This window comes from Solea senegalensis, linkage group LG9 (assembly GCF_019176455.1).
Source record: "Solea senegalensis isolate Sse05_10M linkage group LG9, IFAPA_SoseM_1, whole genome shotgun sequence".
In the NCBI taxonomy this organism is placed as follows: domain Eukaryota; kingdom Metazoa; phylum Chordata; class Actinopteri; order Pleuronectiformes; family Soleidae; genus Solea; species Solea senegalensis.
Window position 1 is genome coordinate 4,869,517 of NC_058029.1, and position 122,558 is coordinate 4,992,074.

The 122,558-nt window shown below is 40.4% G+C and overlaps 8 protein-coding genes and 4 non-coding genes across 12 annotated transcripts; 4 read left to right on the forward strand and 8 right to left on the reverse strand.

The window, feature by feature from the left end:
* Positions 1-13,966: 13,966 nt before the first annotated feature.
* On the reverse strand, positions 13,967-23,749 carry hormad1 (HORMA domain containing 1). The gene is made up of 16 exons (XM_044034295.1): positions 23,575-23,749; positions 23,322-23,386; positions 22,176-22,320; positions 22,009-22,072; positions 21,602-21,638; positions 21,409-21,429; positions 20,819-20,845; positions 20,552-20,619; positions 19,279-19,433; positions 17,628-17,785; positions 17,136-17,204; positions 16,523-16,583; positions 15,806-15,858; positions 15,242-15,325; positions 14,401-14,439; positions 13,967-14,126 (listed from the first exon to the last, which is right to left on the reverse strand). Exons 2-16 carry the CDS (start codon positions 23,352-23,354, stop codon positions 14,031-14,033), a joined length of 1,110 nt encoding a protein of 369 aa, XP_043890230.1. The 5' UTR covers positions 23,355-23,386; positions 23,575-23,749; the 3' UTR covers positions 13,967-14,030.
* Positions 23,750-24,065: 316 nt separating this feature from the next.
* Positions 24,066-33,509, forward strand: ensab (endosulfine alpha b). Its single transcript, XM_044034297.1, has 3 exons — positions 24,066-24,267; positions 27,630-27,752; positions 29,471-33,509. The coding sequence occupies exons 1-3, from the start codon at positions 24,211-24,213 to the stop codon at positions 29,639-29,641; spliced, it is 351 nt and encodes a 116-aa protein (XP_043890232.1). The 5' UTR covers positions 24,066-24,210; the 3' UTR covers positions 29,642-33,509.
* A 1,094-nt stretch (positions 33,510-34,603) lies between these two features.
* mcl1b (MCL1 apoptosis regulator, BCL2 family member b) lies at positions 34,604-37,209 on the forward strand. Its single transcript, XM_044033843.1, has 3 exons — positions 34,604-35,257; positions 35,882-36,132; positions 36,298-37,209. Exons 1-3 carry the CDS (start codon positions 34,759-34,761, stop codon positions 36,412-36,414), a joined length of 867 nt encoding a protein of 288 aa, XP_043889778.1. The 5' UTR covers positions 34,604-34,758; the 3' UTR covers positions 36,415-37,209.
* A 34,257-nt stretch (positions 37,210-71,466) lies between these two features.
* Positions 71,467-75,244, reverse strand: LOC122774673 (T-cell activation inhibitor, mitochondrial-like; the record flags this gene model as incomplete). Its single annotated transcript, XM_044034147.1, has 6 exons — positions 75,021-75,244; positions 74,286-74,418; positions 73,359-73,506; positions 73,025-73,280; positions 72,465-72,587; positions 71,467-71,506 (listed from the first exon to the last, which is right to left on the reverse strand). Coding segments are annotated over exons 1-6 (735 nt in total), but the record flags the coding sequence as incomplete, so codon positions are not given.
* Positions 75,245-76,929: 1,685 nt separating this feature from the next.
* On the reverse strand, positions 76,930-80,570 carry LOC122774180. Its single transcript, XM_044033241.1, has 2 exons — positions 80,478-80,570; positions 76,930-77,770 (listed from the first exon to the last, which is right to left on the reverse strand). The coding sequence occupies exons 1-2, from the start codon at positions 80,485-80,487 to the stop codon at positions 77,112-77,114; spliced, it is 669 nt and encodes a 222-aa protein (XP_043889176.1). The 5' UTR covers positions 80,488-80,570; the 3' UTR covers positions 76,930-77,111.
* LOC122775309 lies at positions 78,083-78,246 on the reverse strand. Its single transcript, XR_006361084.1, has one exon. It is a non-coding gene; the product is annotated as a U1 spliceosomal RNA (small nuclear RNA).
* LOC122775322 lies at positions 79,034-79,224 on the reverse strand. Its single transcript, XR_006361096.1, has one exon. It is a non-coding gene; the product is annotated as a U2 spliceosomal RNA (small nuclear RNA).
* A 2,731-nt stretch (positions 80,571-83,301) lies between the features above and the next one.
* On the reverse strand, positions 83,302-83,465 carry LOC122775321. The gene has a single exon (XR_006361095.1). It is a non-coding gene; the product is annotated as a U1 spliceosomal RNA (small nuclear RNA).
* A 786-nt stretch (positions 83,466-84,251) lies between these two features.
* On the reverse strand, positions 84,252-84,442 carry LOC122775323. Its single transcript, XR_006361097.1, has one exon. It is a non-coding gene; the product is annotated as a U2 spliceosomal RNA (small nuclear RNA).
* Positions 84,443-87,904: 3,462 nt separating this feature from the next.
* Positions 87,905-95,424, reverse strand: gpd1l (glycerol-3-phosphate dehydrogenase 1 like). The gene is made up of 8 exons (XM_044033348.1): positions 95,255-95,424; positions 94,066-94,243; positions 92,937-93,077; positions 90,950-91,088; positions 89,501-89,613; positions 88,913-89,149; positions 88,694-88,800; positions 87,905-88,336 (listed from the first exon to the last, which is right to left on the reverse strand). Exons 1-8 carry the CDS (start codon positions 95,296-95,298, stop codon positions 88,240-88,242), a joined length of 1,056 nt encoding a protein of 351 aa, XP_043889283.1. The 5' UTR covers positions 95,299-95,424; the 3' UTR covers positions 87,905-88,239.
* A 380-nt stretch (positions 95,425-95,804) lies between these two features.
* Positions 95,805-113,663, forward strand: osbpl10b (oxysterol binding protein-like 10b). Its single transcript, XM_044033345.1, has 12 exons — positions 95,805-96,351; positions 100,846-101,024; positions 101,618-101,700; positions 104,365-104,457; positions 105,144-105,516; positions 105,797-105,912; positions 108,771-108,926; positions 109,329-109,857; positions 111,449-111,635; positions 111,746-111,928; positions 112,977-113,130; positions 113,242-113,663. The coding sequence occupies exons 1-12, from the start codon at positions 96,131-96,133 to the stop codon at positions 113,284-113,286; spliced, it is 2,319 nt and encodes a 772-aa protein (XP_043889280.1). The 5' UTR covers positions 95,805-96,130; the 3' UTR covers positions 113,287-113,663.
* A 2,715-nt stretch (positions 113,664-116,378) lies between these two features.
* Positions 116,379-119,265, forward strand: ggctb (gamma-glutamylcyclotransferase b). The gene is made up of 4 exons (XM_044033349.1): positions 116,379-116,603; positions 117,373-117,518; positions 117,612-117,744; positions 118,857-119,265. Exons 1-4 carry the CDS (start codon positions 116,493-116,495, stop codon positions 119,019-119,021), a joined length of 555 nt encoding a protein of 184 aa, XP_043889284.1. The 5' UTR covers positions 116,379-116,492; the 3' UTR covers positions 119,022-119,265.
* Positions 119,266-122,558: the final 3,293 nt, after the last annotated feature.

Sequence of the window (122,558 nt, forward strand, 5' to 3'; positions counted from 1 at the left end):
TTCTTTAATTGTGGAAGTTGACTCAGGGCTGGAGCACCAAGTCACCTTTGCATTCGTTTCCCTGACACTTTCATTATCACAATAGGTATATGAAATAGACAGGTGCAAAATGCATGGCAGCCCTCTGTCCTTGCTCGGCCGGTTGCCATGGAAACGGCTGATAGAGTAGGTTATCGATCGCTGTGTCCAGCCCTCAACCCCCCGTCCCCCCCACCCACTCCTTCCCCCACAACCCCCTGAACCGACTTTTTTTCTGCGGTGATGGGCGTGGATCAATAGCCTGTATATTGTATGCTTTTCTTGCCATTCGTCCTCCATAATAGCGAAAAGAGAGAGAGAGAGAGAAAAGAAGTGTAAAAATGTAAGCGATAGTATTGCATGAAAATGAGATGATGAAATTAAAAGGGGAAAGGCCCGGAGGTGAACGACATGTAAATACAGCAAGGAATAAAATAGCAATAAGGGATTTCCATTCTATGGATAATGATTGATGGGGTCGAGCATGTTTTATTTACTGATGTGATTACTGTGATGTTTACAGAAATCTAGCCTCTCTGGGATCATAATTAAAATACCCCATAACACCTTCAACTGGCAAATAATGACATTTCTGGGTGATATGTTTTTTTTGTTTTTTTTTTATAAAAACAATGCATTGAGGATTATAACACAAGAATATCCACAAATAATAAGAAGAATGGAGCGGAGGTGGATGACATGTCAACGCAAAAGCAAAAGGTGTTTTTGTCAGAAATAAATATAGGAATAAGGGATTCTCGAAAGAAAGAAAGAAAGAAAGAAAGAAAGAAAGAAAGAAAGAAAGAAAGAAAGAAAGGGGGTTGGGGGTTGCAGGGGCCTTCAGCATTCCTTCTGTCGTTCCATGACTCACTCACTCTCTCACTCACTCACTCACTCACTCAGGCACACCGTTCATGCATACATGTCACGCCACATTTATCCACATATGTACAATTTTATATCAAATTATCCAAATCGTCCCCTGTTTTATCCAAATAAATTCTACAATCAGCCATCAGAGGAGGCCAATTCACGTCTTTAAAAATGTGACGGTGAACAGAGGAGCCGCGGCGGACCTGGGGGAGCTCGTTTAAATCTCGCCTGAGGGAACCCTCTAGCGAGGGGTCATGGTTGAAGTCATGGAGCAGCGGATTTAAAGGTGGGCACTCCTCAAGGTGTCTCTGTCGCCCCGAGGCACGGTCATCACAATTCCAAGAGAGGTGGAAATAAAAGTGCACTGAGGACACAAAGGCTTTTGGACACTTCTGGAGAAATTAGCCAGCCACCTCACTGACGGTCAACAAGGCGGGATTAGCTCCAAACGGCCTCCCCGCCCCCCCCCCAGTCTACCCCCTCTAAACGACTCCATCCCATACATCACAATTCATCTCACCGTTTCTCCATATGATATTGATATTACCCGGACAAATGAATGTGAAGCAAACAGTTTAGCCGCAATGATGTCAGAGGAGCGATGAAAAAAAAAAAAAAGGGACAATGCATACATTTTGCCTCAAACCTGCCATGTTCTCTTTCCATGTGTCATCGTTAGAGCCACATTCACAGGAATATAGGAGACACAAAATGTGCAGGCTGAGGTCGAGTCTATATGGAGAAACCACATTGTCCTCCTTTCTGCCTCAGCACCAGGCTGATATTATATACAGTCTCTCCCCCTACACACATATGTCAATATGTTTGGTCTTCACTGGGAGGAATGTGCCCTGAGGCTCCCATATAAAATTAGCAGACCATTCCCATGTTGGCTCCCTTTCATGCCCCCACTTGCAAAGCGGCTGACGCCACTGTATCAATAATTCAGCCACAATTTAGTTGTAGTTGGGCCGCATGTTATGGGTCAGTTGTAACCGGCGCTATTGCCACTGAATGCCTGATCTGTCACATGGGCGTGTTGGAGGTTTGTGGTCCTAATTGTGGTTGTTGACGACGGGGACTTGCACGGACCGTGAGCCTGTTGAGCTTTGAGAAGAATATTTCAGGAGATATCCAAAGCTCTGGTCTGTAAGTTGTTTCTGAAACACTTTTTTAAAAAATGTTATTCACTGAAATCTTAAAATCATCATTAAAAATGATGATTGACACATTCCCATTGCAAGTCGTTGTTCTGCCCTGTGGTGTGGGTTTTTTTTTTTCACCTGTGCGTGGATTGTGACATCAAGGACCATACTATTTATCCTTTAATTCAGTCTCTCTTTGAATCTATTGTTTAGATCCATGGTTCCCAAACTGTGGTACGCGTAACACCAGCGGTACACGAGCTTCCCCTGGTGGTCCCAGGGTATGTGATTGGAATAAAGCTGAGGAACTTTGACTGGAGCGTGTAGAAAATGAAACCTAATGTCATTAAACCAGTGTGTGAAGTATATGTGAGGGAGAGGAGGAGGAGGATGAGAGAGCAAATTACCTTATTGGGAATAAATCTGCCTCCTGTGAAAAGTCCGTAGCTGACGTTTCCTCGGCCTAGAGACTTCAATATTTTCTGACGTGGTATAAAAAGTTGAAGAAACACTGGTTTAGATGATCCAACAGATGGCTGTGCATGTTGAAAATGGTGCATTTCTGGCAACACTGGAGCAGAAGAAGACAGAATTATAACCAGTGAGAATCGGCTATAATAAAATATAGCCGATTTTATTGGGCGATGGGAGGGAATGAAAAGTCAGATCAGAAAATCCGTTTTGTGTTCAGTTTTCTACCATTTCAGGCTTTTCCAGACTGTCAGACACAAGCATTAACTGCAGATTATATTTGTATAGATCTGGGCAGTTGTTTCTTTTTTGTGCTCCGTTGCATTAAGTGAACTCAAAACGTGGCTGCCAGGGTCAGTTTACTCCAATTATCCCACGAATGCTGTGAGGTATTGTCAGCTTACTTTAATTTGCGGACGTCCTGAGACGTCTCGCGGAGATTTTCAGTGACACGCCGCATGCTGTTTGTGTTATTCAAATCTCTAATGAGGATTTTTGTAGAAACAAAATCCAGAATATGGTTAAAACTGAAGAAGAAAAAGCCTGTTGACAGCACGTTTTTGTGGAGTATCTGGTGAAATGGGGACTGAAATGTTGGAATCAGAAAACTGGATTGTATACATTTCAGTTTTCACTTATTTGCTGATGTTATAGTGATGAAGACATTTGCAGAGATGTAACCACTCCGGGATTATAATTATAACACCGACAGCGCCTTAAAAAACAATGCATGAAGGTAAACTATGTGACCAGATGTGGCCATGTTGATAATTAAGTCTTGACAGCTGTATGACTTCATGTAGTGAAGACAACAAAGAAAATCCCCCAGATTAAATGGCTTTGTCCAGTATATGCCTGTAAACACCGAAGACACTTAATTTATCTTCTTTCTCCCTTTGCAGTGCCGGGCTAACTAGATGTGAGGCCATCAGGTTGACAGCAAACTGACTGACACTTTCACACCACAGCTCATCCTAAACAACCGCGCGTTTCGAGGATTCATCCATAAAATCCGCCGCGGCCTCAAACAAGTCTTGGGGGATCCTCTCCCCCGCATGCATCCCACCAACACTGCTGGTTGTCTGCCCTCCTGTCTTAAGCCAGCCTTGGGGTGGAGGAGCTGCTAATCTCACGCTATAGCTGAGATGGAAATCCGCGGTGCGTATATGTGCATGCTGGATGGGAGGAAAGAAGCTGCTGGCAGAGTGGAGAAGTGGCTGCCCTTGCACCTAAGCGAGATGAAAAGCCCTCAAAAGCCTGGAGAGGAAGAAAACACTGGCAGGGCAAAAGTCAAACTCCCAAGACCGTTGGAGAAAGAGTGAGAGAGACACACACGGAGAGACACAGAGAGAGAGAGACTGGACCAAACTTTCTCTGTTTTCCCTCTGGCAGACTGAGTACGTGGTCAAACTGTAGACCTGGTGTGGAAACTCCAAGTTACAGTAAATAAAATGTACATCCAAACTTATGGCCAACTTGTGATTGAGTGCGAGACGTCACGTTTTCAGAAGTGCTTTCTTTACCTGAGGAAAATAAACACATCCACCACATCAAGGAGAGCGTCTTTTCTTTTTCTTTAACTTTGATGAAGTCCATGATGAAATGTTCCCTGTCGTTTATGTGGTGTTATCCATGCTTCTGTCCTTTTTTCACTTTCTTTCAGTGGTATATGTCTCCATCCACATGATGTGGCGGCTAATTCCATCTATACCGCAATAAATTGCAACGCCATATGGCGTCAGATTATCAATACGCCATAAAGTGCTGGCTCTGCGGGTGACGCTGACTATAAAAGCTCTTTGAACGGCCGAACACTGTCAGCCATTTCCTCCTCCACAAAAGAGAGGATTTTCTTCTCCAAGTTTGTGTGATTCTTACTTCGGAAGAGACTTGAAATTAATTATTACGCCTTTTTTCCTCGTAATATTATGTCTTTATTACATTCCATCGCAGTTATCACATCTGTTCCTCCACTGATTCGGTTCTTCCTTAATCTTGTATCACGAAAACAGTACTTGTAACAGCCTGAGTCGTTTCCTGTTTTATTTTGAAATAATTCCGTTGCCTCTGCTTCCTGTTCCTCTGTGATTACCTGCCCCGCCCTGATGTGTTTCACCTGTCCATCATTATCCCTCCACCTGTGTATTTAGCCTGCGTGTTTCCTGTATCTGCCGACCAGTAAGCGTCCTTGCCCTTATCGAAAGATAGTTACAAGTAGCCTTTTCCACCTCTTTTGTTGCTTTGTGCCTTTTGGGAAACCTGTTTTTGTCCGAGACCAGTAAAAGGCGTTTTTCTTCTTCTTCTTCTTCACACTGAGACTGTTGGTGAGTTGTGCTTTTGAGTGTTTGCTCAGCCTGATAGTATTGTCAACGCACAATCAGATCTGTTCTGGAGATGTGCCCCACTTTTCCACCAAGGTTCTTGAAAACTATTTTACACAATCCGGTCAGAATACAATCTAACAAACTACAACCGTATCGTATACATGTAATGTATTCTTCCTTCCTTGGCCAATATCCCATCCTTCCATAAACGATCAAACCATCAGACCCAGACACTGACCTCCTTGACTGAGGTAAATATCTGTGTATACTAAAGTGTCTTTTCCCACTGTTTACTCAGCAACGAGTGCGTTCACACCAGCTCCTTCTAAATCACATCCTCGTTCGTTTGGGGAAGTGTGAACGCGCAACCGAACTCTGATGCAGAGTTCAAAGAGTTGCAAAGAAGCAGACTCTGGTCCACCTAAAAAAAAAACGGTCTTGGTTCGCTTCAAGTCAACCAAATGCAGGAAGTGGACTGTAACGCAGGGCATTGTGGGTAAACAGCAAGTTTGTTTTGTTCATCGTTGTCTTGTCTTTGGACAATTAAGTGTGAAGACGACCTAAATCTGCTGTAACATCAGGCTTCTTTGTGAACATGCGGTTAGATCCATACTGGTTATTTGACTGAGGGGTATTTCTGTTTTTGCCCCGCTTGTTTATAAGTGGTTTGAAGCTGACGGTTTTAACTTAAAGCGAGTTAAGGTATTTAAACGTTTGACCCGATTGCATCACACTTCCCTGAATGTTAACCTATCATCAGCAGTGTTGAGCAGCACCAAAGCTGCGGGTACATTTGTATGACGTGAAAAAGAAGAAACAATGTCCACCATTTAGCAAAGCCCTCGCCAGAATATCAATACTATATCACAGGAGACCACACCATGACATATCGCATTATTGATTATTTGTCACGCCCCTTTAATAATTAGGGTTAAAGACGCTTAACTGAAAAGTGAACAATAACCCTTACTCATTTTCAAGCATGTTGTACATATTTTAAACATGTTTCCAGTTCTCTTCTAGTATTTCTTTTCTTGTCAATAGAAGCTCTTTGGTAATAACGCCTCCCTCTTGATTTGGGTTCCGCCCACTGCAAGAATTTTAATCTTAGTTCAACATCTGCCTAATGTACCTGACTGAACTAGAGAAAGCACTCAACGCCACATCAACATTCACCAAGGTCACTCAGGTTTTCCCACAGTTTCAGCGCTCCCTTATCTCGCAAGGTTACCCGATCACCCCTCAAAATCTAATCTTTTCCCTTCCTACATCTCCAGGAAAATTTCCTTTTGAGTTATGCTCCTCGCAATCAGGACAGGCTGAAAACACAACTAGAGCTGCAACTAACGATTATTTTTATAATCGATTCATCCGTCAAGTATTTTCTCGATTAATCGTTTGGTCCATAAAATATCAGACAACCTTAAAAAATGTTGATCGGTGTTCGTCAAACCTGGAAATGATGATGTTCTCAAATGTCTTGTTTTGTCTATAAACCAAAATGATTAACTTTTAATGAATTCTTTGTTACCCAGAGCATAGAAATGAAGAAAATACTCACATTTGAGAAGCTCAAACAATCGTAAATCTTGTTTTAATCGTTTAATCGATTATTAAATAATCGATTAATTGTTTTTTGCTCGAAACACAACCTCTTGGATGCAGTTGCGGAGCTAGACTTTTGACTTTGGGGTGGCCATGGGGTGGCCAATGCTCCGGGCCTTCTTTCTTAGGTCGTGCCACTTGTTGCTTATACTCCTCATCTCCTTCATCTCCTCTTCCGTGTCCCTTCTCCAGTTGTTTTTAAGGCCTTCCTCTCTTTCGTCTGACTTGTGGATTCCAGGTTGGGGTGTGGCGTCTAATGCTGGATGGCGGCGGTATCACCAAAAACAGAGATGAGGACGTGAAGGATGTGCATAAAGCTTGTGCGTTGGAGGAGTATTGGTTTTATACACAAAAATACATGTATACGGTTGTTGTTTTGAGATTTTTTTTACTCCGCTACCCACTCATTTTCCACAAATAGCATTTTAGGACTCCCAAAATGCAGCTTACGTGTTGATAAAAAAAAGCCATTACGATGTCAGACTTTTCACGTACTTGTGTATGGGTCCTTCATGTGGTGCCTGACCAGGATTTACTCCTTAAATCATAGTTTTTGATCAATTAGGAGTTCCTTTGTGCACGTTGTTACCTCCATCTAAGCAGTGGTGGAGCTAGAGGGGAGGCAGGGGTGGAACTGGACCCCCCTGAAAGCTGATTGGCCACCCTAGTTGATGTCACGGCACCACACGTCTTGTCGAAAGGAGCCACTTATATATGTATATGTGTGTATATATATGTATATATATATATATATATATATATATATATATATATATATATATATATATATATATATATATATATATATATATATATATATATATGTATATATATATATATATATATGTATATATATGTATATATATGTATATATATGTATATATGTATATGTATATGTATATATGTATATGTATATATATATATGTGTGTATATATATGTGTATATATATATATATTTATATATATATGTGTATATATGTATATATATATATATATATATATATATATATATATATATATATGTGTGTGTGTATATATATGTATGTGTATATATATATATATATATATATGTATGTATGTATATATGTATGTATGTATGTATATATATATACGTATGTATATATATATATATATATATACGTATGTATATATATACGTGTGTGTGTGTGTGTGTGTGTGTGTATATATATATATATACGTGTATGTACCACTGGTGGTAGCGCAGTTTGAGAACCATGGTACTACAGCATTAAGAGTCATTTTGAGGGGGTTTCACAAGCACAAAGACAAAAGATTGTACAGGGAAAGTAAAGTTTCAGTGTGGATAAAGGCCTAAAACCAGTCAGTGCATAGATGCAGACTGTTTATTTGTGGCCTGTAGTGTGATGATGATGATGATGATGATGTAGCATCAGATTTTTTTATCCCAGGCTCCATTGCTCGACTAATTCATGACACAAAACATCAGAATCACAAATTAAAAACCGGGTTCCCACTTTTAGTTTCTGGGATAGATTTATCACTCAATTTGAAAGAGAAAACTTACACTTGTTTTGTTTTTTAGTTAAACATGTTCATGCCTTTCAGCTTCGGCAAAGCTGACAGTTTTTTTCCCCCTCCTGTTTCTCAGAAACTACAGTGAATTCAACCATTTGCGATGATCAATACACAGTCGGGGAGAAAAGAGATGCACTGTAGATGCCTGAACAGCTGGTGCTGGAGGTTAAGTGTTCCTGAGAACACACACAGCTACATAAACCCAAACAAATGTAACGCTCAGACATTTTTCCAGCATCTGAGCACTTTGCTGGTGTTCCTGACAAGTTGCTGCCCGTGTGACCGCTTTGGAAAAACAAGTCAAATGAATCTAAATGTCGCCTTCCCATCACATGACCATGTCTGTCATCTCGGGGGCCCTTGACTGGGCCGTCGTCACGGCACGGCGACATATCGCGCAGGTATACGGCAGTCAGTAGTTATTCATCATCCATAATGTTAACGATCACAGCATGTCGATAACAAACCCGGGAGTTAAATGAGTTTGTGCACTCAGCTACGCCTGCGCCGAGGCGGTTCAAGGTCACTCCCTCCCCGTGCCTGACAGGAGGGATGATTCTCGGGCCAGGCTGCAAGCACACACATCTTACCTCAAGGTCAAGTGTGCCACTATTTAGAACAAATAGATACATAAAACACTCAATCTTGTGGGTGGGTAAAGTATGGACGAGGACCTTGGGCTGAGATAAACTTGGCCGGCAGCTCGTATATTTCTTCCTGTACTTGTATTTCAGCTTGACACTTCGCCTCCCATTTTGCTTTTAACATCTCAAGTCCCTCTGATGTGACTGAACGCAAAAAAGTTAGCATTGATTTTCGTCAGCTCGCCGGAGAGAGCGATGTGGACGGATCTGGATCGTCTCAGGGTGACAAACTGTGTTTATCACGCAGCCCGGTAGGCAGCTGAATGTGGACTCTGCAGCTTCCTTTAAGCTGCTCTGTCAAACATGCCATGACCGGCGCTGCTATTCACCTATGGATGGGTGAAGAAATAAAAACACAGAGGGCCTTTTGTGTTTGCGCAAGAGCAGGACAAGGCTCGGGCGCGTGGCGAGAGGATACACTTGATTTGGAGTCAGTTAGCAGCTCATGCCTATCGTTATGGACAATGGGGCAAGGGCAAGTGTCTCCCTCCCCTTAGCTGTCCTCTCTCTCCCTCTCCCTGTTTCTTGGCGTGCTTCCCCCTGGAGACACGAGCCGGGGGCTGGTAGCTCTGATGGCCAAGCGTGACATTTAAACCCCTGCCCTGCGGTTGCTTCAGGGAGGCTTTGTGGAGGAGATGGGGGGTGGTGGGGGCCAAAGAGGTCCATCTGAGCACAGAGAAGAGAAAGTACGGACCGAGGCTCACCCTGTCCCTCGATGCACATGCACCCCCCTGATCCACACACACACACACACTCACTCCCTCCCCTCCCCTGCTTCCCCCCCTGCAGAAATCCTACTGCGGTGGGGGCCCCATTGTGCACAGGCCTACTGCTGAAGAAAAGGGCCCTTTGGTGGTAAACAATTCAGCTGTCCACTCTGATCACAATGGGGGCACATCCCATTGCTTTGAGCATCTGTTTCGAGTAGGTACTGGTCCCCTCGCCACTCGTCAGCCGCTGACCGTAAATACCCGGTGAGCGACTAAATCCCTGAATCTGCTGAAGCCACTACCACCTGCTCTCAGACTCCCCTCCTTTTATCATTCCTTTTTCTTTTCTGTGTGTGTGTGTGTGGATCAATACTGTTGACTCCACCGCAGTTTTCTCTTTAAAAGATGAGCTGAATGGCCTCTCGCTGTCTGTCGCATGACGATGGCGTGCTCTTTTAAATGGTGTACAGTGTTGCAGGGGGAAACTGTACGGGCTGATTAAAGCTTGCATGAGAAAGGGGATGACACCACCAGGCGCCAGGAGTTTTCTGTCTCGGCCTCCGTTCAGGCAGCTCATTCCATGGCTACTTATCGCCCCCTTGTGGCTATTTTGGATATTTGATCCCTGCTTGTAAAATTCCTCCCCAGCTGTGACAGCTACTGTGGAATGATGCTAAAACTTCAATTTAAACATGTAGGAAACAATATGACTCATAGATCATTAAGGATTTGTCAGAATTAAATTTTCTAAATTTGTTTTAATGAATATTTTTCTCTGCATGACCCTTGTGGCGTTATCTTATCATCTATGAATATATTTCTTATTTTATTGACTATTTCTGATGTAATGTGGTGACCTGCCGTCGTCAGTATTAGCTTCACTGGTAGTTTTATTGTTTAGGTTTCTGTTAATTCTGTCGTTATTGTTATTCTATCCAACGTTATATTTTTTGTAGACCCTTTTAATTTATGATGTTTTCTTTTTTTTACACCACTGGTTACTAATTTGCTAGAGGCTAATGGCAATCAATAATAGACAAATAAATAAGTAAATGCTCCTCTTCAGGTTACAGGCCATATCTGTGTCCTATAACAAACTATATTTTGAAAAAATTTATTATAATGTGTGCTTGGCCATATTGTTTTACCCTCTCATTCAATCCATCTTAAAATACTTTGCCTTTTTTCCCCATTTTATTTCATTACTCTGTTAACGTTAAGTTAAAATAAAGCTACTATACAAATGCGTTTGTGTTGCTGACCATATCATGTACCTTTTTTATGAATCATTATTAATTATATCCACACATTCGTAGGTTGAGATTAAGCTGCATGTACTGCACAGGTGAACTCACCCACATTTAGATATAGTGTCACTGTTATTCTCTGCCAAATCAAAGATGCAGATCATCCGCTGTGGCGACCCCTAGAGTGGGAGAAGCCGAAAGAAGAAAAAAAGAAAATATGACATATTATTATTGTATTTTGTTGTTGAGACAAATGTTTTTGGAATCAATCACATCTTCCAGGCATATTATCTTCTCTGTCTGAACACATTGATTTACGTGTCATTTCTGGGTGAATAAAGCACAAAATAAATCCAAAGAATATGATTCTACATATCTGGGTAGTCTAATCTCTACTATTACATCTTAATTAATAAGTTGATCTTTTTCATGATGTCTGCCAAGTGGCTACCACTTAAATAAATGTAAGAGAATGTGAAATGCTATACTTGTGAGAGTCCGTAGTGAGTTTGGACCTGTGGTGACAAAACTGTGCAGTGTGTATGAGAATGTCCAAATCTGAATTCACTCGAGGCTTGTTGTGGCTCCGACTGTGCATTAGTTTTCTGTTAAAAAAAAGAAAAAGAAATAAATAAATAAGCGAATGAGACATTTTGAGGATTTTTTTCCCTCCTCCAACGCCTCCGCTTTGAGCCAGATCCTCTGCTGGGGAAGCTCTAATCAGCTCGGAAACATTTGCTGCCCTTCTGGCAAGGTCAAATGGGTCATGGTCCCTGGGCTGGGTGTCCACTCCTGCCCCCCACACTTTTGCTGTAAAGCCCAGCCCCCCCTTGGGGCCCATAGGCCCTGCAGGCACAATCACCGCACAGCGACTATAGGCTCACAGAAGCTGGCTTTAATCTATACAGAGCCCTGGGATGGACTGCGGCTGTCTGTCCATCAGTCTGTCAGTGGGTCTTGCCTTGACCGTACACGGACAACCCTGGACCAAAAGCTATCGACTCAGACAGAGTGAAACCCAGATTTGTGATTGGTCTGCGGAGGCGTCCGGCGAGCCTCCTCCTGCTGTTTGACCAACTGATTGATCTGTTAACACTGGCCGCTGGACGTGTGTCCCTGAATTTAATTTCAGAATTCATTTCTGGGAGATGTGTGTGTGTACAGAAATGATGTAGAGTCCCAGGATCAGAGTGGAGGATGGAGGTGAAATAAACATGCAATTTCAATTCCTTTTCCACATCTATCGTTACATATTTGGAACATACTGTACATACGTGACTGGTGTGCCCCTTAAAGCATATTCTTCTCTAAATATTGATTTCATTTTTCCACTGAGAAATAATGGTCCTTACACAGATCTGTGTGTGTATCCGTCTTTCAATATCTGTGTTTTCAAATGTACATTTCTTTTAATTTTCCATGCCACTGGAGATGTTTTGCCTTTTGGGCTCAATGTATCGCTTCATTTCTGTGATATAGCGTCGGTGTAATGTCTACGCCGGACGATATTTGTTATCTGCAGTACATGACTGGACCTGTAAAAGGTGCCTTTACTGTCATTGCATTTTATCACTTATCAATACCCCGAGAAACCTGGCGCTGTCAAAATAATAAAAAGTGTTAAAAAATGCCACTGGAGTCGAGGTGAGGGGGGGGGCTGTGCAGGTTAGGTAACCCTGATTAATTTCACAGCTCATAAATAGCGTCGATGGTGGATTTCCCCGCTCTATTCTGCTTCTCTATTATCAGAGATATCCATAAAAAACACAGAGATGGTGAAATAAAAAGCAGCGGTCAAGACAATGGCCATGTTAGGAAGTGAGGGTTGATTTGATGGAGTCTCTCGCTCTTCTCTCTCCCCCCTCTGGCCTGCTGCAGACACAGGAAGGGGGCTGTGTAGTGGTGTTCAGATATGCATCACAAAGGCTTCCTGCAGTATTGATCCGCAGTGGGTTAAGGCAGTCTATCAGCAAATGTCCCTCTCTCTGGGAAAAACAATGGGAGATTAAAAACACACAGCTTGCTGGGTGGGAGGCTGCTGATGGGCCCTTATCTGGGCCCAAAGGTCACTGTGTACCGATATAATCCACTTTCACTTAACAGCTTCATTTAAGGAACCATATGCAAATGGTGGCATTTCGCTTGTTTATTTAAAGATAGAGGTTTGTTTTTCTGGAGGTGAGGTGAGGGTTTTTTTTGCTATGAGGACACACTTTAAAGTTGTCTTTTATTTTAAAAGTAACTGCACACTGACTATACTTCTATACTGAGATCTAATAATAGGAAACAAAATAAATGTGCCATAAAATTACAGCTCTCCTCAACATTTCAGGATGAACTCACTGTTAATTAACAACTACATTTATTTATACACTACAGAGCAACCATTTCCTTCATTCAATGGTCGGTGTGACGTCGTTTAAACTTGATTTTTGTCTCGTGTTTTTTGGGGGGGAAGCGGCATCAACTAGTTCATCCAACTAAATAAGCATAGCCGTCGCTTAAAAGCTGATTTACTTTACTATTTTGCTTACGACACCCACTAAAGATAAGAATGTAGATGACAAATTTTCTTATTCAATGACAATGGCAAACTATCGTGACCCAAATCACTAATTTACATAAATGTGTGCCTAATGCAGCCGTATTTGTATGGGTAAACAATTCATTTCCAAGAGAGGTTTAGTGAATGAATTAAAACCTGTGCTCATAAATCTTACTAAAATATCTAATCTAAAATAAAATATTGGGATGGTTCTGGACATTTGTTTTCAAATCTTCCTCCACGTGACCCAGTCTTAAGGAATCACTGAACTGTGCCAGCACTAAGTCACCAGGATCGTGTTTTAGAACCACTTGTTCTGTAAAAAAAGAAAGAAAAATAAACAATGATATGACACACGAAATCATTTGTCAAAACATTCAAATTGATTGAATTGTGTGTTTGCAGAGAGGTAAAACTTCCCAAAAAAATGGCCAAACACTCTGCTTTTCCATACATTGAACAGCATACAAATGATTCTGTATATTATTATCATTTAACACGTTTGTACACAACTGTATTGTAACTGAATAAGAATCACCTAAGTTTTTAATATCTTTGTTTAGATGAAGATAATAAAACCTCAATTAAATCAATTAAGTGTTTTTGTTATTTAGACTTGCAGGCCTGCTTTGTACATGAGTAACAGAACTGTACCAGAAAACAGAAAACCTTTAAAAGTCTGAACACATTTTACTTCTGTTTCTCATAAATGAACTGTGAACTGAAGTCATGTCTCAACCTTTAAATGTGGGGAAAGTGTTTCCACGTTGAATTCTCTGAAAAAAATTTAAAAATAAAACTACAACATAACTTGTAATTAAAAAAAAACAAAAAACATTAAGTGTGTGAAGTGAGGCAGCAGTGCTGCTGTGTTTGCAGGGTGCTGTGAGGTCAAAAGCGCTCCTTGGGCTCGCTGAATTTGCGTTTCTTCTTAGTTGCTGACGTGGACCCTTTTTCCTGGCTGTTGGGGATGTCGTACTGAGAAATCTAAAGAGAAAAGAAAGAAGTAAAAGGAAAAGGAAACAAAAATCATTTGTGTCTGAATGTCATCCGCGAAAATCCTCCAAAATCTCCTGTTTAAGTCATTTAAAACACTGAACTCTTATGTAAATGTGTGTTCTTCCCACTTCCCAAACATACTGTATATTCTAATGCTGGAAAGACTAAACTTATTATAGAATAATACATGGAGTAGCACATGCTTTGTCTTTAACTGGCTTTATATTGATAACTAATCATGATTAGACAATTCATTTCTTACCAGTTTTTCTGCCGATTTGTTTACGTTGACACTTGTCTCCTGCGCACGCGCACACACACGGACAACACAATACAACACAAGTAGTCCTGAATTAATAAGCATCACTTGTTTTCTACAGCAAATACAAAATCCCAGTATCTGTTAACAAAAAAACTACAATGAATAGAACTAAAGAATATAGTAAAAGCTACAACTTTCATTCAAAATGGATGTTTCAGAACAGAGAGTTCGAATGAGTTGACGACTTTCGGGACATTCCAATCAGAAACGCTAACTAGGAAAATTATGACTTACAGGTAGAGCTGAAACAATTACTCGATTACTAAATTAATCAACTATTTTTGATAAGTGATTCATCAGTTTGAAGCTTTTTTTTTCATGACTAAAACAAGATTTGTGATTGTTTTACCTTAAATGTGCATATTTTCTGGTTTCTTTGCTTCAGATAACAACAGAAACCAACAGGTTTGAGGACAAAACAAGACATCCGAGAACATCATCATTTCCAGGTTTGACAAACACTAATCTGACATTTTGCAGCGCTACTTCCAAGTACAACTGGAACACACTAATGGTGCAGTTCATGTTGAAATAATGTGTTGTATTGAATCCAGCACATTTCCTTAATTTCTGCTGCACAAAAACACGTAAGAATTCAAACTCTTAAGAGCAGCATTGTGGGCACAACTCGTGCTATTTCAGTCACAGATAAAGAAAGACATTCTGTTTATGCGTCAGTGCACGGAGACAGGGTTTCTAAGAGTGAAGAGGTTTAAGGTCAACAAGCTGTAAGAGTAGAGCAGAAAATCGCCGGCCGCTCAGCGCTAAGTGGTTGACTGACCACGGTGGAGGAGATGATGCGTCCACTTCTCATCCTCTTCAGCCCCACCTCCATGTCAGAGGTCCTCTTCACCAGAGTTTCCACCTGAGAGAGGGGACATATGGTCCGTAATAACACCGACCTGACCTATGCATGAAGTGGCTCTTTTCTCAAGGCTGAACGGTCACTGAGAAACCACCGTTGCTGGTCAATGGGCAGCGACGGTCACTCTGCTGCCCATTGCAGCCTCTCTTCATATTTTTTTTTAAATGTAAACAAGTTTTTTGCACCTCATGATGAAAGGAAAAACACTTTATAGACTTCTTTGTATTCCAACTATTACCCATTAATCTTTGGGTTAAACACTTTTATAAATAAATCCACAGTAAAGTGTAAAAAAACCATTAACTCTCATTATCTTCATCCCTTTTCTATATTCCCACTCGTTTAGCACATTGTGTTTTCTTTTGCTTGGATTCACCGTCGACCTCCACTTAAACAACGATGACCCGAGCTAATAGGATTAGTGAATTTTAATGTGTGAGTCGTGCACTCGGCAGCCTGACATGATCACGTGACACGTACCTCTGTGACGTCTTCGCAGCTGTTGATCTTCTCATCACAGCTAATCTGGGTTTCTTTAAAAGAGAAAATTAAGATTAAGAGTCTTTATTGTCATGTGTAGTCAAACTCTAAGACATACAAACATATACACTGACTAATATGTACAAAAATAAGTTCCATGAACTTCATGTATCTGAAATTCTTAGAGTAGACTAAATGTGCCTTATAACTTGAAGCCATGTGTTCATACAAATAACTCCCAGATCGTTTAGCTTGTTTAAAGCTGGTGTAGACAACGTATTTTTCGTCATTACTGATCAATAGTTCCATAATATGCTTTCCGCTTGATGTAAATCAAGTGATCTGAGTGCACATATACCGGGTGGGGCGAGTCATAAAAATTAATATTTCAGATTAAAAGCATGTTCAGTAAGGCATTATTAATGAGGGAAATGTTATAATTGCTTACATAATCCACGAGTAGATTTGTAGTGCACTGTTTGCACAGATGAAGGTCTCTAAATATAGGAAAATAACTGTTGCGCGTAGATATTTAAGGTGAGAATGTTTCTGAGATTTGTTAGGGCTGGATATTGCTGCTGATTGCAAAAGCACTTTTCACATAACACATTTTTTCATGTCATAACGTTTGATTATTTTCTGAATTACATGTGCCGTTGATATCCTGAATTTTTGTGCACAGACAATAAAGGCGATGTGAAGTCGTTATGGACATACCAGTGTTGTCCAAGTCTGTGTTTTCAGTGTCAGGCCTCTCCACGTCTTCAATCACGTGGCTCTAAAGATTTAAAACAAATGATCAGAACACTTATAACAACAACAAACAAACAAAGCCTTACCTAAAAGTGGGTGAACTGAACTGCAGCCTCGCTTGCTTTTGCAACATCAAACATTCCCATATTTGTGTGTCGACCTTGATGCCAGCCATGCACGGCAGTGGCTAATGTGAGGACATGTTTTTGCTATAACAAATTCTAGGCATCATCATCATCATCTGTCAATGGGAAGAGCTCCTGCCATGGCATTAGTGAGGTCAGTGTGATTTACTGTACGTGCTCAATAATTCACTGAGGCTCCGAATGGATGTTATAAAAACTGAAATGGCCATTGACAGGAAAAGGGTTCCCTGCCCCTGATGCCGAGCACATGTCCTTTAAGCAGGAATAACCTGATGTAAACCCAGACATCAATTTGATTATGACTTGATTTATACATCTATACGGTAAAGTGAGTCAAAAGTGCGGCTGTGTATGAACAAATCATGACAGAAATGGCTTTGCCCTGCTGCAGGTAAACAAGCTTTATGTCTTCTTGTTGTTTGTGTGCTGACCTGTGAAAGGACGCCCTCATCCTCCATCTTCAGAACCCACTTCTCTGTTACGTTAACACTCTCCTCCACCTGCAGAGATTTGAGTAAATGTGACTTCTTGCAAATACTCTCGAGTTCACTTCACCAAGTGCTCTGACAAAGATAAAAGAGCAACAAAAACAAGACCACATGACGACCAACAAACGTCAATATAAATAAACCCAAAAGAGAAATGAAAACAGGAAGACAACATCTCACATGACATTACATAGAGCTGAGCTGCAATGATTAAATTGATTATTAATCTAAATGAATTGCCAAATTTTCTGATCATCAACTAATCGTCTGAGTGTTTGTTTAATAATTAAAATGAGCTCCCCAATTTTTCTGCTCATCAAATATGAATATTTTCTGGTTTCTTTGCCCCATATAACAAAGAAATTACTAAAACAGAATCATTTTGGTTTGTGGATAAAACAAGACACTTTGGAGGTTAGGGAAACTGTCTTTCACCTGCTCCAGTCTGTGTCTCTCAGTTGCCATGTCCATCTTCAGAGTGTGGAAAGGGGTGGAGACTTCGCCCATAGTCAGTTTCACTGGCTCTCTGTCAAACTCCATGGTGGCGCTGTCGGCCTCCTTGAAGCCCGGTGGCTGATAATCCTGAGGGGTAACTACAAAATAATCAGACAGACAAACAAACAAACCATGAGACAGATTGTATGTCCTGAAAAACACAAGGTGCATGTGAGGATGCATTTCTACAGTTAACCAAATTTAATCCAGCAAACAGAGGTGGATTAATCTGAAGATACTCAAAGATCGGCACTGTGAATAATCCCACTGGCCTTTGTGATAAATGGACACAATTTAAAAACAGTCAGTCTAAAAGGACAGTAAAATCTAAAACTAATTTCTAAAGTGTTTAACTTCAGTTCAATCTATTTTCTTTACATATTTAAAATCATTTGCAGTTGAAAAACCTTTGTGTACAATCTTCGATGATCTCCACTGTGTTGCAAAGATGAACTTTTTTGGAGGATTTTATTCATAAAAGCATAAAAACAACCTTGTTATCTGATTCAATTCAGATTTGTGGTAACTTTATAGTTGAATATAAACTAGCTCATATTTAATTTTATTCAGTAATGAGGAAAGTTTTTGAGAAAATATTGACTGACCTTACATAAATGTGGGAGATGTCATTTTAAGTCAGTGTTTGGAAATATCAACACATAATGATGATACTATAATTGATCTTACAATAATATCAGACACATTCAATATTTCACTAAACTGGGTTGTGAAAAACAGACAAAATACGCTCTTGTGGCTGCAGTGTAGTGCATTATGGTCCATCCAGAGTGCAGAGGCGTCTCTAACCATGTGTTAATAAATGCTTTTCCATGTGTTAAACACTAGGGGGCAGAGTCTGTAAATTACAGACACAGAACTCTTTAAAAACAAGGAATGAAATTCAAGTTGCAACTTGATGTCTAAAATGTGACACATTGTGGCACAAATACATCAGCTCTGTGTTGTTACTGGCCCATATTGACCTTGTTGACGGTCACCAGTGAAATGATAAATGATAAGATGACAGACACTGATGTTTGTCTGGGCCATGTTACTGAAAACATGCCTCTAATTGAATAAGTAGTTATATAAGAGGCTGAAGACACTCTTTAACTGTTATTGTTTGTGATAAAATCCAATATGCTGATATATCAAGAGTGCTGATAACCGATATATGTATGTTTTTCCCTGCGCCCCAACTGCAGAGGTCATTTAGTCTCTTCTGTAGTGAAATTAACATATTTTTCATACTCATGTCACAGGTGATGTAGATATAATTTTTCTTCATATAGTTAGAGAAGAGTGCAAGCTTACAATTCAAGGAGGTAGCAGCCTATACTATAAGTCATATTGGTGGATTTTGGCGTGTTTGTCAATGTCCAAAAATACATTTTAAAGCCAATATCATGCCGGCAACATCATGCAGCCCTAATTGAAAGATAGTAAGGCTGTATAAAGAGCTGAAAGACTAAATGATAATAATAATGATAATAATAATAACAAAGATTTATGTGTGTTCAAAAATTACAAACTGCCCCTTTCAGCTGTGGTCCATAATATAATTATAATATCATTTTAATTGTTGTGCTACCATCCTCGTAGTAGGTCAGCTTCATGTTGAGGAAGATGTTGTCCGGCAGAGGACCCAGGTTCTGCATCAGAGTGTAAAGCTTCCTCACCAGGAGGATGCTGGCCTTCTTAGTGTCACCGCAGGACACCGTTGACGTTTTGTTGTTGTTGTTGTAGCTGAAACAGACACGAGGTAGAGTGAGCAACAAAAAGTCTGTTGCTTTGTCAGGTGACTGCGACGTCAACTGTTAAGACATACTGTAATAACAGAATCACAAGACACTTAATCAATCCCCGGGAGGAAATTGTGTTTTGTTACAGCTACTCCTACTAAGAACAGGGGAGGAAACACACTCACAGATTCCCAGCCACAAAACTATAAAACACTAGTATACAAAGAGAAGAATATTGGCTGCATCTAATAAAATAACAATGTACGGTATATATAAATGGTGAATTCAAATGAGTGAGCTGATGTTTAACATACTATATACAAGAAATGTGTATATGCACAGTGTATATAACACATGGAACATACACTAATTTTAAATTACTATGCATAAGACTGGTGAATGCACAAAAAATAATATTGGAATATCTATTGTTATACCACATGGTTTAAGATGTGGTGACAACAGGATGCAGATGTTGCCTCACAGCAGAGGTCTCCAACACGTGGGCTGCGGGCCACATGCGGCCCCTTATTTGATTTAATGTGGTCCACCACTTGATTTCTATTTAGACACAGAACATGTGGCCAAAACGAGGGAGAGACAGCGTTCAGGCAGCAGTCACTCACAGTAGTGCTGGGTGGTATGACCCAAAAAGGTATATCATTATTTAGACAGTGATTTAACTAATTCAGAGTGTTTAAAGAGTAAAGAAATGTATTCACATAGTCATTGAGGCAAAGGCATAGATTGTAAATAGAAAAGTGGACGTAGGCTTCCATAGACAATAGCAAATAAAATATACAGAACTGCCAACAGGGGGTGACTCTGCTGGTTGCAAAGGAAGACTTGTTTGAATGGAGGTTTAATATATACTTTAAATGGGAGGCTGAGGGGGGGAAAAAACCTACTTCTCACATGATTTATAATGTCAGTAAACATTTTCTGAATCTAATCCTAAACCGCTAATGTTGCGGTTTCGGATGAGATCAGGTCACTTCCCGATATGTGTGCAGAGTTGGTTCATATGTGTTGAGTTGTCCTACTGTTGCTGTGCCTTGCGCTGATAAGAGGTTTGTTCAATATCCTGTTATCTCTGAACGGCCAAGCACGGCAAACTCCCACCTTTCAAAGTCCATCTGCACTCCTTGTGTGTTGTACAGTATCCTGAAGTGGTAAAACTCAGTCACTTTCTGAAAGACAACACAAGACAACTGGCAAATGTGAAGGCATGATTATTATGTACAATCGAATCCAAGGCAAATTTCCACACAGTGACAATAAAAGCATATCGTTCCGTAACGTATCAACACGAGAAGCACAATAATCATATACACAGCTCATAATAAGATGAATTAAAATCAACAACAGGAGGTATAATCTGTCTATTACCTGGGGACTGTCTTGGTCAGTGTAGATCTAATCAGAATAAAAACATCAGCAGCATGAACATTTCAACATTTTTAATATCAATATAATTATATCTGTAAAATGTAATTAAAACATCCCAGTATTTGTCAACTCATCTCTTTGCTACTATAACCTTCCTCAGCAATATTTTGTCTATTAAGGTTATAAATCAACAATGATTCTTTGAACAATGACAAAATTAATTATATCACAAAATCTGTTAAGATACAATTTGGTATAATTCATAGAACTGTGATTGGTATAAAAAAATACCACTGTTTGAATTTGCTTCAAATTCCAAAAATCAACTCAAATATAATTTGACATTTTCATTTGAGTCAAGTCTTGAATTAGTCAAGACTTGACTCAAATGAAATGGCATATACATTTAAAAGCAATCAATGTTTATGAACGTTTACACTTTTACAAATATATCAAATTGTTTCGCTCACTCTATTGATGCAATACATCAAGCCAAACACCAGTTAAATGTTACACCCCTACTATGTATTATATTATATTAATTTGAAATTTAAAAATATATGAGTCACTGTCAAAAACAACATACTCACAGACATAATAACAGACCGGAGCTGGAGGGGGGAAGAAAACAATAATTTTAATCATATTAGTCACAATGAGACACAAAGGATGATGTGAATCAAGAGTCACGTTGCTGGTTTCGTAAATTTCTCATGACTATCTTTCATGTTACAACAGATTTTCAGTCTGGTGTGTGTGTGGTAAACTGTGAATATGACTCACGTATTTCTTCTGGATGGCCTCAAAACATCCCTGCATCCTGGAAGAAATTGACAAAAATACACAGCCATTACACACATCCATCCATTATCTGCAACACCTGTGCTTTGATGGTCACGAGTGGAGCTGGAGAAACACTACAAATATCTACCTGTGACTTTTCCGACAGTTATTACATTTGTTATAAAAGTATTATTGGATATTATTACTGTTCACTCCTACAACATGTAGAGGAATGAAGAACACAGTGAGACAAATAGAATAAATTTCTTGACAGCCAATCTGTTCATCATCTGTATCATTTGGCTGTGACTCTTCCTGTAAGTTTTAACTGTACTGTATGTTATGACTCAAAGTTTCGACAGGAATTATATCCGCTTTGGCAATCAAGTGTTTATTAAGTTAATTACCACTGGACAATCTGACTGGCCCCGGGACAGCTGCGCTCCTCTCTAAGGATCATCACTTTCTGATCTGCGAGAGGCAAAAAAAATAGAAGGTAAGAATCTTCTTTGTAAACATTTTTTAATGTTTAAATGATGTGCAGACAAATACATTTCCAATATCTACATCTAACCATCAACATATTTGTCCCCAAATGCTTTCTCCGGGAAAAGCCCTCGGAGGTATGTAATGCCAGACACTGCGATTGCCAGAAGCTTCTTTATAACGACCAGGGACTGCTGCTCTGAGAGAACCTGATTAGGCAACAGCTGAGTGTCCTGCAGGAGAGAATCAAATGAATCATACATCTGTGCGAGTACTTACTCATCACAGTTAACACTAACACAAGAAACATGAACAGCTAACAGCTGTGTTTATACGAGTGAGGCTACAACATATTTTATCACATATAAAACACTTATGAGAGGGTAAATCAATATTTACACATTATAAAATGTGGCCTCAGTGAAGTCTATGATAGATAAAAAGCATAAACATTCATGACAAGGTTCCACCATTTTATCAGTTCTACTGTGATCAGATGATATTCGCTGTGTTGACTACCACAGTAATTATCAAGGCTAATCGCATAAATATGGTAAAAACATGGTAAAAATAACAATTAACTGTTGATGTTTGGGGTGGATAATGGTAGTAAAGGTTATGTCATACATTTGTGTGATTACAATTACCATTATATGGGGATAACATAATAGAGTGAAGAGCTGAAATACATAAGAAAAATTCAGTAGATTTTTGTAATGATTCCTTCATGTTATTGTCAGAAAATTAGAACAAAAGTAAATAGCAACACATTGTTTTGATTTTATTCAACAAACTATTTGAACCTGTTCCCTTTCAAACAACATCATTGAGCATCAATGTGTCATTAATTAATATATAATATATCTTTAACAAGCATTTTGCTGTGCTATCCAGATAAAAAAGGAATACCAATAAAAGGAAAAAAGTAAGAGTAGGAGTAAAATAAATTACTACTATCCTCCCACCACAAGATGAAACATACTAGGTACACCTATTAATTAAGAGGTACAAAGGACCTTGAAATTTAAATGCTACAAACAGCCTCAAAGGTTTATTAGATTAAGAAAAGGTGCTCAGTAAAACGACTATGACATTATAAGAAATAAATATAGTATGGTCAGTAAAGCCATTTTGTCCTTGGCCTGTAGCTAATCAGATTGTTAGCATGCTTGCTGCATTATAAATAATTGAAGGTACCTTTACACATCACATTATTACTTCCATTACTACTTACCTGTGAGGTTCTTTGGCGTTGTACACAAGCCATTGTTTTCTAGAGGAGAACCCACAAACAAGAAGCTACAAAGGAAGCAAAGACAAGTGTAATTAGGAAGTTTAACAAGGCACTCCAAGCTAACATTGGCTAGTTTAGCACCCTTACATTACAACACAATTACTGTCGACTGTGAACAGCCGCTTGATAATTGTCCAGTTAATTTATCTTTATGCGGCCACCTGCTGCACTGATATAACGAGCTGGTACTTACAAGGAGGTGTATTTTACCATAAAACAGATTCATCAGTTTGTATTAACGATGTAGAATTAAGCGACTCGTTCCCGCAAATTGTTTGACTGACAGGTCAGAAACAAGTAGCCAATGAGCAACTGAGTAGTTAGCTTCTCATTTTCATTATACTGGAAAAAAACGATAACAATGTTTGCCGAGGTCCTCCTTACATTAGTGTTGGGGGAAATGTTTAGTTTACTTTAATATGCCTCATTACATATGTGTTTCCCAGGTGATTTTGTGATTGATTTCGGTTGATGCACTGCGGCCTCCGCATCGCCCCGCCTCTGCACGGGAATATGTAATGTCATTGGTCAACAGCCTGTCAGTCGCGGCCAAGCGGCGCCTTTCACGGCATCCTATTGGCTTTATTTGGAGCCTTGGTGCTCTACTATTGGCTACTGTACATGCCAATCACAAGTAGGTGCCACCTATCCCTCCTTCCAGTGGTGATGTCACATCTCGTTACGCCATTTTTGTTAGGGAGAGCAGTCGTGTTCAGAAAAGGAGGATTAGGCAGCTGAGCACAGGTACCTCAATCGGCTCCTCTAACATCACCTCGTTCTGAGTTGTCTAGGACAAACAAGACACTTGCTTGTCCGCCACACTCGTATAATGTCGTCAGAAAACCTGGACCCGGACACTCAGGTGGACTACGAGGACGAAAAACAGGTGGGTTGCTCACTGCTGTCTTGATGTTGTTGGCTAACCCACCGAGCGTGCTAGCAAGAAGTGGCTAACGTCAGCTAGTGTTCGCGCTGGGCTCAGTGCTGCACCAAGACACAGGGGGGACAACCCCCGGGAGACATGTAGAGCAGAGAGGAGCTGGTGTGTTTTTTGCAATCGCTGCTGTCACAACACACTGCCAGTTTACCACTGTCACTTTGTTTTGTCTCCTGCCTTGTGTCATTGGCTGGTGAGTCCACAGCAGCTCGGGCCTCATTGGTCTGTCCTCTGGGGGTGGGTGGAGAGGGGTGAAGGTGTTTGTGTGTGGGTCTAAATACGTAGGGCTCGTATAGACACCGAAATTAGTTAGTCTACTGAGTACGTCCTGTGCAGGTGGAACCACATGCAGTGAGATAAACAGTGTTTTTTCCCAGATGCTCCATAGTCAATGTCCTGACAGTGGCAGCTGCTGCTGTGGACCTGAGTGCTTCAGATTTGCAGATGTGCATATGCTATAGCTCCAGCACCTGGACCAGGAGCACACACTGTTTCGTTTTGTCTGCTAAAATCACTGTGGGTCAGATAGGTTTTCATTGACCCCGTAGTTTGTTTACACACTGTTAGCAGTTTAGCCAACACAAAAATGTATAAAACAAATAAATGTTATAACCAGAAAGATAACTCCAAACCCACCAAGGCCCACAGTGTTGATATACACTCCTCTATCTCACAAGATTAACAATTGTTTAAATTAAATCCTGTATCTGAATTTTTGTCAACAAAAATTGCAACAAAAACAACACCAGTGGTGACATTAATAAGCACAACACCTTTATTGAAGCAGTAACATTGATCAATTGATCAGTGAAGTAGTAAGAAATGATCACCAGCTGTTTTGGTAATAGATTTATCGATTGAGCATTTATAAACAATTTATGTGTTTTCAGATTCTTATGATTACTACATTATGGTTTCTCTGCTTTGACTGCAAACTGAATATCTTAAACGGAGGCTATTTATTAGGTTTGGGAAGCACCAGATAACACTTTTTTTTTAAATTATGGGTTGAACAACTAATGGTTTAATCAAGAAAACAATCAATATAGTAAATTAAAAAACTACAAATTAAAGCATGGCGCAGCCATCTGGACTTGGGGTATTATGAGTAGACAATTCTGAATTAAAACTTACGGGGGCGTTCTAACCTCCAGCTCCACTTTTGCAGTGTGATCACATGAAGCCCTAACCCTAACCCGAAACCACCTGTAAACAAATTCTGACACATTACAAAACCCCCTGACCCCAAAAGATCGCACTGACAACCACACGTTTATACATAACTTTCATCAGTATTTTGCTATTTTTATCTACTTTCCCACTGTCACTGTGGCATCATTAGATGCCCTACATTTTTCAGTTTGATCCAGTAGTTAAATTCTGTACACAGTAAAAGGGATATTTCAGCTTTTTTGAAGTGTGGCTATATGTGGTATTGGTACATAATCAGCTTTAGACTTATTGATCTCGCTGTTGGATCTCAATTTCCAATAGGAAAGTGTATACCGCTTGCGCTCCTGCACCAAAGTTCATAAGAAAAAAATAACAATTTTACAGCACACATGAGTTGTTGATTCACTGCTGCCTCCACTATTGAGTGTTGTGTTGGAGTTTCAGTGGTTGAAATAGTCCGGATTTACCTAAAAATACAAAAACTTGCCAAACGAGGCAGCACCAGACCAGCATCTCCAGTTTCCCCTGCAAGCTAATTTAAATTTATATTTTTTTTTTTTGGTGTGGGAGAGTGAGGCAGTTTACAAAGAAACACAGTAGGAAAGGGTTGTCTGACAGTATAATAACGCAGTGAATATATTCCTAAGGCCGTTTAAGCGAGTGTAGAATTGATTAGGTGAGCCTTTTGTGGCTTAAATCAGTTATTCCTGATTTTCCTGCTGACAGCCATGTTTTCACCAAGAGCATAACTCCCAGGCTCTAGGCATGGGGGCATGCACAGCATAGTCAGCTCTGTCTATTTTCAGTACCTCGTGCAACCAAACTTCAAAAAACCTCATCTATCCCTTTAAGTGGCATCCAGCTTCAATAAGGCTATGAAACAAGCAGGTACAGTAGAGGGGATTTCTACCCTGCAGGACAGAAATGATTTAAAACTGTTATGTCCCGTTGGATTTGCAGTTTCCCTGCTGAATATAATGGCTCATAAATTTCTCGTCATGGATTCAAGTGAATCAGCACCCTCAGTTCTACATGCCCCCTCTCCTCCCTCGGGAATCTCTTCATTGGGTTCTGTCAGTGTCCTGAGTCACATTTTATCCTTGCCCCAGCAAGCTTTGCAGGCCGAGTGCCCTATCATCTGTCTGCATTGTGGAAGTAGGTCTATGGTGCTCACTGTTCTCTCCAGGTGTACGTGCAGGGAGTGTGCAAGTGACTTTTGTAGTTTGTGCACTACAAAGCTACATGCACTTTATACACATTACTTTGTGGGTTAGTTAGCTGAAGGACTTGAACGACAGGTCTCTGACAAGTTTTGTTCGTGTTTGGTCTGTGGCAACACCATGAGTATCCACCTTGGACTTGTGTAACCTCTTAGTGACATAATAACGAAAAGGTGTTGTCGGGTTATTGTTTCTAGACCTAGAAAAGACATGACCACATATATCATTTAAGACATTGTGATTGTTTTAAAAATGTGCAATTTATTTGACATTATTGAGTATTTAATGACTTTAATTATGATGAAACACGCACCAAAACACCACACATTTGCTGAATGTGTGCAGCAAAAGCCCTCCTTGCTGCAGCAGTGAGCAGGATTCAGTGTCACATGACTACTAGTGGGCCTGCATGATCACGTGACCTCTCACTGGCACTCGCCCTGCCACATAGGTTATCCTTGTGTGGTTATGCTGATAGGGAGAAAACAGCCTCCACAACTTAAAGACTGTTGTTTTGTGTTTTAAGAATATCGACTATAGCCATGTAATTATAGTTACGGGATATTACAAGGTTTTATAAATGTTATTTATCAATATAAGATTCTAATATCCAAGCTCTGTTCTCTTCTTCTAAAGCTTTATTGTTTATTAGAGACTGCATTAGAAAACCTTCATGCTGTGATTCATACTATCAGGACTGGCAGTTTCAGTTCCCACAACAGTTTTGCTCGAGCAGGTTTAATGTTTTCATAGAGTGAAGCAGCCTCGAGCTGCACAGTTCTGGTGTTTTCTGCAAAATCAGTAGCATTTTGTCTAAATAAATGAGCCCCTGTCACAAAACCAGCTGTTCCAGTTGTGTTTAAACCTGTTTAGTGCAAAAACAAGGTTGTTTATGTCAGTCTGTTATCGTCTGCTCAGGACTCCCAGGAGAAGAATGCAAACCCGGTGAAGGCGGAGGAGGCCAAGCTTAAGGCCAGATACCCCAGCCTGGGCCAAAAGTCCGGTGGCTCAGACTTCCTCATGAAAAGACTACAGAAGGGGGTAGGTGGCCGATGGTGTGGGATAAAAACAGGTTGAAGACATGGGTGTATTTCATTAAAAATCACAGGTTTTATCCCCATTTAAGATCACAGAGCCCACATCCTGCTCTCCAGCTTGTTAAATGCTTCGCTATCTGTTTTATTTTGTATTTGAACTTTTTATTTTTAGAATATTACTCTAGTTATGGCTAACTTGCAGTCTGGCCAACTGTGTTTACTGGATCAAAATTGGATAGATCTACATACAAACATACCACTGATGCAGAATTACGTATTCAGGAAAACAGAAAACATGTCAACAGACTTGCTTGTTGTAGGTTTTCTAGTGTAGAGATCTAGTAATGGCTTCAAACAACTTTTGCCCAGGTGAGCTTGGGCACACAGAAAAGGTAGAGACTTGTTATGACCTTTTTTATACAAAATAAACCTTTCTGATTAGTCTTGTTTTTCCTCAGTTTAGCTCTGGTGAATCACTGACCCTTAAACATTCCACTGGTAAAACTTAAAACACAGCTGCCCACTGCATACCTTTATTTCTTTCCCCATATCCAGTGATCTGTTGTGTATTTTTCTGTATCTTGCAAATAAGCGACCTCACACAGACGTATAATGACATGTTTCTACTCGACTGCAGTAGATTTCATTGTGGAAAATAGAGTATGTCACTCATCTGAAATATGAAAAACACAGGTTTATTTTTTGAGCCTCCGTTTGTTGTTCATTCTCCAGTCCTATAGGGCTAAATGCATCGAAGCAGAGAGGAAAAATAATTTCTGTCGCGACCAGATCTCAGTAGACCAGAATGCCAATGCAGCCAGATCCATAGCATGTGAAATACAACAGCCTGTTTGATGGATTGTTTTTATTTGTAATTTGTACAGCAGGACAAATCACACAGAAGCATCCGTCTTTCTTTCTTTCTTTCTTTCTTTCTCTCCTCTCTCACTTTTCCTCAACTGGAGAAACTGTTGCTCTCTCCACCTACATGTACTGTGTATATGCTACAGAGAACTTCCACCTCTGGAGACTGCTGAAAGTCATTCTGGGAAATCACTGACAAGAAGTAGGAGTAGTCGAGGCAGGAGGAACCTGGAGCCAAAGAGCAAATTGCAGTACTTCATCACCAGTCCCAGAATGAAAATCATCAGAGAATGATGATATCGAGCAGTTTGAGGATCTGAGAGTCGACTTTTGTTCTTTTGGTGATTGAATCAGCACAACTATGATTCTCAGATTGATTATTTCATTAACTGGTTTAAAATAATCACGTCCAAATCCATCTTTTGCTGGTCATCGTGTCTCTCCCCCCTCCTGTATTCCAAACTAAGAAATATACTGTATTTAGAATGTAAAGAGGCACGTGCCTGCCACTGTTGCGTAATTGCAGAGGTTTGCGCTTAGAGTAAATGATGATAATATGCTTTATTTCATGGCGTCTGTTGTTATACTCGGTGACACTTAACACCGAACCTACGCAGACACCTGTCAGCACTTTTCCAGTTTGAGTCTTGGACTGCACATGCTCTCTGTAGCACAACACTTTCCAAATCCACTGGTAGCCACACATGTACAACCCGTTGCTCAAATAATACAAGGACATTCAAATGAAGGGGAACATCTGCAGCGAAATAACCACAAGTGGAACTGAACACTGAAAGTATGACCTTGCCCTTAGAAAACATGCAAAGGAGTAATATTTGACTCTCTTTTCCCACACAGCAAAAGTACTTTGACTCCGGTGACTACAACATGGCCAAAGCCAAGATGAAGAACAAGCAGCTTCCTGTTGCGGGGCCTGACAAGAACCTGGTGACTGGCGACCACATTCCCACGCCGCAGGACCTACCACAGAGGAAGTCCTCCTTGGTGACCAGCAAGCTAGCTGGGTAGCCGTCATCATGCCAGAAGCAGCCCCCGTCCCCCCACATCCATCCATCCATCCCTCCCTCCGGGGCTCCCACCAAAGGTTCCCCCCAAAAGTCCTCACCCATGTCCCCAACACATCCACCTCTCCTACCTTCTCTCTTCCCTTTTCATCCCCAGGCGCCACTGGCTTTAACATAACGGGCAGAGTTGTATAAGTTAAAACTCCATTTGCTTCTATGTAGGTGGGGTGGGAGGAAGGGAGGGAGGGATGGAGGTTCAGGCGGCCCACAAGGTTGCAGTCTTCTCTGCCTTCCCACTACACACAGCTCTGCGCACTCTGCTCTGCCGCCTCCCTCATGTCTTGGTGTGCGGTGTTCCAAGATGCATCACAGTAGGTGTGTGTCATCGGGCAGGGGTTGGATGGGGGTGAGTTAATGCACTTTGTATTCTGTATAGTTTGTTTTTGTCCTTTTTTTTTGCATCCTTGATGACACCAAAACAATGTATGTAAGGGAGATAGGAACCATGATCGCAGTGTGTTCTTTGATCTTTACGTTCCCCTGCTTCGCTGGTGGCAGGCTACGGTGACAGGTGTTGGAGGACACGTGTGAATAAATGCTTGCATACCAAATCTGTGAGGGTAGCTGCCTAGATAAAGAGCTGTTGAATGGAGGCCTCCTCACATCTCATCCTCCGTTTACCTTGTGTCGAACAAAACCAGTGGTCACCTGCTACAGCTCAGCCAAAAAGGGATTTTGAAATGCCACCTTTACTTTTTCTCTCTGCCCCTTTTGCTTTAATTCTCAACTCCTTTTGCTACTGTTCTCTCTAAATATGCTGCATGATTGTAACATGTAACAAAAAAAAAGACATTTAATATGTTTTCTAAGGGGAGTGGGGCACCTGCTTAGTAGTAGGATGCATCAAAACAAACACAAGAAGCTCTGACATGTCCGCGACCTCACTTCCTTGCTTTCCTTTTTGCTGTCCTGACAATCCATGTGCACACAGTCTTGTTCGCAGCCCAGGACAAGAGCCAGCTGAGTATGTCCTTGTGTCATTTTTAAAGGCTGGGACCCCCTGCCAACCTCTGACTTCAGTCTGAGTTTGGTTCCTGTTGAGTTGCATCGAGATGTGTGTTTACTAAGAGCCTAAAAAGATTTTGGGGATTTGGAGCGCCCCTTATAGAGTGTATGCTTCTGTAAATAATACTCCAACAAACAAACACATAGTTTGTGATAAGCTCAGCGCTTTAAGGACCTTACCCGCTAGCATGCCTGAGAGAAATGGTAGTGCTAAATTGATCCACTTTGGATCTAATGCTAGGATTTCTGACTTGGAAATGATGTGCTTTACCAACTTAGCCAAATTTGACCCCGCAGCTATCCGGCTCAGAGACTGCAGATGTGTGCGTTACCGTCTCATCCTCAGACTGTGCTCGTAGCACGGTGAGGCAGGCTGCGGGCCAAGCTGCTCTGGATCACACTGACGTGACCGCCAGCCCGACGTCTTACTTTCCCGTAGTCTCTGAATCATGTTATCCAAATGCAATTCAAACATATTTTCAACGAAACGGCCGAGTCCCAGCACTAAAGTCACAATAAAAAAGACATTGGTAAGTGGAGTCAAGTAGTAGAGAGGTTGAAGTCATTTTCCACTGTGGGATGTGCAGTTAAATAGTTTCCATGTTTGGTACCGTTGAAAACAACAGCTTATTCTTGCTGCGACTTATGGATAAAAAAAAAAAATGGATGTTTGTTTCTCATTTGACACTTTCAAAATAGATATGACATCAGTTCACATCAACTTGTATAGAAGATTACATCTTCGAGTATAGGCCTGAGTATGTCCTTGGAACACAACGTTTCTTTTTTCCTTTCAAACTCGCACACACTCCACAGACTGATTTTGGGTCAGAGACAGTAAATGGCAACCCGATCAGTACAGATGTCGGGTGCAGCTCCCCACGATGTCACTGCAAGCTTAAAGTGGGACATTTGCATGCTTGCAGTCATGTGCTCACTCTAACACTTTGGCAAAGCAAGGAGATTGTGTAACATGCGGTGAGGGGGCAGAGTATGTGTGGGTGCTTTGCGCTCGAGTCCCCACCTGTTAATGTAGTTCAACCTCTGAAACAGGTCAGCGATCACCAAAATAGCCAAATTAAAATGCGTGGCTCCACCCACGCGTTCAACGGTGGGAAAGTGGATCCCGGCGTTCGCTGAGATTCTCCTTGTATAATACTGCTTCAGGGAACCTTCACTAATGCACACTCCACCACACAGACTCGGTGATGAGGTGCACGCACCATCACATTTTCAGCCTTGTTTGTTTTTCAGTGAGATTTTAAACGTGTCAAATTAGCAGTGGGGTGAAAAAGACCTGACCTGTACGTGTGTGTGTGTGTGTGTGTGTGTCATGGTGCTGTATGGCTGCATTTCTTTTCTCTGTTTGAGCTGTTGTAAATAGATGTCAACTGGACAGGATTCTGTGTTCCCTACACCTGCTTTTTACTCTTTCAGAGCCTGAGTTATTTCGATTCAATGGTTCCTCTCCTTTAAGTTTAACACTACTTCTGCTCTATGTTGATGTACGGCAGAGGCTATGTGAATCTGTATCATATGAAAATATGTGTAAATGCTGCTGATTCAGTCTAAGACTAATCTAATAGATGATGCCCTGTAAAGAACGCATATCCTCTCGATCCTACCAGTCAGACTCTCTTCTTCCCACCCAAGTATCTCTCTATCAGAATCCTACGAACTTCAGTGCAAAAAAATGCATACTTTTATAGATGCATTATTAAACTTAATCCAACATTGGGTTTGTATGGAAAGAAAGGGAAGCTGTCCTTGACAAGTAGATTGCCAAAAGAAAACGGGTGGATAAAGTCTAATTTATGAGCAACTTTTGAAATGTAATCAGAAAAGATGCATTTTGGACTGAAAAAAGTGATGTGTGTCTTTCATCTTCAACTTAGACTGGGACAAAAAAAATCCTGTTGAACATCTCATTGCCACACCGAGCACCTCCGTTTATTGCGCTCCTGTTTGAAAGTCTATTCAAAATCTCTTTGTCCTCGATTATAGCAACAATGTCATCGAAACCCCCGTCATTATCAAGATAAAAGTAAAACTAGAACAAATACAGATATGAATGAACAAGCAGACGGAGGGATAAACCAATCGTGATGACACCGTGTGTAGTGTGAGATTACTACAGAAACGACAACAACAAAAATCTCCAAAGCATACATTAAAAACAATCATCAAAATTGTTGAGTAGTGGAGTAGGCCTATAAGTCAGGCTTCAGTTATGTTTTTTGTTTTGTTGTTTTTTTTATAACAACAGTAAGACGGGAGTTCTTGAATGCTACTTGATATTTGGCTTTGCACGCAGCAGTTCAACGAGAGGAAAAAGCAGGGTATGTTTCAAATCCAACACACAGGGTGTCTCTCGTTCAGCTACGACAAACGTGCCAGAATGTATAAAGAAATGACAAGCTGTGTGCTCAGAAGTACTATTGAGCTGCTTTTTTTTTTACCATACTGATCTCTTGTTGTTTTTGCAAGTGAATATGTCTTTATTGGTTCCTTTGTTTGTTTGTTTGTTTGTTTTTCTTGTGTTCTATTATTGCATAATTACTATATTTCATCCTGGCCCGAGATAACTGTGAGGAAATCAGAGGCACCCTTGCTTCCAAGAGAGAGGGAGAGAAATAAAAATAATAATGATAATATGGGTTTACATGGAAAAAAAGAGGATGACTGGAGAACACGGGAATGATTTTAAGAATTCAGAGAGTACTGACGTACTTGGAATATTTCATTTGTGTGGGAGTAGGTGAAAGGATTTTTGTCAGTATTTGAAATAAACTTTTACATGAATAACACATCCTTGCTGCTGCAGTTGTTGTTTCATCATATCAGTGATTATTGTGTCCTAACTGAGGACCAAATGTGTTTGTCGGTGATTACATGTAATTTGTAATCCAGGTAGTACATGTTATATACCACTAGGGAGCAGCAGAGGTATATATAACAATGTGCAACTACTGTAGTAGGAAATGGGTTGAATATTTGTTGTTCCCTCCTCCTAATAAAGTGCTTTTTTTTAAAATCCAGATTACTCTTAAAACCCATTTGGGTAGTTTTTTCGAAGATGCAATTATTGAACATTTTTAATAAAATCAACCTTTTCGTATTAGGAAATAGGGCTGCATTATTTTCATGATCGATAAATAATAATCGACAGATTATGTCGATTATTCGAGTAATCTTTTTGTCCATAAAAATGTCAGAAAATGTTGAAAAACATTTATCAGTGGGTCTCAAACCTGGAAATGATGATGTTCGCAAATGTCTTGTTTTGTCCACAAACCAAAATGACTCAGTTTGAATGATTTCTTTGTTTTATGGAGCAAAGAAACCAGAAAATATTCACATTAAAGAAGCTGAACAATCAGAGAAATTGGTTTAAATCCTTTAAAAATCACTTAAACCGATTAATCCATGATCTAAATTGACGATTAAAAAAGTAATCAAGTAATTGTTTCAGTCTTTTTAGGAATGTGTTATTGGGTTAGAACAGTATCTACATACACTGAAGTGCACACATATGCACAACTGACTATTGACAATTGTTAACTTTGAAAATGTTAAAAGTCTGATAAAGTCATTTTAAAATTTTACAAATTACTCTAATAAACCACTTGGGTAGTTTTTACAAAGATAAAGATTATTGAAAATATTTAATACATCCAACGTTTTCGTATCAGGAATTTGTTTACTTTGAAAATGTTTAAATTTTTGTCAGTTATTTGACAAAAAGGATTTTGGGCGAGTGACGTAACAAAGCACACTTATGCACAATGGCATAATTGTTTACTTTGAAAATGTTTGCATTGTTATTTTTTCAGTTGTTTGATTCAAAGGCATTGTGGGCGGGGCGATCGTACGTCACTCGCTGCGTGTATATAAAGCTTAACTGCTGCCGTTGGTTCGTAGTGTGGGAGTAGCATTTTGTGGATATGTAAACAGTATTTCAACACTTGCTAGCGTCAAAAACCTACCACCTGAAATTCAACGAAAACAACAACAACAAAGAAGAAGAAACAGAAACTTCCACACTCACCGGCAGACATGAACATCATTCCAGCAACGAAGCGGACCGCCTTGAAGGTTACAACCGGAGTCATGGGCTACTTAATCCTTCCTCAAAATGGAGGCGCAGAGAGAGCGATGGACTACCAAGGAAATGCCTCCTCTCACGTAGCCGTCACCTCTTCCATGGACAATCACCACGGAAATGTTGGCTCCAGCGTTGATAACGCAAAGCGGCCGAAGAACCTGCAAGTCAACACGGCGAACGGGTTCGCGGCCAAGGCCCGCCTGGAGGACAGCAATGTCGACGGTGGCTCTTTGCCGTGCACCCCGGAGATGCAGTCGGACACCGAGCTCCACGTTCCCAGCTGCACAGCAAGCGACCACGTACTGGACACTGACACCAGGCAACTGATCACGCAATTCCTCAGAGACTTTATCTTAATGTCTCCACCTCGGTGGAAGGAAAGTAAAGCGCTAACAACGATGAAGAGAGTCGTGGACGGCGTTTTGGAGAAACACCGATATGCATATAATGGTAAGTTGCTATCTAGCGTAGCTTGTTAGCGCTAGCCAACGGCTGTATCAACGCCATTAAATCCACACAGCAGAATCCATGTTTTTTTTAAAGCAGCAGCGGGGACTTTACCGTCTTTCTCAACCAGTAACCATACAAATTATTGCGTTTACATAGTTTTTTGGAAATCATGGTAAAATGAAATGCTAACTGCAAACTTAACGTTGAAGGCTAATTAAGTTAGCCTGAAGCTTTGCGTTTAACCGTTAGCCGTTAGCATTAGCAGTCAACGTTAAGTTTGCCGTTAGCATTTCATTTTACCATGGGTTTTTCCCCATAAAGCGACATTGAAATTTAGATATAACGACAATCTGCTATTAAAACAGCACTAGGAATATGTAAGTTATGAAAATTCATGTTTTATATAATTCAATGTTTTCGATTGTGTTCTAGTTTTCCATCAAATGAATCCCACAAATCCTTCATTTTATTATTGAAGGAATTGGGGTTTTTTCTATTCATAACCTATAAAGTCATTCTGATTTACCATGTGTCATTTAAGTATGATGTGTTTTAAATAGTTGATATTGATATTTGTGTTTTCTTTACACATTTCTGACCAAAGCCTATTTTATCCCCCCCCAGGCATGATCAACAAACTGTCATTAGACAACGTTGGGGACGATGTGTCTTTTGTCAGTTCTGTAGCCAAGAGCCTCTTTGGAGATGGCACCACAAACTGGGGTCGTATCACCAGCCTGGTGGCTTTCGGGGCTGTGGTTTGTCAGCACTTGAAGGAGAGAGGACAACAGAACGCAGCTGAGCTGGTGGGGCAGGAAATCTCATCGTACCTGCTATGTCACCAGAGAGACTGGCTCCTGAAAAACAATTCCTGGGTGAGTTACTATGACTAATGTCTGAGTGACAGGGTGCAGCAGAAAAAAAAAGAAGTTGCATAACTGCTTTCATTGTGCAATGAAATGGACATGTCTGGTGAAGTCTAGTCTTTTTTGCTATATGACCATCCTAAGTTTCTTTTTGTTTCGTCCTAATTTTTCCAGGATGGCTTTGTAGACTTCTTTCGAGTAGAAGATCCAGAGTCAACACTGAGGAATGCTCTCCTTGGCATTTGTGGAGTTGCTGGAATTGGGGCAACACTGGCCTTTTTAACAAGGTGAATTTGGACACTTTTGACAAATGCTGGATGCTTCTTCTCCTCACAACCTTTTTGTTCTTTCGGTTTGGACTAAAGAAGATGGAAATGAAAGCTTGACTTGAGCTTGATTTATAAGATGGTCACACGTGTTGTGACTTATCTTGTGTTCCCTTCCACCCACACCCTTTAAAATACATACACCTTTTCTTGTTGACATCAAAGGACTGGACTTAGCTGTCAGTAGTCAACTTGCAAACAATTAGGTTTTATCTAATTTACAAAGAATTTTATTTTTTTAATAAATGTAAAAAGATTTATGCAAATGGTAATGGGAAGTCACTTGGCTTTTTTTCTTGATTCTTTTTTTTCCTTTGATTGTGTTTACATTTTCTCAACTATGTAATTCCCTGGCAGTAGGGTGTTATGGCCAGGCAAAAGCAGGATGGGAAGAAAATGTTTTTTTTTTCCAAGTCATACAGCCATGATGCCCATTTCCATAGAGCCCATTCATATCCCCTGGATCATTTGTATGGATGCCTCAAGCACAAGCAGGGAGGGGGATTTGCATGAAGTGTAGCTCTGTTTCCTTGTTAGGAAAATGTTTCATCTGCACTAGGACCACATTCTGGACTATTAAAAAAAAAAAAATGTGAGTCTGTTGGACGAAACAAACAAGGACTGTGAGGTGGAATGCTGCAGATTGGACTGTTCGACTGCACCACAGCTGACAGAAAGCAGTCATTGTAAATAGTTTCAGATCCTATAAGCTAAGTATCTGTAAAGGTTGACTTAATAAAAAAAAGACAAATATAATTCACATGATTTGACCTTTTTGATACTTTTTTTTTTTTTTTTTTAGGGATTGTTTTTCTTGTTTATATTTGATAAGATTTAACAATTTGACCTGGTGCTCTTGTGCTGAAATAAATCACCCTGCACTAAACTTAACTTCACACCTCCTCACTTGGATGTTTATTCACACCACAACGCAAGAGCAAGCAATAGCTGGCGTTTCCTAGAAATTTGATGCTGCGGTGACGCCCCAGCCTTAGCATCGCGCTTTCAGCTGCATCCGCTAGTGCACAGCAATACACCAGCATCAGTAACGTTGTGAAACTAGGGTAAAAAGCAGTTCACGGCGTCCTGAGTTGCAGTTGGTACTTCCTGGGTTGCTAAATATTTCTTCTTGCTGCATAGAAACTGATGACTTAATCAGATAATAGCTTGTTCGTTTGATTTTGTAACTGATGTTTACAGTTGGTGTTAACAGATTCAAGAGGGAATTTGAGTCATTTTGTTTTAGCAATAAACATGTTTGCTATGGTTTTAGTAAGACAACAGCTCCACCCAGAACTAGGCTTTTCTATTAAATATAAGTACTGTAATAACCTATTTCATTTCCAGCCACTAGGAACCAATATCACTCTTGGAGTCCATATCAATCCTTAGGCAGGGGAATCCTTGGTGATGATTTGTGGCTGCGCCCTTGTTTGTGCAGATCCTCCAGTTGTCTTGGGTAACGGGCCAAACACAACCCGCATCAAGGTCTTGGGAGGAAATGGGGCTGAGCCTCTCCATGGTGATGATCCACAGCAGACCTCCGCAGGTCCTCTCCTGCGGCCAACTCTGTGAGTCACCACCCTGGTTACCCCTGCACACTTCAGTGTGAATAACAGACATCCACACAATGGGGACTTTGGCAGTTTCATAGAGCAGTTTCCACCATACACTAGAGGATGGTGAGAAAACACAATGCTAGTGTCTTGGGGTTGGGGAGTTTCTGAACCACCTTGATGGTAGTAACTGGTTAATTAGTGTTTGCATGCATTTTCTCTTTTATCTGACTTACTAATTCAGCAAACCCTTTTTTTTTTTTTCACTTAAATTCCATCTGTATGGAGCAGGTGTTTGCTGTGGATCACATGTCAATGACAAATATTTTGACATGCAAATAGAAGTAGGATTTGGGAACTAAAATTTAGCTACCCACACAGACTAGCTGTGCCAAAGAACTAATGCAGTTAAAGTAATGATGACAGGGCTGCATTTGTGTAAAAGTATCTGTAGGCTATTTCCTGTCATGCTTTTAAATAAAACAAGACTTTCTAGAACAATGTACCTCTGTTTGGCCTGAATAAGATTAGACTGTTGTGGTTTCCTGTTTCCAGCAGGATTACTGCACCATCCATTTAAATATAGATGCATGATGGTGTCTTTAAAAGATAATGCAATGTTTTATTTGGGCCCTTTGAAGTTTTATATTTGTAAAAATGTAAAACAAATATATGCCTTTAATTGTACATTCACCAAATGAAGTATTTAATTTAATAGAAGTTGTATGTCGTCATGTGTTGTCCTCTTTCAACAATCTACACTAGATTGTGAAATGAATGCCACAACAAGAGGGTTATAAAAGGTTATATTGAATCATGAGGTAGTGTGTAAAGCAGGTTAACAAATTTATAGCCAGTGCTAAACAACCAAGCCTTTTCCACAGTGATCTTTTAACATTCTTAAAATTTACTGGGATTGCGGCATTGTTTCAGTGAAATCTAAAAACTCCTGGACAATACGAGGCAAAACTTTCAAATATTCTCCTAAACTTGTTCTCATGTGTACGGGGGGCCTTATTCCTCATATGTGCTATACTTGATATACTTGCATTTATTTGTCAAGAAATCATATGAGCTTGACTTAACCTACAAAGCCTGCAGGTCAGTTCTATAGCACTAAAAATAACATTATAGGGCCGCTGTCAGAATTAAAATGACAGTTTTCATATCTGCTGCTGCAGCTGCTTTTTGTTTTTTTGCTTAAATCGTGTTGTGGTTGAACAAAGTTGTGCGATGCTAACAGTGCAGGAACTAAACTGTGGTGCTTGCAGAAAACCATTCAGCAGGTGAAACACATTCCTGTTGTGGGATAGTTGAAGGTGTGGTGTTTTTTTGCTGCTCTCATACACCTACTCAGTGTAGATTATATGCAGGAAGTGCTCTGCACAGCAAGAACAGGAATGGACTTCAGCTCACTTTTAGTGTCTGCACTAACTTTTATTTATTTTAAACTTACGAAGGAAACTTTTCTCAGGAACCTGCAAGGATAACCTGTTGATACACATTGGTAAAACATTGAATAAAGTGTAACAATTGAGGTATCCTTCAAGTCTTGATAAACCCCACTCTATCATTGTTTATTTTACATTTTTTTCTTTGAAAAGCCGTGTGTGTAAACCGTCATGCTGCAGCTTCATCTGCTCTCTCAGTAACTTGAGCTCAGAGGAAGCCAGTCAGAGCATTGGTCGTGAGCCTTTCCACCTCCCCATAGCAACAGCCCGCCCACATGGCTTTTAAAAAAAGCAACAGTTTCTGGGAAGTCAGCTGACGCACAAGTTTATCTTTAACAGGAACCTTCCTGCCGAAGTTACACGTTAAAAGTCATTGATACGTAGAATTTCGACCCTGAGATGCAAAGATAGGCAGAGGCTGCGCATTATGGAGACATGCCGTGTTGAAAATGATCCAAATTTGAAAGTTTCTTTCATGTCTCACTCAAAACAAAAAAGTACGCAAACTTCACAAGAGTCTCTGGAGTGGCTTCACTGGGGAAGAATTAGAGACCTGCAGCAGTCTGAGCTTCAGAGAGAGGGAGAGAGTCCTTTAATTACACCTCAGCCTGCAGTCTGTGTTCTCCTACTTGAGTATAGAGAAGTTGTTTATGTGTTCGTGCAGACTCTACCCACAAGCGTCTGCCCTTCTCTTCCCTCTGTTTCTGCACAAGTGCTATTGAGCAAAACACATCTGAATGTGTCTCTTCAAGTGTTCGGTCCTGAGCTGCACTCTCCGAGTTTACTTGTCGGCGACGGCACCGACAGGTGTCTGGAAATCCTTTTGTAACTTTGTTCTAATGTGTGAGTCAATCCCCAATTCTTTGTTTTGGAACCAGAACAAAATGTTTCCTCGTCCACGGCCAGAGCTTGAGTTTTCCCTCAGCTGCTCGGCTCAGATAAAGCGGTCACTTAGTTGGCGGTCATGGTCGCGTCCTCTTTAGAGGCACACGTGCAGCTTTGATGTTGATAAGTGTCGATATGTTCTGTTTGCACACCAGGAGGTCAAACTGATGAGCCAGTGAGAGGGAATATAACCATGTCTGCCACAAGCTGATGTTTTGCATATGCAAGTCTGAGAGGGTTTTGAAAATAATATCAAAGGTTCCCAGTGTGTTTGAGAATTAGTGGCATTCAGTGGTGAGACTTACATCTTAAACAGGGGACTCCTCTTGTGTTGTGTCCTGTAAAAGTGCCGAGCTCCGGCTGGTTTGTACATTCAGTTCAGCGTTTGTACAACGTGCTTATATGTAAACATAACAGAGATAAAATTACAGTGCAGGGAGACGCAAACTCCAAATGAGGCATAGCACAACGTTGAAAGAACTAATACAAGTGGTGGCACAGTAATAAAGTTTCATAGAGAGGCTGGAATTAAAAAAGAAAAAAGGATTACAGGCTGAAATAATGCCGCTGCAGTGTGTGAGAGGGGCTGGATGTGGCTCTTGGTGATAAACATACCACATGTTTAGAGATTTAACTTTGTGTTTCTCATGCAAACAACGTCAAAGTTGTCCCTGCACACACTGGTGTCCTCAGTAAGTCACGTGCCAAGTTTGAAGTCCGTCAAGTCACTGCGTTTAACACACCTTGCGTTCATACTGTTGAAAAGTAAGCAAAAGACTAAGACTCTTGCCTAAGCAACAATAACAAGACTTAGTTTAGGGCTATAAACACGTGACAGTTTTTATTTATACTGTTAGGGCCGGGCAATAACTCAGTAGCGATGAATAATCTGTGCTTATTGTTGTCTTTCGATATCGACAAAGCAAAGGTTCATTGGGCAAACACACCCTGAGATGTAACACATCACATTCTAACATGTTATTGCACTACTTCAAATGTTAAATGTCACATACTGGAGCTTTAAAGCAGAATTCCTACTCTCATACGTGGTGAGGAAAAAAAAGCCTTTTCAAATGGGCCCGTGAGCTGGTTCCCGGTGAACAGTATTGTGTATTGTTATGAGGCCTGCGCTTGAAAACAATAGCTTTAAATAGAAACATAAAAATAGTCGCGGATCATAGGTTCAAAGGTCGCTCATTCGTCAGACATTAAGCTCCGCGTGGCTCTGTGCGGTTCTTCACAGATCCGTGTGAATCCACTGGGCGATTGTGTCATGTTGTATTCTCGGCGGCGTCATCCCACACTCTGAACATTCATTCTCTGACCGATGACCAGCGCTGCACTATTAATAGATGGCTTAGCCGCGTTGGCAGTTGTCGGGCAGGCTGTCCTCTTATCGTCGCTCGCTGCACCCTCCAGTTGCTGATCTTTTTTTGTGTTTCTGTTTATGGTGAATAAGTATTGATTGCACAATTTAAGGAGTCAAACTTAAGTAGTTAGTCTTGTTTTAACCTAGTCGGTGCATATCAGTGTTCTGGCTGCTGAATGCTTTGGGGGAGCGCCCCCTGTAGTTTCGGAGGACATATTTTCAACGTTCATCCGTCCGTTGTGCACCTGTTTATCTTCACTGTGCTTTTGTTTTTCAACAGAGCCGGCGGACACGAAGCGCGGCGCCTTGTCCATGCCGGTAAGCGTTCGCTTTTCAGCACTCGCCACTGGTGTGTGGCCCCTCACTCGGTCAGACAGTCGCTCTGCCATAATGAACGTCTAAAATAACGCTATCACTGCCTTGATCTTACAGCCAGTACCGGCGTGCCGCGCGTCTTGCGAGACCTAACGAGACTTCAACGAGTCCTCCTGATTCACCTCCTCTGGGTCGGCCCTGATCTTGCAAGGTTGGTTTTTATGCTAACAGACGGTATGAAGGTGTGGAAACCAATTTTACCCGTCACAATGACTCCAGAAGATGTTAATTATGGTAAAAAAAAAAGAATATACATAAATATACATTTAAAGCATCTCAACTATAGCTTGGCAACCACCTGCAGATTTAAGGGACTGATCTTCAGTTGTCTACGTTACCCACCAAGCAGGCATTTGTTTTCATTTTCGGCAGACACACACACACACACACACAAAGAGAATCAGAAAGTGAAAGAGAACCAGTGTGAACACAGGCGGTTTTATTTGGTGTCACTTTAGTTCCGTTGCACTTTTTGTTCAATAATTAGATTATGAAAATAATCCTCGAATGCAGCCCTAATGACGTTGTGTGATAATTTTTTAACAATCACAATCACAAGTTGTTGACTCTGTCTGCCTCCGCTCCTGCCTTGGTGAGACGCAACAGTGGATATTATGGTTTGCTTATGTCGCAGAGTCACTGTGGCTTCTGTGCTACGGCGGCTACGTGTCTTTGCTCAAGCAGAAGTTGTTGCGACACACAGTGTTCTCTGCACACACAGTGTTCTCTGCTGGAGGCCGTCCATGCTTTTGTTTTGAAAGTGCAGTGAAGTCACTGCAGGCCAATGTTCTGTCTGAAAGGGGGCGGCGACGTTCCCACAGATATTCCTGAGCTTATTACAGGAGGGAAGGAAGTCACACAAGAATAAATAACCCAGTCGAGCAGTGTAGTGTACACATGGCACTCCTAAAATTGTCATGTGCAGTTATTTATTTGTTCTATTATGCCATCAGGGTTTTTTTTTTAATTCTTTCTCTTCACTTCCTTTATTGAATTAAAGTCTTCCTTCCTTTTCCAGTAAGTGGAGAATTAATTATTGATGACATAACTGACAGTAATCTTTAACTGTATTTAGTTGAATACAACAAAATATCTTTAACCCTAAGCCTCAAAATGTCCGTCTGGACTTTTTTTTGTCGCTTATTTTAACCATAAAAGGACCAGAGATTGTCCCGTAACTCAGTGCCTTTGCCCATTTTCACCCAGAATAACTGTCTTTCTTCATAATCTGGCAGTTATGTTAAAAGAGTTGTACATGAACACCAGTTTTTGTCTCGATGTCCAAAAGACAAAGGCTCTGACGTGCAACTTCTCAGCTTTCAAAAACTGCTGCAATTTCTTTTTTCACAAACAAAAATGTAAAAACACAGACAGATATTTGAGGTCTTTAGCTCGAACAGGTTTGGCACAACGTGAATTGACAACTCAAGCTGTTTGGTCTCTTGAGCTTTCTCAGATCTTTTGCTCCTCACAGCCTCCAACATGCAGGACTGTTTTTCAAAAAAAATAAAAAAAAAATGAACAGATGTTTACCGTCGTCAAGCTGAAACACATATCTGACAGCTATTGAACCAATTCTCACCATTTCTTTGTTTAACTCGTTACGTCGCTCATGTACGGCAGCGGTGTCGTGTGCAAGTAGCAATAACTGAGCAGAAGTCACAAAATGAGACGTTTTTCTTGTAATTTTGTCGTACAAAAGTGTGTGATAATGAACTTTGAACTGTGACAAAATGTCACAAATTCAGTCCGGTGTGTTTATAGAGTTGGTGGAAATGAAATGTTGTGCTGAAAAGATCTGGTTCTGTATAAAACCTGATTATGACACATTTGAGGAAAAACACAAATGTGAATCCAGCAGATTTTTGAAATTGGATGACTTTTTTATTTTTTTTTGTGCATCTTCTGTTGGTGACACAGTTCCCCCAGCAACTCCAGTGCTACGAAACTGGGTGACAAACATTATGAGAAGTAGGCCACAAGTTTCCTTTATCACCCCTGAACTTGCGTGAACTGTGACGGAAGACGGCGCCTCCTGCGTCGCGTTTCAGCTGCGAGGCGTCGCTCTCTCTGTTGACTCGTGGTATGTCGGGGGGGGGTCAATATTGTAACAGGTCTGGGCTTGTTTGACCCCAGTGCTCCCAGGTGTGGCGGTGTTGTTATGTCTGGATATCAGGTCAGTCGGTCAGTGTCAGTTACACCTTCGCCTCCTCAACTTCACCTCCGCCGTCTTTCCCTTTGTCTGGAAGCCACATGTTTACCCAGCATCGATGGAGTTTGTGTTGACGTCTCATGCTTCCAACACTCGGGTCCAAAGGCTATTGAACTCTGAATGAGTGGCTCTGTGCCCCCCCCCAACAAAAAAAGAAAAAAGAAGAAGAAGACATGGTCATCCTTTTATGCACTTGGAGAGTGCGTGTGCGCAATTCATATGACCGATGATCATTTCGTCACGGCCAGCGAGCAGTCATGCGTCTTCGGGATCACATGCTTTTCCGTCGCAGCACTGGCTGAATGGATGAGGTTGTTTAAAATTCCTTGTTTGGGCTGGAATAAAGATAACTTTAGGACATGACCTCATCATGTGTGGGGGATAATTATAGAGCCCCTCTTCCTCCTCTCGTCTGAAGCTGGGATCAGCACTTGGTGAGCAAAAAAAATAAATCAACATGTGTCCAAGTCCCCTGTGTCTGGATCGAAATTTACAACATAAGCAAAGCCACACATTTTAGGTGGCCGAGGAAAACTCGCTGTCATGCGGAGGACAAACATCATGAGTCATATCCTAATGTCTGCACGTCAGAGAACTTGACTCACGATGGCTGAATATGTTCCAGTCCTGGATGTGACTGATTTAGGCTGAGGCATGAATAAACCTGGTTTCAGACAAACACAAAGAAGAGGTTACTTCTCCATTTCATGATGTTTGCAACATAAGAAGTAGTTACTCTCAGTTGTGAAGGCCGTAATAATATTAATAACTTTATTTGTATAGCGCTTTTCAAAACAGTGGTTTCCACTGAATAAAACAAGACAGTACAGAGATGAAATGGTAAAACTCAGGCTAATAAAAGCAGTCAAATTGCATTGTAACAACCATAATTGTAGGTAAAGGTAAAGGAAAACCTACTATAGTCTAAAAAAGAGAGTGCAGATTACTTTGAGTTGTCCTTTTTCTAGAAAAACAACAAAACAGCAAGGAAGGATTCTCAAAATCTTATGTATTGTAACTTTGACATCAACTTGATCACCACCTAACATCAGGTGACAGTTCTGAGGAGATGAAGATAAGAAGATATGTACACCGGAACTGGTTTACAAGTTACAAGAAAACTTGCTGTTGTCTCAAAAAAACAAGTTCAATCAGTAGACGTAATGAACGTTCACAACATATTGATCTTGTCAACGTGATTTAATCACAGGCAGAAAGGACTCACACTCAGGACCGGTCCTCTGCAAAGATACATTTATTGACGTTTTCCGGCATTTAGTTCCAATAAAGCAGCTGTCGACCCACGTTGTCATCATGCAAGAGGCCGGAACAGAGAAAACTAGTGTTGGCGAGTTGTGTTTGTCTTAAAGCAGAGATTTTATGGATGTTTGGACGGGCCCCCGACTCAGTGACGACTGTAGCAACGCAGCGAAACACAGCAGCACAAACATCCCCGCGTCCAATTACATGCGGCGCAGCCAAAGTTAACACGAAAACACTTCAGAAATCAAGGTGACAAGTCAGGTCGCTGCTAAAGAGAAAGAGGAATTCATTACATTGGACGCATTTATTCGAAATGTCCCTGAATTTTAGGGGAGTTTCAGGTTCTGAGTTCTAGGGGAAGATTTCTGTGGTCGGGGAAGTTCTTGCGTTTTGGTGCAGTTGTGCCATGTAGCAACCCAACATCAGGAGACTTTGCCATATTTAGTTAATAAAACCCTGTAATGCTGATAGAGAAAGAGGGCGAGAGCAGGACTGTGTTTGTGACCGCATGCCGTTAAACTGTGACCACTCGCTTAGGGTTGTTAACTTCGTCACTATGAAATAAGGGACAAAAGGTGACAAGTTTTGGTTTTGTGTGAATATGCAGTGTATTGTTTTAAGGCATTTGTCATAATGATAGCAGTTTTGCAGAGGAATAAAATAGCAGTGACTCAGAATGTGCACCGTCCGCACATTCTTTTTAACTTACCTTAATTTGTTGGAGCTGCACAGTCTCTTCCTTTTCGCAGGTTTATCCATTGTAGTTAAATTTGGATGATTTTGCGTGTTTACTTACAGTACACTGATCATGTGCGACTGATGCGGGACTCAAATCAAGCCGAACAGTGCCGAACTGTAGATAAGTTAAAACTACTTGGGTTCATCTCCAACAACTACAGAAGTCTGGTGTAAAGTCACTAGTCACTCGTGACTCCGCCCACGTTGAGTAGGTACTTTTTGGCACTAGAGGTGCAACCTAATCGTGCTGTGCCGTGCCGTGGCGAGACGAGTACAGCCGGTGGAAATACGCCAATGGCCATCACACCGTGATTGGACGATGACGGGTGTCGTCGATGATCCTCAAGTGTCGTGATCAGCACTGCTGCTGTTGTTGTTGTATTATTCAGTGGTTAGATCAGCGTAGCAGTGAATAAAAGCGACAAATAAATTAGGCCCAATATGGGACGTCCCGGCTTCTGCCGCTTTGTTTTGGGGAATTAAATTGGGAAAATGTAATTTCTCTACATGTTTGTTAAGTGATAGCACACTCAAATGTCGTCTTTTTGCGTCGGTATGGACGTGTACCCAATACTTCCTCTAGAGGGCAGTGCCGAGTACCAAGTTGCGGGCATCAACAAACATTGGCGACCATTGAAGAGGTTAGTTTTGCTGCGAAATAGACAGAAACGCATGCTGATTGCACGGCGGCGGGAATGTAAGACCGCTAAATGCACGTCGTCCCATGAACGGGTCATCTTACCCATTGGCGACGCCGATGAGCGAGAGAGGTTAATAAGTGGCATTTTCAATATTTACCTACGTCACCAACGCACCAGTGAGTGAGGCCGAGCACCGGCCGCTCACTCTCCGCTTTCCACGTCATCTCTTCTTTGAAAATTTCCACAAATTTTAAAAACCCGTCGATTCGTTGTTTTCCTGACTGCATGGACTTCATACTGCCCCAGCGGTTTCAGGTGGTGTTGCTCCGATTTGTCCTTCTTCGTAAGCCCCCCGGTGTCAGCTGGGATTGGCTCTATAGCGACCCCGCGACCCTCGTGTGGAGGACAAAGCGGTAGACCACGAATGAACGGATGAACAATCTATCGGTTATATACACAGGATCAGGATATCGGCCACTCTGCAGCCTGTGTGGGGGATTAAATGGTGGCGGTCAAGTGTCTCGCTCGGGGGCACAACAGCAATAGATAGTGATATGAAAGAACACGACATGCCCTCTGTCCAGATTGTCACCTGACACTCGGCACAAACTGTTCTGGCTTGTGGCGAGTGTAATCTGCAGACAATGAAAACGACCTGGTGTCGGAGTCTTCGGTGTAGTTACCAGCTCTGATTAATGTTTTACCAAGCGGATGAAATTACTGGTTTCAATGTTTCCCCTGTTCCATGCCAGCCGCGGATTGCACCTACACTCAAGATAAAAGCAGCACAAAGCACTAATTAGGGACTTTTCTATAAGCGTTGCTATTGTTTTGTCTCTCTTAAGGTTTTTTCTGTGAATTTGGGTCAGGGCTGTAGACTTTCATCCTCCCCCATGGGTGACGACTGGAAGGATTACAGCACAGACAAAATAAGAGCTCAGCTGATAACCAAACACACAAAGAGCCCTCACCAGCTCCAGCCACAGACTTGTTTGGCATGACAAAGAAAAGGTTTCCGGCCGCGTTGCCATATGAATATACAATCCTCTCAAATTCTTAATGGATTTTCAGGAGTTATTATAAATATTTGCGCTTATTTGTTCTTCCAGCTTAATCCAATGTTTCGGACATTAAATCCTCCCCTACTAGAATTCAATCAAAGTTGTGCTTAAGCCACAAAGAGGCATGGACGTTGACAAAAGGTCAGATGCGCTTCCTGATATGCACTCCTTTGTGCAACACGGAAAAAGGTTTTTAATATTACTCTAAAAAATGGTAAATGGTCTGTATTTATAGCGCTTTGACATATACAGTGCCTGACAAAAGTCTTGTCACTTATCCATTTTGTAGAAAAAACAGCTCATAACCTACCTTTAAATTAATCCATTGGTTTTAGAAATGGCTCATATGAAAGCTAAAACCCTCCCAAATCATGTTCAATATACTAAAATAAATTTGCTTCACTGAAGAAAGATTGATCATTTAATGAACACAGAAAGGTCAGATTTTGGCAAGACAAAAGTTTTGTCGCCTACAGAGAGTAATGTGAAAATGTAACAAATAATTTACTTCAAATACAAAAATATGCTGCATAACATCAGCAAATTAAGCAGTGGTGCTGTGAGATCCATATTTAATATCTTGTATGACTTCCATGAGCTTGAAGGACTGCATCCATGCGGTTCGATAATGATTCATGCAAGTCATCAGGAATAGCAAAGAAAGCAGTCTTACATGCCTCCCAGAGTTCATCAAGATTCTTTGGTATTGTCTTCCATGCTTCCTCTTTCATTCTACCCCAGACATGCTCAATGATGTTCATGTCTGGTGACTGGGCTGGCCAGTCCTGGAGCACCTTGATCTTCATCGCCTTGAGGAACTTTGATGTAGAGGTGGAAGTATGCGATGGGGGACCATCCTGCTGCAAAATTTTTTCTTTTATGTTTGGGAATGTAAGAGGTAGCTAATACTTCTTGAAATTTTAGGCTATTGATATTGCCTTCCACCCTGCAAATCTCTCACACACCCCTTTACTGGATGTAACCCCAGACCATGATTTTTCCACCACCAAACGTAACTGTTTTCTGGGTGAATCTCGGATCTATGCGGGCTCTACTAGGTCTCCTGCAATATTTGCGGCGGCTGTGATGTAATTCAACTGAAGATTCATCTGAGAAATCCAACTTCTGCCACTTTTCCAGCGTCCATCCTTTTAGCAGGCTGTGGGCCTTGGCAAATGCCACACGTTTTTTTAATTGCCTTTTGTTTAGTGCTGGTTTCTGGGCACGGAGGCCATTTCGAGACAGAATTCTACAAACTGTTCTGGTTGACATGGGGACTTGAGGTGACCAGGCCTGGTGAAGCTCTGCTGCAGTGGAAAAGGGGCTGGCCTTGGATTTTCGAGCAGTTGTCTTGCAGGGTCTGCCGGACCTGGGCTTGTCAAAAACATCTCCAGTCTCTTCTAATCTTTTTCTTACACTTTGTATTTGACGCTGAGACACATTGAAGGTGTCAGCCACCTCAGCAGTGGATCTGGTCTTCAGCCTCTTGATAATCAATGCTTTGGTCTCAGGGTGAATCTTAGGCATGTTGTCAGAGGTCAAGTTGCAGTTGAAGTGAATGTCTGATGTGATGGGGTTCTTTTTATACACACCCGCTAATTGATTGATCAATTATTGATCACAGGAGAGGCTGTAATCTAGGATTGGGTGCATCATATGACAAGGCGACAAGACTTTTGTCTTTGCAAAAACTGACTCAGTGGGCTTTACCAAGCTGTGAACGTTAGAATGCTTTTCAGAAGTTTCATTTGGCACCAAAACATTACTTCAAAAACTGTTGGGATTAAAATGAGCCATTTCTTGTAAAAAAAATTGATTAGACATATATTTAAGGGTCACTTAAGGTCAACTTGTACCCAGGCGACAAGACTTTTGTCAGGGACTGTATACATATATAGCATTTGGTGTCATGTCAAGGAAAGCTTGGCTGATTTTTGTCCAGGTGAAAGCCGTTAAAAACAAAGAAGATACTAAAGATGAACAAATACATGGTTAAAAGTAACGGAACACTGAAATTCAGACTGGACATTAAATCTATTAAAAAAGTAGGACTACAATCTACTTAAATAAATAAAAAAAACAAAACATAATTAGACGATTGAGATAAGTGGATGCGTAAAAACCAGTGAAACAAATGAAACAAATGCGCAATTTACTGAAAGACGGACAAGCGTGCTCTATTTTATTGAGATTCATCGACATTCCGCTAAAACACAGACTTTAAAACATACATAATATTTCCTTTAATCAGCGTGGAGTGAATCAAAAGAGTTAACTGTTCACGAATAGACTCTTTGATTTCCTCATACCTGTTAAAGGTGTAAATGGAACAGGAAAACTCAGTGTGACTATTAAAATAAAGGCCTTTTTCCTTTTATTTTATTTTAGATAGTCATGTATCCTCTGTGAACTGTTAGGGAATGATCACACATGGGTAAGGGGGTGAGGTCAGATATTTACCTCTGTTGTCGTATTTTCTTTTAAATGAAGTTTATCAAGGCTTTAAATCAGACCAACAGGGCAAGTGCGGGATCAAAATCCCTGTGAAATGACTGCGTGGGTGTTGTGATTGTAATGTTTAGTGCATGTAGAGCAATAATGATGGCTCCGGTTTCAGTGAACAAATTACATGACATGCTTTCAGATATGTGTGCAAGTGAAATCCTCTGTAAATGGGAAAAAATAATCTCTTTTTTTATGTTTTATTGGTGTAACATAAGCATGTCACACAGTGTTACTGTATTTTTTTTTATAGAGTAAAATCTGTCCGAGGCTTAAAACTTTGGATAAAATATCAAATTTGTAATATCTTTTAGTAATTGTGAGTCAAGCTTTCAGACAATATTTACTTTGTATTACATTTAAAATGCACAAGACACCATGAGGGGAATAAATATATATGTAAACGTCTAACTTGTTCCCCTTTCGCCTCAAAATCCTGTCCCGCCGCTGCCACCACGACACGCACACTAATGATTAAATTGCAGCCTTTGCCAATTGCTAACTACGTCGTTTCAAATTACCATTAATTGTTCATCCCTTGGTGCGTACTGTATGTTTAGTCTCGGGCCAGCGGGGCCACACAGTGTGTCATGTAACCCGAGCGTCTTTGTGTAGATGCAGCCGTTTGTAATTCATTATTTGTTCATCAACAGAGGTGTTTCCAGGGAGTTTGGGGGCCCAGGCAACAGGGACGGGGACGGGAGGGGGACTGGGGGGTGTGCAACTAAACATTTTTCTACTTCCACGTATTTGACGTCACTACTTAATACGGTATCTTCCTCCTCGTGTCGAGAAATTGTCATTGTCCTTGTGTGTACTCAACATCAAGACGTTGCCTTGCTGTTTCTCCTCTGTCACAACGCCCATGCACGTCAGTGAGCCAAGGGGTATAATATCACAAATATTTATTTAGTATCAACTAGAGCGCCAACTGACTGTCTATTTTTAAAGTTGCACTTGTCGCAGACGATTAAAAATGCTTATAAAGCGAGATCGGATTATCTCTCAAACCTGTTTGAGTTCAAAATATACAACCTGGTACCTGGTACTTCTTTTAGTGTCTGGTCTGGTGAGGTTCCAAGCGAGCTGAGCCGATACTAAATGTGACGTCAACAGACTGCCGGCCACTGAACTATCCCGACCTGTAGATCGGTTAAAAAAACCCTGAAAACATGCGTTAATTTTCAAAGGAAATGTCTAAAAATCTCAATATTTAACAGAGGAGTCTCATGTATTTTAGTGAAAGCACTGCTGAAAGCCGGCAATCGTGATCTGGTACCCCAGGGGAAGCGTTCCAAACAATGGAACCGGTAAGGGGTTATTTGGGTACTATTCCTAATAGAAACGCAAAAAAAATACATACCGTGCCAAACCAAACCGTTCCACTCAGTAGAATGAATCCCACTCTTCTGTATTTTTGCACAACAAAACTGTTTACAGTTGGAAAAAAAAAAAAGAGGAAAACAAGTTTTCATGTGACCATCACAAACAGATGACTGGCATCAGAAAATAGTTTAGTTTTCTGATGCCAGTCACAAGTTCTAGACAGGAAATGGATCACACAATACATCGTTATCATTCAGCCTCAGACCGCAGCAAACCCCAGAGTCAAGTTTGCATCGTCACCACAGCTGGAAACTGGAAAATGAAGCTAAACGGGACGAACTGAGAGAACAAACTACTGCAGTGTTTGAGACTTTATTCTGACAGAGGAATGTTTTTTATTTTGTGATGAGCAAATTAATATTATAGCAGTAAGAGTGAGGCTTTGTTGTCTCAAGGTTCTAACTGTAGTCTACTGTATATGCTGATATGTCCCGAGGCAAGACGCGTTCCCGAGTTGCTTCTGGTGGCTGCGCACGCTGGCACGACGTGAATCAGAGCGTGGACACCTGAGCCGAGTCTGTCTAGACGTCATGTGGCAGTTTTAATCTCTTCGTGGAGTCAAATAGAATGAATTCAAGAGGCATTTTTTGAAAGCTCTATTGACAACATGGTGTAAACGTTTACTAAATAGATTCATAACAAGTAAAAATGAGTCATATTAAGTACAAAGTGATCAGTGATTGATTCTGAAACAAAGGCAAACAACCACCTACTTGAGGCCTGGTTCACACCGGATGTGTCGCGCGTGCATCTCTGCTGTGCTTCAGCACGAGTGCATGATCACACTGCATCTCAGATGAGTCTACTTTTGAGTTTTGGGCCTTTTTCCCCGGCTTATTTGGGACACGTGGCGTTGGCTTGCAGTTTTCAGCAGAGATAAGACATGATAGCGATATCGACGATTCTGCCAGCGTGATTACGCCGTAGCCCACATAAAACTGACACCTCTCACTGCAGTTTCAGGCGTCGAGGCGTGAATCTGTGCCTCTCTCTGCGTGTCTGAGTAAACAAAAACCATGTGACTGAGTTTTTCCTGTCGCAGAACAGTCAGAAAGCGGAGTCATCGTCACATTTGTGGCCTGGCGAGACCAGCGGGACGTGGGGGGGGGAATGCAAGCACGCGCCGCACATCCAGTGACGGGTTCAGGACGCGTGTTGGGTTCGGTCAATAATAGTGTGACAGATGATGCCTTATATGAATGTGTGTGTTAATGGATGAACTGTAAAGCACTTTGAGTGGACATCAAGGCTCGAAAAGCCCTGATATACAAGTCATTTACCATGTCCTGTCCTTGTGCTGAGCTACGCTAATGGCTCAAACTATTTATTCTGCACAAATGAGAGTGGGATGAAGTGAAACACGTTCAGTATGAACTGCTTAACCAACATCGTCTCTCTTTAAAGGCTCAAATGAGCCGAGGACCACGATAAACACTTAACTTACATTTTCCACCTTTTATCTGCAAACGCTGTCGCTAATAGCGCTGCTCAAAACACAGCGGAGGATGTTCTGAACGCCCCGCTCAGAATATCAACTCCTACATGACACCGACAAAGGAAACTCTCTTACAAGTGTGTGCGTGTGTCGGAAATACCTACTCATGACTGCAGCTAAATGGAATTAACCCCCCCCCTCGCCGACTCCCTCCACACACACACACACACACACACACACACACACACACACACACACACACACACACGCACGCACGCACGCCCCGAAAATAAACCACACACAGTCATACAAACTTCAAGGACACAGGAAGACAATATCACACCTCACTCAGGACTCTGAGGCTATTTCTGAGCTTTATGACCGAAGAACAAGTGTTCACACCATGCCACAGCGCCCCGCCGGAACTGTTCACTAAGTTGTAGCAATAAAACAGTTAATTGATTATTAACCAATTAATAAAACTGCAGATATTGTGCAGATGTAGATGTGAATTTTGCAGCTTCTCCCATGTCAATATTTTCTGTTTTCTCTTTCCCCACGTATAACAAAGAAATCAGCAAAACTGACATTTTTTGTGTGTGTTTGCAACTGTTTGTTGTTATTTTGTAGCAATTTTTTTATTGTTATCTTCACTTTCCTCACTTATCTCACAAAATGATCTGCTAGTGCAGCAAGAAAATGTTGTTTCAAATGCCTTGAAACGAGTCAAATGATCCAAAGTCCAAAAGAGATGCTGTGATTAGATGGAATTCACGTCAGTTAAACTCGTACATATTTTCATTCTGTGCAGTTACATGACTTGAGGAAATAGGTGTCGACTGAAACCTCATCAGGTTTTACGGATGAAACCCGAGAAGCGTGAGACGGATGGGGAAAAAGTGTTCCAGAGAGAACGGTCCCCGCGTGACGGCGCGCGGTGTAACGCGCACTGATTAATAATAGAGATAGATGTCTGTCCCTGGGGCCGACGGAGACACACGATCAAGGACGTCCACACGCACACACACAAGGTCAAGTCGTGGGCCGCTGGTCCGTCCGAGCTGAAGCCCTCGTGCCAACAAAAGCCCTCAAACTTTATTGACACACACTGAAAAGTATAATCCAGGAGTTTGTTTTTTCGCTCCACACACATATACGATACCCTACAGCTTAGATGAGTTTGTTTTGGTAGACTTTGTGTTTTTTTGCCGTCTTGTTTTTCAGCTTCGGGGGCTAAAATTTCATCGCATGTGACTGACGGGAACAAAACGGGAAGAAAATAACAGTGAATGTGTGACTGTCCTCAAATCCAGGTTAAAAAACACATGCTCGTCGTAGAGATTCCAGGGCTGCCAGCTCTCTCAGCTCAGGGTTTCTAGTTGGCTTTGGTTGCTTGCAGGTGAAATGCTCCGTGCAGGGAAACAAGAAGAGACAGAATAGATAGAGGGGAAGATGTCATTGTTAAATGTGACTTCCTTCTCACATCTCATGTTTCTTGTTGCAGCGTAAATCGCAAATAGAAATAGAAATCTGGGCCCTGGTCAGAAGCTGATGATGATGATTTTTTGCTTAATCACACTTGTTGTTGTTTCTATCCATTAGATTGAATGGACTGTAATAAAACTGGAAAGTTTTGAGCCACTTAATCTCAAACTTGCCTGAAATCTTGCTAAATTTGGGATCTTGGCTGGATTTTGACATTTGCAGATGTGTAAAAAGTAAAATAGCTTGTCCACCTTTAAATGAGATTTCATTTGCATGTTCAAGTTTGCGTGTTGTTCCTGTGTGTGCGCGGGTTTTCCCCGTGTTCTCCGCTTTCCTCCCACAGTCCAAAGACATGCAATATGGGGATTAGGTAAATTGGACACTCTGAATTGACCGTGAGAGTGGATGGTTTTTTTTGTCTCTATGTGGCCCTGTGATGGACGGGCCTGTGGCCCTATGTCAGCTGAGGTCGGCACAGTTCCCCCCGTGGCCCTCGTGGAGGATAAATGGGTAGAAGATGGATGGAGGTTCAAGTTAGGATGAGCTGTGACTTTCCCCTCGCAAAGCTACCTATAACAGCCATGCTCCAGTCTCAGAATCCCATTTCCTGAAATTGCATTTAATGACATTTAGTGGATGGAGAAGTGAAAGCTTGTTGCAGTTATTGTGAGTCTCTCTGGGGGGGGGATCTTTATAGAATCTGATCCATATGAATGACAGAGCAGCAGGCAGTCAGGCCCTGCAGGTGTGTAAACCAACCTCAGGTCCCTGTGTCCTGGATTTCATCTGACAGTCTCAGGTGATCTCACATGCACATCGGCTGCACTGCATTAGCTCAGTGATCCGAGGTGTTTTTCAGGCTTCACTAACAACCAGCCGTGAGTCCAGAAAAACAAGAGCTTAGCGTGAAGGAATGCGGCGAGCCCTTCACTGGACCCTGGAGGAGGTCAGAGCAGGAGCACTGTTGTTTGTCCCTGCGTCTCTGTACCTTTCTTTAGTGGTGGAAAAGAAGGACTGACCGTCTTTTGTAACAAAATATCACGATGCAGGTGAGGTTAGGTCAGGTTTTGTTTTGTTTTTTAAAGTGTGCTTGTACTTTCTTGTACAAATAGTCAGCACAGTTTGCACTGTGTGCACACTCGCTGTGCCTAGAAGCCTCATTAGTCTGCATTTACGGGACTTTTTCCCTCCCATGTAGCACAAATCGGGTGCGACCCGTGAAAGTGTAAACAGGAGAGAAAGAAGTAGCCTGCAGGCTGTTTCTCCGCGATTTTAGATATGGGTCATTTTTGGAAGACAATGAAAAACATCAGGAACCCCCAACGCATCAGACATGGGTTTCAAGAACCTTCAGTGTCAATGAAAACATGGCTGCCAGGAGGGACTACACTGAATGTACATCGGCTTAATTGTATGGTATCTTAAGAACAATGAAGAAAAGGCTTTTGTTTTGCACTCTCCTGCACCAAAGTCCATGGAGAAAATGTGCTGGCAGCTGCTTTACTGCTGCTGCCTTGTTTGGTAACCATGTGTACCTCAATGAAATATTTCCACAAAAAAATGACTCAGGTGAAGTCATCGCTGGAGGCAGCAGTGGAGTAATAACGCCCCCCCCCCGATTTTCTCTATGGACTTTGGTGCGGGAGGAGTGAGTGGATAACACAGCAACACAAGCTGAGTCAGTACAGCTGAGGTAACGCAATGAGGTGTTGTAGACTCGTGTTGAGTGCGCTATTAGTCTGTTTTTCCCTTGCGTCACCACTGGCACTGCATGTGAGACACGTCAGTCACTCGTACAGCATCACTGGGGTTTCTGGTACCAAGAGGATGAATCCAAGTCGTCTTTGTTTGTCTTCGCTCTTTTTCGCTGACTTTTTAAAAGACCATCCTTGCGGTGGGGGTGAATAGCACTCGACCCATTTTCGAGGCTTCATTCAAACCATGTCTCAAGTATGTGCCTCGGGCTGCTGACATTTAAATATAACCCACTCCAGATGGTTTGTTTACCAGTCTGAATGTATTTTGTCTCTGTATGATAAGAAGGCACAGTCATTTCCTCACCAGTCATATCCAGAGAAGAATGCTTTCCTGGCAGCGTTTGTGCCTCATCAGCCCCCCACGCAAAAAAACTTCCCCTGCTTCACCTGCACAAATCTCACACCTTCTGTGTTTTTTTTGTTTTTTTTTTATAAAAACGTTGCCTCCTACACACAGACACAGACACAGACACGTTTTAATTAAAGGCCCGAGCCAGAGGATGGTGGGGGAACTACACCACTTTGTTTCGAGAATATAATCTTTATCTTCCCACATTCTTTCACTCGCCCACGCTCCTTTAAAAAAACAGCGCCCTTGGGTTTCACATTGAGACAGAGCGTCGCTCTGCTGATAAGAGCCGCTCTGTAAAAGTGCTATTGTTTTTTTATTAACACAGAGCACCCAGACCTTCTAGACTTGAATGGCTGTGTAAGAGTGCTTTCAGTGTTCAGATTATGACATTCCAGGCCACAAAATCTATATTGAGGACAAAGTTTTAATCCAGTCTGGATATAAATTTGAGGCATTCTCACACAGAGATTGGTCAGGGGTTATACTTGCAGTGTTGCCAGTTCCTCAAACAAGAATCTGATTGATAATCTGACATGGTGACCATTGTGAAAGACACAAATATCGTATAGTCTGATCCCGGCATAAGTTTAGGAATGGACTATTGGCGCTTTTCCGCTACACAGTTCCAGCACGGCTGGACTCAGCATGTTTTTGTTGTTTTTCCATTAGTGATAGTACCTGTTACTTCTTTTAGTATCTGCTCTGCCGATAGTAAATGTGATGGTACAACCCTTTTCGCCATATTTCAGTTCAGTGACTGTGACAGACGGAGCCTGTGCTCCGGTCGCGCAGGAAGTGCTGAACGACTCTTTGAACAAATCTATTTAATCCACTGATTCTAATGATTCAGTTACACCGAAAACAGCTGCTTTACAAGTCACTCGTCACTAGTTTGTTTCGTGCAGTCGTTCTGTGACGTTGAGGAGGAACCATAGTGATAGCCGTGCCGTGCCGTGCCGTGCCGTGCTGGAAGTGTATAGTGGAAAAGCACCAGTCTTTGTATACAACTTGGCGGTTTGACAGGTTTTCATGGTGTTCGCTGTGAACACACAGTCAACACCAACGGAACAGAGACAAACACAACGTGTGAGGAGAAACATGTTGCACAACAACTGCACACATTGATGGGGAAAAAGCCAACTCTGGGCATAAGTTTGAATTGGTCACAGATTCAGAACTGGTACCAGATAAACAGTGTAAAACGAAATGCTGTCATGAAGCGTTTCACTTCACAAGAGTTATCACTTCTCTTTTCTATTGTGATTGTCCTAAGACTCAATAGAGTGAGTTAAAATGTCATCAGGTCAGTGTTTAAACCTTGTCTGGAGCCACTGGTCAAAACTGGCTTTGACTGTTTTGCAAAAGCGGCATTTCTCTGACACTGCATCGCCTGTCGCCCTTGAGAATATAAAGTGAAAGTTAAAAAAATGTTGCCACGGTAACGTTATTGTTATCACAGTATACGTTGTCATTGTTTCTGGTCTCAGTGGTGTTTGTTTCCTTTGTTTTCCTAAAAGAGACTCAAGTATAGAATAACTGGCACCTCACTTGTGTTTGAATGTAACAGGTTCTACGAGCTGATAAATAAATTACAACTACAAGTTTTTTTTGTAGCGTCAAATGCACACAGTATTTTAACTGGGTATTGAAACTCATGATTCACCTTTGTCTTTCTTAGTGAGTGAGTGTGTGAACTGTGCCCTGCTTACTGTCACTGAGACTCTGCATTCTTGTCCTGTGGTCCAGTCACTGGATAAGCTGACCCTCCCCTCCGGTAAATCAAGTTAGTCAGTGACGATAAAGAATGTGGCTGAATAATGCAGTTGGTAACCCAGTCTGCAGGAAACGGATGACCTCATGCGTTTCACATTCTCGGCTGTCACCACTACCTTTTTCTGCACAGTTAGGACTCCACATCTCGCTCACTGAAGCAAAAAAAAAGAAAAAAAAGGAAGAATTTTAAGGTTAAATAACAAGGTCTTTTTTTCTGATTCTTTTCCCTTTGTGTTTCATTTATGAATGTAACTTCCCAAGATTGCTTCCTCTTTTCTTCTTTGCTTCATTGTCAGTGATCATCTGCATTTTCCAGGCCACCACACAAACCTGTGACCGTTGTCACGCTGACTTCATGGTTTTTTTTTTTAGTCCCCAGAAAAACTGTGAGAAGCTTGATGTCATTTACCTCTGCCTTCCTCTTTCCCAGCCTGGCTGCCATCTGACTTTGTTTGCTTCCCGTCTAAAGTAAATTTATTCTGTGATGCATTTGAAAGCCACCTCACAAGAGCAGACTTGTCTTTGGCAAAGTCGTATACCAGTAAATGCACGTCAGCTAAAAGCCTGCTCTTTCTTTCTTGTTCTTGTTGCTCTTAAAAAAAACAAAAAAAAAAACTTTTGCGAGCAGTATTTCAGTTTTGGAACCACAAACCTCCTGAGTGAGTTTGGGAGGAATAGTATAAATAAATAGATTCAGGGGGAAATTAAATGGATTTCTGTTAAAAACTGTAACGTGTAACTGTGAAACAAAGCTTGTTGATGTGGCACACAGGAAGGTGAATATGATTTATGTCAAGACAGATGAAGGCAACAGCAACATTGTGCTAGTAAAGCAAACAGGATGGAGTTTGACTGAAAACACAAAGACAAAAAAAACAAGTTCAGAAGTGAAATCTACTGCTGAAAATACACAGATAAAAAAATACCCCACGTATACACACAAAAATGCTCCCTCAGTCCGGTCTGATAGTATTGCTTGACAAAACCCGATTCCAGATGAAGGAAGCAGCAAACAAATAATGTTCAGGGTTCCCATGGGTCCTTGTAATCCTTGAAAGTGTTGAAACTGTCCTTGAATTTGAAGAATATCAACATCATCAACACCAACAACAACAAAATCATCAAGAATTACACACACACTGCTCCACTTGCATTACAGTGGGAACCACCTGGGCTGGATTTCCTGTTTGTTTGTAATGAAAAGTGGGATTGTGTGTGTGTGTGTGTGTGTGTTTGTTTGTTTGGAGACAATTTGAATGCAGGATGGTTAAACAGGACCAGCGAGCGAGCTTTCACTTCAGCTGCAGTTCATTAAAGCCTTTCAGCCTTGGCCTTTGTCCCTGCTTTGAATAGGCAAGGTACATACTTTGGTGTGCTGTCCTGAAACAAAAAAAAAAACAAAACAAAACGACATGAAATGAAAGCCAACCAGAGAACAGCTGGCAACACAACTGCCGTTAACGTCTGTCAAGTCAAGATCCAACCTGCTCTCCACTGTTACGCTCGCCCCAGCTTTTCCAGTTTTCCCTTTGTTTTGAGTACACAGTGTGTATGTGTGTGTGTGTGTGTTTTCCTGGCATAAACTCTGACCTTGTCAGGACCAGTAGTCCTCATGGAGATCAAACCCTGGCTCCAATGAGGCAGAGCCTCATTTCTGTGGAACTGGTTAAGATATGAGTTGTTGTTCAGGTTGAGCTTAGGCATTGACTGGTTATGGTTAAGGTTATGGATAACACTTTGTTTAGGCCGTTCACACCCTGTGTATGTGTGTGTGTGTTTGTTCCTGTTTTGCATCAGTCAATAATATTCCCCACGTATTTCTCTGGAAAACTAAATGAGTGAGTGAGTGAGTGAGTGGCTGAGTGAGCAACACTGAGGAAAACAACATCAGCTGACTGTGAAGGCAAACAGCAGCAGATCAAAAGGAGCGCGTCGCTGCCACTGCACATAACACATGTCCTCCAGCAGTTTACTCTGCATCTGTTTACATCCAGGATTAACTTCTTCACCTTCAAATGTAAAGTAAAGCAGGAGATGCAAATATGCAGCAGTAGCCAGCAGCGCTTTTTACCTTGAGCTTTCTTCTTTTCTATAAATCTACTCGCAGGTAGGGTCACAGTCTGAGGCTTCTTCTCGCCTGTCCTGCATGTTTTTAGATGTTTCCCTGCTCCAACACACCTGATTCATATACTGTATATTTGCCTCATCGCCAGGGTTTTGCAGAGCTTGTTGATGAGCGCTTGAATCCGGTGTGTTTAAAAAAACAGGCAGAGAGTGGGTCCTACAGGGCCAGGATTGAGAAACCTTGTTCTTAAAGGGCCACTTCATCCATACCCTATATAGTTGGTTTTTTTACTAATTTCCAGAGAAATAAATGTGTTATTCGATCACCAGACGGTGGATCTGAGAGGCATGTCTCATTCCCACAACAACAGAGGAAGTTGGGATTGAAATAAATAAATAAATAAAACTTTCTTTCAAAAAGAATAATAAGTACTGCATTATTGGCATATTTATTTTTACAACCCGGCTCATGAGGGTTAAGGGAAGCAACATAACACTAGACGGAAAATGGTAAATTGTTTATTTATTTGCAGCAAGACAACAAAACCAGTGATGACCAATCACTTACTAAATGAAGGAAAACTAGAAAAGTATTAAGACTATTCTAACTTATTAAACTAAAGCAGCTCCAAGTGTAATTACACATAAAAACAAAACTAAGTATGTGCATAAATCAGTTATCAAAGGTCATTTACTTGCCGTGTCTCATTATCAATAGATTATCTCACTCACAAGATTGTGCCAATCACACAAACTAACACACGTTACACACTATACCAGTTCTGTACCACAGGAGTCAGATAACATGTCCTGCTCCTAGCTGATGGCATTTGGGGATCGAACCCACAACTGGTTGAAAGACGACCCACCCTACCACTGATCCACTGCAACTCTTGCAGGTGCACAACAAAAGTAAAGACCAGGAAATCAAAGCCTAAGAGTTAGAATAGTTCAAGACACAGTGAAGAGGGGGTGGAGGCCTGTTGTCATAACAACACATCATTTTGTCCACACTATTTCAGAATTTATATGCCCCGCCCCCAAAAAAAACCCCCAAAACACTGAGAATTTGCTCTGTTTATTATCAAACCTTTGCTAACAGTTTAGTAGTCTGAATGATCAAAAACTGTGGTACTGATTCTGGTTCTTATCGGCTACATCTCGTCAATCAGCTGTGAACAACAAGCTTATAAATAGAAAATGACTTTCAGTATCACCTGTTTAAGGCCCGAGAGTTTGGCTGCAGATTTGTGCCCATAAGACGCCGAAACAATTATGAGAAGAAATTATGTATGTAAAGTATGTAAAGTTACAAAAATTATTTTTATGTGCGCAGTAAAAAAAGTAAACTCAGTCCTTTCAGAATGGAATCACTGAAGCACCACCAGAGTATCAGAATCTGTGTGTTTCGACTTCAGCGCTTCAGAAAGTGTCGGGGTGGAGCACCGGGCTGCAGTGGCCCATATCAGCTGCTGGGGTGTTTTTTATTTTTTGTCACTGCAGAGGAAAGTACCCAAAAATCTGCCATCATTTACAACAACCTAAAAACAGAAAGCGGGAGCGATTTGACTTGTTATTTTCAGAGCTGGGTCGCTTTTCTGACAGAGAACGAGAGTGAGATGATGAAGACGGGAGGCGAGCGATGAAAAAGCAGCTCTGTGTCCAGATTTGAACTTCACGACAAGACATTATGTCCTCGGTATCAGACGTTTTTTCCAACGGTTTTAATAATTTAACCGTTTTAAACACTTTCCCAAGGTGGTTTGTAACATATTCACATATTTCTAGACGCTTAATTTACTCCTTCACCACGGCCAAATGTTTACACCTGGGTAAGAGACTTGTAAGCACCTGTGAGACTCTCCTGTTCTCACTCCCAGTGATGAATCACAGTTTAAAGGGAGGCATTTTGTGTGGGACTCGCCCCCTGCAGAGCAGCAGAGCAGCAGAGCCCGACAGCTGACAGAGGAACAGGACTGCATGACAACATGATCTTCATCAAAAAGACTCGCGTCATCCTTAAGTGGGATTACACAAACGCGTTAAAGACCACTTGTTTGACTCGTTGGCGTCATCTCGTGCCCTTGTTAACCTATATTTAGCGGGACAAGTGTTTCTGCTGACAGCTTCAGATACTTAATGCTGGGATTACGCGTGTCTCTCTCTCTGTCGTATTATGTGATTGTAGAGCAGTGTCACGCTCTGTTTACCACATGTTATGTCGGTATGTGTTACACTGAAGATCAGGAAGGAGGCGAAGAGCTCGCCGAGTAACAGTACAGCGGTGTAAATAGGCCGAGCATAAGTCAGCATACGGAGATTTATCCTCCTCTTCCTCACATGTACTTCACACACTGGTACAGTGAGATTAGGTTAAGATGGAGCGAGAGATAAGGGGAATTTCTATTTCTATTATTTTCCTCCAAGTACCACCAGAGGAAGCTCGCGTACCACCGGTGGTACACACACCACAGTTTGAGAACCATGACTCTGTAGCTAGTGTACCGTGTCTCTCATGTCTCTATCCCTATCAAGGACGTGTCTCTTTTATTTTCTTCAAGTGAGTTCATTTTTGTCACTTCCTGTTTTATTTTGAACTCCTTACCTTTTGTCTTGTTTCAGGTCCCTTGACTTCCTGTCTTTATCTGCTTTCCCACCTGTGTCATCACCAGTATGTATATATGCATATATATATACACACATATATATATACATATATATATGTGTGTGTGTATATATACATAGATATATGTATATATATATATAAACATATTAATATATATAAATACATATATACATATGTTTTGGTATGAAATGATGTACAGTTCATAAAGAAAAAACACATTTATGATGCAAAATTAATCTATAAATAAGAAAAACAGAGAATAACAGTAATTTAAACACTAAAATACTAATTGAATGTTGAATGTAGTACATTTAGCATAAACATATAGCTAACGGTCATAATTTGTATTCTATTCTGTCTATATTCTATCACCTCGCTGGCAGCTGCTCCTCGCCGGTCCGCGGTTTGAGAACCTAACCTTAACCCTAATCAGCTAATTCCTTAAACTAACCTCAACTCAAATCTTCTGCCTCATCCTGACCCTAAAACTAAAAAGTCTTAACCCTTCAAAACCTCACAGAGATCGTGTACGTTTGAATCAAGGCGTGTCCTCACAGCCACCACAGTACAGACCATACAGTACAAACAGTCCACTTGGCAGCAGGAGAGCCGGCGTGCACGACTGTAATACGAACAGAGGAAACAGGTGATCTCAGTCATGTGTGCGCACGCCCAGCGCTGCCACGCTGACGGAGCATAAAAGCTGCGTTAACAGGCAAGGTCGGTGCCTGAAACCCGGATGTTTACAGCCTGGATCTATCTGTGTGATAACTGAATGGTTGTACCTGACATGAAAACACACCTGTCACCGCCTTTATCCATCTGTGGGAATCATTTATTTTCTCAACTGTTGTTAAAAAACAGTCTGTCGAGATGGAAAGCATGACTGGTGTCATGTTTATTTATTCCAACGTAGGAGTTTTTAATGCCTTAAAGTGCAGCTTCTGCAGGTGGACAGGTCACTGGTGTCCAGTGTCTGCGGCTGAGGATTCATGTTGTAATGTTGTGTTTTCTTGGTTTTGCAGATAACCGAGTGAAAACGTCACCTGAAGAAAGTTCCCCAGCCTTCGTTTTTCATTCCACACGCATCGACTGAACAAAACACAATGTTATCTTATTTAATCTGATGATCATTTGCTCGATTAATGGAGTTCGGTGTTTCTCAAACCTGGAAACGATTGAAATTTCTTCAGAAATGATTCATTTTTAATGACTTCTTTGGATATTTTTTGGTTTCTTTGTTTCATATAAAGCTTGTTTTAATTCTTTAAAAAAAAAAAAAATTGAAACCGATAATCAAAACAGTTGACATTCCATTTAATAATCGATTCATTTTCATTCATTCATTCATTATTTGTGTTTAAAAGGCCACTTTTCTGCGCTATAAGTCCAACTCATCGTCATATTAGCAGCAAATTATGTTTCAGAATGCAAAGACTGGTTGTGCAAGTATATCTGTATTAAGACTGTGTACCGTGTACAAGGTTTTGTGGATTTAATAACGGTGCTCTGCACGGTATTTTACACAGACAAACAGAAAAGTATTGCAACATGTGTGTGTTTTTTTTACTACTGACATGAGTGGAATCCTATGTTGGGTTTTGTGACGCTGCTCCAACTTTCTGTTGTTTGTTTTTGTTTGATATTGCATGAAAAAAAGGTTCATTTCTTTTTCATTCGGTGGTCTGTTTTTCCCCACGTTCCCCTGTTGCACGGTTCAGCCAACATTTCCTCTTCATATATACTTCTACATATATGTTTGCACTTTTTTTTAGGGTCTGAAGAGGTAAAAAAAAAATTTTGTTTTGGGTAGTGTTTGTATGTTTATGTTGAAGCACCACTCAAAAACCAGACTTCAATGACATTTCATGTGGATGTACGGACGTGGACAAATGTGTTGCAGCACATGGACACAATATTTCATTCTTATCTTAAATTTGTTAAAAATGTACGTTGACAAGCTCATCAGGAGAATATTCTTCGGACCAATGAGACAAAAGTGGAGCGTTTTAACATCAGCACTCTGTTCATAGAGAACAAATTCGGTTTCCGGGACTTGGTCGAGTTCGGACAGAAAAGTGTGGTCTGATCCGCTCTCGAGTCAAAGGCACCGTCATTTTTGATTATTTAAAATATTACGTTAAATCAAAAATGCAAAACAAAGCCTGATTTGTGTTAGCAACGCATTTGTCCACATCTGTAGAATATGGCCCAAGGAATAAATTACACGATTGTGAAAACTGTGCTAAAATCTTTTACGGTAAGGGTTATTTCCTGTTTGCACACTGTATGTTTACACAGAGTGTGAGGAGAAAAGCTGTTGTGACAACTTTGTAATAAAGTTGCATCGTTTTCAACACGCAACGTCTCTCGTGTATTTTGTAAGTGACTGTTGCCAATGGGGAGGGGGGCGGGGATTTCACGCCTCTAATTCCACATCTGCGCGGGTGGATGTGTCTCATTTTGGAATGAAACTCCTTTAGCCTCTTTGTTGCCATTCCATGTTTCCATACAAATGTAAATAGGGTTTTAGCCTGACTTTGGTTGTTGTACACTTCTAACAGACATTCACCACTCTTTTTAAATGCCTCCTCACATCCTGAAGCGAGAATGGTTGTGGAGACAGATGTGTCGCCCCCCCCCCCAAACAAGCTTTTTCTTTTGCCTCAAATGTTTTCAATAGACACAGAAAAGAATCCTGTGGGCGGGCGTATGTTTTTCTCTCTCTCTCTACAGTTGTTGAATGTCTCGGGGGAGTCTGCTGGATTATGGAGGGGATTTCAGGGAAATAAAGACAACTGTTTTTTTTTGTTGTTTTTTTTCACAACTGCCCTCCTATTGCATCAACCAATAACAAAGCTTTCAGGCCTGACGTACACATAAGTGCTATTCACATGCATTTCTAACAGTACATGTATCAGCTGTGTATTGAGGAGAGCGTTGCGTCATTCATGCAAAACCAGTGCTTTGGCAGTGAGTACATAAGCCTTTTTTAAAACATCGCTGGCCTAGTTTGTTAGTCGTTACACAACCTAAGCTGCTCCGGGGTCTTTAGTGAAGGTTTCTACAGGAGGCAGATTGTGTCACCACAACGATGAATGAACTTGGAGGTGAAGCAGCTGCATGATGGTTTGTTAGTAAGATAGATGGCTCTGTTCGCACTGGATAGGACTGCATATACATTTTGTTGTGTAATGTACAAGAAACAGTTCTGACTTAAATCTAAATGTCTGTATTTAAATATTAAATTCTAAATCGAAATATTTGGAAAATGTGGAAAAAATCCACACTCACAAGAAACCTTATGCAGGAAAGATACGACGACTTGTTCTGACATCAATTTACAGGGAGATTAAATTGTGTTATCGGGTACCGTGTTTGTTGGCAGACACTTTCTCCGCTAAAAGTTTGGGTCAAGGGTTTTGTCCCAAGTTTGAGAAGAAAAAAAAAGTATATATCATATGAGCTGGTCACTGGAGAATGACTTTTTTTGTCAAATTTTGGACGACATACTATACTTTGACTTTTTTGTCTCATTTTGGACGACATACTATACTTTGACTTTTTTGTCTCATTTTGGACGACATACTATACTAGGACTTTTTTGTCTCATTTTGGACGACATACTTTACTATGACTTATTTGAGTGGTTTTGGACAACATCCTATGACTTTTTGTCAATTCTTGGGCCGACATACTGACTTTACTATACTATGACTTTTTTGACTGATTTTGGACAAAATACTTTTTGACTGATTTTGGACAAAATACTAAACTATGACATTTTTGAGTGAATTTGGACAACATACTATACTATGATTTTTTTTGACTGATTTTGGACGACATACTTTACTATGACTTTTTTGACCGATTTTGGACGACATACTTTACTATGACTTTTTTGACCGATTTTGGACGAAATACTATACTATGACTTCTTTGACTGATTTTGGACGACATACTATACTATGATTTTGGAGGACATGATACAATATTTTGGTGTCATTTAGGACAAAATACAGGAGAATGAGTACACAAGGTTGGTGTAATGGTTAGCACTCGTGCCTTTCACCAAGAAGATCCAGGTTCAAGTCCTGTTTGGAACAAGTGTTCTTTGCAATCCTGAGATGTATTGGAATCACTATGGAGAACATGCTATACTATAACAATTTTGGGAAACATACTATATGGTCAGAATACTATGACTTTTTTGAGTGATTTTGGACGACATACTATACTATGACTTTCTTGAGTGATTTTAGACGACATACTATACTATTACTTTTTTGACTGATTTTGGACAACATACTATAATGACTTTTCTTGTGATTTTGGACAACATACTATACTATGACTTTTTTCTTAGAGATTTTGGACGACATGATATACTATGACTTTTTTTGCTGATTTTGGATGACATATTATAGTATGACAGTTTATATTTGGACATTTTTGACACAAACATAATCCTGTGCTGCTACATGTAAATAATTCTCCAAATTGTATATCTAACAAATTCAACTCAACTCACTAAGTGCTTATACTGTGATTGTCCATCTTTGGTGACACTAAGGTGTGCAAGTGAAATAATATTAAGAAAAAGTTAGTGTTCAACCAATTTGCTTTTATGTTCAACTGTGAAATGCACTCCATTCTCTACACTAACAGTCTCATTACAGCAAACAACTGTGACATTTTCCACACAACCTTTGAAATGAATCATCTATGTTTATACTTTTAAGATAAGAACTACAAGTGGATCCTTTCAGCAGCTTGATGAAGGGTAAATGTTCGTCCAGCAGGTGGCAGCATTTCAATGAGAACATGAACAGTGATTAATTTCAGGTGGAGCTGCTCCTGCACAAAGCGACACTGATGTGAAGGCCATGGTATACTTTCCGTGACTTGGTACATTCCACTGTTCCCCTCTGTGTCGATATATTTAAAGCAGAAGCAGGCCGAGGACAGCAGAGACAAACATGTGGTCACTACTGTCTAAAAGATCCACACATTTCTTTGATGTTCTGTTGACGTTCTGTTCATACCTGCTGTTAACATCCGACCTGAGGGATCCGATCACAGGTGTTCAGATTACACCTGCTAATGCTAATGTGACGTCACTGCTCCACATGTAAACACACACACCTTTCATTTCTCTTCACATACAAATGATGTTGTTTTTTGATTGTAACAGAAAGACAAAGAATCCATGAAATGCTAAGTGTTGATCAGTTGATCAGTGTTTCTCAAACCTGGAAATGATGATTCTCACATGTCTTTCTTTGTTATAATAACAATAATAATAATAATAATAATAATAAGCATATATCAGAGTGCAGTTATTAGTCATATCGGCAGACCTCGCACATATCCCATAAAACTTTTCAAAGCCAATATCTGCCCATAATGATAATATCGTGCATACTGACACATTTCCATATCAAGTGTAAACTAACGACAAACTATTGTTTTTTAAAGAATGAAATCAAGCTTTCTGATTCTACAGCTTCTTCTTATGTGGGACAACCTTGTGGTTGCCAACACATCCACCACACCACAAAGCCTTTTGATAGTTGGAAGAAGCTCTTGCTGGTTTTCAGTATTCACTGTGGCTGTGGAACCATAAAGCTTCAAGTATAAAGGAATTGAACCGTCAACATCAGGACTGAAAGGTAGCTCTCTAACAAGCTGAGCTAACGGTCTACACTCTTCCTTAGTTATTTTTAGACTAATTCACTCTCTGTGTTGAATATTGTGCTTAAAAAGTAGCTTCAACCAAGATTGGAACCCCTGATCTCAGGAACTCTAGTCTTTGACTAAACTATGCAAGCTATTTGTCCTCATGTAGAACCTCTTAAACGGAAGTCTTTCAATAACAGATGACCCAAAAACACCAAAAAAATGTCACATTGATGAAGTATTTAAGAATGTCTGTGGCCACTCTAAATTGACCAACTGACCTGGTCAATCAGGCTGAGAAGTCATGGGTAATCTTATATTGAAAGACTTCTAAAGGTGTGAGAGTAAATGTGTTGAATGGTTGTTTGTCTCTCAAACTCCATGCACGAAGATTTGTATTGCAAGCAGGATTTGAACCCTGGTCCTCTCGCTGCATAGGCAAGAGCACTAACCACTACACCAGCCGTCCAACATTTAAGAGATTCTACACAAGGACAAATAGCTCACGTGGTTTAGTTAAAGATTAGAATTCCTGAGGTCAGGAATTCAAATCTTGGATGAAGCAACTTTTTAAGCACAATATTCAACACAGAGAGTAGATTGGTCAAAGAAAATCTGAGGAAGAACGTGGACAGGTAGCTCAGCTAGTTAGAGAGCTGCCTTTCACTCCTGACGTTGATGGTTCAATTCCTTTATACTTGCAGGTTTAAGGTTCCACAGCCAAAGTGAAGAGAGAGCTTCACCCAATTATCAAAAAAAAAGTTTGTGGCGTGGAGGATTTGTTCTGGCTGTGGCTGGTTCAAATCCACCATGCTCCGAATACCTGGCCCTGGTGTGACGGCCAAACTACGCTCACTGCGATTGTAGTGGTGGCTGGGCTGTGCTTCCCCCGGCCTCCTACAAAGATAACAGAAGGGGGGGTTAAACCATTTTCTTTTTTTTTTCCCAAAAAAATCCTAAAACAAAAATTGTTAGGGGTTGACTCCCTGGACTGTTGACCTTACAGTTGGGTCCAGGTGTCCAGTAACTGCTGCTTAAAAGTAATGAGCACATAAATTAGACTTCGGTGTGATTAATGTGCTCACATAATTTTTACATTAAGTGAAAACTATGGACTTGTTATAGTGGCAACATTCAATCAATAAATACACCATTAAATAATGACTCAAATGTGTCTCACATTCATTCATTCACATTGGAATTAAATACATAAATGTCTCATTATTAAATGTGACATTCATTCATTAAAATGCCAAATTCATTTGATGTAAAAAACATATATAATTTCTTCACTATTTAATGAATTATTTCATGGTCCTGTATTCCAGTAAATCATGAAATAATTCATTAAATAGTATTTAAGTAATTCTATATGGTTGTTTTTTTACATGAATTTGGTATTTGAATGAATGACACATTTAATAAAACGTGTATGTATTTAATTCCAATGTGAATATAAAAACGATTAATCAAAAACAGTTAAATGTAAACGTTAGTGCTCTTTATTCAGAAAACCCTCATGTCACATCTACATTTCAGGATCGGGTTATTATAGACACAGATTAAATGTTAAATATAAATGTTTCAATATTAATCATCACAGTAACAGTGATACACACATTAGTAGCTGTCAACACTCAGGTGCTTACTTATATCCTAAACATAAGGAGTAAACTTATTTTAAATTTATAATCATCACTTTAAAAGTTACATAGTTGTTTTTGGTGCCTAATAGTTTCCCAGATATATTAGTGTGTGTGTGTGTGTGTGTGTGTGAATGGGTGAATAAGAGGCATTAACTTAAAGCACTTCGTAGAAAGGCGCTTTATGAAGTTCAGTTCATTTCCTTTTATTAGTTTACGGGCAGATCTGCCACATCCAATATGGCGGACGCGCTGACGTAACGCAACAAGGGACCAACCTGCTCAATGAGGCGTCTACGTATATATGTCTATGGTTTTCATGGTATAGTGACATTTTTGTCAGTTTATAATTGAATAGTTTACTAAATAATATCGTTTTTTTTACGACATATGGTACTAGGACACTTTTTGACAGTATGAAGGCAGTTGTTGAATTATATGAAAACAGATTTGTTGTGGAGCAGTGACGTCACGTTAGCATTAGCAGGTGTAATCTGAACACCTGTGGACGGATGTGAACAAAGCGTCAACAGAGAATCTACGAAATGTGTGGGTAATTTTTGAGCAGCAATTACCACACGCTTGTCCACATATTTCTTCCCGCTGCTCCACGTCCTTCTCCCGTTTCTTTCTCTGCGTAGAAGAAGCTCCGCCTCCGATAAAGGAAGTGGAACATTCCAAATAGATCGACTCAGAGGGGAGGAGTGGAATGTACCAGGTCATGGAAAGTACACAAAGACTTTTAAATCAGTGTGTCTTTGTGCAGGAGCAGCTCCACCTGTAATTAACCAACGTTCATCCTTGCTGGACAAATAAAAGAAAAATGGCAGCTGAAATTGTTGTTATTTCAAAACATTTTTGCTCAAACAGAGAAAAAAAAACCACCACCTGTAGGAAATGCTGCCACCTGCTGGACTGTTTCTATTGCTAGCCTGTGGTCACTTATCCTGTATCTAGTCAGGGTCTTCCTCAGTCTGGGGTCTTTAATTGTGGTCAGATACTCTGTGTATTCACGGTTTAATGCCAAGTAACATTCTAGTTTGCTTTGAGTTTTTGTTGAGTTTTCCCAATAGGTGATATAATTTTCTGTTTGTTTGGTGATCATTTGGTTGGGCCAGATAGTTTGTGATTTGTAGCCGTGTCAGTCTTGACTGTGCGTGATGGGGACCTCTGTTGGGGACTTTATAGATGCTCTTTATTTAGGCAGGGAATGTAATTCGGGTAGAAGTTTTCCACAATGTGCATTCACACTAAAATAATAATAATTATGTATCACGTTCACCCAAAACAACCAGCTGTTAGTTTCACTTGACTAAAATAAATGTGAACCTGTAGAAAGAGAACGGTAGCCTATAATAGTGTATGATAATACGTTTTTTTTTTTTTATAACTTTATTATGCATGATAATAAGTTAGTGCACTACTTTTATTTTAAGGTTGTTACATGCCACTTCCGCTTCCGGTCTGTCCACCGTCATATTAATAAATATGAAACAAAAAAACAAAAAAAGGAATTTGCAAAAAACAAATTTGGGCCGTTACTTGGTTTTGTTTTTTTCAAGCAAAAGCTGTTTCTCCGTATTTGGTTCAATACAAAAAGGAAAAGGGGGCACTGTTTCCATATTTTCGTATTTTGGTTTTGTCAGAAATACGGATTATACTATTATACTTATACTAGTACCCTGACCAAATTTAACAGTATTTATCCTGTTAACAATTTATTTCAACAACTACAGTGTTGTTTCAAAACTCGCTAGAATACCTGATATCAGCCAGATCAAACTTGTGACAAAGTTCCTTCTTCAGTCGATTCAGCTCTTCTCTCAGAGGAAGACTAGCGTTGTACTTCTTCGTCGCCTCAGGCTCATTATTTCTCAGCCACAAGCTGATAAAGAAAGGAAAACATGACTGTCGGTTACATTTGAAACACACACACACACACACATATACAGGTATTCCTCAAAAGATACTACGCTAACTTCCATTCATTTGGACGGCCTAAACAAAGTATTACCTTAACCAGCCTTAGCCTTAAACTTTCAGATCCTCAGAAATTAGGTTTTGCCTCATTGGGGCCAGGTTTTGACCAGAACTACTGGTCCTGACCAGGTCAGCGTTTATGGCAAATAAATGATTTCTTTGTTATGCAGAGCAAAGAAACCAGAAAATATTCATGTCAAACACTGAAAAATCTGAGAAACTTGTTTTAATAGTTAAAAAAGACTCAAAATGATCAGTTGCAGCCATAAAAGCAACACCATGTGAAAATTGTGTTGCGTTGATATGAACGCTCAAAGCACATAGTCAGTCATAACTGTGTACCTGAGCGTCGGCTCCACTCTCCTGGCCTGCTGCAGCTCCTGCTCGGGGTCTCTGAAGCCAGTGAAGGTGTAGTAGGTCTTATCCCATTTGATAGGTCTGTAAAAAGGCACACCTGCCTCAGGTGGACTTTTAGATGCCTCTGCACTCGCCTTCAGACCCTTCATGTGCTCCACAGACAGGCTGCACGACTTTAACACGTTCATCACCGTGCTCAAGACATCGTTTGTGTGCAGGGTGAACTTCACAGACCGGAACCCTGAGAACCAGGTGGAGAGATTTTAGATTTGAAAAAAAAAAAAAAAAAAAGAATGAGGGATATTAAGTTTGACTTTACCTGAGGTGAGGTCTGCCTGCATGTCACTGCTCTCCTTTGTGTCCCTGACATAAAAGGTGAGGTCCATTGGCTTAAGTGAGCGCAAGCCAGGCTTTTGCAGGTTTTCCAGATAGCCATTTAGTTTCTTTAAAGAATTCTCATTCACTTCCTGTAACACACAAAAATAAATAATTAGCAATTAATTAGCATACTGAATCTGGAATTTATAAGCACACATGTATGAATTTCAACGCCATAAAACTTCTCAATGCTTGAGAAGTTCTGAAGGTTCAGATCATTTACACTCAATTAAACCTGACAGAGTTATGGAGAAAAAAAACACGACCTCCAACAAATCAGTTATACATGAACACAGATCCGTTTCAGCAACAGGGTGATTGAAATGAAATGGTTAAACTATTGTTAAAAAATATGCAATAAACCGTCCGTAATGAAGTCAACAAGATGTCAATGGACTGCTGACCTGTTCAGGGCCCCAAACATCAAATTTGTTATTTGACTGAGGGCCCCGTACAGACATCAGGGGTGGATAACATAAAACCATTACACCCTTAAAATGATTTAAGGGTGTACTTTTATTTATTTTATTATCTTGTTTTTAAAAATGTAGCACTTTGAGGTTTGTTTTTCAAATGTAAAGTGCAATACAAATAAAATCTATTATTATTATTATTATTATTATTATATCACATCATAACCAGTGTTTTTTGGCTTCAGGGCCCCAATAATCCATCCTTGCCCCAACTCTCCACGGTATGTTTAGGTGTGTGGGTCTGCTGCTAATAAACATGCACACACAAACACATCAACTACCTTGAATAACCCTAATAAGAGCCAAGTGACCATACTAACTTTAGATTAGTTTGAGATACAGTACATCACAACATTTATTTGCTAAACCCATTCGTGGATACATAAGCTACGTACCCGCTCTCTTGGATGTTGGCCGAAGAAGTCTGGGTGAACGGCGAAATAAAACGGTCTGAGTGCGTTGACGGCGTCCGCTCCTGACAGAAGTCTCTGCTGGACTAAACACGTGATCACGCGCTTCTTCTCCGACCTGGAGGTTAAAACATTCAGACGTTACATATGGTGTAATAGAGGCTACACTAACTAACAATTGTTTTCTCATTCAGGTGTTGATTAATTTGCTCTAAAAATTGATTAGTTGTTTGGTCCATTAAATGTCAGAAAGTGTTGAAATTGTTCCCAAAGAGCTTGTTTTAATTATCTAAAAAAAGAAAAGAAAGAAAACTCAAACCAATTAATTGATTGCTATTAACAGTTGATGATTAATTTAGTAATTGATTATTTCCATTTTGAGTAAAGAAGCCAAGCATCAAGTGTTCAACACAGATCAGATTTTAACTGAAGTTAGTTACTGGTGCACTTAGCTAAATGTTAAGAGAAATTTCTGTCTGTTTCTATCATCATCTCACTTTATTTGGTTTTGGTTTCAATTCACTGCACTTGCTGATGTAATCTATTTTTAAGCATTACATCACATCTGTTCAAAAGATTTAGATATGTCTGTCCAGCACTGCACCACAGATACAACAGCGATGAATAAACCCTAACACTTTTTACTCTTCATCCTCGCATACACACGCACAGGGACACACTTGTATCATCATCACGCTCAGCATGTGAGAATGGTGTTACCTGAAGGTGCACCGCAGAAGCAGCTTCACAGACATTGTGGGCACTGCTTGTCAAGAGATATGCGTCAACTCATGGCCTCTGTCAGAGCCGCTGCTGACCTGCTGTCAAAAGGAAGTGACATCATCATGCTACAGACTGTACCAAGTCTGTAGCAGTAACATAGTGAGTGGAGAGTGGACTTGCTTGAGTAAAGTTGAAGACGTTTCACTTATATAAAAACATATATTTAACCTCTTGAGGATTTTCCTAGAGTCGCTGAACAGTGGGTCAGAGGGGTCTTCGACGTCAACTTAACTCAAGTGAGTCCTAATCAAAAAGCTTGTTTTAATGATTAAAAACATTCAAACGGATTAATCAATTATAAAATCAATTGACGATTCATTTAGTAATCAATTAATAGTCGAATAATCTTTGCAGCTCTCAACTATAATGCACACAAATGTTTTAAGGCTTAACGATTACTTTAATAATTGATTGACTCTTATAATTATTTTCTCCAATAATCAGTACTTGTTTGGGCCATAAAATTAAGAAAAATTTTGAAAAATATAGATGTTCTCAAATGTCGTGTTTTGTCCACAAACCGAAAATATTCAATGTAAATTATTCCTTTGTTGTGGAGCAAAGAAACTAGAAAATATTCACATTTAAGAAGTTGAAAAGTTTTTTTTTATTATTATTTCAAAATAGTTGATGATTAATTTAGTAATCGAGTAATATTCGATTAATCGTTGCAGCCCTCCTGTGTTTATACCCAAGTCTGTGACCCGGACTGTACAGCTGTTACCATGGTGACCGTGTACCTTTAAAGAAAAAAAAACGCGTAATATTCATGAAATAAGCAAGTTCGTTAGCAGTTACATTAGCTAGCGACAGGTTTCAGTCCGCAATGGCAGCGCGAAGCTCTTGTAGCTATAGCAACAATATACTGTAGTTTGTTCGACAACATTCACAGTGAAATGTTCACTGACACGTAACCTTCCTGTAGAGGTCAGTGTACGTCTGTGCTGCCAAGTTTCAGCGACACGGCTCCACTTCCACTGCTGTGGCTAACGGTGAAGCTAATAATGTAGCTGTGAGGCTAAGGCTGTAAACAGCTGCTGTCGCCGTCACATCGCCACACTTTACTGTACTTACTCATCAATGACTGCGTGTGCAGTTGTGTTGTTGTGTAGTGTAGCTGTGCCCTCACCACCAGTGCTGCTGTTCACGTCCGCCTCTTCTTCTCTCTTCAGGGTTTCCTCTTTTTCTTAACCTGCGGCTCTCTACCGCCCCCAGCTGGTTCAGAGATGCGGCCAGTCACAGAAGTGCGTTACTCAGTTCAATGTAAGAAAAATAAAATAAAAATAGTAACAATAATACCACTACTCAGAGGTGGAAAGAGTACTGAAATATTCTACTCAAGTACAAGTACTGGTCTGCAAATAAACTCAAATTTAAAAAAAAAAAAAAAGCTTAAATGTACTGTAGAGTAAATGTTACTTAATAACCTTTTTTAACAAGGTTGGGGTTCTTTCTTGTGTCATGCAAAAAGGACAAGGGAACACAAATCTCACATGAATTGTTTTTAATTAAAGGCAAACCTTTATAAATTAATGCACTGACAAAATAAAATATGTACACAAATAATGTATTAGTCAACGTGGGTCAAAGGTCACAAATGCTTTAACTTTCTTACTCACTCAGGGACCTTAATGAGTGCCTATTCACCTGTCCACATCATTCACCAGGGTGTAGCCCCTCACCTTTTGCCCTATGTCAGCTAGGATTGGCACCAGCAACCCTCAAATCAAATCAAATCACTTTTATTGTCATTAAGCTGTACATACAACAAGTAGTGCAACAAAAAGAGAGAGCGTTTCCCAGGGATCCAAAGATTTAAATATTTAAATACACATTTACACCCCGGCTCACGCACATTCACACTTCCCTAAGACGTTAAGCAGCAATTGTCAGTGTAGAGATCAATGTAAACATCACAGTACAGTTAAAGTGCCAAGTGAAATGCTATGTAAAAATAAGAAAACAAGGCTGGAGAGAAATAGAGCAGAGCAGATTAAGGTGCAATAATGATTGTCGTCCAGATTCATATCAGCAGTTCAGCATTCTGACAGCTTGTGGAATAAAGTTGTTGATCAGTCTGTTGGTTCTGCCTTTTATGCTCCGGAAGCGTTTGCCTGATGGCAGCAGTTCAAAGAGTTTGTTGAGAGGGTGTAAGAGGTCATTGACGATGGTCAGTGCCCTCTTCTTGCAGCGGGACTGGAATAGTTCTTCGATAGAGGGGAGGGAAACTCCGATGACCCTCTCCGCCCCCCTGATGATCCTCTGCAGGGCTTTTTTGTCTGACATACTGCAGCTGGAGTACCATGTGGAGATGCAGTATGTCAGGATGCTCTCAACTACACCTCTGTAGAAGGTCGTGAGGATGCTGGGTGGGAGAGAGGTTTGTTTCAGCTTCCTCAGGAAGTATAGTCTCTGCTGGGCCCGTTTTGTGATATAAGAGGTGTTCTTATTCCAGCTTAGGTCCTGCGAGATCTGCACACCTAGGAACTTGATGTTCTCCACTCTCTCCACTGTACGGCCGCTGATGCTGAGGGGGGCGTGCTCTGTTTGTGACTTCCGGAAGTCGATGATCATCTCCTTCGTTTTGTCCACGTTGAGCAGCAGATTGTTTACCCTGCACCAGTCCTCCAGGTGTTGCACTTCGTCCCTGTACATAGCTTCCTGACTTCCGTGGACGAGTCTCCACCCTCATGTGGAGGATAAAGCGGTGGAAGATTAAGATACTCAGATTACATGTGGAATTAAAATGAGAGTTGCTTATTGAACAATTTGTACAATACAAGTTTTATTCTCATTCAAGCACACAATATCAAAAACCATGATCAACAAAAAGCCATGAAAATGTGTTGCTCCGAGAAATTACTTTTAACACATGTAGGATATGATTTAACTCTTTATTCAACTAATATCGTATGCATGTCACATTTTATACTGTATAACTAACCACACAGTGGAGAAATCTGACTGTTTCAATTGAAGATAATGTTTAACACATTGATGAGGGGAGAGCGCGAACGCAGTCCCCCACTACCACAAATTATGCAGTCGAGATTCCCGCATTTGGGGAATTCGCAGAAGTCAGCAAAGTCGGAGTGCAATGACTAAGCCTCGCCCTGGGTGAACCACCTTCTTGATCATGGTATCTCCCCTGCCAGGTAAGTATGATTTCCTAGCGTTTCACACACGTTACTGTATCACACACACACCATGATGACTGACGGTGATGAAAAAAACAATCACTAATAAAAAAGAAACCACAACTTTAAGAAGCAGCGACTATGAAGAAATTAAATACTGATCAAACAAACTGTAAAATATTAAATATATTATGAACATTATATATTTTGTTACAATAAAATGTCCCATGATGCACTGTGGCAAATACGTATGAAAGTCCTACTTAAAGTCACCTATTTGCTGTTATTTAACGCTTAAAAGCGAACGACAATCAAACTGTATTTAACTTATAAAACACAAATTCAAATCAAATGCTGACAGAAATTCTGACAAAAAGAACGAAAAAACATCTGAATTTGTGAGAAAAGTACAAGCTTCACAACGTACATTCCCTTTCGTTTCCCGTTTATGTGTCCACTAACGGTGGGTGATACTGACTACTGCCACCTACTGTTGTGGGAGTTCAACAACATCGTGTCTTCTATAACTGTTTTCAATGTCTACTTCAATGGTGGGAGCATTACATTTTAAACCACAAAAAATGCACAAATCATATACACGACATCTGGGTGCGTACTGTATGAATTGAACTAGACAAAGAGGAAAAGAATCATGTATATATTGACGGAAGTATGTAGAGATTTAAACGTTAAGTATTACAAAGTACACGTCATTAAACACTAGTTCACTGATGGAATACACTATAGCTTCAGACAAACCTAAAATATAGTACAGTCAAACTCTTTAAGTACTGATTTTTTTTAACAACATTAGGGGGGTGCACCGTTCCTGGAGATACTGCAATACCAGGTCGATGCGTGGAGTGGACGGAGCAAGCCCCTATTCCATCTCCCTGTTCCAAAAATCAATTTAATATATGGTCCCCGGGTAGGGGACGTATCAGATATTAAACTGATAAGAACAGATACTACACTTGATCTTAGCCAAAAGGCCGAGAAGCGATAACTACATTTCTGCAGAGGCAGTCGAGTCATTCTCGGCACAGTCCTTTTCACTCAGAGGTCATACGCGCGTTCAAAGTACGCGTCTACAGACAATCACTTCATCGTCAACAACACAACACATATTCATCGAACACGCTTTCGGCAAATGTTGCGATCGCTACATTTTAGATTAATTTGAAGAAACAACGTTGGCTCCTCGACTTTTCCGGGTCACGTGATACTATCTAACCAATAGGAATGTAAAGTAAAATGTGTCGTTTAAACGTTACAAATTACAGCAAAACTAATGTTTACGTCCAAGTTTGCTAAATACCCACTAGACCTCGATGAACCGATCACGACCAGCGAACTATAATTCAATGTTTTTAGTCGCGTTGTGTCCGTCTACAACTGCCGGAGTGGTGCGTTCACGTACACATTGTTTTTCCCAGCTTCAACTCGTCGATTTTCAAAGTTGGTACAATGCAGATTATTGTGTACTTTATACACAGTATGTGTAGTTTTATTATTTGGCATTTCTTTGCTATATTGAAACGCTGCTATTTAAAGTGTAAAGATAGTTTTTATTTTACTCTTTACTTTTCAATGATAGGTGCTAAATCACCCCCGTCGTGAAACGAATAAATTATTATCTCATCTTAAATTAAAATATTTTGGAAATTTTGTACACTTTTTGGTGCATTATATTCGCTGCCACACAAAAGGCCAGACTCAAACTATGGCACCACCTGTTGGACAATGAGCCCAACTGCAGTGACTCCCCCCACCCGCTTGCTCACATAGGATTTATTCAAAGTATTACATTTAAAATAATCCCAGTCTGACTTTTCTAATCTGACTTTCCTTCAAAAAGTTTTAGACAAACAGTCCCTGACTGTGACTTACAAAACCACTGAGAACCTGGCGCCAAAGTGCAGCGGCTCTAATGACTGCTGACACGCAACTGAAATGTAACTGCGTCACAACATGCAGATACAACACGCCGTGATAATATGCTCACTTTCACCTGCGGTGGTCTTGCAGAGTCAAAACTTAGCCGAACCTGGCACAATCTTGGTTTCTCAACGAAAAGAAAACTTCGCCACCTGCAGGTACAAAATACGACACAATCGCCACCACGGTCGCTATGTCCCGTCGCCATTCGACAGAACACACGCAAACCACGACGAATTATACGCTGAAAATGCGAAAAACATCGGTGCAAGAATTGTCACACGCAACGAAAAAGACAAGAAATGCAAAACACACCTACCAGGAAGCATGAAAATGACAGTAAAAAAAAAGTTTTTGACAAAGTGAAAGGTGTCTCCTTGACCATGTTTACGCTGTTAAGCAAATCTGCTCTCGGGCGTCCCCAGTGGATTAACTAAGTAAATCTCCTTCGTTTTACTGAATTTGACATTTGTGGTGTTTTATTACTGTTCCCTTGAATTGAGATCAAGACTTATGTATAATGTTTTGTCAGTTAAATATTAACACACACTCTTATGATTTGTTCTATACAATTCATAACCAAATAAATATTGGAAATACGGTGGTGTTGCAAATCACAAAGTGCAGAGCCTCAGGGTAGCCCTCACAAAATCAAAATATCCACCCATTCTGATGTGGCATACATTCATACTGATATAAAAATGATAAAAAAAAAATAATAAAAGTATTTTTTGGGTGCCGGTAGACACACACATGTATATATATATATATATATATATATATATATATATATATATATATATATATATAAATAAAAGTGACCCAAAAAGTGCCAGTTTTTAATTTTCATTTCTGACAAATCTACTTGCAATTTACTGTATGTGATCAGAAAAAAACAAACTTAATTGAAAACACTACAGGTCAATAAGCAACCTCAATGTGGCGCTGTGACATCATAGCATCTGTAGATTGAGGCTTGAGTTCACTTTTTAAAAAATGATTGGAGACATGGCAAGTTTTAAAAACATATGGTGCTATAAAATATCCTTTATCCTAATCCAGTTTACACATTTTTAAGAGTATTTATTCATCAGATGTTTGTATCCAAACATTTTTATTCCAAGTTGAGACATAAAAGTTTTTCACTTTGATACAGACTTTAACAAACTGAGTCATCCGTGTTACTGATTATGTCTAAACAATATTTATGTTCATTATTGGATGGATCATTTAACAGAAAGGTCTGGGGTTTGATGTACTGTGGGTCAGGGGTCAGCAGGTAAGTTTGACCCAGGGAGTTTTTTTTCTAAGCAAGAGAATATTACAACAACAGTGTTTTATTTTTATATTTCAAACAATCACATGTCTCTTTGAATCGGTTCATATATTTTTTCTGATAAAAGGCTCTGCATTCTATATGAAATTGTAATTTCTGTGACTATAAGCAAATTATTTTATTTTATTTGTTTTAATTCATGTGCTGATGCTGCACTTCACATAACATTGTTGCCATTCCCTTATTCACATACACTCACACAGAGCATCTACAGCAGTGGTCACCAACTGGCAACCCACCATTTGAATTCAAAAATTAGATTTTTATTATTATTGTTATTATTTGCTTATCTTCGCAAAGAAAATCAAATTTCATATATAATTCAGAGTCTTTAATCAGACAAAAAATATGAACTGATTCAAAGAGATTATGTTGCTAGAATTGACAATTAAGTGATATGATTGGTTTGAATTAATATTGTAACATCTCACTAATAAATCACCGTAAAAATGTGTAAAGGGGAGGTTCTTCTCTAAAGACAGTACAAAATATATTTTTATAGCACGATGTGTTTTTAAAATTTGCTGTCTCGTCATTTAAAATTTTTTTTAACTCATGCCTCAATCTACAGATGATATTCTTCAGACCTGCATTGTTTTCAAATATAAATATAAATATAATTTTTTTTTTTTCTGATCATATAAATTGCAAGTAAATTCACCAGAAATACAAATCAAAAACTGGCACTTTTTCATATCCTGCACCAAACATTTAAAATATTTTGTGTTGTTTTTCATTGATAAATGTTTTCATTGACAAATTAATACACATTTGTTCAGCTATGGGGTGGAGTGGCTCAGTGGTTAAGACCCTACCTTGTGTACCAAAGACATCATGGTCACAAGTTCAATTCCACCCCTGGCAAATTGTACTTGATTCCATTGTAAGTCGCTTTGGATAAAAGAGTCTGCTAAATGACATGTAATGTAATGTAATGCTATGAAGTAGATAATTAATCTGGGACACAGTGTGTGTGTGACCAGTGACAAGGTTATTTTCAATGGTTTTATTTTAGTTTATTTTTTACACACAAAAGGCAGATTCAAGAGGCTGCACAAACAAAAAAATCAATACATAGACAGGTAAAAAAAAAAACATCAATACAAAGCGGAAAATAGAAACAAAACAGCATACAAGAAACATAAAAAGAGTAAACAAGGTAAAAAGACTATAAAGTAGTGTAAAGATTCTTCAGTAAAAAAAATGTTAATATAGGATTAAGTTAATAAATCAGACTCTTTTCTTACAGCAGTTTACACACAAAGCAATACAGAGTAGAGGGGAAATGCAGTTAGCTATATGTGACATTGATTAAAATGAAGAATTAACTTAGTGTTCATAAACCACTGCCGTCCACGTTTACGGGCTATACCATGTGCAATGTAGGCTATTATGCACATCTAATCTCACACAAACATGTTTTTAATCAAACAAAACACAATGTCATTGATAACCAAACAGCACCAAAACTATAACATATTAATGGATGACAAGAATTAAGTAGCTTTTCCTTATACAGAGCTTTTTTAATCACAAAACATTTTTGGCATACATAAAATGATTCAAATCACACAAATAACTTGAACAGTAAGTTGAAAATTCCAATATGGAATATGAATTCAAACATTGACATTATTTGATGTTTTGGTAGTTCCTCCTGCTGACAATAAAGAGGGCAATATGAAGACTGGAAAGGGCATGTTGACGATTTCTCTCAACATACACCACTTTGATAAAGGTTTATTTCCCAATGATTAAACTATACAGAAAAATAATTTATTTTATATATTACGTTACACATTTTGATGAGGGGAGAGCGCGAACGCAGTACCCCACTACCACAAATTATGCAGTCGAGATTCCCGCATTTGGGGAATTCGCAGAAGTCAGCAAAGTCGGAGTGCAATGACTAAGCCTCGCCCTGGGTGAACCACCTTCTTGATCATGGTATCTCCCCTGCCAGGTAAGTATGATTTCCTAGCGTTTCACACACGTTACTGTATCACACACACACCATGATGACTGACGGTGATGAAAAAAACAATCACTAATAAAAAAGAAACCACAACTTTAAGAAGCAGCGACTATGAAGAAATTAAATACTGATCAAACAAACTGTAAAATATTAAATATATTATGAACATTATATATTTTGTTACAATAAAATGTCCCATGATGCACTGTGGCAAATACGTACGAAAGTCCTACTTAAAGTCACATATTTGTTGTTATTTAACGCTTAAAAGCGAACGACAATCAAACTGTATTTAACTTATAAACACAAATTCAAATCAAATGCTGACAGAAATTCTGACAAAAAGAACGAAAAAACATCTGAATTTGTGAGAAAAGTACAAGCTTCACAACGTACATTCCCTTTCGTTTCCCGTTTATGTGTCCACTAACGGTGGGTGATACTGACTACTGCCACCTACTGTTGTGGGAGTTCAACAACATCGTGTCTTCTATAACTGTTTTCAATGTCTACTTCAATGGTGGGAGCATTACATTTTAAACCACAAAAAATGCACAAATCATATACACGACATCTGGGTGCGTACTGTATGAATTGAACTAGACAAAGAGGAAAAGAATCATGTATATATTGACGGAAGTATGTAGAGATTTAAACGTTAAGTATTACAAAGTACACGTCATTAAACACTAGTTCACTGATGGAATACACTATAGCTTCAGACAAACCTAAAATATAGTACAGTCAAACTCTTTAAGTACTGAATTTTTTTAACAACATTAGGGGGGTGCACCGTTCCTGGAGATACTGCAATACCAGGTCGATGCGTGGAGTGGACGGAGCAAGCCCCTATTCCATCTCCCTGTTCCAAAAATCAATTTAATATATGGTCCCCGGGTAGGGGACGTATCAGATATTAAACTGATAAGAACAGATACTACACTTGATCTTAGCCAAAAGGCCGAGAAGCGATAACTACATTTCTGCAGAGGCAGCCGAGTCATTCTCGGCACAGTCCTTTTCACTCAGAGGTCATACGCGCGTTCAAAGTACGCGTCTACGGACAATCACTTCATCGTCAACAACACAACACACATTCATCGAACACGCTTTCGGCAAATGTTGCGATCGCTACATTTTAGATTAATTTGAAGAAACAACGTTGGCTCCTCGACTTTTCCGGGTCACGTGATACTATCTAACCAATAGGAATGTAAAGTAAAATGTGTCGTTTAAACGTTACAAATTAAAAAACTAATGTTTACGTCCAAGTTTGCTAAATACTCACTAGACCTCGATGAACCGATCACGACCAGCGAACTATAATTCAATGTTTTTAATCGCGTTGTGTCCGTCTACTACTGACGGAGTGGTGCGTTCACGTACACATTGTTTTTCCCAGCTTTAACTCGTCGATTTTAAAGATTCTAATCGACAAATCAACAAATCAAAACCAAATTCTGAACTATCAGTACAATGCAGATTATTGTGTATTTAAATTTCCATACAGGACCGGTATTTAAAGTGTAAAATTACTTTGTATTGACTTTACTTCTCAACGATAGCTATTGCAACTTTGCAAATCACCCCGTGATTGCGCTTATTAATTTATACACAGGTACACAGGACATACTATGTGAAATATTGGTGAATTATATTTTAAATTAAAAAGTAAAAGCTGCCACACAAAAGGTCAGACAAGGCACCACCTGCTGGACAATGAACCGAACTGCAGTGACTCACCCCACCCACTTCCCCCCACCCGCACGCGTCACATAGAAGTTTTTCTTCTTTAAAATACAACATTAGTTTTTCTATTAATACATTTAAAATAATCTCCACCTGACTTCACTTATCTATTCTGAACTTCCTACAAAAAGTGGCGATTTTAACAAGACAAACAGTCCCTGGGAACCACTGGGAACCTGGCGCTCTTTTGGCTACGGCGGCTCTGACCACTGACACACATCAAATGTAACTGCGTCACAACACGAAGCGATAATATGCCCACTTTCATCCGCGGTGGTGTTGCAAAGTCAAAACGTAGCCGACTCTGGCAAACTCTTGCTTTCCCAAGTGTCAGTCAGCGAAATGAAAACTTTGCCACACCATGTAGCTACACCATTCGACACAAACCACGACGAATTACACGTTTAAATGCGAAAAACGTCGGTGCGAGAATCGTCAGACGCAACGAAAGTGAGAAGAAATAAAAAAAATACACAAAATACACCTACCACGAAGCGTGAAAACGACAGAAAAAACAAACGTTTATGTAAAGTGAAACGCGTCTCCTTGTCTCCTTGACCTCGTTAGTCCATTGAGTTATTACGTAAATTGAGCGCCCCCAGTGGATTAACCAAGTAAATAACCTTTGTTTTACCAAATGGGTCATCCGTTGTTTTATTACTGCCCCCTTACATTGTCATCTATGTATATTGTGGGTTTGTCAGTTTATTCCTGTTTTGTTATACTGTTATGCATTGCGCTATATAATGTGTAACTAAATAAAGAATAACTATAGTTAATATAGTGGTGTTGCAAATCACAGTGAAACAAATCTGAGCTCCAAACAAAATAAGACAGATTTGCTTGGCATCAGTTACAGAGAAGAGCTCAAAGACAAAGTGGACACCTTTTACATGGTGGCAACACTGGTTTATACAGACCCCAAAAAGTTCAACAATAAGAATAAAATCTTGTCAGAGTTTGTGAGTGGAAAGTTTTATTTAAACACACAGTTATTATTCTAATGAAAAATATATTTTCGTTTTACCTGAGTGGCTGAGCAAAGATGTTGAAACAAACGGTTACAACACATGATTGTGTCTGCTGTTGGTCTGTAGTGTGTCAGTGTGACACAGAGGCAGTATCATGCTGGGCTGACAAAGCTGGTTCGTGTGTTTTGTTTTGTTCCGTTTTGTTTTTTGAAAGTCATTTAAACAGCCGCTTCCTGTCGATACCTTACGTGTGAAATTGATGAAGCAGAATTGTCACGGTACAAACGTGCATACACAGTCCATTTTCAAACACACAGTGAGGGAAAGGGTGCCATCTTATAAAAAGAAGCACATGCAAACACATAAAGGCAGAGTGCATATTATGGCATGTGTAGCTCTAAAGATTCCTCTTTTTTTTTAAAAAAACAAAGAAACAAAAAAAACAATCCTTCACGTTACCATAGTCACGCTGCTACCATAAGCATATCATGGTATTTTCTTTAACTGAATGATCACTTTTGAATTTTTGAAATGTACTGTTGAATGACATCACATGTTCAACTCTATAGAATCTGACATTTACTGACCACTTCATGTAACATTTGTAGTAGGGATGCAGGATATTTTTTGCCAATATGCAAGATATATCACTCCCGATATATTTCGCCAATAACCGATACGATGTACAGTATATACGTTTTTCCCTGCACCCAACTGCAGAGGCCGTTTAGTCTCTTCTGTAGTGAAATGAACAGAATATTTTGCCTACTCTTGTCGCAGCACATGTAGATATACATTTTCTTCACTGAGCAAAAATAATCGTAACAAATATTCACAGTTGTAAAGGGCAACAGCAGAAGTCAATGAGGTATGAATCATTAGTCGATCTAGGTGTGTGTGCCGACATCCTATAATGCATTTTAAAGCCAATGTCGTGCCAATAATACCGTGCATCCCTAAGTTGGGGCTAGAAACTGAATATTCTACCCAAACCTATGTAATGTATCCATGTATAATGGCTTTAAAATAAAACATACACATACATATGTACCGAACTTGTACATTGTACATGTACATTAAGAGTCTACTTTGTGAAAGAAAAATTGGCTCCAAAGCTTGGGAAAGAGTGAGTGGATGAGTCTATCATTTGTTACAATCTGCAGTTTCACCATTAGATGTCACTAATTCTGACATACTGGCCCTTTAAGCAGGCGCAAAAGATCTTAATAGGTGGCTATTTGTTAAGGTTTACATCTGCTTTTCCATGTTTTCAGCCAATTTTTCAGCCAAGAGTGCAAGCTTCTGTATCTGAGGCTGGTTCCCTGTGTGCACAGCCAAGTTTCCCTTTGACACGACGAGTACAATCCTGTTAAAATATCTAAGCTATAACAATACCATGTAATAAAAAACAGAGTCATCTTTTAAGAGGTTGTGTCATTAGCATTTCATGCCCTTCAACAGCAAAAAAAAAAAGAAGCTGTATAAAAGTATAAAGGAAGAGGACGGTTGAAACACCCTGTGTGGTCGGAGTGTGAGTTTGAGCTGCAGTGGTTCCCAAACTAGAGGTCAGGACCCCCAGTGTAGGGAGGTGACTGACGGATTGTCATTTGAAAGCACCACTGGTAACAGGATGATGTGTTTAATGTCTTTTGGGATAACAATAATAATAATAATGATAATGATGATGATAATGGGGGACCCGAGGCTCACACCACGCCGTTTTTGGGGGTCAGCGGCTAAAAAGTTTGGGAACCACTGAGACACATAAACATACAAATAAAAAACAATGATCCCAGAAATAGTCAAAATGATACAGACAAATGAAATTATAAGACTCAAGTAGTTAGTTAGTAGATAGATAGATAGATAGATAGATAGATGGATAGATAGATGGATAGATAGATAGATAGATGGATAGATATGGCAGTTTTGCTTTTTTGGTTTCTCTGTGTCCATATTAGTTTGACTGGAAGTGTTAATGCTGAGCAAGGTTGATCCACTGACACAGAGCGCACAGTGTTGTGCTCTGCTGCCCCCTGTTGGGCGGGGATCACATGTGCTCTGGGTGGCTCTGCAAGCAGGAGATCATCTCTTGGACCGGCTTGCCCTCAAAACAGACCTGATAGACTGCTGTGAAGAGAGGGAACCTGGGGAGAGGACAGACAAGAGTCAAGGCAGAAGACATGGAGGGAAAAGGCAGCAAAGACACGGTAGAGTCAGACAAATCAAATCTTCTGCGTCAACATGCAATTTTCTCTGTCTGTGACTCTTTGTCTCTTTCTTCTCTCTATTTGTCTGTCTCTTTGTATGTCAATCAGCCCGTCTGTGTCCCAGAACCTGTGCCACTGATCACACGTGTTTTCTATCTCTGGAGCCAGATTAGCTGTGTCTTTCTGCTAGTGATCTTTATGCTAAGCTATGGTAAAAAAAAACAACTCCTTTTCCATTGTCAGTCTATTTCTTGCCAGTTATTACTGTGGTAATAAAGACAGACATGTACATACTTGTCCACCATGTTCTTCTGTTTGAGGATGTGGTAGACCTCAGCTGAAGTGGCCGGACCCTGGAGCTTCTGACCATTCAACATCTCCTTCTCCAGCTCCTCGATGCTCTGACAGCACAACGTACAAATACATCAAGCCATAAGTCTCAGAGTGGAGAATTGAGACAGAAAAACCACAGAGGCAGAGAGAAGAGAGGTGTAAACACCACGCATCACCTACCTTTCCTGTTGTAACGAAGGCCTCTGCCACTCGTCGATTGCGGCCACCGTAGCACGTGGTGATGAGGTCGGCCAAGCCGCAGCTCTCCAGGAAAGTCGCCGTAGAAACAGAGCCGTCTTTGGAGAAGAGTTTGGCGAAGGCTATCATCTCCATCAGCCCCAGACGGATCACGGCTGCCTTGGTGTTGTCACCGCACCGCAGCCCATCGCAGAAGCCCGCGCCCACAGCGACAATGTTCTGCTCCCAACAGAACACAAAGACCAAATATATTCACATTTAGGATGTTGAATGACTAAATTGTGGCTTTTGTGATTGGTTAATTGTGTTGTTTTTACATTGCATTAGTCATAAAGTGTTGACTTAAGCTGGTGTAGATTTCATTAACTCTATTGGGGCTAAACTCTATTGGGTTTTTTGGTCTCTCATGGAAGCCATGTTTTACCGGGCTTTTTCCCACCTGCCCTCGACAGAGCGGAGTCATCTTTAACTGTACCTCATGCAGCCACACTTCAAAAATCCTTAACTATCTCTTTAACTGACCGAGCATTAACATGGAAAAAAACAAAACCTGTCAGTGTGTGTGTGTACCTTGAGAGCTCCACACAGCTCCACGGTATCCGCATCATCCACCACTGTGATCCTGAAGTTAGGAGTCTGCAGCAGCTCCTTGAACAGTTGACCATTCTCCAGGATCTTACTGCCTACACACACATACACACACATTAAACAGCATAAGATTCTAATATATTAATTAGTAGCATTGCTATTATTAAAATGACTAATCTTTTAGATCCATGGTTCTTTGGTGATACATGGAGGACAGTCAGAGAAAAAAAACAACAGCTATCACAAATATTATTGTCCTTACAACCAAAGGCATAGTCTCATAAAACTCAAAGACTATGGAAACTGCTTTATTTTTATTCTCTCCTCCGCAAATAGAAGCTATTTTCAGCACACATTGTCAACGACCCGACTACACTGATGCTCTTGGATCTTTAACAACTTGTGGTGAGAAAAGCAGCGAGAGACACTGGTGTAAAATTAAATTGCCTGCATCAGACAGTCCTTTCTGACTGGATTTATGAAGTGTGAACTGTTCACAGTCACACCATTGTCCACAAAAAACATCAGAGGCGTCACTGTACTAAATCTAAACAAAGGATTTTAAACACAGAAGTAAAGAAAAAAAACTTATTTAACCTCACTGACGGAGGCAGCGGTGGCTCAACAACACCTTACATGTGCTTTCATGTCAAAATCTCCTATTTTCTTTGTGGACTTTGGGAGTGAGTGGTTTACAAAAAGGGACACACATTTGTTTCCTGTTGTAAAAGGCTGTATCATGGCAAAAAAAGCAGCAAACACATCCTTAAAGATATCATAGGCTTTAGCAGGCACTTATATTACAAGCTGAGCCTCATAAAAAACAGAACTATCACTTTAATTAATGTTGTATCGTCATAATGGGTTGTAAAATGTTAATTTAGTCAAAGTAATCCGGTTAAATTTTAAAGAAAATGTTAATTCCCATGTGTATTTACATAAATGAATATTACGGGATGACTGCATTCCCACTGTATCGACAATATGTACATATGTAAGCCATATATTTACATATTCACATATATGTATATACATATATGTATATACATATATATATATATATATATATATATGTAGGTTAGAATTCACAAACTCAGGGATCCATATCATATTATAAAACAAAAATGCTGCACTTTTGTATGTTCTTGCCTGTGTTTGCATTTTATTATCTGTAACACAATATTTAAAAGCACTATATAAAGGAAAGTTATTATTATTATGATTAGATATTCTTTCAAACTAGTTATTCATTACTATGTTTATAGTAAGTATTACTACTACAAACCTATATACAGTATACATATATATACACACACACACACACACACACATATATATAAATATATATATATACAGTATATGTATATATATATATATATATATATATATACACACACACATACACACATACATATATGTCCTTCTTCTCACCTATAGTGGTTTCACAAAACTTCTCAGCGGCCACTTCGTTGGCGATGTTTGCTCCCATGAGGACACTGACGTCAATCCCCATCTTCTCTCGGATGATGTCAGAGATGAGCTTCAGGCCCTCAGGACCTTCATCGATCCCCTGACAGACACGGAGATGTGAGGAACACGTAAATGCAGGGAGAGGGTGAGTCATCGGAGCAGAGCGACGAGGAGGAGTGTGGAGGAAAACAAATAAGGCATAGCTGAATATTTTAAGTGATCATTCAGGCTTTTGGACGTGTGGCTGTAAGAGGTTCTGACACACAAAAACATGTCTGCCAGCAAGGACACCAGGAAAAACAGATTGTAGCCACTTAAAAAAGGGCTCACCTAATAAAATCCATCTCACTTCAAATCAACATAAAAAAGCACCATTGAAACTTAAACAGTTACACAGTTACAGCTTCCAGTCTGTTCCTGTTTTAAGAGAAAGCTTGTGTCTAGTTCTGTGATTTTGCTCCGTGCTACACAGATATAGAGAAACACCAACATGGACTGTAATGACGTATTCACATGCATATACAGGCCTTTAATATGGAGTTAATCCCCCTGCTTGCAGCTTTAACAGCTTTGTGCTTCTATGGGACTTTGTGCCCATTCATTCTATAACATTAACCTTGTCATTTTTAGATATTTCAATGCAGAAAATGTTACATGTTTGAAGTTGATTTTGAGAGTCTGTCCATATACTGTGCTCTTACTCTAAAGGATTTGCTTCCTTCAGCACTCAGAAGTATGCAACAGCTGTGGCCTAGTTAACTGCTCACTTTCTATTTTGAGAGAAACTGAGTGAAAAACAACCTCTGTGTCTCTGTGTCAGTCGCAGTCCTGCAGCTCAGGCCTGATATGACATTAATCCTCCTCTCTGCATAATGACCCACACACAGTTTTTAATCAGCTTTTCACCTGGACAGAGCTGAGGATTTATTTCCTCTATCGTGTAGACACACAGACAAAGAGACAGGCTTTCATCTCCATCATCTGAGCTGCAGTAGAAAGGTAGGTAACAGTCCAAACAAACCACAGTGGAGTGGAGTGGACACAGGGGAATTAAATGTGTGGCTAACAGGCAGGTTGCAGCAGATTTGGAGCCAGTGCCACTCCTGACACAGCCAGAAAATCACTATCTGATGAAAACAAGTGCAATAGTTAAACTGTGTAATGTTAATCACCTTTTTATCACAGGTTCATCCGGGTTAAATAAATCCTGTTCCCGTTAATTTTAGTGTAAAACAGGTGTGAGTTTGTAATTACCTCTTCCTTCCATACAGGGACTAACACTGACCTAGAATCTGTCTTCAGGGAGCAACACAGGCTGTATGGACAGCTCACAAGTTTTTTTTCTCTGCTGTGTACCAGTGTTCATATAATTTTGAATAGAAAAGGCTGATAAATAATGGACAGATCTGGGAGGAGAGGAGGATATTTGTTTAAGCTCTGTGGTGGACACGGCAAGAATCTGTGCCACTGTGATTGACAATCTGACATGACCATAGTGAAAGACAAAAATATTGTGTAGTCTGATCCCAGCATACATCTAAAATTACATTTTTTACTGGGACTTTTCTAGATATTCAAGCAGCAATCCAGAACATACTGCTGAAGAGCTGATGTCTGTCTCCACTCACAGGAGAAGGGGAGAGCAGAGGAGTCTGTGTTCTCTGGTGAGATACAGAGAAAGAGAAGAGAATGAGGAGGAGTGGAAAACTGTTTTTTAAGTTGTTTGTGACACACGGGGTCACATGTCACCAAGCTACCACTGAGGTGGGTTTCATACTGGTACGTGAAAGATAAAGGATCTTTATAGAATGAGTTTCAAGATGCATGCGACTCCATGTCTAATGAGCTGATCCCCAGCAACACAGTAGAACAGTTATCAAACAGCCAGAGTGAGTCAGTGCCGGGGTTCACATACTACAGCTGAATGAGTGGGAGAGAAGATTATTACCTTGATGAGTGTGATTCCTCGAGCATTCGTGGAGACACAACCCACCATCTCATCACAGAGCTTCCTGATGAACTGGTGAGGGACCACAAACACAAGCAGGTCAGCGCCGTCCGCAGCATCACACAGCTTTGGAACAGCCACCTGTGGAAGAACAGCAAAATTACACAACAAGCAAAAACCACACCAGGGAAATCACAAGAGGTCTCAGGATACAACATAAATAAATGCTCAACAGTTATGATGATAAATGATAGAATGATTCTGTGATAATCAATATATTACAAAACAAATGTATAACAACGATACATCACAATATCTCTCTGAATTAGGGATGATCCAAAACGCCTTAATATCATATACATAGTTGACTAAGCACATTCTGAAAAATGTGCTTATATAAGAAGCACCTAAATTTAACAGCAGAATATTGTTACCCCAGTGAGTAGCGTGTGTGGGAATCAAAAGTAAAATATGTACAATAGATTTTAAGAAATAGTTATATTGAATAAAACAAAGCTGTGGCGTTTAAAGTATGTGATGTTTTATCTCACCTAGTATAGCAGATAACATATACTATATAGCAATACTGTGACATTTTGTGTGTAAATATCCAGTGTCAACTAGTCAACATACAGGCCTAATATTTCAGTGTTTGCCCAAATTTGTTCATTTTAATTTGTAAATTGTATTTTACTTTGATGGATAGTTACGCACTTTGTTTTGAAGTGAAACCTTTCAAATATTACACGGAGCCCAGCTGCAATGACATATGCAATGACACATGCATGTGTTAAAAGATATGCAAGTTCAGAAATAAAGTGAAAAGGACTAATTATTAATCAGTTTTTATCCCGATCAACACATCAAAACAGTAATATATATGGGAATTTTCTCTCATGTGTTGTAGTAAAGATTCAAGGTTTGGGTGTGGATGTCAGAGGATTTTCAGATTTCTAAGTGGGCCCCCGGCACTCTTAAAAAAGTAAAAGTGTATTGGACTGATTTTGATATCTCTAGATACTTAAGGTTGTGATTTTGAAGGGTATCAATCCATCCCCCGGCGCAGCTTCAAATCACTGCAGAGATCAAAATGCAGCTTCATACATGCTGGAATCCTCACAGTTCTTACCACATTCTCTGGCAGTTTATATCCAGGCAGGTATTTGACGTTTTCATGCTCCGTATTGATGACGTCACTGAGCTTCTTGCCGTTAACGCTTTCTTCAAACACCCACATATTCACCGTGTCGGCAAAATGCTGCAACGACTTGACATTACTTCCAATGATTCTGGCGATGGCTGAGCCCCTGCAACCAGAGCAGAGGTCAGGAGCCGAGTTCACCTTCACTTGACAACAAACACTCATAGCTAATTTATTGGCGGTGAATATGCGATTCACCTGCTCCTTAATGCAAGTACAAAAGAATGTGGACACACCAGTTAAGTATTGAATTAATGTGTTTTAATCAGGCTTTGAATGAGTCCGAAACTTCTGATCTACCGGGATTTTCAAGCACACCCATCTCAAAGGTTTACAAAGAAAACCTGCAGTTCCTTGTTGATACCAGAGGAGAATGGCCAGACTGGTTTGAAATGATAGATGATTACAGTAACACAAACAGTGTAACACTTGTTACGCATCATCTGAAAAGAACGTTATTATTTTTCATTTTGAGATTTTAATATTTCAATAATCCAGTAATTGCAGTAATAGTATGGGTAGGGTTGGGTTGCAAACCTCTCCAATTTGGAAACTTTCCATGGGAATTTAAGGGAAATGTGGATAATTTAAAGAAACTGTATCTCATACAAACATAAACATTTTGTTTTGTCATAAGCATACACACAAGAAAAATGATCCAAATAAAAAACATGACCTAGATAAATTTAAATGTGACTTTATTTCAAAATGTGACTTTATTTTGAAATAAATGTTGATGTATTGTAACTTGATATAACATGTTGTAGAAAGTAGCCTGTAGACTTTTTTGAGGACAGAAGACAATGAGAAGAGACAAAGGAAAGAGAAAAATGCAACACTACAGACGCCTCCTGCCATAAAACACAGATAATAACAGCATGCACTGCAATGAATGTGTGTTTAACTTTAATACAGTACCTAAATATCATTAAGACTTTGTGAAGCTACTCTATTTTTACACAGTCCTGCAGGGAAGCCCACCGTGGACAGGCCGACCGTCGGACACGGATACGATCCTCGTCAACAAACTACAACGCTTTACAGGAGCAGAACTTGTCCCTCTTTTCCTCCCCCTCATAATCAGCATCATCTTCATCATCATCGCTCGATATCTTACCAGTTTCCGGAGCCCACTATGCAGACTTTGAGCGGAGAAGCCATGGCTGATGGTTCCTCTTCCCTCCGGCTCTTTTTCCTCAGAAACACCGTTAAACTCAGCAATCACCCGCTGCCACTCAGTCCTTGTCTCATACTGATGACGTCACACCGAAGTCGCGCACACACAAGCTTGTCGGGAGTTGTAGTTTTTCCGCTTGTTGTTGAGACGTCCACATGTACGGTGGACATGTTTGACAGTCTGCTGCTTACTGGGTCAAATTGTTGTAGCTGAGTCTTATTTGCAGGGCCGGAATAAGACTTAAAGTCCGGAAGTGTATCACAAGTGGTGAGACATAGAAATAATGCTTCTTTATATGCAATTGACCTTACTAAGTAAAATAATGCTCAGTGTACTGATATCTTTGTTTTCTTCATAAGAAATGTTTTTTTGAAAATATGTTTCATTTGTCAATAAAAGATAATTATATGATATTACGTTATATTATATTATATTGAATTATATGACGTTTTACTGCATTAAAGAATCGCCGTGGTTGGCTGAAGGGGGCGTATCCCCTGCTGGGGGGAGTGACCAACCCGGGATTTCCAAAATAAAAAAACGCAATAACGTCACAAAGAGAGAGAGAGAAAGTGAGACAGACAGAGAGAGAGAGAGGGAGCACCGCAGTGGATTGGTCGGAATATCCCTCCTGTGTGTCAACAGTTAAGGAGCAGACTGGAGTAAGGCAACATCACTGCATCACTTTGTCAGAGCCTGTGTTCATTCTTCTCTCCTCAGTCTGAAGCTGCCTGTGCAGAGGAAACGACTCAAGCAACATCAACATCAACAACATCAACAACAATATCAACAGCAGCAGCAGCAGCAGCGGCAAACATGAATCGTTCCTCCTGGAGTCCCTGCAGGAGGCAGGAGCAGCGAGGAAGCGGCCAGCGGCCACACAGCATGGATGCTGCTCACCACGGAGGAGGAGGAAGAGGCTTCAGGACCACGGACAGCGGCGCAGGATCCCCGCTCCACAAAGCAGCCCGCAGCAGGAGGCACCTGGAGGGAGTCCTGAAGAAATACACCAACCTGCTCCACGGCTGGCAGAGCAGGTGAGTGATGTGCTGTGTATGCACTAAAAAACTTTATTAACTTCAATAAAACACAATGTGACATCGTTGAGCCTCTCAAATCATAGCCATATAGGTTCTATTTAAGTTTTTTTTTCTAGCCAAGGATGCATTCATTCCAGGAAAACTCAGTGACGTTCAAACGTTTGATTTAAAAGTAATGTGAATTATTCATGAATTATGTACAAAAAAATAAGAAGTTTATTTCTATATATATTTATGTTAAAAAAAGCTGGAAAAGTTCCCTTTACATTGGAACTCGGTGATGCCACCTCTGCGTTCACTATATTTCAGAGAGCAGTTGGGGAACAAACATGGATGCAAACACATGCTGGTCTAGCCGAATATTACCTCTACGCGATATTTCAGATAAAACTGTAACAGTATTGTGTGTTTGACTGATTTACTGTGAAACAAATACAAAAGAAGTGCTATAATGATAAGAGAACTAGTGTTTGGTGGCAGTTGTCTTGGTATCCTAACTCGGGGTATGTGAGGTTGCTCCGAGTACAAATAAAACCTGGGTGTACAAACTAAATTCTTATTTGTCTGTAATTTTTGGCGTAACCCTACGTTGTGAATTCAATTCTGTGGCCAGTCAGCATCCATGTTTGTCACAGTCCATACCTTTAAAGTTCAGAACTGTGTTCAACATCACTTATTTCGTCATTTGGATCATTGACAACACCAAATTCAAAAAGAGAGTTAATGATGCAAAATAGAAACAACCAAATGTTATTGATGAAATAGTGCCATTGTAGTTGTTTATAGACTCTTGTTGTTTCTTGAATGTCCATGAGATCTCACACAGCTAACATAGAGGTGGAGGGCAGTATAACCACATCATATTTCTTACTGGCTTGGCCCATGGCTTTAAATTCCTGATTATTTTAATAGGCTAATATGAGACTGTAGTTTACAGTGTTGCAGTATTAGCTTTGGTCTTACAACAAAAATCAACACTACATCAGTGTGTTTTTGTTATTAGGGATTAGCCAATTTGAATAGCATTGACTCAGTATTGGTATTTGTCTGACACTCATAAAATACTGGATTGGATTTCGCTCTGTGCTCTAAAAGCCCTGATGCTTCACGAAGCGCAGACTGTAAAAGTGTAAATAAAAAGCAGCAATACCATTTTAGCTTGTGTGGTGTAGCTGTTTGTTTGTTTTTCATGGGAGCAGAACATTTGCTACAGTTGGAGCATTATGTTTTTGAAATGGTTGGTTATGGCTACAAGCATCACAGATGTAAAACGACTGTGTCTGATGTCATCGGTAAGGTGGATACTCCAGGTTGTGATGTCGGTATCAGACATGAAAAAGTGGAATCACGCCATTCCTTTGTGTCACTGGTCAATTGTGAGGAGCCCACATCGAGACATGTGTCTGTCGAGGGTTGGACAGATATTTAAATTGTATTGTTTGTATATTATCTTTATGTTTCCCTGTGCAGTTACACACTCTTCTTACATAAGACAATGTGAAAAATGCAGTGAGCGTTTCAGTCTATATTTAACTTTGGTAAATATATGGTGATCAATAATTGACGTCATTCCTCAGAAAGTGTGGTGCGGCTCTGCTCTCATTCATCTGTGAATCTGCGTCCTCCCATTTATTCAGCTCTATAACCTGTCGTGATGTCACAGCGAGGGGAGAGATGCGGGGGTGGGAGTCCAAGAAACACTGAATGAGTCATCCAGGCTCAGGAAATCCCTGCATCCCAGTCCTGCATCTCAACACACTCCCTCACTCCCTCTTCTTCTCTTCTCTTTCTGCTGACTCTTTCACTCTCTGTTTCACTGTCCTGCTGAATCAATATAAGGCATCCATTTGTGTAATGAGAGCCATGATCACACTTTTGACAGTGTGTGGTATACTTGCCTCTACACAATCTGTCTCTCTAACACACACGCACACACACACACACACACACAAAGTTGTTTTGTTATCTTAGTGATCTTAGTGAGGACACACCATAGACATAATGCATTCCATAACTCCTTACTTAATCAACCTTAATCATCACAACTAAGTGCATTAACTGTAAAACCAGGTATGCCTAGATAAAATGTCCCCACAAGGTTAAGATGTCCTCACAATTGTTTGCACAGCATCCCTAACCTTTAACCCAGGGTTGTCCAACCTGGGGTCCAAACCTCACTCAGGGGAGCGTCAGAGTTCACAATGGGGGGTACAAAGCTTTGTCTGCTCTGAGGTTATTAGAATTATAGAAACATTTAGAAAATCCCAATCACACACACTCTATTGGATGATCAGAACTCAGTCACCCAAATTGAAACCAATTATTTGATCCACCTTTAAATGCATGAGGCTATTTAACACCACTGTGACCTCTGAACCTGTTGTATCATAAATATCATATAAACTGCTGTTTAGTTTTGCATGCAAACGTTTGTAATTATTCACTTTATTCTTTTGGTGTGTGTGCGTAGACAGGGGTTCGTGTTGGATGCTGGGGCGGGGTGCGTGTGTGTGTGTGTGTGATATGATCATCTCCGTTCTTTACAACACCCTGATGCGTACTCTCATCTTGCGTTCTGTCACAGTGAGCTGAGCTTAGAGACAGACGGCGCACTGAAGCAACACTGTCATGTTTGTATCATCGCACTGATTGATGCTTTATTGTTTTCCTCAGAGTGTCATAAGGGATTCAGTGGTGGTTCGCTCTGACACGGAGGTTGACAAAGAAAATAGAGATAGTTGTTTTCAGTTCAGCTATACCAGCGGGATCTCTGCCTAGTTTCAGTTGTAAGGCTTTTTGAAATACATTTTTTGGATCACAGCTCTCTGACCTGCACTGATGTTATCAGAGAAGCATGGAGAGGTTTATTTGTTTCCACAGCGACAGATGAACCCAATATCTCTGTCTCTGAAACTATCTTTGCAGTGTAGCAAGTTGTTGCTGCCAGTATAGGGACCTGTATGCAGAATAGATGCAGTGAAGCAGCCAGTCTGAATATGTGTGATTTGATCAGTCACATCCATCCATAATCACTTGATTTACACTATACTGAAATGTTATAATGTCATTATTGATCAAACGTTATGTTGTATGTTGTCCTGAATGAAATGAAACCCTAGGTGGGCCAACTTTGGCTTTGGCTTGCTTTATACAATATTCAGTTGTCTATAGCCACAGTTCTCCAACTGTGGTGCAAGCTTCCTCTGGTGGAACTTGGAGGAAAGTACTGTTCTATTGTATATATATGTTATATGTGATTGGAGTGGAGCTGGGGAATTTTGTGCATAGAAATAAAAAAAACCCACAAAAATTATAATAAATGAAATAATAATACGTAGCCACCTCATCACCTGCTCCATCTTAGTCTAATTTCACTATACCAGGGTCTGAAGTATATACGAGGAAGAGGATGATGATGAGATGTATTCTGTCAATTGAATGTGTTTCCTGTTTATGTGTATTACTTCAAGTCATTTGTATTTTTTTAACTGCTTTGGAAGACACAGACAAATAAACAGTCTTGTGGTTGTCAAGAAACACTTTGTTCTATCGACACACTTTGTCACTGTATCTGGAGGACTTGATGAGTGACATTTCCTGTGCCTGTGTCAGCACTGTTATACAATAAGTCACCTTTATTTTGCCGACTCACTATCCCCTGCTGTGTTCCGTGCTGCAGAAGACAGTTGTATATATAGCAATAAGACTGGAGGTGCGAGTGGGAGCCACTTGATGTTCCAGTGCAAACCACACAGGCACATGACACATGACAGCAGTGGAGGAGATGAAACAGCTTGCTGTGTGAAACCAGACTTAAATTATTCATAGTGATCTCTCTTTCTTCTCATTGCTGCTTTTGCTTGTCTTCCACTAAACCTTTGTGCCTTATTCTTTATCCCCGCAGTGCTCTCTCTTCTTTCTTTTTCTCTCTCTCTTCTGCTGCTTTCACCCTTCCCTCCATCAGTGGTTCTCATCTGTGCTTAGAGATGCTGCTCCCATATCACAGTCTCCCGGGTAAAATCACTCAAGCCTCAGTGGCTTCCATATGAGCTCCTGCTACAATAATCTTTGTGCCTTTGCTTATATCACGACTGACGAATGCTGACTGCAAAATATCCCACTAATAATGGTTGTTTATGTTTGTGAGAACAGGAGTTGACCCCCTGCCTCTTTACTGTTACAATGAGCCATCATGGACATGGAGACACACACATTACTCAGCCTACAAGGGATTATAGGAGATGTAAGCACAGGTGACACCACCTGCAGTGCACCATCAACAGCATCCATTGGTAATAGATTCAAAAACCAGTGCGTGCGCTTTCAAGCACACTGAATGAAAGAGCCGACCTCCAAACTGTCAAGGTCTTGAAGGACTTATAGTGTGTGAAGCTGCCATTTTTAAATGTATTGGGTGTCGATGTCACTCCTCTCATCTCTCTTCACTGCATGTTCTCTTTCTCAGGAGTTCTCCTTTTCTTTCTCCTGTAGATATTTCGTGCTGGACCCAGAGGTCGGTCAACTCCAGTATTATCTAAACGAACTTAGTAAAAATCAGCATCCTCCCCGTGGGTCTCTGCCTCTTCTCGGCACAACAGTGGTTTCGAGCAATGAGTTCCCTTACATGTTTACTGTTCAGTCCACTGCTGGGGATTTCTACAAACTCAGAGGTGAGACAATGTGTCTTAACGTCTCGAAACTCCAAAGAAAACAACTCCAAAGGGCAGATACTTTATACTATCTGTGTGAGCACAATACACTTTAATTGTGTGCATGAATGAAACATTCATGCATTCATTTTTTTTATTTAATAGTCCCTTATCCTCCATTGTTATCTAATTTCATTGTACCAGTGTGTGAAGTATGAGCAAGAGGAGCATGAGAGTAAATTATCTTATTGGTAATAAATCTGCCTCCTGTGAAAAGTCCATAGCTGACATTTTTTTTTTTAAATAAACAACTCTTTAAAGGTGTTTACATGTACATTTAACAGGTATTAAGCAGGATAGTGGACATAAAAGTATTGAATTAAGCAGGTCCCTGTCTGCTTTTGAGAACAAGTGCCTGCAAAAAACACTTAGCAATGCAGAGTATACAGTCCTAGGACACTCTGAACTATAAAATGCACAAACACCTTTGGAGTTCCATCTATCAATCATCAAGTAATTTATGCCAGTTAGTATCTTTTCATGAAATTAGTTTACCATTCCAAATATTGCGTTGAAAATCGTTGTCATAACCTTCACTGTTCTGTTCTTGACAGCACTGGACGCCCAGGAACAAGAGTTATGGATGACTCAGCTGCAGCTATGCTCCCGACGCCACTCTGACAGCAGCACCAACAAGGTATACACACACACACACACTCACAAAGGCTCACGTATGCCTACTAAAGATAACCTCCTTATTTAAATTTAATATTAATTTAGAAATTTTCCATAGGAATCCTTTTCACTTGACTGTAATTAGATTACAGCCTCTCCATTTGTATAGAGAAGTGCTCATCCAGACAGACATACAGACAGGTTTGGTAACAGGATATAATAAAGTCAGAAAGCATTTCTATACACTTTATGATCCTGTTCATGGCTGCAACATTACAGTGTCTCAGGTTCAGTGGGTATAGTTGCATGAGCACATACTGTATGTTTTCTATCAACCCGTTTCCTTTGAACATGCAGATATTTCCCACGTATGTATTCATAGCATATTAGTGCTTCAAGAAATGAACCCTTTTTTTCTCCTGTTTTTTCTCACTGCCATTTAGCTCTTGAAGCTTGTTCCAAGTTACAGAGCTCATTACGATGCAATGGCAAGCACTTCACCAGCTGAGGGGGAGGATGACAGGACTAATAATACACTTCCTGCATCACAGCATAAAGTTTTCTTAGTGGCCTACAAGGTCAAGTTGAGGAATTGATTTGTCAGCCTGACCGCTGGCTTTCAGTGTCCATTTAGATCCAAGGAGGAGTTCGTCAGTCCGGGCTGCTGCGCCTGTGATGAGTCATTTGCTGAAGGTCCAGCAGATTTGGCTTAGGTTTCTAAAGTGTTATTTTGCCAATTCTTTGATATGGAAGTAACATTCAGGGCCCATTAATCACATACAAGCACTTAGACTCAAACATCGTTGAAAAGGTACATCAAAAGGAAAACTGCTCTGCCACTTCCTCCTATTAATTAAAGTAAAAATATATAATGCCATGATTAGTCTGGGCTGACTAATATAAATATATATGTATATATATACAGTATATATACTTAATATGGACTTAAAAAGCTGGTAAACATTTTCCTGAGACGTGACTGGCCTCCATCACTACTTTTTGGTCTTCTTCAATATTACGTACGTCAATTTTGAAAATTGTGTTTCCATTTTGAGATCTAACAAGAAGATTTTATTCGTCAGACTCAAGTACATAAATTGTACGACTACTATAAAAATGTTAGCAGTATTAGTCTTATCTGAATGTCAAAGACAAAAAGTTGCAAGTTGATATCAAACCACTGACCACTGGTCACTGATGAAGTCATGGTTATATGTGGGCAGATGAAAGATGAAGAGGTCCCTAAAAGACAACCTTCAAAAGTTCAAACATAAATACGTTCACATACATGTAGCGATCTAATCCTGTATGAAAGTGTTGGATTGTACAACAATGCCTACCTGAACAATAGCTGATGAAATTAACACCACAACGGCTGCTCCCACCCACATGGATGCAGAAAATATAAACTGGGAACTAGTCCATATCAAAAAATAGCATATAAACACAAAACCCCACGGAAATAAGGAACATGTTATTTAAGGGAGGTCAAACCAATCAAAATACCCTGGATTATTTAATATACAGTGTAATGGTTGCAGTGGTTCTGCAGTTAGAGGTGTTAATGTCTCCATTTTCTGGAGTAGTCATGTTGTCAGTAAAATTACCGTTGGAATCGCGAGGGCATGTGTGATAGACATTCATCACAGCTCATCACACACTCATTAAGCTGAGACATCCCAGTGGTTTTGCTCTGCAGTTGCCGTGTCAGTCGTAATTACCTCCTGCGGTCAGTGAGAGAACCTCATCATCTCTCTTTCCTCTCTGTCTCTTCCTTTCTTCCTTTGATTCACTCTCCAGAAGTCAAACATTTGCACCACATTAATGGATAAAAACTAGTGTTTTTTATCTGCTAAAAAGCTAATTGCCTCCAGAAAATTGCTTTCTTTCCTTTTCCTGACTTTTTTGTCACAACAGTGTGCAACACAAGAAGAAAGTACTATGGTAAGCACTGACAATGGTGGTTATACTACACTCCCCCTTTTCCAATCACTGCGCATATGGATCGTAAACATCTCCACAACAAGACCTCTGAAATAAAGTGGTCAAAGGGAAAATAAGTGCATTCACTCAATAAAAAAAGGTCTATTGCAGAGTAATTTGATCAGGGATTAAATATTGTCTGTATATATTCCGAGAATAATTTTCAGAGATTGCAAATGTTGTTAGTGGGTTCTATCATCATTCAAGTACCTTTAACTCCAATTCTGCTCGTACCTCCTTACATTTCTTTCTTTCGGCTTCTCCCTCAGCGGATAATCCACATATTTGATTTGGCATAGATTTTTACACCAGATATCCTTCCTGATGCAAACATCCCATTTATCCCCGCTTGGGATCAGCACTAGGAGGATGCTGGATGTGACCCTTCTGTGGCTGGGGTCATTTTAGAGTGTCCAATTAACAGTGAGCAATGGAGATTGTTACCTTGCTCAGGCGCCCCCCAGCCCTTGAATTTACAGGGATTTGAACTGGCAACTCTCCATTTATAGGAGCCAGCCCAATTCCCTTCCTATCTACCCACATTCAAACATTAATCTAAAGCTCCTACAAAGCAGAACGCTTATGCTGCTCAGCATAATGGAGGTCTCACCAGTGAAGCACTGTATCTCTGTATCTTTGGTCGAGTGTGTTTGTCATGATGCTGTGGTTACTATGGTTACAATGTGTCACTGTCTCTGTGTAGGAGACGAATCAAGCTGAAGGGGAGCAGAAGAGCCTTGTCAACTCAATGGAGACCCTGTCCCACCGAGGTGGACCCCTCTCTTCTCTGGATGAGGTGAATGGATAATCTGTTTAGGTGTCATTCACTCATTTCCATTAAAATACTTTGATTAATGGTATAAGTTGTACTGTCCACTGAGTTGTTGGCATTTTTTGATTTATATGTTTGTGAATACACACAGACAAAAAAACACACCACATATTCACATTTATTAAGATTCTGTCATACCAATTTCACTCCTTCAACGAACTAGTTCTATGGCTATGACTGCTTTTTTCACATTCATGGACATAGTGTGTCCTTATTCTTGTTGAGGTCATGGGGTAGCGTAGGTTAGTGTAAGAGCTAGCTGGCCCTTCAAACAAAGTATCTTTAGTGGCCCACTTCAAGTCAGATTTATTCCCACTTCAAGGTGTTTTGAGATATGTTCCACAACAATTCAAAGAAACTAATATTACTGTTATGATGCTGAACACTGGTTAGCAAACAAATACTGGTCCACCAGTATTCCCAAGATGTTTCTGACATGCCTATAGTGCACAATAGCGATATAGAACAGCTGACTTGGTCCTTTGTTTTTGCATAATAGCATATTAAAATCTCCACCAAAAACCTGTTGCATCTGCTTACGTGATGACATACCATGTTCTTGAAGGGGTGTATACATTTTTTGTGACTGGGACTTTATTCACAATTAATTAAAATCAATTATCTTAATTTCTTTCTTTCTTTTTGTCAAGGATCTACTTCTTTTAAAAGCTACATCAGCCGCCACCTTGAGCTGCCTGGGGGAGTGTCTCAGTTTGCTGCAGCACAATGTTGTCCAGGCCTTGAACCAGAACCAGAACCAGAACCACATCCCTGTTCCCAGCCTCAGCCTCAGTTCACCTGGTGTGAATAAGGCCTCTCCAACAGAGAGAGTAACTGTAAACCAGTTGGAGCCCGGTGGCCTTGATTCCAGGAGACGGAGCCCAACTCCCAGCTTTAGTGAGAATCGAAGCCCAACTCACAGCCTTAGTGAGAAACGGAGTCCGAATCACAGCAACATCGATGGAAGACGAGGGAGTGGCCACAACCACATTCGGAGCCAGAGTCAAGGCCATGTACATACAGGTGAGTTGTCAGTGGTGGTCCATAGAATAGGTAACATTTTCTCTAGAAGGTGAAGGTATGTGTTATAAACATATTTTTCTTTGGTTGAGCAATATTCTTAGGACAAAATATTCAGTCCATCTCCAACTTCAAGTGTATATTTTTACCCCAAGACAGCTTAACCTTGAAAATAGCATAATCAGCAAAAGTTGTATGAGTGGCCAGGTTAAAAATGTCTTTGATTTGCTGTGTTTTGTTGAAACTCAAACAGCTCAGTGTTGTCCTGTTTATCCTCCATCAGATAGCCCCACTGCACGGTCCAGATCTCCATTTGAGAAGCAGATGAAAAATGGCCCTCAAGTACCTCTCTCCTCTGCTGCCTGGCCTTCTTCCACTCAAACACAGAAAGACTCAGAGGTAATTCAAACCACATTACTGTAGTATAAATCGCCTTGATAGGCAGTGCATCAATAGCAAGAATGATCTTGGTGTGAATCTCAGTTCTTTGTGGAGTTTGAATGTTCCCTGTCCATCCTCTCGCATTATGTTTCCCACTCTCTGGTCACATTTAAAGTAAGACATAATGACAAGGTGGTGATCTGCAGAATAAAGTCAAATTATTCAATAAGCTGCTGGTTGCCATGACATTGAACAAGGAAGAAATAGTTCAACCTGAATCCAGGATTATCAGAAGATTAAGAATATGAGATAAGTCTCTTTCTTTGGTTTTCTTCATCATCCTACTTCATGTCTGCTTAGATCTAACTAAATGCTGTATATGTGGTCAGGTGGTTTTAGCTTTCCCAGTGTGATAAAAGTAAAGACACAGCTGGGAAATAGTCATGTGTTTGGTCTGCAGCTGCAGAGCCTACTTTGGAATAAAGACCAGTCACGGGATGTGAGAGGGATTAGCAGGAGGGGATAGACATTCACAGATTCCCAGAAGGTTTCAAACTCATTGCCCTGCGATATGTTGAGCACAAGCAATTCCTGTAACATTCAAATTGCATCAGATTAATTCAAAATACAACCATGTTGTCCAATGGTACCCGTCTAATTTGCAGAACATAACATTACTGTATAATACATTACTTCATTTTCATTATGATTCAAACATATAGGACTGCATTTTCATTTAAACCAGGATATTACCAGAGAACATTTTGAAATGTGCCTGCTACCTGATGTGTTTCATTTAATGTCTCAGTGTGAACACGAGACAAATTTGGAGTAATTAGTTGTAGAACATTGCAGTTACTCAAACCTGCTGAGTAATTTGTGACTATAATCCAAACATCTTCCGTTAAAAAGAGTTAGAACGTGACAGGGACACCTTGTGGATCACATGTTGCTCATGTTGTCCAAAGATCTGTGTAATTTTCATCATAACAGTGCTTTTACACATGTTACATATACCATGGGTATGAACACACACTCACATCATCACAGATTGTGGCTTCTGATGCTTTGGATTTATGCTGATAACAATCTGGATGGTGTTTTTCCTCTTTTAATCCCAAGGACATTTACAAAAACTATTGATTCATCAGACCAGAACAAACTTTTCCTCTTCATGTCATTTCAAAAAACCTGATTGTTCACAGTTTGATGGGATAAATGCCTCAGTCACGCTCTCTCAGTCAGGTCTGAGTTTTACTTGACAGAGCCCATTTTCAGATTAAGGATGCAGCATATGAATAATGTGACATGTGTTCACAAAGGCCAAACAGAGAGAATAATAACATCAACAATAATCACCAATATTTTCTTTTTTAATACACCTTAACACACCTCTTAACTTGCATTTGAAAGGATTGAATAGAAGATTTGCTCCTTTCCAAGACATTATTCTCATACATTAAATCCAAATTCTTTCTGAGGTTTATACCCAAATACTTTATTTTCATTCATGTTCAGTTTATATTAATATTTTTAAAGTTTGACTAACTTGCTTTCCTATAGAATAAGGTATAAAATAGAAAGAGCAACCAGACAGAGGGAATCCCTTGCCCCTTTATTTGCTATATTTCAAAGTTTTGCTCCTTATAGAAGGAGATTACTTGGAGAAGGAACAAAGGGAGCAAGGGCAGCAAGACAGAGGGAATGTAAGGAGTGTGAAGGAGGAGGAAGCCTTTGAGTAGGTGGGGCTCTGATGTAGTGCTGTGTGTATGTGCACAGGGTCGGGCTTGGTGGGATTAAGAGGATTCTCAGCATCACTCTTTATCTGTCTATCAAAAGTACAGCAGCAAGAAGAGCTCTGCTTTCCTACTCTCCATCCGTCCCTCATTCCTTTCTCTTCTTCTCATCTCACCTTACTGTCTCCCCTTTATTGTTGATGTCTCTCAGTCTACTCTCACTCTGTGTGTGTCTTTCTGTATATCTGTGGTAATATTGATCCTGGGATGTCAGTGGGGGTCTTCCCTCTCTTAACTGTACGTGTCTCTGGATGATGGTGGACATGAAATCCAGCAGGATTCCCAACAAGTCAGCAGTGCTTGAATATCAGCCAGACAATGTGAGTGTATTATACTCTGTGTGCGTCCAGCGTGTGTGTGAGCGTGATTATGTCAGGTAATTGTGTTCAATTACCACAGTGTTGCTGCTGATGGTTGAAAGATAGTAGCAGTTTATTCTGTGTGTTTGTGCTAGAAAGCACGATGAAGAAAAATCTTCTTCTGCACAGATGTGTGATGTACTTTTCTGAGTGAAACTTCTTCATGGACAGAAAAACAAACACCAAAGGTTTCACATATCTTAGGAGAAACGTTCACTGCAAATACCACTTTGCAAATACCATTTTCACATGACTTCACACAATGCTGACTGAGCCTATAAGCTCCACAGGACTCTCTCTCGCTCTCTGTTTCTCTGTATAGCTGCATTTTGTTTTCATGCCGCCAGGCAACATTCCTATACACTGCATTTAGAGTCATGCATTTAATGTCTGACAGAGGGAAGGTGCAACAGTAGAGGCAGATGTCATAAAATGTTTGGAACATGTACCAAGAGTCACCCTTTCAGAAAGCTCTGCAGGCTCGTATGAGGAGTGGGGAAACTCTAATGTCACTGTTCACCTCCTTGGCTGCAAATGCCATGAAAAAGTTTCTTCTTATTCCTCATAGCACTGACTTGTGCGGACAGCCTCTGTATGGTTGTGTCAGAAATCTGCTACAGGGAAGGACGTGTCATCCTCACAGCACAACATATCGGTTTTTACCTCCATCATAAGCACTGGAGAACTATCTGAAATGAGAAAATATTTGCATCTCCACCAGCAAGGACAAACCAGCAGCCCACACCTCCCAGATTCCACTGACGAGACCACGGACACAGAGGACAATGAGGAGGAGGACCTGGGAGTCCTGGATGATCAACGAAGCATCATCATACACCTGCTGTCCCAGCTCAAACATGGCATGGATCTGACACAGGTAGCCTGCTCTTTGTCTTAATCCTTTAGGTTTTACGTAAAATCATGCTTTATCTTGAAAATCCACTCAAGAATTTGGTATAGCAGTGTGTCATTGGGATTTTATAAATTGAATATACTCAAATATAATTTTAATAACCTCACAAATTCAGAGCAGACAAAGCTCTGCACCCATGTGATCTCTGGGTCCATGTGATCTGGACCCCAAGTTGGTAACCATGGGGATAAATGTTGATCGTTACTGGGTGGAGGGGTGGGGAGTGCAAGAGCGTGCACCTAGTGTTTTGGTAATTACACAGAATTCTCCAAAGGGCAGTAGAAATTCCACACTGAAACTAAGACTTTATCTACTGTTGTGGAGTTAAATTACTGTACATTACTGTACCATCTATCCCTCTCTCAGGTGGTGCTCCCTACCTTCATCCTGGAAAAACGCTCCTTACTAGAGATGTTTGCTAATTTCATGGCTCACCCTGACATGTTCCTCTCTATCACATCTGGCTGCACACCAGAGGAGCGTATGCTTCGCTTTGTTGAGTACTATCTGACTGCCTTCCACGAGGGCCGGAAGGGCGCTGTGGCCAAAAAGCCCTATAACCCTATCCTGGGTGAGAACTTCCACTGTTCATGGTATGTGCCTCGGGACCGTGTCCGATCTCTCAGGACCACCAACTGCACTGCTTCCAACTCCGCACCCACAGCCCCCTCCAACATCCCCAGGTACTCCCAGAGGAGGACAGATGGTGGCTGCGGCAGCGGCAGAACATCAGACTGCTATTGTGTTCGCTTTGTGGCTGAGCAGGTGTCCCACCATCCACCTGTGTCAGGCTTCTACTGTGAGTGCAAGGAGAAAAAGATGTGTGTCAACACTCACATCTGGACAAAGAGCAAGTTCATGGGCATGTCTGTTGGAGTCTCCATGGTCGGGGAAGGTAAGAGAACATTAAAGATATGTAACCTTTCTGCATGTAAATATCTACAAACAAGATGAGATGTTTTGTGTAGTGCGAACGGACCATTTTATCCTGGTCACCTTTTAATTATCCGTCTTTCCCACCTCTGCTATAAATTCCATGACAAACCTTGTTTAAGTGTGGGCATGTATGTGCATGGCGAAATGAGGAGAACACTGAAAATAATGCAAAAAGTGTGACCAGCCCTCAGACTGCTATAGAAACATGGTGGCACAAAATGGCGCCATTCGTAAAGCAAGGTCTTTGTCTAAAGTACATAAAAATGACTCACATTAAGGCTATAAATACAAAACAATTTTTATTTTACACCGATTATACACACAATCTTGATTTTTCACTATTTACTTTCTTGCTCAGTGCACTGTGTTCAGTGTTCATTTAACTGCTGCTGCACCACATGCCTTTACCTCAGGGACCTACTGCTAACTGGTGCGAACATCATTGTTTGACAGTCTGTTCACTGACTTATCTGTGTGCCTGTGTGCATGTGTGTTTGTGAGTGCATGCATGTGTCTTTTCTGCACCTTGTCCAGAGAGCACCCTCTTCACAATGTCAAGTCATCCTGGGGCTTTAATGACAGAATTGTAAATGGGGTATTTATATGGAAGTTTTCAGTGTCTGTGCAACTGTCTTTTGTTCTCTCATTGTCATTTCTCAGACATCTCACTCTTTCATTGTGTCCCAGCATCAGATCATTGTCTGTCAGACACAGTCAGATAGGCTTTTTAAAGACACTGACATTGTCTGTAACACTCTACATTGACACATATGCATTCATGGTAGCCCTCTCTACTGACAGTTTGCAGTTTGTGTAGTGTGTGTTTGTGTGTGCATATGGCAGCAGACTGGGCGCAGCTGTTCCTTATATAAGCAAAAAGGAGGGAGGGTGGGGGGGAGTAGGATACAATTCAAAGCAGGATGATTCAGATTCTGAATCAAAAAGCAACTGTATTTAAGTGTTGAAGCTACACTGATGCATTCTGTTGCGGAGTTCTGTTGTCAGTGATGTTCACCAGAAATGTCTGGTGAAACATCAAATGTCTAGTTTCTTCAAGGAGTTTGAAGCTGCTTTGTGAACTATAGAACTTCAACATTCTCCAGAGACTATCCTGTCCCCTACATGGTATAACTGATATCCCACTTTGTCAGAAGTGTAAAGAGAATAAAAAAGAAAAAAAGGGAGGACCCAAATGCAGGTCCAGCTGTTGTGAATGCGTCTCACCCAGACAATTGTCTGCGGTGTTTGATATATGTGTACTGCAAACACCTGAGAATGTCTGGATCCAAGAGTTTATGTCTGAAATTAGCACCTCCAGCTAACTACAGAAAATGACTACAACCTGGATGACTGAGAACCTTCACAGACTAGGACACACAAAAGCACAGAGTTGCAATCACATCGCACATTGTTATCTTCATCTTTTGTGTAGCTTTACCACTCAATGCAAGCTTCCAAAAATCTTACTCATGCCATAATAATTCTACCACCAATAAACACATAAGATTCATCTCTCTGTCTTTCCTTTAACCCTGTCCTGCTCATCACAGGTGTGCTGTATTTGTTGGAGCATGATGAGGAGTATGTATTCACACTCCCATGTGCTTATGCCCGCTCCATTCTTACGGTGCCTTGGGTGGAACTTGGGGGGAAGGTCACTATCAACTGTGCCAAGAGTGGGTATTCAGCCTCCGTCACTTTCCATACCAAACCCTTCTATGGAGGGAAAGTACACAGGTATGGTGTCTGCTGGCTCTGCTTCCCATAATAACATCATTGTTCTATCTTCATGTTGTTGATGTATAACTGCTGAATCCTAAAAAAATGACTCTGTTGATATCTCTCAGAGTAACAGCAGAGGTGAAGCACAACCTGACAGGAAATATCATATGTAAGGCGCAGGGGGAGTGGAATGGGATTCTCGAGTTCACCTACAGCAATGGAGAAAACAAGGTCATTGATACCTCCAAGTTGCCGGTCATCAAGAAGAAGATCCGGCCTTTACAGAAGCAAGGCCAGTATGAATCACGGTGAGTGCGTTAAAAGCAAAACTTTTCTAAGTCTCTATATCTTTCTTTCTCTTCACAAGTCGCGGAGCCTTGTCCATGCTAATGGACGAACAGCCAACCACCCATCAAAAACAAACCAGCAGCAGACATCATTCATAAAAATAAAGTTGTTTCCTCTTCTTTGCTTCCTCCAACAATGGCTTTCTTGCTTGTTTTTCGCCTGCTCTGCCATAATGAACATCTAAAATAACGCTATCACTGCCTTGACAGCACACATCCTGCATAATTCCACTTTAAGCTCATGCAACACAAGAGAAGCTGTCATTCAAAATCCAAAGAGCCTTCATGATGGCATACCATGACGTTTTGTTTGCCATGGGAGTTGGAAAATAGATCTCATGTTAGACAAAGTAGAGGCGTCACCAAATATCATTGTCTTCTTTGAGTTCTGTTAATTATCACAGCTGACTGGGTGGAAATAGGACATGTCTATTCTTAGAGAACCAGTGTGTGGTGGCAGTTCTGTTGGAATAAAGCAAAGAGGCAACATGCTGAGTTTCTGGAAGGTTTAATTTGGCATCAGCCCAAACAACATGGATGCATGAATGGGCAAATAAGCAAAGCACCAACAGGAGTGTGATGGTTTTATGCCAGTGATGTTGTTGCCCAGATAGGGTCAACAGGTTTTGGACTTATAATGAGGACCTCTCTCTCTCCAGAGATGGTGGTAAAAGGACTTTATTGTACCAAAAACAAACCAGTTTGTGGTTGGTGTCCTGGGGGGATCTCCAGCATTAATGCTGAAGCCAGCATCATCACGCTGAATCAGAGAAACAAAACACAGAGGGCACAAAAATGTTTGATTATGACACAGAAAAAGCAACAAGTAATGGATGAACCCAAAAAGCATAAAAAGCCCAGCACTACCAAACAAAACAACTATCTGGGTGAGTGGTAGAAACAAAACCCTCCCCATGATATGCCAGCTCATTAGGCAGAGCAGGCAAAGCTGAATGATTGTTGAGGGCTTCATTTTTTTTCCCCCTCATGTTGTGTTTTTCGTGTGCAGGCATCTTTGGCAGCATGTGACATCATCACTGAAGGCAGGAAATATGGACACAGCCACAGAACACAAACACTGGCTGGAGGAAAGGCAGCGGCGTGATAGCAAACAGAGAGCTACTGACAAAACCCCCTGGACACCCAAGTATTTTATTAAAGAGGTGACAAGAAGAAGCACACTCTTTCCCTGACGTCACTAAAAATGAGATTAAACATTTGGTTATTGACTTGTGTTTTTGTATGTGTGTGTGTGTGTGTGTGTGTGCATGCAGGGTGAAGGCTGGGTCTACTACAACCCTCTCTGGAAAGCTCACTGACCAGCAGTCTTGGAAGCAGTTGTCCACCTGAAGACACCCAGTGGAGCAATCAGGACAAAGAGAGACAGCGAGCGGTAAAACTCTCTGTGTACCACAACAAAAGGTGCCAAAGACTTCCGGATGACATGGATCTTGTCAAATTAGACACACATTTGCTCACAGTGAGGTGAGCCTGATCTCACAGGGGTACAGACACTTTTGATATACAGTAACACATAAAATGACCGAATGGACCTTTTTGTTTCTGACATTAGAAACAACACACTACTGTACACTGCTCCTCTAATGTTTTTGTTGTTTGCACAATGTACTAAACTAAATGTCGGGCATTATAGTTTTGCTCAATTCACTGTCAAATAAACAACGATGGGTCAGAAGTCTATGACCACTCAGAGATGTAAGTACAATGCTAATAATGCTGATTAACTGAACTGAACTCATAACAACAATGTATGTTAAGCTCTGGGAAAATACAGTTTTATTGGAACATATAACATATAACCACAGTGAGTTAGATGTGCACTTGCAGAAATGTGCAGATGTATAGACCTGTGCACTTTAAGGACCAAATCATCACATCCAGACGCCAGGGTTCACAGGCGCTACTGGTCAGCAGAGGTCAGATACTAGGGTTGGGTATCATTCACATTTTAAATTTTGGTGGTACTCTTGCCTTGAATTTGGTACCGGTATCCAACAGTACCACCTTTTGGTACTTCAGTCTCTATGTAATGACAAACATCTTCTAAGACTCACCACAACAAACAGACTGGCACTGCACTCTCTCTCTCTCTCACACACACACAGTGCTGTAAATCTAGCACTGATTGTTTAAATGTGAATTAGTGTTTGGTGGTACTGACAATTTTGGTTTGTGCCATTGAAAGTGTTAAGTTCAGTACCCAACCCGGGGACATGCTGACACTAATCAGTGGACGGATAAACCATAAAGGTCCAATATGCAAATATTCCCAAAATACCAGACCAATACAGATCCTGGTCTATCTTCTTGTCTGAAGCCTTCTTAGCCAAAGAACAAGCATTGAGTTGGTCAGGGATCACTGGGTCATAGTCCCAGGGTTACTGGGTAGGGTGACAGACCATGTGCCTTGTCTGGGGGGGCCACCCACCGTGTGGGCGCACAGACCTGGCCATAGAGGCAGGACCGCGACTGGGCCCAGTAAAGGGTTCCCGGGACAGACAGAGCGATTCACTCCTGCCAATTGTTGTCATTTTACTGAGATCTCTTATCCTGTGCAAATTGGCCATTAATATTACAAATGTCCTTTGGTAAAATTCCATTACTCCACCTACCCCTGTAAAACTAATCCTAGATTTAAGATGTGTGACATCCCTTGTTGCTCAAGACATTAGTATTCTACCAGAGGCAATTTCTCTATGACGGCACATAAAATGGGAGCAGCATTTATGTATAAATTATATTTATGGGCCTGAAATGAGCTTCCCTTGTTTCAAAGACAAGCAACCACCACTGTATTCGACTGTGTGTTTCCATGTTTGTTGCATATTGAACCTTTAAAAGGATCTGCTGCTAACATACCACAGGCACAGAGGTTAAATTGAGTCCAGCCAACTCACTATAAAACTAGAGTGGTGATAATGATTTTGGCTTCGGTGCAGTGTTCACAGCACTACCTCTGTGAGACTCATGTGTTATTGTGTTTTTATGTTCAGGTGTGTGTGGGTAAGAATGGATAAACTACTTAGCCAGTTTGAAAAACAACCATGTAAAGCACATTTAGCACAGCAGAATGTAGTCAGACTATAGTTTTGAAGTTGAAGCTGTAGTTCACCGATCTTCTCTGTAATATAACTCTTTTCAATTTCCTATGACATGACTTTTTAAGCGACTTTTTCTTATTAATCAATTTGGGACGCCTCCAAAATCAAGAGTACATACCATTTATCACATCATGAGACTCCCGTACACCCATGAATCACCCACAGCATCTACAGTGAAACGCTCCAGTCAACCGTGCTGTTACTTTAGCCATTAGCTACTGCGGCGGCATCATCATGTAGTTTGGAAGAGAAATACAGGACACCTTTTCCTTCATCTGACTATTTAGTGAATTAACCTATGCAACACACAACTGTAGGGATCCTCCCTCCGGAGGGTTGGGTGGGGCGGGGTGCATTTGTTTAAAATAAATGTCTTATTAAACCTGCTATTTTCTGAATGTTTGGGTGATTTCTTGTTGTCCACGATGATCAGGGTGAGGGTGGCTCACAGTAAAACAGCCAGAAAGATATTGTGTTTTTATTTGTATAATACCAAATATATTATCATTTAAATTTATATTATCTTTTAAAAGGTATCTTACCTTAGGACAATGTTAACATTCTCCATGACCAGTAAGGCTCCAGTGTTGTTTTTATCAATATTTTCAGCAGGAACACAAGGAATAAAAACTGATTTAAGGCAATTAACAAAAGGCTGACAAAAGGCTATGAAATGTATGACTGATTACATCTATGATATTTAAGAACATGGTTACTGCTCCACCAGGACAGAGCCACTTTTGTGTCACTTTGCAATGTGTGTGTAAGAAAAGCAACACCTTTAATTACACATCTTTACATGCAAAAATAAATAGCAGTTGTTGCTCCAATTCTAACAGTGTATATGAATTAAAAAACTTCCATAAAATCAAAACCAAGGTAACTTTTGAGATTTTGCCTTGTTTTCATCTTTTATTATTTATATGTATATATGCACCAATATCACGTCACAACCTCAGAGCAGACAAAGCTCTGCACCCCACAGTAACATCTGTATGTATGTGCTGCCACCTAGTGATCAAAATGAAACACTGTCACTACTGTTATTGTATTCGATTCAAATTCAATTCACTTTTATTTGTATGGAGCTGATTCATAACGTACATTATCTCAAGACTTGGAGGGAGAGTCATGATGAAGTGTGAGTGCTGAGAAGAGGAGGAGGGAGAGAGACAGAGAAAGATATACCGTCAAACTGAAACTAACTATTGTTTGCCTCTGTGAAGCTTCCAGTCCTGCACCACAGAACAATGCTGTGGTGTGAGGCATAACAAGTATTGTGAGTGTGAAAGGAACACAACAGTGGCAACAGTGCAGTGGCATGCATATGGTGTGTGTTTGTATGTGTATGTGTGGGTCTGGAAGTCCAGTATTTGCTCACTGTCACTCATCTGTGAAACAACATGGAGAACAGCCACATTTTCTTGTACTTCGCATACGGCAGCAACCTGCTGAAGGAACGTCTGCAGCTCAAAAACCCCTCTGCAGCAGTTCACTGTGTGGCCTGGCTCAAGGTAAGGGTTGATGTTTTTGGTCCAAGAGGCAGCATTCAACTTCAAACGTTATCAGGAATCAAATATCAGCTACGTAAATACTGTCTATGCTGTGTTGTCATAGAGCCACTGTTTTGTTTTGGCCAGCCCGACTGTTACATTTGAATTGGCTCACAAGACAAGCACCAATTCCTGTGTCAGAATTAACAAACTGCACCTTACAGGCTGACAGTAGAGTTCCAAACATCCAACTGAGAGCGACTCTGGTTTCACCTCCAGTTTACTTCCTGTTTGTCTTCTATTTTTGGACTTGCAACACAAACATGCCTGTGCAAGTGCAATTCAAGTCAATCCAACATCACAACACACCATTTTCCGCAAAGGGCTTTGCATTCTGTTCAGCAAGTGACACCCCTCTATCCTTAGACCCTCACATCAAGTGAGGAAAAACTCCACAAACAAACCCTTGTACAGGGGGAAACCTCGGGAAGAGCCAGAGGAGAGGACTCCTCCTTCTCCCAAGACAGGTACAGACAAATTCACCAAACAAGTTCAGCAGATTACAAACAAAACATGACGGGCACGTTGCCAGTCCATCACTGGGCCACATAGAGACAGACAACCATTCACTGTCACCTACAGTCAATTTAGAGTCCAATTTGCCTGATCCCCAAACTGGAGGAAACCCACGTGGAGAAAATGCAAACTCCATGCAGAAAGGCCGTGAACATGGATCTTCTTGCTGCAAAGACAAGAGCTCCAACTGCAATATTTTTTGCCTGTCTTACAGGACTACAAATTAGGGTTTGGCAACTATAAAGGTGTCACCAGTAAACGGTGGCATGGAGGTGTAGCCACTATAGAGCACAGTCCAGGGGACGAGGTGTGGGGTGTGGTGTGGAGTATGAACATGTCGGATTTGGAGTCTCTAGACAGGTATAGTTCTGGGTTTTTTTTTCCTTTTTTTAAAAAAAATAACGTTCATTATGTTTGAGTAAAACTTCTCTGTTTGTTTTTAAACGCACTCAGGCAAGAGAATGTCACATTAGGGGGTTACCGTCCCGTGGAGGTGTCCGTGAAGACAAAAGGCCAGGAACTAAAGTGTCGGACGTACATAATGAACAACTGTGTGTATGCCCCACCATCACCACAGTACCTACAGGTAAGATCCAAACCAATTGTTGTTTTTATTTCATTTTGTTTCATTTATTGTTTACTTTTGCGTGGACATAATTTGCATCTGTTATCCCTGGACAGGTAGTCAAGATTACAAAATAAAACATATATACAGTTCAAGACTGTATATAGAAGCAACAATAAATATTACTTAGCATGAATTAAACACTAGAAGAAATACAATAAAAAGCAGTAGGATAAGTAGTCAAATTTATTAAATCAATTAGTGCAGTCGACATTCCTCAGCTCCACTACGATTACAAACCCTATATACAGTAGAACAGTATTTTGGATTTTCCTCCAAGTACCACCAGAGGAAGCTCGCGTACCCCTTGTGGTACATGTAATACAGTTTCAGAACCTTGACTGTACAGGGGAAAAATTAAAAAAAAAAAAATTTCAAAAATGTTGTTTTGAATTAGGAAGACAAAGGATCATGAATGAGGCGTCATCGCCTGTTCACACTGCCCATTTCTCTCTGTGAAGCATCTGGAATAAGGATCAGTTTACTCACTGACCTCGTGTGTAATCAGTGCTGTGTTTTTACAGATCTGACAGTGACTGTGCTTCATAGTGCCAGACTGTTCTTTTGCACATGCACATGAGACCTCCAAACGTAAATGACAGAAAAGCAGCAGGCTTTGTCCCCAAAGGGACTCAGTGGCTTTGTAGTTGCACCTTTGTCCATCGCATTATTCTTATTATTATTAGTTACTGTGTTCTGCTCAGTGTTAGAGGGATATAAAAAAGGGTGTGAGATTAGATAAACTGTACTTCTTAACACCCCTTTTCAGATATTTAAATTAAATTCTTGTGTGTGGGGTTTTTCTCAGGTTGTCTTTTGTTATCATTTTGTATTATTATTTTTGTTGTTGTTGCTTATTTCAATTATATATTATGTTTTTTTTTGCATCTTTGAAATAAACTATTTCTACAATGATTGAATGGCGCTGAAAGTCTGTAGAGACAGACGGATGGATGGATGGCTGGATGGTTGGATTGTTTTCAGGTTCATTGATTTGATTGGTTTATTTGTTTTGATTGGGAATTTGTGTTTTTTAATGGACATCACAAGAGAATCTCCATCAACCCCTGCAGGTGATTGTGATGGGAGCAGAGCAGAACGACTTGCCAAAGGACTACCAGGAGAAGCTGAGAGCAATCAAGACCAACATGTATGAAGGTCCTTCATCCATGATGGATGAACTGGAGAAAGCCAGACAAAGAGCTACAGAGTGTTCCAACCACCCTTCTGACGCTTGACATTTCCACATATTGCAGGTTCATTTTTAGTATAGGTTGCAACAGTGTATTCAGCTGAATACAGCGTAGGGCATTGGTTCTCAAACTTTTATACCAAGTACCACCAGAGGAAGCTTGCATACCACTGGTGCTACATGTATCACAGTTTTTTTGAGAACCATGGGCTTAAGGCTTGAGTCTGTAGTTTGTTTCTGAAACACAAATAAAGTTATCTTGTGGACGAAAAAAAAAAAAAATCAAGTTATATATGTGGTATGTAGAACATTTTGAAATCCCACTTCTCCCGTTTCTGCTCTGTCTCATCAAAGCGCTGTCCTCAACATATAAAAGCACAAACTGTGAGACAATTAAATGTCCAGGTAAGCAAGGCGGTGAGTGACAGGCCAGTTATGACCGAACAGATGTTGTATTTTATCATTTAGTGTTGCTGTCATTTCAAAAATAAGATAAAAAAGCATTTTTTAGGAATAAATTAGGGACTAGACCTTAAACAAGTGTGACAGACAGACAAACAATATTATATATACACACATATATATATACATACTGTATATATTATATATTGTTTGTCTGTGGTTCTCCACAGTGTCAGAACAGAACCTCTTAGAATAAATGTTGGTTAGAATTTGATGAGGTTGATAAAGCAAATCTGTTGTGGAAACAAATGAATAAAAGTGGTTACAGGGAAAGGGAACATCATATAAGACATTATAAAATCAGTTGCCCTGGTGGTGTTCGACTGGTGCAGCTGCAGGTCTGAAAGCTTTTCTGGGTTATGGAAACAGAACACATAATTGGCCTCCTTCAGAGTTAGACCTTGTTGATGTCTGTTGACAAAACATGTCCCCTCTGTCTCCCTCTGTGAGCCGAGCTGCTACAGCATCTGTCTCCAAAATGCTCTCTTCACCTTTCACATTTTTTTTAAAAAAAAACAAGCAGCTGAGCTGTGACAAAATGACAAACTAATGTAACCGGTGGAATTTTAGGTCTGCGTTGTGAAGAATGAGCCACAAGATGGAAATCTTTGGAGGAAAATGAAAGAAACTCCCCCCATAAAAAACACACACACATACAGTTGTGACAATAGGAGCAAGAAAACCTACATATAATGACGGAAATAACACAAGCACGTCGCCCTTACCTCTCCCACAGAACACAGCAGCAGAAGGCGAGTGTTAAGGGCAAGACACACCCCGAATGGGTGGATGGGTGGATGTTTGACTAACATGAAAAAGGAAATTGCATATTAAACTGCAATATGTCACAGCTTGAGAACTGTGTTGCTGTGTCTGCTGGACTCCACCAGCAACTCAACTCATGCAAAAATCACTCCAAACAGGTATGATTGTCCTCCTGTCGGTTGGTCTGGTCATTTGTGGGTCTTCAGGTGGCTGTAAAGGCCAATATGTGAGCGACAAACCTGTTGCAGTGAGGACATGTGTGAATGGTTGTCCTGAAGGTGGAACAATCTTTGTTGTTGTTTTGCTTAGTTTTAGTTTTTCCTTCTTGGACCGGTTGACGTAACACTTTCTCAGGTGGGTTTTGAGGTCGTCTTTGTACTTTTTCTTCTTCCTCTTCTTCTTCTTCTTCTTCTTCTGCCCTCTTTGGGTGCGTTGCCCTTCATTCAGCCGGCCATAGAGCATTCATTTTTGGAGGCAGTTGCTTGGAATGCGTATGACGTGGCCGTCTCCATCATAACTATTGCCGAGTGATGATTGTGGTGACGCTGGGGATGTCGGCTTCCTTCAAGACACTGATAATGCAAATATCTATTCAATCACAATCACATGGCAGCAAATCATTGCATCAAGGCAAGAAGGCAGTTCTGAGAAGAAGGGTGTTTAATTCTGACTTTTGATTTGTGGCGTGGTTGAGTATTTCAGAATTTGTTAATCTGCTGAGATTTTCATGCACGACCATCTTTATGGTTTACTGAGAATGGTACGAAAAAGAGAATAATATTATGGGAATGTCTTGTTGATTCCAGAAGTCAGAGGAGAATGACCAGGCTGGCCTTACAACCACGGTAAGCTGCAGAATACCATTTCTGAAGGCACAACTCATCAGACCTTGAAGCAGCACTTTATGTGTCCCCCAAACCTAATAAAGTTGCCAGTATATCACACGTAGATTCCAGCCTGTCCTAAATGCTAAATGAGTTTGTTGGCCCTGAAAAAACATGCTCTCACTCTCTCTCTCTCTCTCTCTCATGGCGTGTGGAAAGTGGGGCACAGCAAGCATCCACACATGGACACACACACACACACCCTCAAGCAGCTGCACGACCATGTGAGAGTCATGGTGACCGGGATGGGAGGTGGAGCAGGGAAAACAGTGAGGTCTGAGAGGAAAAGGGGGTAGTGAAGGAGACGGTTGTGTAACAGGTGCATTTGAGAATGATAATTGTATTATTACTGTGACTAAAAAGCAGGAATGGTTGCTGAAATAATTAGGTCTGGAACCACAATTAATAAAAATGCATGACACTGAATTGATCATGGCCATGTCCATCAACATTCTATCAATATATATGATTAGTTCAAATTAACATCACCAATTTCTTTCAAAAAAGAATAAAAACAAAGAGCTTTGAATGGGGTCAGGACTTTTTTTGAAATAAAGAAATAATGAAAGCTCGGTCGGACTTTCCTCATGACACAGATTGCTGTTGTGTTATCTCCTGTTATCTCCCACGCCACGCCCACCGCCACAGTAAATTTGCCTGACGTTTGCCTCTGTGTCACCTTATGGTTTAATATTTGTAGATTTCCATAGGCTGACGCATAGCCCGACTACTCACTGTGGTGACACATTTTTCACATTTCACCTTTCACTGTTTGAGAGCAATCTGGGTATCAACAGTTTCTAAAAGAAATATTCATTCTTCATTCTTACACTGAAAAGAAAAAAGAAAAATGGTTGTCTTCCTCACATATACTTAACACACTGGTATAGTGACATTAGATTAAGACGGAGCGAGAGCTAAAGTACGGAGCCCCCAAAGGGACATCGAAAAAAATACAAAAAACTAAACGTTTCTGGTGCGCACGTACGGAGCCCCTAAAGGGACAACGAAAAAAATACAAAAAAACTTTCTGGTGCGCATAAGATACTTTCTGGTGTGAACCTCATATCTTCATACACAAACCAAATTTTTGAATTGTAAATGACAAATTTCACACCTTAAATGGTCTTAAACTGCGTTCGGGGACATCACGCGCGCATACAATACTTTCTGGTGCGCACAAGATACTTTCTCATGAGCACGAGATACTTTCTCGTGAACACGAGATACTTTCTCGTGAACACGAGATACTTTCGTGCGCACCAGAAACTTTTAGTTTTTTTTCGAAGGCCCTTTAGGGGCTCCGTAGATGTCATACCCTGGTGTATACTAAATTTACGATTTATATGAAGACAACTTGCTTTTGTGTGAATTAAAGTCTTTTTTGTTATATTAGTATTGAGATGTTTTCTTTTTTACTTTCTGTGTCAAAATACATATACTGTACATATATATATATATATATATATATA

Bases quoted from the DNA above. Each gene is read 5' to 3' on its own strand.
- hormad1 (XM_044034295.1), bottom strand. From the start codon at position 23,354: ATGGCTTGTGTACAACGCCAAAGAACCTCACAG. The intron at 22,321-23,321 runs GTAAGTAGTAAT...TCTCTCCTGCAG, and splicing joins AACGCCAAAGAACCTCACAG to GACACTCAGCTGTTGCCTAA. The intron at 21,639-22,008 runs GTAATTAACTTA...AATTTCTTCCAG, and splicing joins GCCAGTCAGATTGTCCAGTG to GATGCAGGGATGTTTTGAGG.
- ensab (XM_044034297.1), top strand. From the start codon at position 24,211: ATGTCGTCAGAAAACCTGGACCCGGACACTCAGGTGGACTACGAGGAC. The intron at 24,268-27,629 runs GTGGGTTGCTCA...TCGTCTGCTCAG, and splicing joins ACTACGAGGACGAAAAACAG to GACTCCCAGGAGAAGAATGC. The intron at 27,753-29,470 runs GTAGGTGGCCGA...TTTCCCACACAG, and splicing joins TGAAAAGACTACAGAAGGGG to CAAAAGTACTTTGACTCCGG.
- mcl1b (XM_044033843.1), top strand. From the start codon at position 34,759: ATGAACATCATTCCAGCAACGAAGCGGACCGCCTTGAAGGTTACAACC. The intron at 35,258-35,881 runs GTAAGTTGCTAT...ATCCCCCCCCAG, and splicing joins ACACCGATATGCATATAATG to GCATGATCAACAAACTGTCA. The intron at 36,133-36,297 runs GTGAGTTACTAT...TAATTTTTCCAG, and splicing joins TCCTGAAAAACAATTCCTGG to GATGGCTTTGTAGACTTCTT.
- gpd1l (XM_044033348.1), bottom strand. From the start codon at position 95,298: ATGGCTTCTCCGCTCAAAGTCTGCATAGTGGGCTCCGGAAACTG. The intron at 89,614-90,949 runs GTGAGAAGAAGG...ATGTGTGTGTAG, and splicing joins GTTTTGTGAAACCACTATAG to GCAGTAAGATCCTGGAGAAT. The intron at 89,150-89,500 runs GTACACACACAC...TGTTGGGAGCAG, and splicing joins AGCTGTGTGGAGCTCTCAAG to AACATTGTCGCTGTGGGCGC.
- osbpl10b (XM_044033345.1), top strand. From the start codon at position 96,131: ATGAATCGTTCCTCCTGGAGTCCCTGCAGGAGGCAGGAGCAGCGAGGA. The intron at 104,458-105,143 runs GTGAATGGATAA...CTTTTTGTCAAG, and splicing joins CCCTCTCTTCTCTGGATGAG to GATCTACTTCTTTTAAAAGC. The intron at 108,927-109,328 runs GTAGCCTGCTCT...TCCCTCTCTCAG, and splicing joins ATGGCATGGATCTGACACAG to GTGGTGCTCCCTACCTTCAT.
- ggctb (XM_044033349.1), top strand. From the start codon at position 116,493: ATGGAGAACAGCCACATTTTCTTGTACTTCGCATACGGCAGCAACCTG. The intron at 116,604-117,372 runs GTAAGGGTTGAT...CCTGTCTTACAG, and splicing joins ACTGTGTGGCCTGGCTCAAG to GACTACAAATTAGGGTTTGG. The intron at 117,519-117,611 runs GTATAGTTCTGG...AAACGCACTCAG, and splicing joins GATTTGGAGTCTCTAGACAG to GCAAGAGAATGTCACATTAG.